Below are 121,518 nucleotides of genomic sequence, written 5' to 3'. Positions count from 1 at the left end.
ACACACTCATACACACTGAAACTCACAAAAACCATACACACATACTCACACACACATTCACACATACACTCACATGCACTCATTCACACATTCATACACACACATGCACAGACATGTACACAGATATTCATGCATACACACACAGACATGCACAGGTATACACACATTCATGTATGTACATGTCTATACACACATTCACATGCACACACAGTCACGTAATCTCAAACACACGCAGACGGACATAAACACACACATACACATGCACTTACACACACACAGCCTGGCTAATGTTTTGAGGACATGGGTTCATTTCATAAAAACCTGGAATAAAAAGCATGGCTAGCCTAATAGAGTCTACGTAAGTGTAGTCAGTTGTAAAACTCTCTGGTTCACTGTAAGACCATAAGTAGGCCATTCAGCCTGTCATGGTCTCTTCTATTCAATGAAATATGATCATACTCAACTCCATTTTCCTGCCTTTTCCCCAAAACCCTTGAATCCCTTACTAATCCACATTCTGTCTGTCTTACTAATATGTTTCGGGAAGGAAATCTGCCGTGCTTTCCTGGTCTGGCCTACTTGTGATTCCAGATGCACAGCAATGTGGTTGACTCTTAGCTTCCCCGGGTAATTAAAGACAACCACTAAGAGCTGGCATAGCAGGGACCCCACATCCTGTTAATGAATAAAAAACATACACACACTGACCCCAACGCATAAACATAGACCCACACATGCACATAAATGTAAATACAAAAGGTGCTGTCACATTCTTATGACAGAGATATATATAATATATATAAACTAACCAGAAACAGATGCCTATTTCGGGAGCTTGTCAAAATTCTTTCTGTAAATTGCTCATGAGCTGGTTCCCAGAGAGGTTGCTGTTTATTTCTCTCTAAGTCTATACCGACAGAGATTTGGTTCTGAGCTCCTACTGCCAGCCTCTGGTTCCTGAGTTTTGTACAGGGCAGTTTTGGGGGTGAGAGTAAAGATTCAGATTGGGGAGGGATAATTTTTGTGATCTCAATGATTTTGATTTCAGCCCTCCCCAGACATTCTGACCCTAGGGAGTGGGCAAACCCAGTCAGTGAGTATTGACTGCCTCGTTAGCCAGGTCAGGGCTAGGGAGGGGGTAGAGAAACTAGAGAGTCACTGCAGCCAATGCCATCGACATCTCACCACAACACACGCACATCCAGCAGAAGTTAGTGAGCAGCGGTTCGAGATGGAATGCTGACTTACAACTGTGAAGGGAATCGGATTTAACAGTGGAGAAGTGTTGCTATGACTGTATTGGGCCTTAGGCGACCCGCGACTGGTGCAGGGTGTCCACTTTTGGTCTTTTAAAAAAGGACACAATTGCCTCAGAAGCAGCTCAGCTGACTCCTGGGATGAAGGGCTGTGGGTGGGTTGAGTAGTTGTCTGTGTCCAGCGCAGATTCAAGGAGAGACGGTAGGAGTGGAGGCAGGTTTGGGCCTAGTACATTATCCAGCAGCATCAGTGATGGCTGCACTGATGAGGTAGGCCCAAAGCGGATTCATGGAAGCAGCGGAGTCACGTTTGGGCTGCATCTGTATTGGCAAGGTCCAACAAGGACTCATAATGGCGAGGGTGTGTCAGTGGAAACAAGATGGCATTGAAGAATGGAGACTTTCGCTCTGGAGGCAGTTTAGTGAAGGGGTCTTGTGGCTGGCCATCAGGCCCATGGCCTATGTCGGAGCACTTAACATGAGGGATTGGAAAGTTAGACACTTTTTCTTTATTTCTTCATCTTTCTGCCTTCATATTCTATTTTTCTGTATTTTAAGGTGATCCTGGAATGTGGCAATAGACAATAGACAATCATCCTTAATCAATATCCTGTTCCTGCCTTATCCCCATAACCTTTGATTCCACTATCCTTGAGAGCTCTATCCAACTTTTTCTTAAATGAATCCAGAGACTGGGCCTCCACTGCCCTCTGGGGCAGAGCATTCCACACAGCCACCACTCTCTGGCTGAAGAAGTTTCTCCTCATCTCTGTCCTAAATGGTCTACCCCGTATTTTTAAGCCGTGTCCTCTGGTTCGGCAATAACCCATCAGCGGAAACATGTTTCATGCCTCCAGTGTGTCCAATCCTCTAATAATCTTAAATGGCTCAATCAGATCCCCTCTCAGTCTTCTAAACTCAAGAGTAGACAAGCCCAGTCACTCCAGTCTATCAGCGTAAGATAATCCTGCCATTCCAGGAATTGACCTCGTGAATCTACGCTGCACTCCCTCAATAGCCAGAATGTCTTTCCTCAAATTTGGAGACCAGAACTGCACACAGTACTCCAGGTGTGGTCTCACCAGGGCCCTGTACAGGGCTTCTATACTCAATCCCTCTTGTTGTGAAGGCCAGCATGCTATTAGACTTCTTCACTACCTGCTGTACCTGCATGCTTACCTTCATTGGCTGGTGTACAAGAACACCCAGATCTCTCTTTACCTAAATTGATTCCATTGAGGTAGTAATCTGCCTTCCTGTTCTTGTCACCAAAATGGATAACCATACATTCATCTACATTAAACTGCATCTGCCATGCATCTGACCGCTCACTTAACTTGTCCAGGTCACCCTGTAATCTCCTAACATCCTCATCACATTTCACCCTGCCACCCAACTTAGTATCATCAGCAAATTTGCTAATGTTATTACTAATACCATTTTCTATATCATTAACATATATTATAAAAAGCTGCGGTCCCAGTATTGATCCTTGCGGTACCCCACTGGTCACTGCCTGCCATTCTGAAATGGAGCCTTTTATCACTACTCTTTGTTTCCTGTCAGCCAACCAACTTTCAATCCAAATCAGTACTTTGCCCCCAATACCATGCGCCCTAATTTTGCTCACTAACCTCCTATGTGGGACTTTATCAAAAGCTTTCTGAAAGTCCAGGTACACTATATCTACTGGATCACCCTTGTCCATCTTCAGAGTTACATCCTCAAAAAATTCCAGAAGATTAGTCAAGCACGATTTCCCCTTCACAAATCCAGGCTGGCTCTGTCCTATCATGTTACTACTATCCACATGTGTCATAATTTCATCCTTTATAATAGACTCCAGTATCTTTCCCACTACTGAGGTCAGACTAACTGGTCTATAATTTCCTGCTTTCTCTCTCCCACCTTTCTTAAAAAGTGGTACAACATTAGCTACCCTCCAATCCGCAGGAACTGATCCCGAATCTTTCGAACTCTGGAAAATAATCACCAACGCATCCATGATTTCTCGAGCCACCTCCTTCAGTACCCTGGGATGTAGACCATCAGGCCCCAGGGACTTATCAACCTTCAGACCTAACAGTCTCTCCAACACCAATTCCTGGCAAATATAAATTCCCTTCAGTTCAGGTCCTTCAGCCACTGTTACCTCAGGGAGATTGCTTGTGTCTTCCCCAGTGAACACAGATCTGAAGTACCAATTCAATTCTTCTGCCATTTCTTTGTTCCCCATAATATATTCCCCTATTTCTGTCTTCAAGGGCTCAATTTTAGTCTTAACCATTTTTTTGCCTTTCACATATTTAAAAAAACGTTTACTATCCTCCTTTATATTATTGGACAGTTTATCTTCGTACCTCATTTTTTTTCTCTGCATATTTCCTTCTTAGTAATCCTCTGTTGTTCTTTAAAAGCTTCCCAGTCCTCCATTTTCCCACTTATCTTTGCTATGTTATACTTTTTCTCTTTTAAATTTATATGTTTCTTAACTTCCCTCATCAGCCATGGCCACCCATGCCTCCTCCTGGGACCTTTCTTCCTTTTTGGAATGAACTGATCCTGCAACTTCTGCATTATACACAGAAATATCTGCCATTGTCCCTCCACTGTCATCCCTGCTAAGGTATTGCACCATTGAACTTTGGCCAGCTGCTCCCTCATAGCTCCATAGTTCCCTTTATTCAACAGAAATATTGTCACTTCCGATTGTACCCTCTCCCTCTCAAATTGCAGCTTGAAGCTTATTGTATTATGGTCACTACTTCCCAATGGCTCCTTCACTTCAAGGTCCCTGATCAATTCTGGTTCATTACACAATACTAGATCCAGAATTGCTTTCTCCCTGGTCGGCTCCAGCACCAGCTGTTCTAAGAATCCATCTCTGAGTCACTCCACAAAGTCTCTTTCTTGAGGCCCAATACCATCCTGATTCTCCCAGTCTACCTGCATGTTGAAATCCCCCATAACAACTGTAGTAACATCTTTTTGACAGGCCAATTTCAGTTCCTAATTTAACTTACATCCGACATCCAGACTACTGTTTGGCGGCCTGTATATAACTCCCAAGAGGGTCTTTTTACCCTTAGTATTTCTCAGCTCTATCCACACTGACTCTACATCCCCTGATTCTAGGTCCCCCCGTGCAAGGGACTGAATATCATCCCTTGCCAACATGGCTACCCCACCCCCTCTGCCCGTCAGTCTGTCCTTACGATAGCACGTGTAGCCTTGAATATTTATTTCCCAGGCCCTGTCCACTTGAAGCCACGTCTCAGTTATCCCCACAATATTGTATCTGCCAATTTTCAAAAGAGCCTCAAGCTCATCAATCTTATCTCCAATGCTTTGTGTATTCATGTATAGTATTTTTAATTTGTTATTGCCCTCACCCTTCCCATCAACTCCTATTTCACTCAACCTTACAGCATGATCCCTTTCTGAGTTTTCTGTTTCATTGATACAGTTGTCTTTCTTGACTTCCCTTGTTCTAACTTTCCCTCCAATTTCTTTCTTAAACATCGAGTTTGTCCCCTCCTCCCTGCTGCTTAGTTTATACGTAGCTGTGTTGCAGGAACAAACTGTCTGCCAGAATGCTGGTCCCTAACCTATTAAGGTGTAAACCGTCTCTCTTGCTTAATTTATGCTTATCACAAAACATACCCCAGTGATCTAAGAATTTAAATCCTTGCTTCCTGCACCAGCTCCCCAGCCACATGTTCAAGTCCATTATCTCCCTGTTCCTGGCCCCTCCAGCCCAAGGAACTGGAAGCAAACCGGAGATAACCACCTTGGACGTCCTGCTTTTCAGCCTTCTTCCTAGTTCTCTGAAGTCCCGCTGTAGTATGTTCCTCCTCTTCTTCCCGACATCATTTGTGCCAACATGTACCACCACCTCTGGCTCTTCACCTTCATCCTTGAAGATTTCCTGCACTCTGTCTGTGATGTCTTTAACCCTGACACCAGGAAGGCAACACACCATCCTTAAGTCCCGTCTGCTGCCACAAAAACCCCGGTCAGTTCCTCTCACTATGGAGTCCCCTATTACCACGGCTCTGTGCGATGTCCGACTCTTCCGCTCTGTCTCCATGCTAACCTTTGATTGACAGACCCGGCCGCCTCGCGGACTGGCGGTGTCATCTGTCTCTATTGTTTCCAAAAGATTAAACTTGTTCCTGACAGGTACTTCTCCCGGGGTCTCTTGCATCTGTCTCTTCTCTGCCTTCCTCATCGTCTGCTCTCTTCTGCTCTCTTCTCGTACGATTGGTGTAGTAACCTCGCTGAAGGTCTTGTCCAGAAAGATCTCGTTCTCTCGGATGAGCCTAAGGTCCTCGAGTTCTTTCATCAGTGCTGCAATATGCTCTGTCAGTAGCTGAATGTGCACAAATTTTCCACACTTATACGAGCCAGACACACCAGAGTCGTTGACCTCCCACATCAAGCACGTAGCACACTGAACCAGCTTGGCAGTCATGTCTTCACCCTCTTCAACTGTGGTGTAATCACTTCACTCAACCTCCTTGTCAAAGACTCCTGAGCTAAAGCCTCACTCTTCAATCCACAGGAACTTCCTTGGACCCTCTTTATGGGGCAAGTCTGTGGACTTTTAATTTAGATTAGAGGAGGAGGGAGGGAGGGAGGCCCTATTTTGTAGGACCTGGGGTCTAGAACACACCCACTCAAATAACAACCATTTACCTTCCTGACCGGCTTTGCACTCTGCCTTCACTTCCGCCCAGCTCCCGCTGCTCTCTGATGCAACATGGTACACCTTTCACAATATTTTTGTGATAAGATGCAAGTGACACTAAATAAATCAAGTTTTATTTCATTCATACATGGGATCTGGGAGCATTTACTGCCCATTCTGAATTGTCCCTTGAACTAAACTGCTCTTGGGGCTTTCAGAGGGCTGTGGGTCTGGAACCACATGTAGGCGAGACCAGGTAAGGATGATAAACTTCCTTCCTGAATGGGCATAAGTGAGCCAGGCAGGTTTAGGACAAATGGCACTGCAATCATAGAACCCCTGCAGTGTGGAAGGAGACCATTTGGCCCATCAAGTCCGTACCAACCCTCGAACAGCATCCCACCCAGACACATTCCTCCACCATATCCTTGTAACCTTGCATTTCCCATAGCCAATCCACCTAAACTGCACATCTTTGGACTGTGGAAGAAACTCTGAGCACCCTGAGGAAACCCAAGCAGACATGGGGAGAATGTACAAACTCAACACAGACAGTGGTCCTAGGATGGAATCAAACTGAGTCCCTGGTGCTGTGAGGCAGCAGTGCTAACCATGAGCTGCCGTGATGTCCCTGGGCTAGCTTTTCATACCACATTTTTACTGACTACAATTCCACCATGTGCTGTGGTGCAATTCAAGCCCATGTCCCCAGAACATTAACCTGGGTCTCCAGATTTCTAGTCTAGCGACAATGCCATCTCCCCCCATTGGATCTTCACTGCTCTACTGCCATTGGAATTTAGAAGAACAAGAATTGATTGAATTAAAGAAAATGAGATCCTGAGAGGAATTGGCAGGGTGGATCCTGAGACAGTATTTTCTCATTTCGGAGAAACTGGTGAATGGTAGGGCCTTAAGGATTGTAGTGGAACAGAGGGACCTTGGAATTCAGGTGCATGGTTCTCTGAAAGTGGACTCACAGGTAAACAGGGCAGTGAAGAAGGCTTTTTGCACACTGGCCTTCATCAGTGAGGGCATTGAGTAGAGAACTTGGGAAGTTATGTTGCAGTTGTACAGGACGTTGGTGAGGCCGCACTTGGAGTAATGTGTTCAGTTTTGGTCACCTTGTTATCGGAAGGATGTTATTAAACTGGAAAGAGTGCAGAACAAATGGTCTGACTTATAGGGCCCGTTTGGACAAGCTAGGATTTTTTTCATCAGAGCTCAGGAGACTGAGGGGGGACCTTATAAAAGTCTATAAGATCATGAGAGGCTTGGAGATGTGAATGCACTCAGTCTTTTTTCCCAGGGTTGGGGAATTGAGGACTAAAGGGCATCAGTTTAAGGTTAGAGAGGAAGAATAAAAGGGAATCTGAGGGGCAACTGTTTTACCCAAAGGGTGGTACGCATATGGAATGAGCTGCCAGCAGAAGTTGTTGAGGTGGGTACATTAACAACATTTAAAAGGCATTTGGACAAACACATGGATAGGAAAGGTTTAGAAGGATATGGGCCAAGTGCAGGGAAATGGGGTTAGTGTGGATTTGACATTTTGGTCATCAGTTTGTGCTGAAGAGCTTGACTCCATGCTGTAGGACTCTATGACTCTAATAGAGTCAGGAGGATGGTCTAACAGTGAGCAGCCTCCCTTTTAAATGGAGATTTTTTTTCTCCCTCAGAACGTTGTTAGTCTGTGGAGCTCTCCTCCACAGGAAACAGTGGCAGCTGCGTGATAAAATAGAGTCAAGGCTCAGTTAGTTTGGATTCTGATTGAAAGTGAGTTGAGGAATATGAACAGTAGAGTCGAAATGAGGTAACCATAGTAGAGACACACGCAACTGGTGGTGGTGGCTGAACCTTGGGGGGAGGGGTCAGATTGAGAAGGGGGAGCCTTCATGGTAACCTCAGCCAGTGCAAGGGTTGAACTCACACTATTGACACCACTCTATGTTGCAAACCAACTGTCCAACCAACTGAGCTAAACCAACCCCCAATTACCTGCAACTGATTGCCATGATCTACTGGATAGTAAAGCAATCTCGAGAGGCCAAACGGCCTGCTCCTAATGTTTGTGTTGTTTTGCATTGTGGTCAGAAAGGCGAAGCTGCCAAGCCCATGGAGAGTGAAGCTGGCGATATTACCCTCTGTTGTTGCTCTGGGGTTAGGCCCGCTTGCGTCCAGAGAAACTGGAGACCTGTTCTGAGGAAGGGTCACCGGACCCCGAAACATTAACTCCGAATTCTCTGTGCAGATGCTGCCAATCTTCCTGAGCTTTCCCGGCAGCGAGTGTTTTTGTTTTTGGTTTTCAAACTGGAGAGCTCTCAGAAGGTTGCTGTTAAATGCCAAACCAAGTGTTTGCTCAATGGCCCAGTGGTCGCCCTGCATTTAGAAGGTTATTATTAAACTGGAGACAGTTCAGAAAAGATTTCCCGGGATGTTGCTGGGATTGGAGGATTTGAGTTATAAGGAGGGGCTGGATAGGCTGGGACTTTTTTCACTGGAGCGTGAGGGGACAAGGGTGATTTTATTGAGGTTCATAGGGGTCATAGATAAGGGGAATTTAGCAAGGCTCTTTTCCTGAGGTTGAGAGAGTTCAAAACTAGGGGAGAGGAGAAAGATTTAATAACAACACGAGGGGCAATGTTTTTACACAGAAGATGTTGCGTGTGTGGGATGAACTGCCGGAGGAAGAGTTGGATGTGGATACAGTTACAATATTTAACAGTCATTTGGATAGGTACATGAATAGGAAAGGTTTGGAAGGATATGGACCAAGAACAAGCAGGTGAAACTAGTTTTGTTTGAGAACATAGTTCAAAGGGTCTGTTTCCATACTGTAGGACTCTATAATTGTTTATCAATATTTATCATCTAATTGCTCATCATCAGCCACAATCCATCCTCTCTACACCAGCTCTCCAAACGAGCAATTCCTTTCATGCCTTTTCACTGCACATTCTTCCTTTCCATCTTCACAGATTGACAGAGGAGCTCAGGCACAGTAAAGCCCTTACACAGGCTCAAGTGGCCAAGTCCAGGCTGCTCCAGGCCCTAATTCATATGTTCCCCTTGAAATGATCCAAAGAGCCATTCAGTTTGAGGGCAATTAGGGACTAATGTTGGAATTGGCAGTGTCACAAAGCTGGTCCTGTTTTTCTAAAAGCTGTTCCTTTTCTCAAGGAGACTGTGTCCTTGATTTTTATCAGAGGGATCATAAAACACTCCAGGCTCTGAAACGGCTGAGTTTGGTACAGGGATGAAAGGCAGTTCAGTCCAGAGTTAGTTAGGGAGCTCAGCTGTGCGCTGTGTGGAAACAGGCTGCTAGACTCTCTCTCCTTCTGCTCTTCTAACTTCAACCTGTAAACCTTTGCTTCATTTTTAGTGTGTTTAAGGGGGTTTGTTTATTGGGACTGTTGTGTATATTCGGAACAGCATAATTAAGTCTAGTTTGGATAGTCTGAGTTCTGTAGGGGTTCTTTATTCTGCTCTTTGTGTTTCATTTTGTAATTTTGTGAATAATTTTTGTTTGTTTTCAAACCTGGTAGTCAACCTGGCTAAATTACTCTGGGTAATTCTCACTATACACTTAATGAAACAAATTGTAAAGTTATGGCCTGGGCTACCTGCTTAAGAATGTATTGAGTGGTCTGGCCTAGTCCATAACAGATTGGGGGTTCCTCCGGGATTTTAAACAGTGAGTGGTAGGAGCTAGTATCTTTATTTCTGGTGCTGGTTTGGTTGGGTAGATAAAGCTTGGGATAGTAATGGCTTTTTTAATCGCCAAATGTTTTCTGGAAGTAGATGCGGTGACTTTGGAAGTTTTGCAAAAGGTGAATAAGACCAAGCCTCAGGAATTAGCAGACCAGCTGGGATTGGAGCTGCCTGCTTCTGTGAGGAAAGGAGAGATAATTACAGCAGTAGCTCAGCATTTAAACTTGTTGGATACACCTTCAGAATCTGTAGAGATGGCAAGAATTCAATTGCAAATGAAGCAGCTTGAGTTAGAGGCAAGAGATAAGGAAAGGGCAGCAGAAATGAAACAGTTTGCGTTACGATTAAAAGCAGAAGAGAGGGAAAAAGAACAAAGGGTTTTAGCAGAAGAGAAAGAAAGAGAGTTTGAACTTCAGAAAATGACACTTAAAAAGGAAAGTCAGCTTAAAAGGCTGGAGATAAAGGCTGAAGATAAGTGTAGGGAGAAAGTAGGGTGAACTCATGTGGAAGAATAGAGAGTTAAAACAGCAAGGTTAGCAGCTGAAGTGGCTGATGATGATGAGCTGGTCCATAAAACACGGTTTGGCTTCCAGATTCACTTTCAGTCCATGAGGGATAGACATTGGAGCAAAGGGAAATCCTCACGTGGAAAGGGAAAGGTATATCTCAGTGAAGATCATAAGGAGAACTTACCACGGGGTAAAAAAGAAACTCTTGAGAGGGACAAAGAAGTTAAAAAGCTCCAGTGTTTTCATTGTAATAAAGTGGACCACACAAAATCACGGTGTTGGTGGGCTAGGAGAAAGCCAGATGTAGGAGAACTGGGCAAGTTTGGGAGTTTTGTTGGACTAGCAACAAAAAGCACAAGGGAAGTTAGACAACTGTCTCAGAGTGTACAAGATGAACAGAAGTTGGTTAAAGAGGAAGTGCCAGATCTGCTTAAAAGAACATACATGCAAAGGTAAAGGTTATTCACATAGGCCAGGAGTAGCAGGTAAAGAGGTTACAATATTAAGGGACACAGGATCCTCTCAGTCTGTAGTGCTGAAGGATGATGAGATATGTGCTCCTGAGGGACTACTGCCAGAAAAGGTACTGGTGACAGGAATTCATGGTGACACAAAAAGTGCTCAATTATGTGAAGTGACGCTAGAGAGTCCACAGACGTGTGGAGAATTTGTGGTAGGAATACTGGACAAACTCTCAGCTCCAGGAATACAATTTGTCCTTGCAAATGATATCGGTTGGCCTGCTGCCTACTCTAGTTGAAAAGCCAGTGGAGATGCAGGCAACTGCAGACATGAAGAATATTTATCTAGGAATTTTCCCCGATTATGTGGTCACAAGATCATGGAGGCACAAGCTGAAGCAGGAAAGATCAAAAGGCACAGTTAAGGAAGCTCACATAGCTTCATCAGGGGATTTTTTGATCAGATAAGTGAGACAGAGCAGGAGCAATTAGGTAAACATGTAAGCATCTTTAGCTCTGTTAAGCTTATTGAGTTAGAGCAGAAAGATGAGAACTTAAAACAGTTTTATCAAAAGGCATATACAGAGGAGAGTGAATGCATCCCTGTGTGTTATTACTTAACAAATGATGTCTTAATGAGGAAATGGAAATCATCACATATCCAAGCAGATGAGAAATGGGCAGAGATTCATCAAATTGTTTTGCCAGTAGGGTATAGAAAGGAGGTGCTGTGAGTGGCGGATGAGTTACCACTTGAAAGTCATTTAGGAGTGAGGAAAACACAGGCTAAGATACACAAGGATGTAGTTGAATTTTGCCAGACGTGTCATACATTTAGCTAATCGGAAACCCACAGGCAATAATAAAACCTGCACTTTTAACACCTATTCCAGCTTTTGAGGAACTTTTCACAAGAGTCTTGATTGATTGCATTGGTCCTCTACCTCAAACAAAAAGTGGGAATAAGTATTTATTAATAACAATAGATGTGTTGATTAGATTTCCAGAGGCAATCCCATTAGGCAATATCACAGCAAAAAGGGTTGTAGAAGAATTATTCAAATCTTTTACTAGATATGGACTACCAATAGAGATCCAGTCAGATCAAGGATCAAACTTCACATCCAAACTATTCAAGGAGGTTGTGGATAACTCAGGAATAAGGTAGTGCAAATCTACTGCGTACCTCCCAGAATCACAAGGAGCGCTAGAAAGGTGGCATCAAACATTAGAGACCATGTTGAGGGCTTATGGTCAGGATTATCCAGGTGATTGGGATAAGGGAGTTCTGTTTGTACTTTTTGTGATCAGAGATGCACCAAATGAATCGACCAAATTCAGTCTATTTGAATTAAATTTTGGGCATGAAGTAAGAGAACTGTTAAACTTGATTAAGGAGAAATTAATAAGTCCGAATTCAGAGACCACTGATTTGGACTATGTGTCAAATTTTAGAGAATGATTAAATAGAGCTGGGGAGTTGGCCAGACAGAATTTAAACATATCACAGTACACACTAAAACAAGAGGTGGATAAGAAATCACAACTCTGCAATTTTGTAACTGGTGATAAGGTATTGGTGTTATGTCCAATAACGGGTGAGCCTTTAAAAGGAAGGTTCAGTGGACCTTAGCAAATCAAGAGGAAATTGAGTGAGGTGAGCTACTTGATAAGGACTCCAGACAGGAAGAAATCTCACAAAGTGTGTCATGTGCAGAGCGGTGGATCTGATCTATATGGACTTCAGTAAGGCGTTCGACAAGGTTCCCCATGGGAGACTGGTTAGCAAGGTTAGATCTCATGGAATGTAAGGAGAACCATTTGGATACAGAACTGGCTCAAAGGTAGAAGACAGAGGGTGGCAGTGGAGGGTTGTTTTTCAGACTGGAGGCCTGTGACCAGTGGAATGCCATAATGATCAGTGCTGGGTCCTCTACTTTCTGTCATTTATATCAATGATTTGGATGCGAGCATAAGAGGTATAGTTAATAAGTTTGCAGATGACACCAAAATTGGAAGTGTAGTGGACAGTGAAGAAGGTTACCTCAGATTACAACAGGATCTTGATCAAATGGACCAATGGGCCAAAAGGTGGCAGATGGAGTTTTATTCAGATAAATGCGAGGTGCTACATTTTTGGCAAGCAAATCTTAGCAGGACTTATACGCTTAATGGTAAGATCCTAGAAAGTGTTGCTGAACAAAGAGACCTCGGAGTGCAGGTTCATAGCTCCTTGAAGGTGGAGTCACAGGTAGGTAGAATAATGAAGAAGGCATTTGGTATGCTTTTCTTTATTGGTCAGAGTATTGTTTACATGAGTTGGGAAGTCATGTTGCAGCTCTACAGGACATTGGTTAGGCCATTGTTGGAATATTGCATGCAAGTCTGGTCTCCTTCCTATTGGAAAGATGTGAAATTTGAAAGGGTTCAGAAAAGATTTACAAGGATGTTGCCAGGATTGGAGGATGTGAGCTATAGGGAGAGGCTGAACAGGCTGGGGCTGTTTTCCCTGGAGCATTGGAGACTGAGGGGTGACCTTATAGAGGTTTACAAAATTATGAAGGGCATGGATAGGATAAATAGACAAGGTTTTTTTCCTGGGTTGGGGGAGTCCAGAACTAGAGGGTATAGGTTTTGGGTGAGAGGGGAAAGATATAAAAGAGACCTAAGGGGCAACTTTTTCACTCAGAGGGTGGTACGTGTATGGAATGAGCTGCCAGAGGAAGTGGTGGAGGCTGATACAATTGCAACATTTAAAAGGCATCTGGATGGGTATATGAATAGGAAGGGTTTGGAGGGATATGGGCCGGGTGCTGGCAGGTGGGACTAGATTGGGTTGGGATAGCTGGTCGGCATGGACGGGTTGGACCGAAGGGTCTGTTTCCATGCTGTACGTCTCTATGACTCTATGTGAATATGCTCAAAAGGTATTTTGATCGGGAAGAAAAGCAAAAGGAGAAGGTGTTAATGATTACAGCACAGGAGGAAGAACCAAGTTCAGAGGATCCTGAATTGGATATTCTTCAAATCAAATTGAACATGAGGAAGTTGTCAAAAATTGGAATAAATAATTGAGTTACCTTCCACAAGAAAATGGAAATGACCTGAAAGAGTTATTACTATCACATGGGGAGATATGCAAAAATAAACTGGGATGTATGCACCTAGTTGTGCATTATGTAGAGATAGGAGATGCTGTTCCGATTAAGCAACATCCTCATCGGCATAACTTTCTAAAGTTGGCACATGTTCAGAAGGAGATAGAACACATGCTCCAAGATGGCATAATCAAAGTGAGTTACTGTAACTGGAGCTCACCCAGAGTCATGGTGCCAAAGTCAGATGATACCCAATGGTTATGTGTTGGACTATCGCAAAGTTAATGCCGTTGCAATGACTGATGCATATCCACTTCCACAGCTGGAGGACAGTATCAAAAAGGTGGGATAAGCAACTTACATTCTAAGTTGGACATGCTCAGAGGTTATTGGCAAGTACATTTGTCAGAGAGATCACAGGCAATTTCGGCTTTCAAAACACCAAATGGATTACATCAGTTCAAAGTCATGCCATTTGGTATTAAAAGCACTCCAGCCACATTTCATTGACTGACTAATAAGGTCATTGCTGGATTACCCAACTGTGTGATGTATATTGATGACCTGGTGATTTTTAGTCACTCAGAGATTTATAGAATCATGAAGGGCTTGGGTTAGGTGAATAGCCAAGGTCTTGTCCTCAGGGTAAGGGAGTCCAAAACTAAAGGGCATAGGTTTAATGTGAAATGGGAAAGATTCAAAAAGGACCTAATGGGCAACTTTTTTATGCAGAGGATGGTGCGTGTATGGAATGAGCTGCCAGAGGAAGTAGTGCAGGCTAGTACAATGACAACATTTCAAAGGCATCTGGATGAGTATATGAATAGGAAAGAATTAGAGGAATGTGGGCCAAATGCTGGCAAATGGGACTAGATTAGTTTAGGATATCTGATCGGCATGGACGAGTTGGACCGAAGGGTCTGTTTCTGTGCCTATGACTATGACTCTATGGAAGGAACATTTACAGCATTTATCGGACTTGTTCGATCGACTTCGGAAGACAGGCTTGGTGGTAAACCTGGCTAAAAGTGGATTTGCCAAAGGCTAAGCCACCTTCCCGGGCCTTGTTACTGGACACAGACAAATAGCCCCACGGGATGCTAAAACAAAATTAATTGGGGAATTTCGCACACCATCGACAAAAAGAACAGTACTATGGTTCCTGTGATTGAACGGAATTTACCGGAAGTTTGTGCTGAACTTTAGCAGTGTGGCTGCTCCACTCACCAAATTGTTAAAGAAGGGCAAGAACTTTCAGTGGACAACGGACTGTCAAAAGGCATCTGACAGCCTTAAAAAATTGTGCTGACCACTGCCCCAGTATTAGCCACACCAGGTTTACACGAAGCCTTTCAAGGTGGCTATCGATGCCAGGGATGGGGGGGGCTCGATGCGGTGCTCCTGCAGGAGGATGATGAGGGAATAGACAGACCCATTGGGTATTTTTCCAGGAAGTTGAACATTCATCAACAGAAATATTCAATGGTTGTGAAAGAGACTTGGAGCTTGGTGCTCGCATGACAATATTACCAGCAATGCATCTGAGGCAATCGTATACACTGACATTTGTGAAAAAAATTAAGGACAAAAATGCCAGACTGTTTAGATGGAGCTTGTTGCTGCAGCCACTCAGTTTGACAATTGTGCATGTGGCAGGTCGCAGAAAGGTGATTGCCAATGTGTTAGTGAGACTCGAATGAGATACGGAGGCGTTCGGTGACGGGTGTACCACGGCTTGAATTCACATGTGGTTGTGCATGTTTGCATGTGTATAGTCAGTAAAGTATATGTCTGCGTTTAGACTAGTAAGCACTTCGTTTTGAAGGGTTTTAAAAATGAAGCCATCTTTTGATATTGATGGTTCTTTTTTTTAAGGGGGTCAGGTGTCACAAAGCTGGTCCGGTTTTTCTAAAAGCTGTCCCTTTTTTCAAGGAGACTGTGTCCTTGGTTTTTCTCGGTGAGGGGGGGGGTCATAAAACACTCCAGGCTCCGGAACGGCTGGGTTTGGTACAGAGATGAAAGGCCTTTTTGTTTATGCGTAAACAGATGAGTCTTTAGGTCAAAGCTTTTATCTTTTTAGAAGTGACCTATATAAGTCAAGGGGGCGTGGCCAGCTCTCGGGCTGTGCAGTTCAGTCCAGAACTAGTTAGGGAGCTCAGCTATGGGCCGTGTGGAAACAAGCTGCTAGACTCTCTCTCCTTCTGCTCTTCTAACCTCAACCTGTAAACCTTTGCTTCATTTTTACTGTGTTTTAGGGGATTTGTTTATTGGGACTGTTGTATATATTTGGAACAGCATAATTAAGTCTAGTTTGGATAGACTGAGTTCTGTATGGGTACTTTATTCTGCCCTTTCTGTTTCATTGTGTAATTTTGTGAATAATTTTTGTTTGTTTTAAAACCTGGTAGTCAACCTGGCTAAGTTACTCTGGGTAATTCTCACTGTACACTTAATGAACAAATTGCAAAGTTATGGCCTGGGCTGCCTGCTTAAGAATGTATTGAGGGTCTGACCTAGTCCATAACAGCAGTAATACACAATTCACATGAAAAAGCTGACATATTTGTTTGTGTGATCTTTCTGAATACTGTCCAGTGGTTTTCCACCTCCATTGAAAAGCACATCCAAAAGCCTTGGGTCCAAGGCTCTCGGACAATCTGACATCCCAGCCCAGACTTCCTCCCCCTGCCTCACATGTCCCAAGCCTCTACTCCCAACCATTTAAACGTAAAGAAACAGGAGAAATCTGGGGAATGTTCACCCACCCTTTTAATAAACACATCCAGAACATTAACTGGGTGGCATTAACAGAGGTTTACATTACACTGTTTGCATACGGTAGGCCAAAGATGAATGATAAATGTGAACCCACATATGATACATTGTCCAATTCTGCCCACCACATTTTTGGAAGGTGTGTTGGGGGCAGGGGGGGTGGGGGAAGAGGGTGAATGGATGGAATGAGGAGGAGTTGTTAAGTAGGCCATGTGAGGGTGGGTCATTTCCAAGAATGGCGAAAGTGAGGACTTCTGATGCTGGAGATCAGAGTCGAGAGTGTGGTGTTGGAAAAGCACAGCAGGTCGGGCAGCATCCGAGGAGCAGGAGAGTCGACGTTTTGAGCATAAGCCCTTTATCAGGAAGGGCTTTTGCCCGAAACATTGATTCTCTTACTCTTCTGCCTCACCTCTGTGTTTTTCCAGCACCACATTCTCATTTGCAAGAATGGGGGCATAGAAAAAGAACTGGTCTTCTTCCTATCGGAAGGCTGTTGTAAAACTTGGAAGGGTTCAGAAAAGATTTACAAGGATGTTGCTAGGGTTGGAAGAGTTGAGCTGTAGGGAGAGACTGAATAGGCTGGGGCTGTTTTCCCTGGAGCATCGGAGGCTGAGGGGTCTCCTCATAGAGGTTTATAAAATCCAAGTTGGAATACAATTGTGGCTGTGATAGCTGCTCCTTTTATTGAAGTATTTTAGATGTTAGAGGTGATTTCCTCAAATTCCAGGAGCAGCAATTATTGTTTTATATGATTAGATTAGATTACTTACAGTGTGGAAACAGGCCATTCGGCCCAACAAGTCCACATCGACCCGCCGAAGCGCAACCCATCCATACCCCTACATTTACCCCTTTACCTAACACTACGGGCAATTTAGCATGGCCAATCCACCTGACCCACACATCTTTGGACTGTGGGAGGAAACTGGAGCACCCGGAGGAAACCCACGCAGACACGGGGAGAATGTGCAAACTCCACACAATGTAGTCGCCTGAGTCGGGAATTGAACCTGGGTCTCTGGCGCTGTGAGGCAGCAGTGCTAACCACTGTGCCACCGTTGCATTGTTTTGGAACTTTGGGGGGACAAAAAAATCAAAATAACGGCACTTTAAAATGGAGGATCACAGACAAAGGCTGTGACTACATGGTCAGAAAAAGAAACCTATACTGCTGTCTGAACAATTACAACATTCAAAAGGCATCTGGATGGGTACATGAATAGGAATGGTTTAGAGGGATATGGGCTAAGTGCTGGACTAGATTAGATTAGGATATCTGGTTGGCATGGAAGAGTTGGACCATAGGGTCCATTTCAATGCTATACATCTCTATGAGTCAATGACTGTAATTACAATTGAATCCAAAGACTGGAGAATCCAGGGTTATCCTGTTAGAACAAAGAAAGCTAAGATCAGAATCAAAACAGAGAACACTGCAGAACCTGAAGAAGTCTCTACTGAACTCAAAACACTAACTCTGATTGTTTTCCCACAGATGTTGACAGACCTGCGGAATTTCTCCTGCACTCTCTGTTTTTATTTCAGATCTCCCGCATCTGCGGCATTTTGCTTTTACTTGAAGACAAAGGTGAGATTTGACAGAGATGTTCAAAATAGGAAAGGATGTAGACAGAGACTGTTTCCTATGGTGGATAAGCTGAGGATTGGGGGGGGGGGTGGTGTTTAAATATTCAAGTGACAAGAGAAAGAACCAGTGACAATACAAGGGCAAACCTCTCTGTGCAACGTGTTTTTTCTTCTCTCAGAGTGAACTGAACCTCTGTCACTTCTGTTGATTTTTTTTAGTGAAAGACAGAAGATGTATGAATCTTTATTCAATTTCCATCACCAGGAGGAAAGGAAACACCCAAGTGGCCAGTGACAAGCAGCATATTTCACAACAAAGGGCAATGCTGCATGATCAAACAGTGGAGGGCAAGGATTAAATCAAAATAGAATTGGATGGGGAAAATAATACACTCCACTCCGTGCGGCGCCCACCTCTCCCTGAACAGCTCAAGGGGCAACAAGTGTTTAGGATCTGGGAAGCAGACTCTGGGAAAGGAATCGAATCAATATCTGGAAGTAAATTTGCTGGGACATAGAGACATAGAAAAGACGAGCAGATGTAGGCCATTCAGCCCTTTGAGTCTACACAATCATTCACAGTTGATTATCCAACTCAGTCCCCTGTTCCCACTTTCTCCCCAAACTGTTTGATCTCTTCAGCCCTAAGAACAATATCTGTCTCCTTCTTGGAATCATTCAATGTTTTGGCCTCAACTGCCTTTCTGTGGCAAAGAATTCTACAGGTTCGGCACTATCTGGGTGAAGGAATTTCTCCTCATCTTGGTCCTACTCAGTATACCTAGGGAGACAAGGGAACTGCAGAGAGTGGAATCAATAGTTTGCTCCTCACGATTCAGAATGAAGATGCCTGTCAGGAGGATGTTCTAATCTATGACTCTTTAATGCGCTTGTCAACCTGCATTGACAAGAGACTTGTATCCACCTGGAACCACTCAGGATTCCTAAAAGGACCATTTGTAGGTCTGTTCATCAAACTGACGCCTATGCACCCCTCTGCCTACCACCCTCCAAAGCTCCTCTGTCACAGGTTTGCTAGTCAGATATTGTCCAATCACATGACCTTCCCATTTCAGACAATCACAGCTCAGTCCAGCATCTCACCAACACCATGACATTTTTATAAAGAGTAAAGAAGCAGGAGGAGGCCATTCGGCCCCTTGAGCCTGCTCCACTATTTAATACGATCATGGCTGATCTCAGCTCGGCCTCAATTCCACACTCCTGTCTGCTCCCCATGACCCTTCAACCCATTCCAGAATAAAATTCATGCCTTCCTTCTCCTTAAATTTAATAAATGTCCCAGCATCAACTGGAATAGTAAATCCCTTACATTCATGATGCTTTAACAGATGTAATTTCCAGGGAGAAAGTGAGGACGGCAGATGCTGGAGATCAGAGTCAAAGAGGGTGGTGCTGGAAAAGCACAGCAGGTCAAACAGCACCCGAGGAGCAGGAGAATCGACGTTTTGAGCTCTTCATCAGGAATGAGGGGTTGCCCTCAGGGGGCAGAGAGATAAATAGGAGAAGGGTTGGGGCTTAGGGGATGGGGGGGAAGGGATCTGGGAATGCAAAAGGTGGATTAAGTTGTGGGATGTGATAGGTCAGAGAGGAGGGTGGAGTTGATAGGTGGGAAGGAAGATGGGCAGATAGGACAGGTCAAGAGGGCGGTGCTGAGTTGGAAGGTTGGACCTAGGATAAGGAGGGGGGAGGGGTGATGAGGAAACTGATAAAATCAACATTGATCCTGTGTGGTTGGAGGGTTCCAAGAAGGAAGATGGGGCTTTCTTCCTCCAGGTGTCAGGTGGTATGGGTTTGGCGGTGGAGGAGGCCCAGTTCCTGCATGTCCTTGACAGAGAGGGAAGGGGAGTTAAAGTGTTCAGTCATGAGGTGATGGGGTTGTTTCATGTGTATGTCCCAGAGATATTCTCTGAAGCCTTCCGCAAGTAGGCATCCTGTAGGAGACCAATCAGGAACAACAAATGTGACATTTGTGGAAATACAGGTAAATCACTGACAGATGTGAAAGGCTCCTTTGGAGCCTTGGACGGAAGTAACGGGGGTGTGTTGGCACAGGTTTTGCACTACTTGCGGTGGCAGGAGAAGGAGCTGGGGTGGGGGCTGGGCTGGTGGGGAGCAGCATAGATCCATCAAGGAAGTCACTGAGGGAATGGTCTTTACGTAATGCCGATGGGGCAGGGAGGGAAATATATCTTTGTTGGTGGCATCTGTTTGTAGGTGGTGGAAATGGTGGAGGATGATAAGATGTATATGGATGTTGGTGGGCTGGAAGGTGAGGACTAGGGGGGTTCTGGCCTTGTTGCGGTTAGAGGGGTTTGGTTCGAGGTGCAGGAAGTGGATGAGATGGGGGCATCATCGACCATATGGGAAGAGAAATTGTGGTCTTTGAAGAAGGAGGCCATTTGGTGTGTTCTGTGGTGGAATTGGTTCTCCTGGGAGCAGATGCGACGGAGGCGGAGGAATTGGGAATAAGGGATAGCGTTTTTACAGGAGTCAGAGTGGGAGGTGGTGTAGTCCAGATAGCTGTGCCCTAGTTTATGTGTTAAATGTGCCGTCCCATCAATGCCACCAAAGAAAATGGGAGAAAAGGATAAAACAAGATACAATTTATTTTTTAATGGCACTGGAACTGTTTTAAATTCCTGAAACTTAGAGGCTTGGCAACCTACCACTGAGTCAGGAATCTGTTGACAACTGTTCCACTGGATTTTTTTTTCTGGTTGAAGTAATTAACCCAAAATGTGAGACTGTTTTTCCCAGAGTTACAACTGCCACATGCGCAGGAAGGGAGGAGGTGGTTGAAGTCATCATTCTGGTGAAGTAAGAACTGCCCCTGCCGGCAAGCTTAGCCTTTCTGGTTGTATTTTGGTCTATGTTTGATCTTCCTGTAAATCCAATTGATGTACTTGGTAACCCTTGTGTAGACTCCCGGCTTGTTCATCTTAGCGCAGCCTTCCCCCCAGCTGACGATCCCGTACAGATATGCTGTGTTCCCTTTGTTGCAAACTAGTGGGCCTCCGGAATCTCCCTGTGTAGACAATGCAACAGACAAAGGATTAGCAGACATTTGTAAAGGCTTAAGAGTATGTAACAATGATGGTCTGATTCAATGCCAGAGCACACCGGATGGGCAGAATGGCCTACTAACATTTCTATCGGAAGCATTTGAACTTTTTGCCATCTTTTGCAGGTATCAACAAAAAACTTACTTACAACCAATTTGTGCACAGCAAGCTCGCACAAACAAAAGGATCAATGGCCTCTTGGCAGAGCCTGCCTACTCAGAATCACAGCATCTTTACCTTGTAAATGGAGGCCATTTGGTTCATCATGCCCACAAGTTCTATCTCCACCTGCCAGTCTCCTGCCTTTTCCCTGTATCCCTGTCCACCATTTCTGTTCAAATAACCATCCAATGCTCCTTTGGAATGCTTCATAGAGTCATACAGCACTGAAACAGATTCTTCAATCCAACCAGTTTATTCCAACCATAGTTCAACTTGTGTCCACCACATTTCCACAGTGCATTCTGCACCTGAACTATTCACTGGGTCAAACATCTTTCTTGCTGTTTAGTTTCTCTTACTCGTCTTTGAACTATCTTTGATCTTTCTGCTTTTAGTGACACAATGGTTAGCGTCCTTACCTCTAGGATCAGAAAGTCTGGGTTGAAGTGCCACCTGCTCTTTCCTGAACAGTTGATTAAAGCTATGGGTGCAGACAGAAGTGGTCACCTTCTCTGCCATAATAATTCGATGGGATAATAACCTTGTTTCCTATATTAATGGTGGTGCCTCTTGCAGTGTTGCTAGTTTCTTTTCACACACTCCCCAGTCTCACACATACACACACACACAGGATTGCTAAAACACATGCAGGTTTGACTTATTTGAAGATTTTAACTATTACTTATACACAATCCAAAATAGTTCAACAGAGAAATCTACTCTGGGGTCTGATCTAACTGCAGCAGTTCAAGAAGGGAGCTCACCACTACCTTCTCCAAAACCCTGAGGGATGGGTAATAAATGGAGATGATTCAAAAGACATCTCCCAGGGTGTTGCTGGAAGAGAGTTTGAGTTATATGGAGAGGTTGGATTATAAGGGGTACAGATAAGGTGAATGGCAGATGACCTTTCCCTAGGGTGGGGGATTTCAAGACTGAGGGCATGTAATTAAGGTGAGAGGAGAAAGATTTAAATAAGACATGGGGGCAATTATTTTACAGAGTGGTTTGTGTGTGAAATAAATTTCTAGAGGAGGTGGTGGATGCAGGTACAGTTACAATGTTTAAAAGATATTTAGATAAGTACATGAATAAGAAATGTAGGAGGGATATGGGCCAAGAGCAGACAGGAGGGACTAGTTTAGTTTGGGATATCTGGTCGGCATGGACTGGTTAGACCGAAGGGTCTGTTTCCATGCTGCCCGACTCTATAATTGTTGGCCCAGTTAGAGACACCCTCATCCCAATTACGGCTGCACTAACTGGCTGCCAGTCACATGGTGCCCCTATGACACTCATTCCCCTAAGTGATATCACTCTATGACAATGCAGTCCTCCCTCAATGCTGCATTAAGTGTCAATTCAAATCTCCACAGTGGGGCCTGACGTCATTAGGTGCTGACTTAGAGATGAGAGTGATAGCCATGAGCTAAGGTTGATGTGGGAGATAGGTAAAGCAGTGTTACTTCTGCAACTATAATTGCTTATGTAAGGTGATGAACTAACCTACACAATTGTATAATTGTTTCAGCCAAGAGCTGAGTTAGCTAGAAGGTGCCTGTAAACAATGGAATATATTACAGACAAATAGATAAGTAGGGAAGAGAACATTAAGTTATGCCACCCAGCATATTGCCCCTCTGTAGGCACCAGAAAGAGCCATGTTAGCTGCAAATAAAGGACAAGGTAATAAGAGTAAGGGTCGCCCGGCTTAGAGTAGTAGGGGAAGTAAACAAGGACGGAGTGCAGCTAGGCAGGTGCAGAACACAATAAGGAATAGTGATAGGTTTGACACATAATATGCTAGGCCAATGAGGTAAACGGGGAAGTACTGAGAGAGACTCAAATTAAACTGTATAAATTGTGGAGTAGTTTTGGATCGGTGTGCCTACTTGGTAAACACCCATCTTGCAAGAACATTTCAATAAAATTCGCTGCTTCAGAATTTTACTCGGACTGAAATTTATTGTATTGTGAGCTTTGTTTCTCACAGTTGATGTCCTGTTTCTTTTTAAATTCTTTTCTGAGATGCAGGAACTTCTGACCAGGCCAATATTTCTTGCCCATCCCTAAGTGCCCTTGAATCCTGTGGCTTGCTCTGCCATTTCAGATAGCAGTTACGAAAAACAACCATGTTGCTGTGGTTCTGAATTCACATGTAGGTCAGACCGGGACAAAAGATAGTAGATTTCCATTCCCAAAGGACGCTAGTGAACTAGTTGGGATGTTACAACAATAGTTTCATGGTTGCCACTACTGAGACACGTCTTTATACAAATTCCAGATTTATTCATTGAATTTAATCCCATCGACTGCCATGGTGGTATTCGAATCAATCGCTCCAGACCATTAGTCTGGTCTTTTCCAATGAGATTATCACTACGTTACTGTCTTCATGCTTAACCCATGATCTACTTTTTAACAATCTTATAAAATCATAAAGAGCATGGATGGGGTGAATAGATAAGGTCTTTTTCCCCCAGGGTAGAGGAGTCCAAAACTAAAGGGTCTAGGTTTAAGGTGAGAGGAGAAAGATTTAAATGGACCTAAGGGGCAACTTTTTCATGCAGAAAGTGGTGCGGGTATGGAATGAGCTGCCAGAGGAAATGATGGAGGCTGGTATAATTACAACATTTAAAAGGCACCTGGATAGGTATATCAATAGGAAAGGTTTAGACGGATATGGGCCAAATGCTGTCAAATAGGACTAGATTAATGTAGGATATCTTGTCGGCATGGACGAGTTGGACCGAGGGTCTCTTTCCATGCTGTACAAATCTATGCTCTACGTCTGTATGACTCTATGACTCTATGTCTCTATGACTCCATTTATCACTATGGCTCTGTGACTCTGTGATGCTATGTCTCTGTGACTCTATGACTCTATAACACACTGTCTCTATGACTCTATGTCACTGTGACTCTGTGACTCTATGACACAATGTCTCTATGACTCTATGTCTCTGTGACTCTATGACTTTGTGAATCTATGACTCAATCACTATGTCTCTATGTCTCTACATCTCTGTCTCTATGACTCTATGACTCCCTGTCTCTATGACTCCATGCCTCTATGACTCTATGTCTCTAGGTCTTTGTTTCTATGTCTTTTTGACTCTATGACTCCATGTCTCCATGAATCTATGACTCTATGTCTCTAGGTCTCTGTCTCTATGTCTCTTTGACTCTATGACTCAATTTCTCTATTTTTCTGTGTCTCTTGTCTCTATATCTCTATGATTCTATGGCTCTGTGACTCTGACTCTATGATACAGCGACTGTATGATTCTATGTCCCTATGGCTCTATGACTCCGTGTTTCCATGTCTCTTTGACTCTATGTCTCTATGACTCTATGACTCTGACTGTATGACTCTATGTCTCCATGACTCTGTCTGCCTTTCCTAATGAACATTTGTGTTGAGCAGTGCTGCTGTCAATGAAGTGATTTTTGGAATTGTGGTTGCTGTGGTAACGGTTGAAATCCAACTAGGATTTTAGTGCCCTGCACAATATCTTGGAGATAAGGCAGAGCAGGTACCTGGCAGGCATCGACAGATTTCATCATTTCTCCTGCACAGATCATATTTGGTGTCACTTCAGTGCCGTAGAGAAAATTGCTGCTGCACAATCCTTGGGGAATGAGGCGGACTGTGGCTTCCTGCAAAGTGCAAGGATATGTTGTTGCATCTGGAAAAGAAAGGGCGCACAAGAAAGTAGAATTACAGAATAATGGACACCACACCTCTAATGGAGGCCATTTGTGCCTGTGCTAGCCCTTTTGATTGCAGCTGCGAACAGTCCCATGACCTTCTGTTTTGTCCAAAACTCAGTTACCATTTCAATAACCTTTTCAAAATGATTTATGAATCAAGCTCCCAACAACACTTTCAGGTGCAGCTTTCCAGATTCCTAACACCTCCCTCCGTGAGAAAACCTTTCTCGTTGCCCATATTCCCCCACTCGGTCTTTTACCAATGAGTGGAGTATTGGACCAGCTTTGGTCTGGGAAAAGACACAGTGGCGTTGAAAGCAGTCCAACAATGGTTCATTAGACTGACACCAGGGATGGAGGGACTATCTTATGAGGAGACGTTGAGTAGATTGAATCTGTATTCACTGGAACATGGAAGTAAGAGACGCAATTTTATTGAAACATACAAGGTTCTGAGGGAATTTGATAAGGGAGGTTGTGGGAGAGTCTAGGACCAGGGCACATAATCTCAGAACAGGAGGTGGTACGTTTAAGACAGAGATGAGGAGGAATTTCTTCTCTGAGGATAGTGAAGTTGAGGATTATCAGGATCAGCCATGATCTCATTGAATGGTGGAACAGACTTGATGGGCTGAATGGCCAACTGCTGTTCCTCCATCTTATGATCTTGTAAATCTATATTTATATTTAAATTTGTCAATGTTGAAGTGTTGTGTTCAGTTCTAGTCTCCCTGCTATTTTCCCTAAGAAGGGGGATTTCAAGACTAAGGGGCACATTTTTCAGGTGAGAGGACAGAGGGATTTTAAAAAGACATGAGGGGCAAATGTTTTCCACAGAGGTGGGTTCGCATGGGGAATGAAGGAAGTGGTAGATGTAGGTACAATTACAATGTTTCTTTGGATAAATACAGGGATAGGAAAGCTTGGAGGGATATGGGCTAAGAGCAGTTTAGTTTGGGATTATGTTTGGCATGGACTGGTTGTACTGAAGGGTCTGTTTCCGTGTTATATGACTCCATGAATGGGGCTATTTTCCTGGAGTATTGGAGGCTAAGGGGTGACATTATTAAAAGGTTTATAAAATCATGAGGGTCATGGATAGCGTAAACAGTTACGGTCATTTCTCCAGGGTAGAGGAGTCCAAAACTAGAGGGCATAGGTTTAAGGTGAGGGCAAAAGATATAAACGTGACCTAATTTTTTCACACCAGAGGAGATGGTGGAGGCTGATACAATTAGAATATTTAAAATATCTGGTTGACATGGACAAGTTGGAGCAAAGGTTCTGTTTCTGTGCTGTACAACTTTATGACTCTATGCTTATAAACCTTGTGTTTGTTTTCTTCCGACTAATCTATGAACACCACTACAAACCTCCATTCTGTAGAGTCCTATCTATTTCAACCTCTCTCTAAGACTGAAATCTTGGAATCATCACAGTAAACCTGCCGTATGACCTTTACCATGAGAAATGGTTCAGCATCCGAAACCACATCAACTGTTCTTTCTACACACTGTTCATAGCTCCCCAGACTCTCTGAGCCCACCAACAAATGGTAAGCAAACATTCCTGATCTGAAGAAGTTCATCTTATGAGGAAAGGCTGAGCAGGTTGGGACCATGCCGTCTGTGATTGAGAAAAATGAGAGGCAAGCTTTTTGAAGCACAGTAGACTGTGAGGGTCGATCAGTACGATTGCAGATGAAACAAAAATTGGTGAGGTGATATTTAATGAGGAGGACAGCCTTAGAATAGAGGAGGATATGGATAGGCTGGTCAGATAGGCTGATAAGCAGCAAATAGAATTCAATCTGGATAAGTGTGAGGTGATGTACTTGGAAAGGTCAACCAAGGCAAGGGAATACGTGATGAATGCTGGGACTGGGGAAGCAACAACAATCAGAGGGACCTTGATGTGCATGTACACTGGTTCCTTTAGTTAACTAGGCAGGTGGATAAAGTAGTTAAGAGGATATACGGTATCTAAGCCTTTATTAGCCGAGGGGTAGAGTTTGAGAGCAGGGAGCTAATGCTAGAGCTGTGTAAAATGTTGGTTAGGCCACAGCGGGAGTATTGTATGCACTTCTGGGTGAGTTCTGCATTCTCGGAGGGATGTGATTGCACCAGGCAGGGTGCGAAGAAATTTTATAAAGATGTTGCCTGGCCTGGAGAGTTTCAATTATGAAGAGGGATTGGACAGATTTAGAGCAGAGGTGACTGAGGGGGGGACACGATTGAGATGTATGAAATAATGAGGGCACAGGCAGGTAGACAGGAAGAAACATTACCTGCAGGTGGACGGATTAATAACCAATGGGGGGGACATGGATTTAGAGTTCGAGGGAGGAGGTTCAGAGAGGATGTGAGGAGAAAGTTTTTCACCCAAAGAGGCGATTGAGGCAGAAACCATTGTAATACTTAAGTAGCATTTAGATTAACATTTAAGAAGTACTTGGCCAAGGGCCAAATGTTGGAAAATGGGATTAGAATAGTTAGGTGGTCTCTTTGACTGGCACAGATTCAATGGGCCAAAGGGCCTTTTCTGTTCAGTAGTATCAAATAATCCATACAGTGTGGAAGCAGGCCATTTGGCCCATTGAATCCACACTGGCCTTCTGAAGACCATCTCACCCAGAACCACCCCCACCCCCCCTCCCCTCGCCCTACCCTATGCTTGTAACCCTGCATTTCTCATGGCTAATCCACTTAGCCTACACATCTCTGGAAATTACGGGCAATCCAATCTAGCCAATCCACCTAACCGCACATTTTTAGACGGAGAGGAAACCGGAGCACCCGGAGGAAACCCACACAGACACAGGGAGAATGTGCAAACTCCACACAGACAGTCACCTAAGGCTGGAATCAAACCTGAGTCCCTAGTGTGTGAGGCAGCAGTGCTAACCACTGAGATCTCTGTGGAGGAGCAGTACGACCTATACGTTCATTTCCAAATATTTTTTGTCTTTGAATGACTTTTGGAACCCCTGGGTATCACTGGTTTGGCCAGTATTTCTCACCCGTTCAGTATTGCACTTGAACAAGGCCAAGTTAAGGCCACAATCAGGTCAGTCATGATCTTAATAATTGACAGAGCTGGTTCGGTATGCCAACTGCTTCTCCTATTTCATACGCTCCTTTTGCAAAATACCTTAAGGTGCTTTACAAGGCTGTTCCCTGACAAAGCTTGACACTGAGCCACAATGGGGAAGGTTGGTCACAGTGGTAGGTTTGAAGGACAGGGTAGGAAGATGGAGAGGTTTAGGGAGGCAATTCCACAGTCAGGGCCAGGCTGCTGAAGATACAGACGTTAGTTGTTGTACAGAGGGGGTCAGAAATGGGCAAGAAGCAATGAGGCATATGCATATCGCAGTGAGGGATTCCAGCTGTGCAATCTTTGATAGCTATTATTCAACATCCCATAGGAAGGGGTGGTCATTACACAACCAAACAGGAAGAGTACCAAGCTGAAAATCCTTCCAACGCACGCCAACGGCAGGCTGTAAAAGCAGGAGAGATTTCTGTTCAACCATGTGACAGAACATCAGAGACTCAACCATCACTATCCCATCACAGTTCCATCATAGTTATACCATGCAGGTTTAAAATACATGTATCCTCGGCCACTCAGACTCCCTGAAAGACCTGCAATACACTACCATCATAAATTACTTAATTAGTTGCTTGGTAATACATAGTGAGCACCGCTGAAAAAAAAAGACATACTTTTCATCTGGAATTGATCTGGACAGAATTGCAAGAATGCCAAATTTCAAAGGAAGATGATATCCTTCTTTCCCTGTCCTGATGAGTGCAAAATTAAAAGCTTTGACATCATGGCCCTTTTTACAGCAAATTTCACAGCCCTGTGCACATCTTCTGAGTTGGTAAGGAATATGGATATTAGAATAACTAAGCTCCTTACTTTCATGAGTGTGTCCCCATCCAGCGATTTGGCACTCTGTACAATCTGGGAAGGAATCAGTCACAGACGGTAGACAGAGTGTTTGAACAAATCTGGTCTTGGTCGCACAGCGCTTATTTTTCTTCTTCATCTTTAGAAGGGCTAGGAGTTAAAATGAAATCCAGTTTATGGCATTTAAACAAATACATATACACTCACGCACACAGACACACACACTCACACACATAGACACACACACTCATACACATAGACACACAGACACACACACTCACACACATAGTCACACACAGAAAGACAGACACACACACATGTATATGTATACACACTTACATCCAGAAGCGCACACACACATATACACACAACTATACACACATACATATACATAAACACACACATACATATCATGACGTAGAAGGTTGAACCATTCTGTTAATTAAACACCAAGAAAAGCTTGCCTCACCTCTTAATCTGTTAAAATGTGAGTGTCAGAGAACTCCAAGCCCCCCTTCCTCTTAATTGCTTACGATCTGACTCCAACTCGATAACAATATGCTGTTCCAATAACTTATGAAAATTACATTAACTTAATCTCAAAACCACATATTCCCAGTCTTCTCTGCTGTCTTCACTCTTCCTGCTACTGATCTCCCTGGGTCGTCTTCTTTCATTTTACTGCGAGTATGTTTCTCATGAAAAGGTACCTTTGATAGAGTGTTTTCTAATTTTTTTTGAAAGCAGTGTGTTACATTGGCAGTTAGCTTTCCAGCAGTTTCTCTCTCTATGGCAGTTTCTCTCTTTACAGCATTTTCTCTCTCTCTCTCTAATTTTCAAAATACCTGATTTATGTAACCTCCATGACACACTTAATTTTTATGATTTGATTGGTTTCCAGGTTTCAAAACAATAAATTCAAACTCAATTGGATTTTCATATCCTGGGCATAATTTAACTGATTGGTAAAATTCGAATTACTGTCAAAACAGCAACCAAAACTCAGGTATCGATTTCACAGCCAAATATTAAATTTGGAACATCCAAACCTTTAGCTGGCAGCTGTGACTGTACTTTAAATTCAGAAAAGCACTTTCCATCTTAAAGTGACCATATATGCTTTTGACTTCGTAACACACATACACACACACACACACACACACATATACACACACATACAAACACGTACATGCACATAGATATACACAGGCAGACAAGTACAATTTCAAGCAAAACTTCACAATTTCCCAGAGATAAACGAAAAGATATTTGTGGTTTTACCTATGTCATGTATGGTTTCATCAAACACATTGTATTTGCTGTGTAGAATGTATTTCTCAATTTCGAATACTTGAGTGTTTTTGCTCGTTTTATTAAAATGATGCTGTCCCAACACAACTCGGATTGATGATGTAAGGGGACTTAAAAAGAGAGAGGATGTCAGATGGACATACACGGGTGAAAAACAAATTATTCTTTAACAAATCTATTTCTGGTAGAAGTATCAGCAAATAATAGTTGCAAAGAAAACTCCAAAGCAACTACGTTTGTGTGTCATATCTTATGCACCTAGATATATATGCTAAGGGTTTCATACGTTTGTGATTCCAGTTGATCATGATAATGAACAAGTTAGATCCCAGAGTAAAACCTGGCCTGATAGGCCATAAGCTTTATTTTTCTTCTTTGGTTACCATGGCAGTCAGTCACTGTGTATAAGAGGCTGTCATAAAACCATAGAAAGAGGCCATTTAGCCCATTGAGTCTGCATCCACGATCTGAACAAGCATCCCACCCAGACCCCTCTCCCCTGCTAGCTTATCCCTCTAAACCTAAATCTACTTTGCCTCTACATTCCTGAACACTATGGGCAATTTGGCATGGCCAATCCACCTAACCTGCACATCTTTGAACTGTGGGAGGAAAACAGAGCACCCAGAGGAAACCCATGCAGACACAGGGAGAATGTGTAAACTCTCTGTGCAACACGCAATGTTCAAACTAACTATGTACTTCTAACAAAAAGAAACAAAAAATTATTACACAGTAGAAATGAGTTACATTGCACTGTACAAGTATTAGATGAAATGGCCATATTACAAAAATCAGAACTAAGAACAGTTATGAATTAAAACAAACCCCCTCAAAATATATAAAGGAGATAGCCGAACCCCTAACTTACTTATAGGCAAGTGAAAGAAACAGCACAGAACAAATCTCTCTTAAAGGCACAATATCATCACAAAACTCAATACTTTTACCCTCAACAATAACGTCATAGATACTTCAATCTCAGTGAAGGGTCACCCTGTCTCCACTTTTAAATTTCTTGTTCATTTGGTACGTCTATAATTGGTTTCTTTCGACAAATTTCTGCATCCATTCAATGCTATCTTTCTTTAGTGAATATCTCTTCCTGAGATCCTTAAACAAATTACTAAATCAACTCGGAGTAGAGACAGACCTTTTCAGTCTGAAGAAGTGTCTTTCAGGCTCAAAACATTAACTCTGCTTTCTCTCTCCACAGATGCTGCCAGACCTGCTGAGTTTCCCCAGCAATTTCTGTCATTGTTTCGCTCAAAGTAGCCCTGAATGAGGGTTCTTAAAATTCTTTTTCTGTCACCTTCTGTGACTGGAGCATTTGTCTTTCCAACTTTTAAACTTTTGCAGTTTATTTTGAAGATTGCGAAGCTAACAGCATCTGATTAAAACTTTGCACACTACCCAATGCTTCTGAATGTTTCTGCCTTGCTGTGTTACTGAATTCTTCTTGCTAGACAACCGCAATTGTTTTCTATATTTTCTCTAATGCATTGAGCTGTTCACCTCGAAGGTTTCAATACCTCCTTAAACTGTGTGTAAAGAAACTCCAGCCAACCCTGCACCATTCAAAACAATTCAATGTGAAAGTATAAATTTGTCCCACCCTCTTGTAAAACACACATTCTATAAAAGTACAAATCAAACTTAAATTTAAACATTGTTCTGCCATTTTTGACCCTGGGTTCCCAAATAATAACAGAATAATATAATGACTCTTGATCACTACATGTGATGATGAATGAATTAGATTTCACTCAGACAGTGCTGAGAATTATGAATATACTACTGGAAGTGGTGCAATTATGGTGCAAAGCGGTAATTACAGCACAATTATGTAATTATAATATAACATTTATCATATAGCATAATTATAACTCCCCTCCTGACTCCCCAAAGTTTGTTCACCATCTACAAGGCACAAATCAGGAGTGTGATGGAATACTCTCCATTTGTCTGGATGGGTGCAGCTCCAACAACAGACAAGAAGCTTGACACCATCCAGGACAATGTAGCCCCCTTGATTGGCACCACATCCACAAACATCCACTCCCTCCACCACCAGTGCTCAGTAGCAGCAGTGTGTACCATCTACAAGATGCACTACAGAAATTCACAAACGATCCTCAGACAGCACCTTCCAAGCCCACAACCATTTCCATCCAGAAGGACCAAGGCCAAAGGTTCGAGGGAACACTGCCACCTGCAAGTTCCCCTCCGAGATGCTCACCATTCTGATTTGGAAATATATTATCTTTCCTTCACTGTCATTGCGTCAAAATCCTGGAAATCCCCCCCCCCCCCCCATTGTGGGTCAACCCTCAGCAGGTAGACCGCAGCTGTTCAAGAAGGCAGCTTGCCACCAAGGGCAACTAGGGATGGGTAATAAATACTGGCCCAGCCTGCGATGCCCAAATTCCACAAGTGAATAAAAATAAGATAAGATGGGAAACAAAATTTTGTAAAATTCGAGTCTCAAATACCAGAAGCACATGTTGCAACGATATTTTTTAAATCTATACATTTCACTCAGGAGAGAATCATGGAAGCAATTCCTTCCACTTCCAGGAAATGTTAAGGAAATGGGAGTTGGGAGCAATCTGTATTTTGTTTCAGATGGGTGGGGTTCCTATTGGAAGCAATTTGATGGGAGTGCTGCTGGTGGTGGTACACAGGAACAGGAGCTGGTCACTCAACCTTTTCAGCTCTCCTGCCCCACTGGTTGATTGGCCACTTGTTTCCCTAAGCCAACACAAATGTGTTGGTGGATTCACAATTTGGTCTCGATGAGTTCAGACATCGGTTACCCAGTTACCTGTCAATGAAGCAATGGGCAGCGGAAACAACCCAACAAGAGAATATAAGGGATCCAGTGCAAAAGTTTTTTCCGATGTATATGGCGGCAAGCCAGGGGTGGGAGCCAGGCAAGGCTGAGGAGCCTCCAACAATCCTTGGTTTTGGGCCCTTCTGAGCCTGTTTCCCACATGAGGGTGATTGTTGAGGAAATATTGACCCTGTAAACCTTGCAATAGGACGAATTCTCTTTGACCAGAAACCTGAAAGGCAATGGGACAACATAGAATGAGATAAAAACAAATATGTCACTATTTGTATACATGGACATATGAGAATGTATGGCTTAGGAGCTGGGGTTGGCCACTCAGTCCCTCAAGCCTGCTCCACCATTCATTAAAATCATGGCTGCCTTATTACATCACATACTTGCCTATCCCTGATAACCTTTCACGCCCTTCTATCCTTTTATTCCATTTATTCATGGGGTATGGACATCACTGGCTGGGCCAGCATTTATTGTCTCACCCTTATTGCCCCAGAAGGCAGTCAAGAATCAACCACATTGCTGTGGGTCTGGAGTTACTTGTAGGTCTGACCAGGTAAAGATGGCAGATTTTCTTCCCGAAAGGACATTAATGCAGCAGATGGGTTTTTGTGACTACCAATGTTCAAGACAAATAGCCAAGGTCTTTTCCCTGGGGTGGGGGAATCCAAAACTAGAGGACATAGGTTTAAGGTGAGAAGGGAAAGATTTAAAAGGGACCTAAGGGGCAACCTTTTCATGCAGAGGGTGGTACGTGTATGCAACGAGTTCCCGGAGGAAGTAATGGAGGCAGCTTTAACTACAACAATTGAAAGCCATCTGGATGGGTTTATGAATAGGAAGGGTTTAGAGGTATACGGGCCAAATGCTGGCAAATGGGACTAAGATCAGATTGGGATGTCTGGTCAGTGTGGACAAGTTGGACAGAGGGTCTGTCTCCATGCGAAGTAACTCTATGGCCCTTTAACAGCTGTGAGCAGATCTAGTCACCACAGCTTAGCAAAGTTATACTGACTTTAGAGGAAGTTATATGGAAACTTTATATATATTAGACCTGTTTCCTCCAGAATTTAGAATGTGATCTGTTCAAAGTCTTAAAGATATTAACAGGAAAAGACAGAACAAGGCTGTCTCAGAGAGGGTACAGAATGTTCTCACGGGGGAGAGGGACCAGCAAGAGGTCATTGTCCACATTGGAACCAACGACTTAGGAAAGGAAAAGATTGAGATTCTGAAGGGAGATTATAGAGAATTAGGCAGAAATTTAAAAAGGAGGTCCTCAAGGGTAGGATTACTCCTAGTGCTACGAGCTAGTGAGGGCAGGAATAGGAGGACAGAGCAGATGAATGCATGGCTGAGGAGCTGATGTATGAGAGAAGGATTCACATTTTTGGATCATTGGAATCTCTTTTGGGGTAGAAGTGATCTGTACAAGAAGGATGGATTGCACCTAAATTGGAAGGGGCCTAATATACTGGCAGGGAAATATGCTAAAGCTGCTTGGGAGGATTTAAACTAGTAAGGTGGAGGGGTGGGACCCAGGGAGATAGTGAGGAAAGAGATCGATCTGAGACTGGTACAGTTGAGGACAGAAGTGAGTCAAACAGTCAGGGCAGGCAGAGACAAGGTCGGACTAATAAATTAAACTGCATTTATTTCAATCGAAGGAGCCTGACAGGGAAGGCAGATGAACTCAGGGCATGGTTAGGAACATGGGACTGGGATATCATAGCAATTACAGAAACATGGCTCAGGGATGGGCAGGACTGGCAGCTTAATGTTCCAGGATACAAATGGTACAGGAAGGATAGAAAGGGAAGCAAGAGAGGAGGGGGAGTGGCATTTTTCACAAGGGATAGCATTATAGCTGTGCTGATGGAGGATATTCCCGAGAATACATCTAGGTAAGTTACGGGTGGAACTGAGAAATAAGAAAAGGATGATCACCTTATTGGGATTGTATTACAGACCCCCTAAAATAGTCAGAGGGAAATTGAGAAGATCTCAACTATCTGTAAGAATAATAGGGTGGTTATGGTAGGGGATTTTAACTTTCCAAACATAGACTGGGACTGCCTTAGTGTTAAGGGTTTAGATGGAGAGGAATTTGTTAAGTGTGTACAAGACAATTTTCTGATTCAGTATGTGGATGCACCTACTAGAGAAGGTGCAAAACATGACCTACTCATGGGGAATAAGGCAGGGCAGGTGGCTGAGGTGTCAGTGGGGGAGCACTTTGGGGTCAGCGACCATAATTCTATTAGATTTAAAATGATGATGGAAAAGGATAGACCAGATCTAAAATTTGAAGTTCTAAATTGGAGAAAGGCCAATTTTGATGGTATTGGGCAAGAACTTTCAAAAGCTGATTGGGAGCAGATGTTCATAGGTAAAGGGATGGCTGGAAAATGGGAAGCCTTCAGAAATGAGATAACGAGAATCCAGAAAAAGTATATTCCTGTCAGGGTGAAAGGAAAGGCTGGTAGGTATAGGGAATGCTGAATGACTAAAGAAATTGAGAGTCTAGATTAGAGTGGTGCTGGAAAAGCACAGCAGGTCAGGCAGCATCCAAGGAGCAGGAAAGTCGACATTTCGGGCAAAAGCCCTTTATCAGGAATAGATGCAGGGTGCCTGCAGAATGAAGAGGTAAATGAGAGGGGGGTGGGGGTGGGGATAAAGTAGCATAGAGCACAATAGGTGAATGGGGGTGGGGATGGCAGTGATAGGTCAAAGAGGAGGGTGAGGGAAGGTAGCAAAGAGTACAATGGGTGAATAGGGGTGGGGATGGAGGTGATAGGTCAGAGAGGGTGGAGTGGATAGGTGGAAAGGAAGATAGGCAGGTAGGACAGGTCATGGTGACAGTGCTGAGCTGGAAGGTTGGAGCTGGGATGAGGTGGGGAAGGGGAAATGAGGAAATTGGTGAAGTCCACATTGATGCCCTGGAGTTGAAGTGTTCCGAGGCGGAAGATGAGGTGTTCTTCATCCAGGCATCGGTTGGTGAGGGAGCGGCGGTGGAGGAGGCCCGGGACCTGCATGTCCTCAGCAGAGTGGGAGGGGGAGTTGAAATGTTGGGCCACAGGGCGGTGGGGTTGACTGGTGCGGGTGTCCCGGAGATGTTCTCTAAAGTGCTCTACCAGGAGGTGTGCAAGGCCCTACCAGGGTCCGTTTGGAGGTGGCACCACCAGGGATATATTTCCCTCCCCACCCATTTCCGCTTTCCGCAAAGACCATTCCCTCCGTGACTACCTGGTCAGGTCCACGCCCCCCAACAACCCACCCTCCCCTCCTGGCAGCTTCCCCTGCCACCACAGGAATTGCAAAACCTGCGCCCACACCTGCCTCCCTCACCTCCATCTAAGGCCCCAAAGGAGCTTTCCACATCCATTAAAGCTTTACCTGCACATCCACCAATATCATTTATTGTATCCGTTGCTCCCGATACGGTCTCCTCTACAATGGGGAGACTGGACACCTCCTAGCGGAGCGCTTTAGGGAACATCTCCAGGACACCCGCACCAATCAACCCCACCGCCCTGTGGCCCAATATTTAAACTCCCCCTCCCACTCTACTGAGGACATGCAGGTCCTGGGCCTCCCCCACCGCCGCTCTCTCAGTACCCAATGCCTGGATGAAGAACACCTCATCTTCCGCCTCGGAACACTTCAACTCCAGGGCATCAATGTGGACTTCACCAATTTCCTCATTTCCCCTTCCCCACCTCACCCCAGCTCCAACCTTCCAGCTCAGCACTGTACCCATGACCTGTCCTACCTGCCTATCTTCCTTTCCACCTATCCACTCCACCCTCCTCTCTGACCTATCACTTCCATCCCTGTCCCCATTCACCTATCGTACTTTATGCTACTTTATCCCCACCCCCACCACCCTCTCATTTATCTCTCCACTCTGCAGGCACCCTGCCTCTATTCCTGATGAAGGGCTTTTGCCCGAAACATCAATTTTCCTGCTCCTCGGATGCTGCCTGACCTACTGTGCTTTTCCAGCACCACTCTAATTTAAAATCTGGTTTCCAGCATCTGCAGTCCTTGTTTTTACCTAAAGAAATTGAGAGTTTGGTTAAGAAAAAGAAGGAAGCATATGTAAGATATAGACAGGATAGATTGAGTGAATCCTTAGAAGTGTATAAAGGAAGTAGGCATATATGTAAGAGGGAAATCAGGAGGGCAAAAAGGGGACATGAGATAACTTTGGCAAATAGAATTAAGGAGAATCCAAAGAGATTTACAAACACATTAAGGACAAGAGGGTAACTAGGGAGAGAATAGGGCCCCTCAAAGATCAGCAAGGCGGCCTTTGTGTGGAGCCGCAGAAAATGGGGGAGATACTAAATGAATATTTTGCATCAGTATTTACTGTGGAAAAGGATATGGAAGATATAGACTGTAGGGAAATAGATGGTGACATTTTGCAAAATGTCCAGATTTCTGAGGAGGAAGAGCTGGATGTCTTGAAATGGGTAAAGGTGGATAAATCCCCAGGACCTGATCAGGTGTACCCGAGAACTCTGTGGGAACCTAGAGAAGTGATTGCTGGGCCTCTTGCTGAGATATTTGTATCATTGATAGTCACAGGTGAGGTGCCGAAAGACTGGAGGTTAGCTAACGTGGTGCCACTGCTTAGGAAGGGTGGTAAGGACAAGTCAGGGAACTATAGACCAGAGGGCCAGCGTCGGTGGTGGGCAAGTTGTTGGAGGGAATCGTGAGGGACAGGATGTACATGCATTTGGAAAGGCAAGAACTGATTCGGGATAGTCAACATGGCTTTGAGCGTGGGAAATCATGCCTCACAAACTTGATTGAGTTTTTTGAGGAAGTAACAAAGAGGATTGATGAGAGCAGAGCAGTAGATGTGATCTATATGGACTTCAATAAGGCATTCGGCAATGTTCCCCTTGGGAGACTGATTAGCAAGGTTAGATCTCACGGAATACTGTGTCAAAGGTAGAAGACAGAGGGTGGTGGTGGAGGGTTGTTTTTCAGACTGGAGGCCTGTGACCAGTGGAGTGCCACAAGGATTGGTGCTGGTAATAAGAGGTGCAGTTAGTAAGTTTGCAGATGACACCAAAATTGGAGGTGTAGTGGACAGTGAAGAGGGTTACCTCAGATTACAACAGGATCTTGACAAGAAGGGGGAATGGGCTGAGAAGTGGCAGATGGAGTTTAATGCGAGGTGCTGCATTTTGGGAATGCAAATCTTAACAGGACTTATACACTTAATGGCAAGGTCCTAGGGAGTGTGGCTGAACAAAGAGACCTTGGAGTGCAGGTTAATAGCTCCTTGAAAGTGGAGTTGCAGGGAGATGGGATCGTGAAGAAGGCATTTGGTATGCTTTCCTTTATCGGTCAGAGTATTGAGTACAGGAGTTGGGAGGTCATGTTGTGGCTGTACAGGACATTAGTTAGGCCACTGTTGGAATATTGCATACAATTCTGGTCTCCTTTCTATCGGAAAGATGTTGTGAAACTTGAAAGGGTTCAGAAAAGATTTACAAGAATGTTGGCAGGGTTGGAGGATTTGAGCTATAGGGAGAGGCTGAACAGGCTGGGGCTGTTTTCTCTGGAGCGTCGGAGGCTGAGGGGTGACCTTATAGAGATTTACAAAATAATGAGGGGCATGGATAGGATAAATAGGCAAAGTCTTTTCCCTGGGGTCGGGGAGTTCAAAGGTAGAGGGCATAGTTTAGGGTGAGAAGGGACAGACATAAAAGAGACCTACGGGGCAACTTTTTCACACAGAGGGTGGTACGTGTATGGAATGAGCTGCCAGAGGAAGTGGTGGAGGCTGGTACAATTGCAACATTTAAGAGGCATTTGGATGGGTTTATGAATAGGAAGGATTTGGAGGGATATAGGCCGGGTGCTGGCAGGTGGGACTAGATTGGGTTGGAATATCTGGTTGGCATGGACGGGTTGGACCGAAGGGTCTGTTTCCATGCTGTATATCTCTATGACTTTATGACTCTAATAGACAAAGATATTTTTAAAAAACAATAAACTATGCATGCTGGAAATCAGAAACAAAATCAGAAATGTCTGGAAAAACTTAACAGGTCTGGCAGCATCTGTGGAGAGAAAGTAGAGTTAACGTTTCAGGTCAAATCACCCTTATTCAGTTCTGGATACAGTTCCCTTGCAATCTCTCAGGTCACTTGAGAGGTCAGAGATAAAGAGTTTATTACCTCACAAACAAAAGGCTGTGTTTTGCAATGGAATGTTGCCTTATAACAGGACTGGGAATGTCAGAGTAGATCAGATGTTAATGTCTCCTGAGTAGACTTTACGCTGTATTTGGAGAAAGTGAGGCCTGCAGATGCTGGAGATCAGAGCTGAAAATGTGTTGCTGGAAAAGCGCAGCAGGTCAGGCAGCATCTAAGGAACAGGAAATTCGACATTTCGGGCGTGAATGGCTTATGCCCGAAACGTCGAATATCCTGTTCCTTGGATGCTGCCTGACCTGCTGCGCTTTTCCAGCAACACATTTTCAGCTTTATGCTGTATGTGCTTAACAAGAGTTGTGGGAACAGTATGGGTGAAAGGTGGAATTGGACTATAGACAAATTGGTGAAGTGGGCAGGCAAATGGCCACTTTCAAAATTTAATTGGAGAGGAACACAAAGTAATTCATAGTGGAAGGAAGAATGCAGGGAGATTGGAATAACCCCTATAAGGCCCATGGGGAATCACTGATTGGTCTCCCTGTGGAGCTCGTTGAGTATGGGTTCCCTTGGTAACAGGCAATGACCTGCCTATTGGAACACATCACCTGAGCCCTTTAGAAACAGCACTGCTGCTTTATATCCAGGCGAGATATTTTGTTCCCACTTAAGGAAGAGTTCATTATTGTCTAAGACCATACTAGACTAAAAATACCTGATCTCAAAGCTAAGCAGACTCAGGTCTGGTTAGTGTTTGGATGGGAGATCATCTGGGAGTACCAGATGCAAAGAAATATGAGGGCCCTCCTGTGGAACAGTCCTAGTGTCCCCACCGCTGGATTAGGAGGTCCAGGTTGAAATCCCACCTGCTCCAGAGGTGTGGGACAACATCTCTGAACAGGTTGATTAGGGAAAAACAAGTTAAATGAAAAATAAATAAAGCAGACCATTCCACAGGGAATACAGTGCTTTATTTCCCCCCTCCAACTCCATCTGGATTTAGTCCCTTCCCCCTCTCCCTCCTTCCCCCTCACGATTGTAGGTTTGCTTTGCCATTAATGGGCTTTGCTTGTAAATATTTGATTGGCTACATGGATGATTGCTGGTTGTGGTTAGTTGTTTACAAAGGGAAAACAGTCACAGTAATTTTGGTGATGGGAAGGTCACTCAGCTGTGAGTGGTAACACTGCTGTGTAGAAACAAAAAGGAACTGGCTAATCTGACTGTTTATTTCATAGAATCCCTCCAGAGTGGAAACAGGCCATTTGGCCCAACAAGTCCACACAGACCCGCCAAAGAGAATCCTACCCAAACCCATTCCCCTACCGTATTACTTTACATCTCCCCAAATGATGCAGCTAACCTACACCTCCCTGAACACCATGGCCAATTCACCTAACCCGCACATCTTTGAACTGTGGGGGGAAACTGGAGTGCCTGGAGAAACCCATGAAGACATGGGGAGAATGTGTAAACACCACACAGACAGTCACCCAAGGCTGAAATCGAAGTGAATGGCTGCTCTCTTGTTCAATTAGCACCCTAGAATCCCTACAGTTTGGATACTGGCCCTTCAGCCCAAAAGGTCCATTCCAACCCTCCGAAGAGCAACCCACCCAGAACCATTTCCCTGCTACTCTACATTCGCCCAGACTAATGCACCCCTAACCTCCACATCTCTGAACACGAAAGGCAATTTAGCATGGCCAATTCGCCTAACCTGCACATCTTTGGATTATGGGAAGAAACCAGAGGAAACCCTCACAGACAGAGGGAGAATGTGTCAACTCCACACAGACATTCACCCGAGGCTGGAATTGAACCTGGGTCCCTGGTGCTGTGAGGCAACGGTGGTAACCACTGAGCCATCCGAATTGAGATGTGACTGCTTCGGGGATTAACTGAATCCTGAAAGAGTCTGAAGAACTCTGAGGAAGGGTCACTGGACCAGAGAAGTTTACTCTGCTTTCTCTCCACAGATGCTGCCAGACCTGCTGAAATTTTCCAGTCATTTCTGTTTTTGTTTCTGATTTCCAGTATTCGAAGTTCTTTCATTTGTTTTATTCAACTGAGTCTGACCAGGTCCTTATGCCAATTTGTCCCATGTCTGCAAAATGACAGATAGCTCGTGGGGAATTGTCCTGTCCTTTGTGATACTGATTGAGGGACTAAAACTGCCTGTGATCTCGTGGAGAATGGACCCAAAGTCTTCAAGTAGATTTTGTGGAATCTGTTGATCATCCAACTGAGGTGGCCAGGCTGATATTGGCTTTGTTGAAATGGGGGAAGGATTGAGAAAAAGGCAATGTTGTGAATAGGTAAAAGGTAAATACAGATCCCTCACTCATTGATATGAGATACTCACTCATTGTACCACACTTTGCGATATTGCAGTGCTCCCAGGACACGTGGTTGTCTAACATTATGTAGCACCAGGGTTTTTCATCACCATCCGGATTTCTGCAACAGACAATGGGATTGTGAATCCCCCTGTTCTGTACTCTGTGTTTCACTGACCCCACAACAAGCCAAAATACAAGTGAAATACACAAGGTGTGCCCAACAGAAGAGAGTGCTGGGCCACACCCTGACCAACTCAAAGTACTTGACAGAGTACCTTTGAAGAGCAGTCACTGTTGTAAAGTAACAATCAAGGCAGCCAATTTGTGTACACAGCAAGATCCCATAAACACCAATGTGATAAAGACCGAGTGAACTGTTTTCAATGATATTGGCTGAGAGTTAAAAATAGGTCAAGGTACCTGTACTGCTCTCTTCCAACTATGACCTGAGAACTCATGTGCTCACTTGAATTGGTACATAGCACCCTCTGTTTAATCAGCCCTTCCAATCCAAAAGCCTATGGATTAAATATCCACGGATACTATGCTGCTCAAAACATTTGCTTTGTCCTGTGTTTTACTGGAGTTGTTCATCTGTTGAAAGCAGAACTCTGACAAGTCTCTGCTGATCAGCACCACGTGGAATTCCGTCCAGCCAAATGTGAGATGATCCACTTGGCAGGACAAACTAGGCAAGGGAATACATGACGAACAGTGGGATCCTGTGAACACTAAGGATCAGAGGGCCTTGATGTTTATGTATAATGATCTCCTCAGGGAGCAAAACAGGTCGACAAAGTGGTTAAGAAGGCATATGGGCTACTTGCTTTTATTAGCCAAGGCATAGAGTTTAAGAGCAAGAAGTGTGTAAAACGTTTCTTAGGCTGCAGTTCAAGTATTGTGTGATTTTCTGGAATCCACATTATAGGAGGGATGTGATTACATTGGAGAGGGTGCAGAGGAGATTTACCACAAAATAGAACAAAGAATAAAGGACAGTACAGCACAGGAACAGGCCCTTCGGCCTGTGTTGACACATCTTGCCCTTCCATACTATAAGCATCTTCACTTATAGGATCTAAATCCCTCTATTCCCTTCCTATTCCTGTATTCATCCAGATGCTTCTTGAATGCTGCTGTTGTGTCTGCTTCCACCACCTCCTCTGGCGGCACGTTCCACCCTTTGTGTGAAACATTTACCACACACATCTCTTTCAAACTTGACACCCCCCACACCTTGAACCTGTGTCCCCGAATAACCCTGGCAAAACGCCTCATACTTTCCACTCTATCCATGCCATTCACAACCTTATAAACTTCTATCAAGTCACCCCTCAATCTCTTGTGCCCCAGTGAAAACAAATCCAGTCCTTCCAACCTTTCTTCATAGCTAAAATCCCTGGTAAACATTTTCTGTACCCTCTCCAAACTGTCCTTCTGGTAATGTGGTGACCAGAACTGTAAGCAATATTCCAAGTGTCCTACCTCTTCCCTCCACTCTTTACCCATAGCCTAGAAATTGGTGTTCTTTCCAGTATTTATCCAATTCCTTTTTGAAAGTTGCCACTGAATCTGCGTTGGTGTTTCGCTTCCTACCTGCAGTAGGAGTGGTCGCCTAGACCCAACTGGAGAGCTCCTTCCAGGCTACTAATGTTTAAGTGATCATGCAGGAAGCCCTCATTCCAGGGTAAGCATTCAATACCCAAGGCACTCTCATCTTCAGGACCTTTATAAGACATCCCATTGCCCTCATAGCAGGTAGCATTCTTGTCTAAGAAAAATTAAAGAACTGTTAGACAATAAGACTAATGTCAAGATTGGGCAAGTCTTTGGGGCTGGAACAGAGGTGAAAGGTTGTGTAAGAACTTTGAGTTGACTCTTGGGTTGACTCTTGAGTCTCTGCCCATGGTCAGGTTGGTGAAGGGATTTGGGAGGGTGAAATTTAATCAGGCAGGAGAATGGGGAATGACGATCTCAGCAACTCTCTATCTTGACCCTGTTTACATTGAGTGGCAAGGCTCCAGGATGACCCCACTGTGAACTGAAGCCCTTATGTGGACAATTAATGCCCTCACCAAGCTGGTGGAACTTAAGTTCAATGACTAAAACCCATTAAAGAAAGCTAGTCTCAATAACACTGCCTGTGAAATGATCATCGATTGTCTCATACCCGGTCACCAGACTTCACAGAATCAGAAAGGTGTTACAGTACAGAAAGAGGCCATTTGGCCCATAGTTCCTGCATTGGTTCTATCCCCTAGTACCAATCTCCTGTCTTTTCCCCATCTCCTTGTGCACCATTTCTATCCAAACAACTGTCCAATGCCCCTCTTGAATGGTTCAACTGAACCTGATCCCACCACATTGCCAGGCAGTGCATTCGACACCCTGTGTACTTGCTGAGGGAGAAACCAATTCTCATGTCACTGTTGTTTCATTTGCACATCAATATAAATCAGTGCCCTCTCATTCTTGCTCCTTTTACAAGTGGGAACAGCTTCTCTGTAACTACTTTATGCAGTCTCCTCATGATTTTGGAAACCTTGATCAAATCTCCTCTTACCTTCTCCTTTCCAAGGAGAAATGTCACAATCTATCCTCATCACTGAAGTCTCTCATACCTGGAAACACTCCTGTAAATCACTTCCGCACCCCCTCCAATGTAATCCACATCTTTTCTATAATGTGGTGCCCTGAACTAGTTGCAATAGCCCAGCTGAGGTCGAACTAGTGTCTCATACAAGGTCAACATCTCCTCCTTGCTCTTGTACTCTATGCCCCTATTAACAAAGTCAAGAACACCGTATGAGCTGCTCTCTCCACCTGTCCTGCCACCTTCAATGAGCTGTGCATCTATACACCCAGTTCCCTCTGCTCCTGCAGCCCCTTTAGTACCTATTTTTCTACATTCCTCCCAAAGTGTGTCACCTCACACTTCTCCACATTGAGCCTCACCTGCCACCCATCTGCCCACTTCTCCAACTTGTCAATGTTCTTTTGGGGTTCCACACTGTTCTCCTCACAGTTTACAATTCTTCCAAATCTTGTGACATCTGCAAACTTTGAATTGTCCCCTGCACATCAAGGTACAGATGATTAATATATTTCAGGAAAGTTACAGATCACAAATTACATATCTAACTTTTACCAGTTTGGATGGAAGGGCACAGATCCGAATGATTAACTCTTGTTTCTCTCTCCACAGACACTGCCATAATGAAACAGGCAGCCCGTTTGATTGGCACCCTCTCCAACACCTTAGATGTCCCCTCCCTCCACCATTGACACTCAGTAGCAGCAGTCTATACCATACACAAGATGCACTGCAGAAATTCACCAAGGCTCCTTAGACAGCACCTTTCAAATCCACAACCACTTCCACCTAGAAGGCCAAGAGCACATGGGAACATTAAGTACCCCTCCAAGCCTCTCACCATCCAGGATAAAATCCTGGAATTCTCTCCCTAACAGCATTGTGGTCTACCTGCAGTATATGGTCTGCAGTGGTTCAAGAAGGCAGCTCACCACCACCTTCTCAAGGGCAACTAGGAACGGGCAATAAATTCTGGGCCCAACCAGTGAAGTGAGGCAGGGAGGGGCTTAGTGAGTGGAATGGTGAGGGAGGCAGGAAGAGGGGAATTGTGAGGGAAGCAGTGAGTGAGGCGGCGAAGGGTAATTAGGGAAGTGGTGAGGAAGGCAGAAACTAGGATAAAGAGGAGAAGTGAGAGGTGTATTGAAGGGAACGGCGAGACAGTAGTTAAATGACCAAACGAGGAAGGGAGGAGGCAAGGGGGTAATGCAAGGAACAGTTGGTAGGAAAAGGTTGAAATGAGCAGTCAGGAGGGCAATGAATAGCGAGTGTTGAACAAATGATAGGCACACAACAATTGAAGTAGACAGACTGGTTCCTGGGTTCCAGTTCCACCCGTTTGATGCAGTGGCACTGACTTCCTAGTGCAATGTAGAGGGCAGCAGGAGGTAACATACTCAAGTAAAGCACTTGTCCATTGGAAGAGCTTACCAATATCACAGTATTTCCCCGCAAAGCCAGCCCGGCACTGGCAGATAATCTCCTCTGCATCCTGGACTGCTCGGCACTGACCATCATGGAGGCACTGGTTAACCCTGCACTCTGAACAAGAATCGGTGAGAAAACACATGGCTGTCAGCACATTCCCCAAGACACTGACAGTAACCGATTCAGCCGGCAAAGGCGAGGTTTTACCAGGCTCAGACTTTCCATTTGTCGTGGGGAGATTGTGAGGAGGGGGATAGTGTGGTGGTGGGGTGGGGGCCTGGGTAAGGCTTAAGGGATCCTTCTGACATTGCAAAGCAATTAAGAAAGAGACTAGTTTAGGCATACACATGCCATACAGAACATCTAACTCACCAAATCTGAACAGTCGAAGCTGCCGCTTAGTTTATTGGTCCACTACATTTATATAGCACCTTTCGCAACCTCATAAGACATGGAAACTGCAGTAGACTGTTTGGCCTCTCAAGCCTACTTTTAATCATGTAATCCCTACAGTGTGGAAGCAGGCCATTTGGCCCATCTAATCCACACCAACCCTCGGATGAGCATCCCACCTAAACCAACCACCCTTACCCTATGACCTTGCATTTCCACTTAGTCTGCACATCCCTGGACTCAATGAGCAATTTAGCATGGCCAATCCACCTAACCTGCCCATCTTTGGACTGTGAGAGGAAACCAGAGCACCCAGAGGAAACGCACACAGAATTGCCCGAAACTGGGATCAAACACTGGTCCCAGGCGCTGTGAGGTAGCAGTGCTATCCGCTAAGTTACCGTACTGCCCTTGTTTTGTCATTCAATAGGACCAAGCCAACCTCACAGCTCTCTGTGGCATTGATTCTCAGCCCTCTGAGAGAAGAAATTCCTCTTCATCTCAGTCTTCAATTGGTGCACCTTCATTCTGAGACTAAACCCCCTGCTCCTAGGCTCTCCCAGAGGGGAAACATCCTCTCACAACAATGTCAGACTGTCCCAAAGTGCTTTACAGTCAATAAAACACCTTTAAAATATGAACAATAATGTTTGTACATAACCATTGTTTAAAAAAAGACGAATGTATTTTAGTTTGTTCTAAAGTCTCATTCATAAAGTCAGGAAGTATGGGATATAGGGAGATTTGGCCATCTGAATTCAGAATTGGTTGGCTGACAGAACGCAGAGCGTATTTTGCCTGGAGGTCAGTGTTGAATGGGGTCCCGTAGGGCACTGTTCTTTGGCCTCTGCTCTTTGTAGTTTTTATAAATGACTTGGATGAAGAGGTTGAGGGGTGGATTAGTAAATTTGCAGATGACACAAAGGTTGGAGGTGTCATCGATAGTATAGAGGGCTACAGCAGGCTGCAGCGCAACATAGACAGGATGCAGAGTTGGGCTGAGAAATGGCAGATGGAGGTCAACCTGAACGTTGAATGCTGAATATAGGATTAAAGACAGGATTCTTGGCAGTGTGGAGGAACAGAGGGATCTTGGGATCCATGTATATAGATCCCTCAAAGTTGCCACCCAAGTGGATAGGGTTGTTAAGAAAGCATATGGTGTTTTGGCTTTCATTAACAGAGGGGGTCGAGTTTTTAGATCAGATTATTTACAGTGTGGAAACAGGTCCTTTGGCCCAACAAGTCCACACCGACCCGCCGAAGCGCAAGCCACCCAGACCCATTCCTCTACATTTACCCCCTTCACCTAACACTACGGGCAATTTAGCATGGCCAATTCATCTACCCTGCACATTTTTGGACTGTGGGAGGAAACCCACGCAGACACGGGGAGAACGTGCAAACATTATACACAGTCAGTCGCCTGAGTCGGGAATTGAATCTGGCTCTCTGGTGCTGTGAGGCAGCAGTGCTAACCACTGTGCTACCGTGCCGCTCACAAGAGCCATGAGGTTTTGCTGCAACTCTACAAGTCCCTGGTAACTCCACACTTGGAATATTGTGTCCAGTTCTGGTTGCCCTACAATAGGAAAGATACAGAGACTTTGGAGAGGGTGCACAGAAGGTTTACCAGGATGCTGCCTGGATTGGAGGGCTTGCCTTATGAAGAAATGTTGAATAAGCTCAGACTTTTGTCTCTAGAGAGGAGGAAGAGAGGAAACCTGATCGAGGTATTCAAGATAATGACAGGAATAGCTCGAGACTTTTCCCCAGGGCAGGACTGACTGGTACGAGGTACGTGAAGATATTAGGAGGAAGGTATAAAGGAGATGTCAGAGGTAGGTTCTTTATGCAGAGAGTTGCGAATGCATGGAGTGTGTTGCCAGTTGTGGTGGTGGAAGCAGAGTCATGGGGATATTTAAACGACTGCTGGACATGCACATGGATAGCAGTGAGTTGAGGAGTGTGTAAGTTAAGTTACTATATTTGACATTAGGATTAAATCTGGGCACAACATCGTGGGCCAAAGGGCCTGTTCTGTACTGTACTTTTCTATATGTTCTAAAGTATATTTGGAGTGTAGTCATTGTTATACTGTAGAAAAAACAACAGCAGACAAGCTCCCATCAATCACAATGTTTAATGAACAGATAATCTGTGATGCTGTATGTGTGATAAATATTGGCCATGATACAGAAGGCAGACTTTTCTTTTGTTTTTCAAACAGTGCCCATGGAACGCTCATCTGAGGGTGTAAAGTGGACATGGATTAATCTGCTCTTCCAAACTACGGTACCTCTGTCAGTGCAGCACTCCCTCTGTATGACGCTTTGAGTATCAGGACTGAGTAGGTGGACAGGTGGCTGGAGCATTAAAGAAAGGGCTAGCCTCATCTATGCAGCACCATGCAATATCCCAATAAATAGTTTTACATAGAGTCATAGAGATGTACAGCATGGAAACAGACCCTTTGGTCCAACCCGTCCATGCTAACCAGGTGGCACGGTGGTTAGCACTGCTGCCTCACAGCGCCAGGGACCTGGGTTCAATTCCTGCCTCAGGCGACTGACTGTGTGGAGTTTGCACATTCTCCCCGTGTCTGCGTGGGTTTCCCCCGGGTGCTCCGGTTTCCTCCCACAGTCCAAAGATGTGTGGGTCAGGTGAATTGGCCATGCTAAATTGCCCGTAGTGTTAGGTAAGGGGTATATGTAGGGGTATGGGTGGGTTGCACTTCGGCGGGTCGGTGTGGACTTGTTGGGCCGAAGGGCCTGTTTCCACACTGTAAGTAATCTAATCTAATCAGATATCCCAACCCAATCTAGTCCCACCTGCCAGCACCCAGACCATATCTTTCCAAACCCTTCCTATTCATATACCCATCCAAATACCTCTTAAATTTTGCAATTGTACCAACCTCCACCACTTTCTCTGTCAGCTTATTCCGTACATGTACCACCCTCTGTGTGAAAAAATTACCCCTTAGGTCTCTTTTATAACTTTCCCCACTCACCCTAAACCTATAGTTCTGGATTCCCCGACCCCAGGGAAAAGACTTTGCCTATTTACCTTATCCATGCCCCTCATGATTTTGTAAACCTCTATAAGGTCACCCCTCAGCCTCTGACGCTCCAGGGGAAACAGCCCCAGCCTGTTCAGCCTCTCCCTGTAGCTCAGATCCTCCAACCCTGGAAACATCCTTGTAAATCTTTTCTGAACCCTTTCAAGTTTCACAACATCTTTCTGATAGGAATGAGACCAGAATTACACGCAATATTCCAACAGTGGCCTAACCAATGTCCTGTACAGCCGCAACATGACCTCCCAACTCCTGTACTCAATACACTGACCACTAAAAGAAAGCATACCAAATGCCTTCTTCATCTGCAAACTTACTAACTGTACCTCTTAAGCTCGCATCCAAATCATTTATGTAAATGACAAAAAGTATAGGGCCCAGAATCGATCCTTGTGGCACTCCATTGGTCACAGGCCTCCAGTCTGAAAAACAACCCTCCGCCACCACCCTCTGTCTTCTACCTTTGGGTCAGTTCTGAATCCAAATGGCTAGTTCTCCCTGTATTCCATGAGATTCAACCTTGCTAATCAGTCTCCCATGGGGAACCTTGTCGAACGCCTTACTAACGCCTTAACATTATTCTTACTATATCAGAGCAACCAGAACTGGACACAGTACCCCAGAGGAGGCCTCACCAATGTAATGTACAACCTTAACATGACGTTTCAACTCATCTACTCAAAGATCTGAGCAATGAGGGCAAACATGCTCAACACCTTCTTAACCACCTTGTCTATATTGGGTATGTTGTCCTTGATATTTGCGCTCAAGTTCTCTAAAGTGGGACTTAAACAGACAATGCTCTGACTAAGAGGCATGATTGCTGCCTTTTGACCCAAGAAGTGAAAGATGTTTGAGTAGGATGCACCATCCATGGCTAACTAAGGAAGTTTAGGATGCCTTCAAATTGGAAGAAAAGTGTACAATAATTATTTCAGAATTTCAAAAGGATGGAAAAATTTTACAAACTAGCAAAGAATGATTTCACAAAATAATGAGGGAAGAATCAGAGTATGAGAAAACAGGACAGAAATGGGAAATGAAATTATCAAGAACTATGCTTGTGATGAAAGTTCACAAATAAATCTCTTTCTGAGGACCCCAGCATCACAGCTGCCAGCCTGCAACCAATTAATGCTACAACTGAATAATTTGAAAATCATTCTTGCAGCAGGAAGACACAGTATTAAAGTGGCACTTTGTCAAGAGGAAATACAAAGGAAAACAAATGCATGATCACAATGGACTAAAGTAGAATATGATTATGTGTTTAATGCAAAAATGTTATTACTGTCAATGTAAAATAGAAACAGCAAAAAGAGGGAATTTTGATAGAAGGTGAAAATGCTTTCTTAAAGATACAATATCATTTTCTGGAGAGAAAAGTCTGATCAAAAAGAAAATGGGTAATTATTTTCGAACTTGAATTCCAAAGACGTAAATGGATTTTTGGTTTTCAATGTTAAGATGCTTTTTTGTTCCATGGTCAGAAGGTCTTTTGGAACAGTGAGCTAAAGACAGCCATTCCAAGAAATCATATGACTTAAGCTGAATGACTTAAGCTGTTCTGAGGAAGGCTTACTCGACCTAAAACGTTAACTCTGATTTCCCTCCACACGTGCTGCCAGACCCACTGAGCATTTTCAGCAATTTCTGTTTTTGTTTCTGATTTCCAGCATCTGCAGTTCTTTCAGTTTTCATTTAGGGTTCAACAAGGCACTTGGTGAGATAACCGCTGCTTATTGTTGACTTGAGGTTTTATGGCAAGAGCCAGATGGACATCCAGAGTGACAAGCAGGTTCAGTTCAGAAGTAATGATCCTTACCAGCAAGAACAGCAGTTTAGTTATCAGCAGCCTATGGGCTTTCAGTGTTGGAAAGTGGTCTCAACCTATGTTAACAGTCAAGGTAGACAGGCTGTCTTCACCTCTCTGTTCCAAATTACCTTCTGAACTTTAAAAAAAATATTCACATCACTGAAAACCAATAATCCATTCACCTCTACTTTAGCAGTCTAAGAGGAAAGGTGTGTTGCTGAACAAGTGAACCAATGGGTGCAGGTTCACAGTTCTTGAAGGGAGAGTTGCAGGTAGACTGGGCAGTGAAGAAGTCAGTTGATATGCTTGCCTTTATTGGTCAGTGCATTGAGAATAGGAATTGGGATGTCATGGTACAGCTGCACAGGACATTGGTTAGGAATACTGCGTGCAATTCTGGTCTCCCTGCTATAGGAAAGATGCTGTGAAACCTGTAATGATGCAGAAAAAATTTACAAGGTTGTTGCGGGGTTGGAGAGTTTGAGCTGTAGGGAGAGGCTGAATAGGCTGGTTGAAAATGTGTTGTTGGTTAAAGCACAGCAGGTCAGGCAGCATCCAAGGAATAGGAAATTCGACGTTTCGGGCATAAGCCCTTCATCAGGAATGAGGAGAGGGTGCCAGGCAGGCTAAGATAAAAGGTAGGGAGGAGGGACTTGGGGGAGGGGCGATGGAGATGTGATAGGTGGAAGGAGGTCAAGGTGAGGGTGATAGGCCGGAGTGGGGTGGGGGCGGAGAGGTTAGGAAGAAGATTGCAGGTTGGGAGGGCGGTGCTGAGTTGAGGGAACCGACTGAGACAAGGTGGGGGGAGGGGAAATGAGGAAACTGGAGAAATCCGAGTTCATCCCTTGTGGTTGGAGGGTTCCCAGGCGGAAGATGAGGTGTTCTTCCTCCAACCGTCGTGTTGTTATGTTCTGCCGGTAGAGGAGTCCAAGGACCTGCATGTCCTCGGTGGAGTGGGAGGGAGAGTTAAAGTGCTGAGCCACGGGGTGGTTGGGTTGGTTGGTCCGGGCGTCCCTGACGTGTTCTCTGAAGCGTTCCGCAAGTAAGCGGCCTGTCTCCCCAATGTAGAGGAGACCACACCGGGTGCAGCGGATGCAATAGATGATGTGTGTGGAGGTACAGGTGAACATTGAGTCCTTCGTGATCCCCCATCACGAAGGACTCAAAGCCCTCCGCTTCTTCCTTTCCCGCCGCACCAACCAGTACCCTTCCACTGACACCCTCCTTCCACTGACTGAACTGGTCCTCACCCTGAATAACTTCTCTTTTCAATCCTCCCACTTCCTCCAAACTAAAGGAGTTGCCATGGGCACCCGCATGGGCCCCAGCTATGCCTGCCTCTTCGTAGGATATGTGGAACAGTCCATCTTCCGCAGCTACACTGGCACCACCCCCCACCTTTTCCTCCGCTACATCGATGACTGTATCGGCGCTGCCTCGTGCTCCCACGAGGAGGTTGAACAGTTCATCAACTTTACTAACACCTTCCATCCCGACCTCAAATTCACCTGGACTGTCTCAGACTCCTCCCTCCCCTTCCTAGACCTTTCCATTTCTATCTCAGGCGACCGACTCAACACAGACATCTACTATAAACCGACTGACTCCCACAGCTACCTGGACTACACCTCCTCCCACCCTGCCCCCTGTAAAAACTCCATCCCATATTCCCAATTCCTTCGTCTCCACCGCATCTGCTCCCAGGAAGACCAGTTCCAACACCGCACAGCCCAGATGGCCTCCTTCTTCAAGGACCGCAGATTCCCCCCAAACGTGATCGACGATGCCCTCCACCGCATCTCCTCCACTTCCCGCTCCTCCGCCCTTGAGCCCCGCCCCACCAACTGCCACCAAGACAGAACCCCACTGGTTCTCACCTACCACCCCACCAACCTCCGTATACAGCGTATCATCCGCCGTCATTTCCGCCACCTCTAAACGGACCCCACCACCAGGGATATATTTCCCTCCCCTCCCCTATCAGCGTTCCGCAAAGACCACTCCCTTCGTGACTCCCTCGTCAGGTCCACACCCCCCACCAACCCAACCTCCACTACCGGCACCTTCCCCTGCAACCGCAGGAAATGTAAAACTTGCGCCCACACCTCCTCCCTCACTTCCCTCCAAGGCCCCAAGGGATCCTTCCATATCCACCACAAGTTCACCTGTACCTCCACACACATCATCTATTGCATCCGCTGCACCCGATGTGGCCTCCTCTACATTGGGGAGACGGGCCGCTTACTTGCGGAACGCTTCAGAGAACACCTCAGGGACGCCCGGACCAACCAACCCAACCACCCCGTGGCTCAGCACTTTAACTCTCCCTCCCACTCCACCGAGGACATGCAAGTCCTTGGACTCCTCCACCGGCAGAACATAACAACACGACGATTGGAGGAAGAACGCCTCATCTTCCGCCTGGGAACCCTCCAACCACAAGGGATGAACTCGGATTTCTCCAGTTTCCTCATTTCCCCTCCCCCCACCTTGTCTCAGTCGGTTCCCTCAACTCAGCACCGCCCTCCCAACCTGCAATCTTCTTCCTAACCTCTTCGCCCCCACCCCACTCCGGCCTATCACCCTCACCTTGACCTCCTTCCACCTATCACATCTCCATCGCCCCTCCCCCAAGTCCCTCCTCCCTACCTTTTATCTTAGCCTGCCTGGCACCCTCTCCTCATTCCTGATGAAGGGCTTATGCCCGAAACGTCGAATTTCCTATTCCTTGGATGCTGCCTGACCTGCTGTGCTTTAACCAGCAACACATTTTCAACTGTGATCTCCAGCATCTACAGACCTCATTTTTTACCAGCTGAATAGGCTGGGGCTATTTTCCCTGGAGTATTGGAGGCTGAGGTTTACAAAATCATGAGGAGCATGGATAGGATGAATAGTCAAAGTCTTTTTCCCAGAGTAGAGGAGTCTAAAACTAGAGGGCATAGGTTTAAGGTGAAAGGGGAAAAATTTAAAAGGAACCTAAGAGGTAACATTTTCATTTAGAGGTTGGTGTGTGTATGGAACGAGCTGCCAGAGGAAGTGGTAGAGGCTGGTAGAATACAACATTTAAAATCTGGATGAGTACATGAATAGGAAGGGTTTAAAGGGATATGGGCCAAATGCTGGCAAATGGGATTAGATTAATTTATGGTATCTGCTGGGAATGGACGAGATGAAATGAAGGGTCTGACTCCGTACTATACACCTCTGACTCTATAGCTGGAAAGAGTGCTTAGCTTTTCTTAGAGAAAGTGAGAGAAAAGTCAGTAAGTAAGTGTTTGCATGTTGTGGGGAGAGACAAAGAGAAACACGTCTAGCAAATGCACAGAAGACTGAAAAGAAATGCTTGCAACTCCATCAGATATGTACGAAATGTTAATGTGAATAAAGGAGTGATGCTTCCTATGATAGAGTTGTGGAAAAGGATATTGCTGGGAAAAAGAGTTGAAGCTTTCTTTTGGAAAAGAAGGTTTCTTCTACCTCATTTTGTGACTATGTTCTATGGCTCACCACCACAGTAACCAAATAACAAAAGTAAAGGTTATGCTCTATCAAACCATGTTTCACTCCGGAATCTTATTTCTCTATCATCACCATCATCTGGGATCATAACTTGTTATAATTATGTGGTTCATAAGAATATGACTACTTCTTTCAGTTTTTATGATTATTATATTTTTGGATAAGTGAGACGTCATGCGGCCATTGTGTTGGAGACTGAAAGCTTGTGTGTTACATTCTTTTATTATTATTGTGATAGTTATTACAGATCAAAGGGAATCAGATTGGTTTATTGAGATAGAAATGCAAGGTACTTACACTTGGAACACTTGCTAATGGAATGTTGGCCCTTATTTCAAGAGAGTTTGAGTATACGAGTAGGAAAGTCTTACTGCAGCGAGGTGCTGGTGAGACTACATCTGGAGTACAATGAGTAATTTTGGCCTGTTATTTAGGAAAAATATCATTTCATTGGAGGCAGTTCAGAGAAGGTTCACTGAAGTGCTCCCCAATATGGAGGGATTGCCTTATGAGCAAAGGATAAACAATTTGGAACGCTACTCCTTGGAGTTTAGAAGAATGGGAGATGATCTCATTGAGGACATATAGGATTCTTCAGGGGGTTGACAGGGTAAATGCTGAGAGGATGTTTCCCCTCATGGGAGAGTTTAGGACCAGAAGACAGAAGGATAGATGGCCCAGTGGCATTATCGCTGGAGAAAGAGTCATTATAATTAAATTCAGAATAAAGGTGTGCCAATTTAAGACTGAAATGAGGGGGAATTTCTTATTTCAGAGGATTGGGGGTCTCTTTGCCACATGAGGGTAAAGTTATTATTTTGTGGTTATGGGGAAAAAACAGGAATGTGAACGTGAAGGGCTTATGGTGTTATGGAGACATAGACAGCAGTTTCTAAGTCTGCATGAGTTGATCCTGAGTCCTCTAAATTCCTATAAAAATACTGTAGGCATCGAGATATTACAGTTTGTACTGTAAATTATCCATTCCTTTCAAAGGTGAAAGGGAATTGAGATAAAAGATAACTGATTACTAGTTTTACTTGGACATTAAAAGAATATATTTCCCATTGTAATGTGAGAGAGGATAGAGGAAGGCATGGATAGTTAGTCAATCATGTTTAATGTTCAGAAATTCTGGCCTTGCCAGGAATACTCACATCACATAAATAAATTTAAACAGAAGGTCCAAGTTAATAATAAAATCTCACAGCTCTGAAAATAGACCATTTGGCCCATCGTGCTTGTGCTGGTTCTTAAAAAAAGAGTTATCTGAATAGTTCCATTCTTCCTCATTGTCCTACAATTTTCTCCCCTTCACATCATGATCCCATTTCCTTTTGAGAGTTGGCACTACCCTTTAGACAATCCAATCCAATCTAAATCATCTCTGGGAAGATACATTTCCTCATCTCCTGGTTCTTTTGCCAATTACCATACATTTGTGTCCTCTGGTTACCAACTTTTCTAGCTTAGTCACTCTTCATTAGTGTTGTGATTTTGAACACCTCGACTCCTCAGCCTCTAGAGATGTCTCCAAACGATATTCTGAACTGAGCTTCAAATGTCAAGAAGAACAGGCAGGAAGTGAGTATTAACAAAGCTGTCTGCGTGGGTGGAGAGAGGGGTCCACCAATCTGTAATTCCACCCGACTATACTTTTCCAGTTCCCGTGGATACCTTCATATTGAACGCTGTCACACTCAGGCCCACTGCCAGTACACACACAGTTTTCCACCTCGTCTCCAACAATGCGGACCCAGCGCTCCCCAATAAGGAAGTACCTGTAGTGGCTACTGTCGAAGCATTTCACTGAAAGAGAAAATCACTAAATGAAGACAATGTACAAATTAGGCGTGCAATCATTAGTCAATCTGAATCCAATCTGAACTGGGGTGGCGATAGCCTGGTGGCATTATTGCTGGACCGTTAGTCTAGAAACCCAGATAATGCTTTGGGTTCCTGGGTTCAAATCCTGCCACAGCAGATGGTGGAATTTGCATTTGAAAAGTAGCTGGAATTAAGAGTCTAATAATGACTATGAAACCATTGTTGGAAAATCTCATTTGGGGATTAGTTTAGCACAAGGGATTAGCTTAACTTGGTGCCATAGAACAGTACCAGTCCTTTAGCCCTTGATGTTGTACCAGCCTTTTATCATGTTCTAAGATCAGACTAGGAGAAAGTGAGGACTGCAGATGTTGGAGATCAGAGCTGAAAATGTGTTGCTGGAAAAGCGCAGCAGGTCGGGCAGCATCCAAGGAACAGGAGATTCGACGTTTCCGGCATAAGCCTGAAGAAAGGCTCATGCCCGAAACGTCGAGTCTCCTGCTCCTTGGATGCTGCCTGACCTGCTGCGCTTTTCCAGCAACACATTTTCAGTTAAGATCAGATTAACCTATATACCCTTCATTGTACTATCTTCCATTTGCCTATCCAAGAGTCGCTTAAATGTACCTGACTCTACTACCACTGCTGGCAGTGCATTCCACGCACTCACCACTCTCTGTATAAAGAACATCCCTCTGACATCTCTCCTAAATCTGACTCCAATTAGCTTAAAATTATGCCCCCTCATGATAGACATTTCCGCCATGGAAAAAAGTCTCTGGCTATCCACTCTATCTGTGCCTCTCACCATCCTGGATACCTCCATCAAGTCACCTCTCATCCTTCTTCACTCCAAAGAGAAAAGCCCTAGCTCCTTCAACATTTCTTCATAAGACATGCCCCCCAATCTAGGCAGCATCCTGGTAAATCTCCTCTGAACCCTTTCTAAAGTTTCCACATGCTTCCTATAATGAGGCAATCAGAACTGAACACAATATTCCAAGTGCAGTCTAACCAGGATTCTATAGAACTACAGCATAACCTCGCAGCTCTTAAACTCAATGCCCCTGCTAATGAAAGCCAACACACCACATGCCTTCTTAACAACCCTATCAACTTAGGTAGCAATTTTGAAGGATCTATGGACATTAACCCCAAGATCCCTCTGTTCCTCCACACTGACAAGAATCCTGCCTTTGACACTGTATTTGCATTTAAATTTGATCTTCCAAAGTGAATCACTTCAGAATTCTCCAGGTTGAAATCTATCTGCCACTTATCAGCCCAGTTCTGCATCCTGTCAATGTCCTGTTGCAACCTGCAACAACCCTCCACATTATCCACAACTGTACCGACCTCCATTTCATCAGCAAACTTCCTAACCCACCCTTCCACTTCTTCATCTATGTAATTTATAAAAATCACAAAGAGCAGAGGTCCCAGAACCGATCCCTGCAGAACACCACTGATCACCGAGCTCTAGGCTGAATACTTTCCATCTACCACCACTCTCTGTCTTCCACGGGCTAGCCAATTTTGTATCCAGGCAGCCAAATTTCCCTGTATCCCATGCCTCCTTACTTTCTGAATGAACCGACCATGGAGAACCTTATCAAATGCCTTGCTAAAATCCATGTACACCACATCCACTGCTCTACCTTCATCAATGTGTTTTGTCATATCCTGAAGGAATTCAATAAGGTTTGTGAGGTATGACATGCATCTGTCATGGGCCGAAGAGCCCATTCCTGTGCTGTTCAGTTCTGTGTTCTATGTTCACTCGTGTCCCCCCTTTAGGGAAGGAAACTGCCATCTATACCTAATCTGGCCTACATGTGACTCCAGGCCCAACGCAACGTGGTTGACTCAAAACTTCCCTCAGGGCAATAAATGCTGGCCTAGCCTGTGACACCCTCATCCCTTGAATGAATGAAAGAAAGAACTGAAGATTCAAGAAAGGTAGACGTGATTGTTGTTGAAAAAAGTGACTAGTTGCCGACACTTTTCATTTTGCACTCATCAGAACAAATGCAAGAATGCTAAATTTCAAACAATCACAACTATTTATGCTACAGGATTCTGCTTGATTGGCAAGCCAAGTCTGATTGGCTGAAGTGTTGTCATGGTGAAACCATGAGGAAGGCTCTACAACCTTCTCAGTAATTCGAAAATAGCTCGAGGCATCTAAACACCCTGTTTGCAGAAAGTAGCTTCTTGTTTATGAATGTACATTGCTTCTAGAGTCCTCTTGTGGGCCTGACTGATTTGTCTTGATTGTCATTATGGCAATTAGCACAATCACAGTTGCTTAGCAAGTGCTGCCCAATTGTAGTATACGCAATAAAGGCAGGAGGTTTGGTCACATTGCCATTCAGCGAGCGCACCAGTTAAGTTATATTGTACACTGTTCTCTCAAATACACGCAAACAGGAGTTAATCACGTACCTTCCTGGCAATTCACTCCTGTGAATTCATCATGGCAGCGGCAGTGATAAGAGTTGAGCAGAGGGTCTCTGATGCATGTCCCTCCATTTTTACAGGGATGTGAAGAACAGGGATCTGCCCAGTTCAAAACAAAGAGGTTTTAGTGCCAATGCTACATGCTCAGTTCTCTTCCTGTGAACAAAGTGGCCCCAAATTTTAGTTCTCCTAGCCTGTATTCCCAAGGAATAAAACTTCCAGCACCAACCCAGCCCATTATTAGCAACTTACCTTGTCATAAACTGGAGTTTAATTTCAATAATAATAGCCCTGCAATTATTTTCCCTTTAATTAAAATTATGCAATGTTAAAATATAGTAGCAATCTATTTTAGCAACTTTCCACATTTTGATCGACATTACTTGTCAAGATGTTGCTTCAAATTCTAAAACCCAGTTTTCCAACATTTTATGATTTACTGTAATATACTGTACAACATAATTGCTTGCACAGTTCCTGCTCATAACAACTTGACAGGTTCCACAGGGTGGGGTGTATATAATACTGCAGTGAACATGACAGCAGTCAGGATGTGTTAATCAAATAGTAAGATGCTCAGCAGGATCCCCACAGAGCTTAACCCCACTGCAAAGAATGTTAGCCTCCCCCAGGTAAGGAAATCCCCCACTGCCGAATAAATTTATTCTCTCCGCAAAATTTCATTGCCCTGAGAAAATTCAGCCTACCTCTGAGGAAATTCACTCTTCAAAAGAAATTCATCTGCCTCTAAGGACATTCTTGGCCCTGAGGAATTTCACACTCCCGAGAAAATGTACTCCCCTAAAAATTTTCAACTGAGGAAATGTATTCCTGTGCACCATCATCCCCCATCCCCCAATCCACCTTGCCTCACTAAGAAATGTCACCTTCTTTCAAGGATGATCTTCTCATACACCCCCAACCTCTGTGGAAATTCATCCTCCTCCCAAGGAATGAGGAGGTGCCGGTGTAGGACTGGGGTGGACAAAGTTACAAACCACACACCACCAGGTTATTGTCCAACAAGTTTATTTATAGAACATAAAACATAGAACAATACAGCACAGAACAGGCCCTTCGGCCCACGATGTTGTGCCGAACATTTGTCCTAGCTTAAGCACCTATCCATGTACCTATCCAATTGCCACTTCAAGGTCACCAATAATTCTGACTCTGCCACTCCCACAGGCAGCGCATTCCATGCCCCCACCACTCTCTGGGTAAAGAACCCACCCCTGACATCTCCCCTATACCTTCTACCCTTCACCTTAAATTTATGTCCCCTTGTAACACTCTGTTGTACCCAGGGAAAAAGTCTCTGACTGTCTACTCTATCTATTCCCCTGATCATCTTATAAACCTCTATCAAATCACCCCTCATCTTTCACTGTTCCAGTGAGAAAAGGCCTAGCACTCTCAACCTATCCTCGTACGACCTATTCTCCATTCCAGGCAACATCCTGGTAAATCTCCACTGCACCCTCTCCAAAGCTTCCATATCTTTCCTAAAGTGAGGCGACCAGAACTGCACACAGTACTCCAAATGTGGCCTTACCAAGGTCCTGTACAGCTGCAACATCACCTCACGACTCTTGAATTCAATCCCTCTGCTAATCATATATCATTTTAATTGTGATCTTTTGTTATAAGTTCTGTGTCTTAGGATCCTGCCCCACTAGGTACCTGATGAAAGAGCAGTGCTCAGAAACCTAGTGCTTCCAAATAAACCTGTTGGACTTTAACCTGGTGTTGTGGGACTTTAACTCTCAAGCAATGTCAGTCCCATCCTATCTTCCCTGTGAAGATGCCCATTGCATGGGAGTAACTTCTTTAATATGGAGATTATTTCTGACCAAGCAGCAGCTGACTTACCCACCTTCTATTGGACACTGTGGAATATCGCAAAAATCCCAGGAGATATGATCATCAGTCAGTGTGTAACACCAAGGTTCTTGCTCATTGTCTGTGTTTCTGAAATAGATACGTGGATAACTTATGAAAGGCTGAACCTCCTGCCCAGTCTAAAGCCCACCACTTACCCTTAAAACTACTGATTTGAATATGAAATATAAACTGGCATTCATACAGTACTGTAATCACAGAATCATGACATTGATCTAGCACGGAGTGAGTGTTATGAATTAGACCAAACCAAGTCCTCTTAAAATATTTAGAAGACAGTCTAGACTCTAATTTTTTCTTATTTTAAAGGTAAATGTAAAGTGTTGTGTTCCAGGTTCAATTTGATTGGTGAAATTACTATATTTAAAGCAAAACACAGTTTATTTATCCACTATAGTTAAAATGCAACAAAAGAAGGGAGGAATTGGGATAACATAACTCAATTGGAAAACTTTACAGACAAATAGATACAGTAACTTTTACTAATTAACTGTTCCAATGTAATAACATGCCATAAACACATCTCTTCGCAAAAGGCAAAGTCAGACATAGATTGTCTCACATGCACCTCCTGTAGCAGGCAGTCAATCCCCAGTTTTCAACTGTAACCAAGAGAGAGGAAAAAAATAGCTTCCACTTCTTCAAGACCTCAACAGCTACTACTGAACACTAAACTAAAATCTCTGGTTTGTAGGAGTCCGGCATTTATAGTGCTGGAGGAAACATCACAGAAGCGTTTCACAGGAGGCTCCCAATCACTGAGGATGTCACCTTGACAGGGGACGAAATGTCTGCAACACAAATTCCCAGCTCAGCGGACAAAACCACAACAATTTTAAAAAAAGCCCAAAGCTTCATAAGTTGTTTATCTTCTCATAGTCACCCAAGCTCTCTCTGAAAGGAACAAAAAAGTATCATCTTCGGAGGTCATTTGGCCCATCATATTTCCGTCAGCTCATCAAATGAGTATCATTACCAAGTGCCGATTTATGCGCCATACTCTTTCATAGTATTTCTATCCAAGTGACCATCCAATGCCCTCAGATACTCTGTGATATCAGTTATGATCTGGAATGTCTTAAGTAGATTTACCACCATTAACCCTTCTTCCTGGTTTTAGTCAAGACTACTGACACCATGCGGGGAAGGGATGTCCACATAATGTCCTAGGCAGAAGATCGGTTCAACTTTTTTGTGCTGTAAATAGATTTATTATATATTATTTAATAGCTAGCAGCTTTACATCTAAGAAACAAGGCTGTCCCTTGTAAGGCATCAAGATCAACTTAAGACCAATTCACATCGTTACTTTAACTATGTGCTTTATTCTGAAGAATAATGGCTTGGTAACTGGTTAGAACACTGCTTCACTCCCTCAGGATCAGTCCTTTACATCAGGAAGTGTAGAGCTCCTCTCGTGATGTCAGTTAACTCTTTCAGGTACTGACTGTCTTATAACAATGAACACCTTGGGCTGGCTCTTATGAGGAGAGCTGGGTAGATTGGTGAGACAATAATATGGGGTGCTGTGCCATGGGTGTCATTCTCAGTATCCACCTTCCTGCTTCTACCAATGGGGCAGGCATTAGGATGCCAGTCGGCTGCTGGGTCAATTGAAAGCCTAAAAGCTGTTTCAGGTCCCTCTCCTCCCTGTTGGGATTTAACCCACCACTGAGAGGCCCACACAGATTTCAGCAATGGGTTCCAGTCCGAGGAGCACTGCCAGCTCATAATGATAACTCTTGGAGACAGGGATTCCTCACTTTGATTGGCTGCAGGAAGAGTCAACCTTTACCCCTGAGAGTGTGCCCCGCCACACCTCCTTGGTGGCCAGATATGGCTTAAAATCTACAGTTTGTTCCTCCTTCATCTAAAAGTCATTGGGTCAAATCCATGAGATAAAGAAGCAGAACTAGGCCATTCAGCCCATCAAGTCAGCTCCATGGTTTAGTTGTGACAGACATAGACCTCATGCCCCACTCGAATTGAACACATATTCTTGGCTAGCATTTCAATGTGTCAGCACCACAGGTTCACAATTAGAAACCTGGTTGATGGGATATTTGTGGGCAGAGCAATCCTCTTTCTTTGATTGGGTGTCAGGATGTGCTTCTCATTGAGTATTTTTAAGACAGAGGCGAACGGATTCTCGCTTGATAAGGGAATCAAACAATTTCCGGGATAGTTGGGATCACGGAAATTCCAACACAAACAGATCAGTCATGATCGTATTGAATGAAGGAGCAAGCACGGGGGTTTGAATGGTCTAATTCCACTCCTAACTTGTATTTTCGAACATTCCGATCAGAATTACAGTGAGAAAGGAACTTTATTAGTGACTCTTAACAAGAAGAGGTTCTTGTGTGAACATGATGCAGTTTGTTACATAATATCTAGTAGCATAATACCTGAGCTAGTCAGACATTGATACTAAGACATGGATGACACATCCATCCCCCACAAGATCCAGAGTTTTTCTCCTAATTTCCCCAATCAAGGCTTTATTACATTATCAGGCTGGTTGAAACACAATGCTGACTCCAACATTAACTCCTGTCACTCTGACCAGGCTAACATTTTTTTATGGTATTGATTGAGGGTCTGATATTGGTTAGGACATCAGGCTAACTTACTGTTGAATAATACCACGGGATCTTTCTCTTCCACCCGGGATAGGCAGGTGAGACCTCAACGCAGCACCTCATCTGAAAGTTTTCTCTTCCAGTGTGCTCTCTCAGTAGCAGACAGGAGTGTTTGGGAGTGGGGCCGAACATTTGATTAAACTAGGCTGGTGCGCCAGTGAACAGATGGGGGCGAGGGGCATTCACTTATTGACTCTTTCCACATGGTCACCTCTATTGTCACCCTCAAGATTATTCCTGGGACCATCCCCAGTGGAATGGGGAGGTGAGGGGTGAGGGAATTGGTGGGGCAGGAACATTCCTGACCCACAGCTCCCAAATAACTTCATGTAGTTAACCATTTCAGTGCTACTCTGGGAACTCGATGTACGTTGATTGTCAATGCTTTGCAGAAGCCATTTGCTAGAATAGTTCCAGGAATGAGAAACTCTCACCAACTTTTACACATGCACCACTTTATCTGGGTACATCACAGTTTGCTACAACAACTGGTCTGCTCAGGACCGTAAGAAACTACAGAGAGTTTCAAACACAGCTCAGTTCATCTTGTAAACCAACTTTGCATTCATTGAGGAGAAAGTGAGGACTGCAGATGCTGGAGATCAGAGCTGAAAATGTGTTGCTGGAAAAGCAAGGGCTGAAGAAGGGCTCATGCCCGAAATGTCAATTCTCCTGCTCCTTGGATGCTGCCTGACCTGCTGCGCTTTTCCAGCAACACATTTTCAGCTTTGCATTCATTGACCCCATCTACACTTCTCACTGCCCCGGGAAGCAAATAGAATGAAGGAGAACCCTAAAGCTTTCTATAGGTATGTGAGGAATAAAAGGATGATTAGGGTAGGAATTGGGCCAGTCAAAGACAGAAGTGGGAAGTTGAGTGTGGACCCTGTAGAGATCGGAGAGATGCTAAATGAACATTTCTCATCAGTGTTCACTCAGAAAAAGGAGAATATTGGAGAGGAGAAGAATGAGGTACGAGATTGCAGACAAGAAAGGATCGAGGTTAGTTACGCACAGGTGTTATCAATTCTAGAAGGAGTGAAAGTAGACAAGTCCCCTGGGCCAGATGGGATTTATCCGAGGATTCTCTGGGAAGCTAGAGAGGAAATAGCAGAGCCTTTGGCTTTGATATTTGAGTTGTCATTGTCTACAGGTTTGTAGGAGTGCAAATGTGCTCTTGTTCAAGAACGGCAGCAGAGATGACCCACGTAACTATAGACTTAGTGAGCCTTACTTCCGTTGTAGGAAAGGTTTTGGTAAGAATTAAAAAAGATAAGATTTATAATCATCTAGCAAGCAACAATTTGATTTCAGATAGTCAACATGGTTTCGTCAAGAGCAAGTCGTGTCTCACAAACCTCATTGAGTTTTTTGAGAAGGTGACCAAGCATGTAGATGAGGGTAGGGCAGTTGATGTGGTATACATGGACTTCAGTAAAGCCTTTGATAAGGTTCCACATGGTAGGCTGATGGAGAAAATGCAGAGGCATGGGATTGAGGGTGATTTAGCAGTTTGGATTAGAAACTGGCTTTCTGAAAGAAGGCAGCGAGTGGTGGTTGATGGAAAATATTCAGCCTGGAGTCCGGTTACTAGTGGTGTGCCACAAGGATCTGTTTTGGGACCACTGCTGTTTGTCATTTTTATAAATGACTTGGACATAGGCATAAGTGGATGGGTTAGTAAATTTGCAGATGACACTAAAGTCGGTGGAGTAGTGAACAGTTTGAAAGAAGGTTACAGGTTGCACGGGGACTTGGATAAGTTGCAGAATTTTGGCTGAGAGATGGCAAATTGAGCTTAATGCAGCTAAATGTGAGGTGATGCACTTTGGGAAGAATAACAGGAAGGCAGAGTACTGGGTCAATGGAAAGATTCTTGGTAGTGTGGACGTGCAGAAGGATCTTGGAGTCCATGTGCATAGATCTCTGAAAGTTGCCACCCAGGTGGATAGTGCTTTTAAGAAGGCATATGGTGTGTTAGGTTTCAGTGGTAGAGGGAATGCGTTTCGGAACCGCAATATCATACTGCAACTATACAAAACGCTAGTGCAGCTGAATTTGGAATATTGTGTACAGTTCTGGTCCCCATATTTTGGGAAGGATGTGCAAACATGGGAAAAGGTGCAGAGGAGATTTACCAGGATGTTGCCTGGTCTGGAGGGAAGGTCTTATGAGGAAAGGCTGAGAGACTTGGGTCTATTCTCATTGGAAAGAAGAAGGCTAAGAGGGGATTTGATAGAAACATACAAGATAATCAGAGGATTAGATAGGGTAGACAATGAAAATCTTTTTCCTAGGATGATGACGTCAGCGTGTACGAGGGGGCATAACTACAAATTGAGGAATGATAGATTTAAGACAGATGTCAGAGCAGGTTCTTTACTCAGAGAGTGGTAAGGGCATGGATTGCCCTACCTGCTAAGTACTCAACATTAGGGAGATTTAAACGATCCTTAGATAAGCACATGGATGATTTTGGGATAGTGTAGGGGGACGAGCTGAGAATAGTTCACAGGTTAGCGCAACATCGAGGGCCGAAGGGCCTGTTCTGCGCTGTATTGTTCTATGTTCTAAAGGCAGCGAACATCATCAAAGACCCCTCCTACCCCGGTCATAATCTCTCCTAACCTTCTCTGTCAGGCAGAAGGTAAAAAAAGCTTAAATACACCAATAAGTTCAAGAACAGCTTCTTCCCTGCTGTTATTAGACTGATGAATGGACCTCTCCCAAGGACAAATCTAATGTTGATCTTGCTCTTTGTGCACCTGCTTTCCAGCCGTAACTTTGTATCCCTCGCTCTGTTCAATCGCCGCATGATCTTTGCATTATATGATCTGCCTGTACTGCACACAAAACAAAACTTATCACTGCATTTAGGTACACGTGACAATAATAAATCAAATCAAATCAAACTTCAGCTTTCGAGCATAAACTGAAGAAGGTGCTCTCCAGACGGCTGAAAAGAGATTTGATAGACATTTTCAAAATCATGAATGGTCTGGACAGTGTCGATAGGGAGTCAAGGAAGTCTCAACCTGAACAGATAGAGCGGAACAGCAGATGTGTTGTGTTTGGTCTTCCAGAAGGCGTTTGACAAGGAGCCTCACAAAAAAATTACATAGTGTTGAAATGGATAGAAAATTAGCTAATAGGCAGGAAACAGCAAGTGGGATAAGGGGTTATTTTTGGTGACTGGTAACCAATGGGGTTCCACAGGGATCAGTGCTGGGGTCGTAACTATTTACAAATATATTAATGACTGGGAGGAAGGAAGTGAAGGTATTGTAGCCAAATTCACAGACAATTCACTAAAATAGGCGGAAAGGCAAATCATTGGAGGGAGACAAATAGTTTAGAGAGGTATTGATATATCAAGTAATAAGTGGGCAGAAAATTAGCAAATGGGGTATAATGCGGGAAAATGTGAAGTTGATCACTTTGGAAGGGAGAACAAAAGAATAGAGTATTTTTTAATTGGAGAAACCTGCAGAAAGCTGCAAAACCAAGGGGTTTTGAGAGACTTGTGCATGAAATACTGAAAGCTGTGTTTGGGTAGAAATGGTGAGCAGAATATGGCACAAAAGCAGGAGGTTGGCACAAAGGGGGAGCAGGGAATCAGGAAAGCTAATGGAATGTTGGCCCTTATTTCAAGGGGGTTGGAGTTTAAGTGTAGGGAAGCTTTACTGTACAATGTGCTGGGGAGACCACATCTGGGAGCACTGGGAGCGGTTTTGGTTCTCTTTTTAAGGAAAGATATAATTTCATTAGCAGCAGTTCAGAGAAGGTTCACTAGGATAATCCCTGGTGTGGAGGGATTGTCTTATGAGCAAAAGTTAAATGTTTGGGATTCTACTCACTGCAGTTTAGAAGGATGAGAGTTTATCTCTTTGAAACAATTAGGACGCTTAAGTGGCTTGACAGGACAAACGCTGAGAGGATGTTTCCCCTCATAGGAGGGTCCAGGACCAGAGGGCATAGTTTCATAATAAAGGATCACCAATTTAAGACTGAGATGAAGAGGAATTTCTTCCCTGAGAGCTGTGGGGCAGGGTCCTTGTGTATATTTAAGGTTGAGACGAATCAGTCAGGGAATCGAGGTTATGGGAAAAGGCGGGAAAGTGGACGCGAGGAATATCGGATCAGCCATGATCCTTTTGAATGTCAGAACAGGCTCGAGGGGCCAAATGGCCTACTCCATTTTCTATTTCTTGTAGTCTTATAGACTAAGCCGTTTCTCATTCTTAAAAGGAAAAAGGAACAAGAGGACATTAGTGATGTGCAACTAAAGCAAGCACGATATGAGAAAAAGCTTTTTCACAGAGTGAGTAGTCAGGGTCTGAAACACACTGCCTTGGAATATGGTGGAGGCAGGTTCAATTGAGGTATTCAAGAGGGGCATCAGATGGTTATTTTGGATAGAAATGGTGTGCAGAATATGGCAAAAAAGCAGGAGATTGGCACAAAATTATGATGCTCATGTGACGAGCCAGTGCATGGATGATGGGCTGAATGGCCTTCCTGTACACCATAACAACTCTGTAATTGGCAGCTCAATTCCAATGAATGTACACATTCTGCAGCACCTTGGGATGTCCTGAGGGTGTGAATGAAGCAGTGTACAAGCCAGGTTCTCTGCTTTTACTATTAAAGACACTTCACATGTCACTGCTTTGGCTTTCGGTGAATCATTGTTTGAACAGACAAAATATCACAGCAATATCCCACAAGCTGCAATGACCTGGTGCACAGTTCATCTGCTTTACTGTTGGTAGCTGAGGATACATTTGGAGATTAGGAGAGTTTCCTGCTGAGCTTCAAATAGTGTCGTAGGATCAGCTTTTACCTGCAGTCCCTGGAAACATATTTTCCATTTACGTTTTTATGCTTTGATATGTGAGTGTTGTTAGCTCTGGTGAATGGGATGTTCTCCAGATGAGACTGCTTAGCCACTGTTTAGTCTGGAACAGACTGCCAGAGGCAGTGATAGAGGTGAGTACAACTGTGTCATTTAAGAAACATTTATTCAGGTACATGGATGGGATAGGTATTGAAGGATTTGGACCAATCGCAAGCAAATGGGACTAGCTTAATTGTGAAAACTGGACAGCATGGGCAGGTTGGGCTGAAGGGCCTGTTTCCAGTGCTAAAGACCTCTCTGACTCTATGAGACTTAAGTCCATCCACCAATCAGATCAAGTTTGATCTGCTTTTCCCACCCATTAACATGTCTCTCCTCCACATTCCCTGCAACTCTTATCTAACAGATATCTAATTGGATAGGTCTTGAAAGACTTGATTCTCCAAGATCTCTCTGACAGACAGGGAATCCCAAATTCCTACAAGCTACTGTCAGTTGCAGCTGAAGAACAGCACATGTTGGAACAGACTCAAGCTTCCTCTACTCAAACCCAATTATTTGCCACAGCCTTACCACCTACTAAGGTAATCATCTTGTTCACCCACATGTAGCAATGCTTCCATTCTCATAACACCATAATACGGTGCCTCTGATTTCTCCTCCAAATTAATGCCACCTTAAGGAGCTCTCAGCCTGAAAGTGGATTTATAAAGGACTGTGAAGGCTTTCAGGTTGAGAATATTTTTATCCCAATGGTTTGTGAACCAAATACAAGATGCACTGCAGAAATTCACCAATGATCCTTAGACATCACCTTCCAAAACTGCGACCACTTCCATCTAGAAGGACAAGGACAGCAGATACATGGGAAAACCACCACCTGCAAGTTCACCTCTAAGCCACTCACCATCCTAACTTAGCAATATATCCCTACCCATTCACTGTCACAGAGTCACAGAGATGTACAGCATGGAAACAGACCCTTTGGTCCAACCCGTCCATGCCGACCAGATATCCCAACCCAATCTAGTCCCACCTGCTAGCACCCTGCCCATATCCCTCCAAACCTATTCATAAACCCATCCAAATGCCTCTTAAATGTTGCAGTTGTACCAGCCTCCACCACTTCCTCTGGCAGCTCATTCCACACATGTACCACCCGCTGCGTGAAAATGTTGCCCCTTAGGTCTCTCTTATATCTTTCCCCTCTCACCCTAAACCTATGCCCTCTAGTTCTGGACTCCCCAACCCCAGGGAAAACGCTTTGCCTATTTATCCTATCCATGCCCCTCATAATTTTATAAACCTCTATAAGATCACCCCTCAGCCTCCGATGCTCCAGGGAAAACAGCCCCAGCCTGTTCAGCCTCTCCCTGTAGCTCAGATCCTCCAACCCTGGCAACATCCTTGTAAATCTTTTCTGGACCCTTTCAAGTTTCACAACATCTTTCTGATATGAAGGAGACCAGAATTGCACATAATATTCCAACAGTGGCCTAACCAATGTCCTGTACAGCCGCAACATGACCTCCCAACTCCTGTACTCAATACTCTGACCAATAAAGGAAAGCATACCAAACACCTTCTTCACTATCCTATCTACCTACACTTTCAAGGAGCTATGAACCTGCACTCTAAGGTCTCTTTGTTCAGCAACACTCCCTAGGACCTTACCATTAAGTGTATAAGTCCTACTAAGATTTGCTTTCCCAAAATGCAGCACCTTGCATTTATCTGAATTAAACTCCATCTGTCACTTCTCAGCCCATTGGCCCATCTGGTCCAGATCCTGTTGTAATCTGAGATAACCCTCTTCGCTGTCCACTACACTTCCAATTTTGGTGTCATCTGCAAACTTACTAACTGTACCCTTTTATGCTCGAATCCAAATCATTTATGTAAATGACAAAAAGTAGAGGGCCCAGCACCGATCCTTGTGGCACTTTACTGGTCACAGGCCTCCAGTCTGAAAAGTAACCCTCCACCACCCTCTGTCTTCTATCTTTGAGCCAGTTCTGTATCCAAATGGCTAGTTCTCCCTGTATTCCATGAGATCTAACCTTGCTAATCAGTCTCCCATGGGGAACCTTGTCGAATGCCTTACTGAAGTCCATATAGATCACATCTACTGCTCTGCCCTCATCAATCTTCTTTTTTACTTCTTCAAAAAACTCAATCAAGTTTGTGAGACATGATTTCCCACGCACAAAGCCATGTTGACTATCCCGAATCAGTCCTTGCCTTTCCAAATACATGCACATCCTGTCCCTCAGGATTCCCTCCAACAACTTGCCCACCACCGAGGTCTGGTTCCCCGGTCTATAGTTCCCTGGCTTGTCTTTACCGCCCTTCTTAAACAGTGGCACCACTTTTGCTAACCTCCAGTCTTCCGGCACCTCACCTGTGACTATCGATGACACAAATATCTCAGCAAGAGCCCCAGCAATCACTTCTCTAGCTTCCCACAGAGTTCTCAGGTATACCTGATCAGGTCCTGGTGATTTATCCACTTTTAAACATTTCAAGGCATCCAGCACTTCCTCCTCTGTAATCTGGACATTTTGCAAGATGTCACCATCTATTTCCCTCCAGTCCAAATCTTCCATATCCTTTCCCACAGTAAATACTGATCAAAATCTTGAAATTCCCTCCCTCAGGGCATTGTGGGTCTACCTACGGCACAGGGGCTGCAGTGGTTCAAGAAGGCAGCTCACCACCACCTTCTCAAGGGACAACTAGGGACGATCATCCCGTAAGTAAATAAGAATAAAATATGAACATTGGTTGGACTCAACCCTCATATCTTTTTAGTCCCTTTCTGTTTCCATTATGTCACTCTCAGCATCATCGTTCTCTCTCCATGTTTCAGCTCATCTGCTCACTCATGCTTTCGTTATCCTCAGATGTGACTACAGCTGGTCGGCCTCCCATTTTTCACCCAAGCTTATCTGAATGTCTGCTGCTTGTCTTTTAACCCACACTCTTGTCCCATCATGTCACCCTTATGCTGACTAAGCTACACTGGCACCCAGTCAAGCCAGACAAAGATTTACAAACTCTCAATCCTGTTCTCAAAATCCACCATGACCGGATTCCCCAATCTCTCTTTCATGGAAAGAAAGAAAGGAAGGAAGGAAGGACGGAAGGAAGATGGGTGAATGGATGGAAGGATGGATGATCAAGGGCTACAAAGGGAAAAGGCAGGAAAGATCAGCCATGATCCGAATGAATGCTATTGCAAGCTCAATGGGCTGAATGGCCTATTCCTATTCCTATTTCTTTGGCTAATATGGTCTTACAGTAAACGCTTCCAGCCCACACTCTGAAATCTCTGAGCATCTTTGTGTACTCCTGATTTCAACGTTCTAACCTCTAAATTTTACAATTCTCTTCCTTAAACCACTCAACACGATCCTTAAAACCCACTTTTTCCACTAAACTTTTCTCTAACTGTTCAAATATTTATTTAAATGGAACCCCATCAAATCTCTCTTGCTACTGTTCTTGTGAAATGCCTAGGGACATCTGACTATGTTAAAGGCGTTTTTAGATTAGATTCCCTACAGTGTGGAAACAGGCCCTTCAGCCCAGCAAATCCACACCGACCCTCCGAAGAGTAGCCCACCCAGACCCATTTCCCTCTGATTAATGCACCTAACACTACGGGCAATTTAGCATGGGCAATTTACCTGACCTGCACATCTTTGGACTGTGGGAGGAAACCCACGCAGACACAGGGAGAATGTGCAAACTCCACACAGACAGTCACCCGAGGCTGGAATCAAACCTGGGACCCTGGTGCTGTGAGGCAGCAGTGCTAACCACTGAGCCACTGTGTGTTTGATGAATACATAACATTGTTAATTATTTTGACACTTATTTCTATTTAATTCCTTTCAATTGATCAAATGATGATCCACCCGTCTGCTACAAAGTATTATCCAGAACTGTCTACCCATTAACCCTCTTCATCTCACTATCCATTTCTTCTCTCCCCTTTGTTCCAATATCCTTTCCTGATTCAACCAAAAAAGGTGCTTGTTTATCTCTTCTTGGAAAATAGCATACTCCAAATGTTGATTTGAATTTTGTTGACTGATTGCCCCATTCTGCATTTTTATCATGGCCTTCTTTGTACTTTATAAAAACAATTAACTTGCTTTCACATAAGGCCATTGATGTAGAAAAAGATTCCAACACGCTGTGTATAATTTGACACCAAGCCACAGAAAGACATGTAGATGGGTGACAGAGGTCATCTTTAAAATACCGCTGCTACGAGTCATCATCTTTTTCAGCGTGAAATTCATTTAAAAATTTTTTTGCACAGTTGGGCTCCCATGGTATTAATCTCAGAATAAAACCTTTGCAATACCTTTAAGACTATTTCATTGTTGTAAATACATGTAGCTTAGTGAGACCATTGAGTGACCGTAAGTTTGCCAAACATTTTAAATCGCATCCGACAGAAGGATCTAGGGAGGCGGTGAGGTTTATGGAGGGAATTTCACAGTTTACGGTCTGTGGTGTACCAAAAATCACATTGTGTGTTTTGTCTACCTGAGGCTACCATGTACACATGCAGCAGCAGAAGGTGTTCACTTGGAAGAAACAGTAAAGGATTAGTGTTGAACAAATAGTGGCTCACAGCACCAGGGTCCCAGGTTCGATTCCAACCTTGAGCAACTGTCTGTGTAGTTTGCACATTCTCCCCGTGTCTGTATGGGTTTCCTCCGGGTGCTCTGGTTTCCTCCCACAGTCCAAAGATGTCCAGGTCAGGTGGATTGGCCATGCTAACTTGTCCATAGTGTTAGGTGCATTAGTCAGAGGGAAATGTGCCTGGGTGGGTTACTCTTCGTAGGGTCGGTGTGGTCTGGTTGAGCCAAAGGACCTGTTTCCACATTGTAGGGAATCGAATCTAAAATCTAATATGTACGGTTCTAATTCTGAATTTATAGCAGTTTCAAGAACTTCATGGAGGTCAGGGATGTAAGGCATAACCACCAGACATCAAATACAGTAAATCAGGGATCCAACGGTCCAAAGTTAAAGGAATGTGGAGCTTGAAGAGGGTTGTAGGGATGGACAAGTTTGAGATGAAGCCAGGTCTTTGCTGGTTGGCAAATGGGAGGCTGGCCAGGAATGTATTGGACCACAGATCCAACACTCCCTAACTGGAGACAGTGAGGACTACAGATGCTAGAGGTCAGAGTCGAGAGTGTATTGCTGGAGAAGCACAGCAGGTCAGTCAGCACCTGAGGAGCAGGAAAATTGACATTTCAGGCCAGAGCCCTTCATCAGGAGTCCGGCCCCTCAGATACAGCCTGATCTGCTGTGCTTTTCCAGCAACACATTCTCAACTCCCTAACTGGACACAAACATCCAGAATGATAATGGAACTACCAAAGACCACAGGCTGGCAATATTTGCCTATTGTATTCAGGGAAGAAAGGAAGAAACCTGGGAAGAGCTGAACCTGTATTGTTCTCCCTGCCCTGCGCCACAGACATGACACTGTTAGATAAAGCACATCGCTCCCACCTGCAGTAAGGGTGGTCACCCAAACCCAAGCGGAGGGGCGCTTCCACATCCTTGATGTTAAACTCCGGGCTTATAAAGTTGGATGTCCAGGCTAGGCAGTCAGTCCCTGAAGCTGTCCGTGCCACTGCCCCTCTGTAAGAGCTCCCGTTATTTTCATAACAGTTGGCAGCAGTATCTGTATAAAATAGACATTTGTAAATGTTAAGCAGCAATGTGTTAATGACCCTGGAAAGTTACTTACATAAACGCGGTTGCTGTTGCTGCTAAAAGCTTTGTATATTTTGTTCACTTGACATAAATGCCACACTTTCTTCCTGCTATAGATTTATTGGCACATTTTCCCAACTGTACATCATATGTATTATTCAAAATCTGTGTCATTTTAGTGATCTGACTACATTATTTCATTCAGCCCGGTATTGATATTGGACACAAATCTCCTCAATAATAAAAATGATTGCCTCTCAATGTTGGACATAGTTCAGAGTGAACAGTTATACAGGAGCCTATGCCCTGGCTAACGATGTGTGATTCCATGGAAGGTCTGTTCCTGGTTTAATGGAAGTGTTGAAAGCATCAGGTACCCTCAATTTGTCACATTTCTAAAAGTATGGAAGATGATGGTGTAGTTGGTCTTGGCATGATGTAGCGTCACACGTTCAAATCCCACCACAGTAGTTGGTGGCATTTAAATGCAATTAAATCTGGATTGACAGCTCCCCTCAGTAATGGCTATCCTGAAATAACCAAAAATTGTTATAAAAACCTACCTGCTTCAGTAACGGAAATCCTTACTCACTGTGATCTACATGTTGTTGAGACATAGAGTCATACAGTGTTGGAGAGGCTCTTCAGCCCATCGAGTCTCTACCACACTTTCTGCACTTCTCCCACTTTCCAGCACTCAGCCTTCAACATTAAATGCTGTGATATTTCAGATGTTTGCCCACTTTCATGAATCCACAGACCCACATCAATTATTAATTTGCTTCTTGAAAGGCCGAGCAAGTCATTCAGTTCCAGAGTAATTAGGAAAGGGTAACAAATATCAGCCTTGACTTCAACACCCACTTCTCACGAAAGAATGTATCACTTAAAGAGGAGTCAAAGAGATGTACAGCATGGAAACAGACCCTTCGGTCCAAATAATCCATGCTGACCAGACATTCTATATTAACCTCATCCCATTTGCCAGCATTTGGCACATATCCCTCTAAACCTTTCTATTCGTATAACCATCCAGATGCATTTTAAATGTTGTAATTGTACCAGCCTCCACCACTTCCTCTGGCAGCTCATTCCATACACGCACTATCCTCTGCATGAAAACATTGCCCCTTAAGTCCCTTGTATATCTTTCCCCCTCACCCTAAACCTATGCCTTCTAGTTCTAGACTCTCCCACCCCAGGGAAAAGATCGCATCTATTTACCCCATGTATGCCCTTTACGATACTATAAACCTCTACAAGGTCACCCCTCAGCCTCCAACGCTCCAGGGAAAACAGCCCCAGCCTGTTCAGCCTCTCCCTATAGCTCAAATCCTCCAACCCTGGCAACATCTTTGTAAATCTTTTCACAACATCCTTCCCGATAGCAGGGAGACCAGAGTTATCAGAACATTCAAATTTGGAAATCAGTGGGGAAAGTTTGAGGTAGCAGATGATAGGCAAAGAGGAAGCTTGCTCTTTGAAATGTCCGTCATAGCCAGGATGGGCCAAATGGCCTCGATCCTGTGGTGTTTGATTGTGTGAATCTTTCCTTTCTTAGACTGTGATGTGGAAAATTGGAGTGACCCGCTTCGGCAGCAGGTAAATCCATACTGGTCCCAGTCTAGGAGCTGGTCCTCCTCCCTGCTATAGGAATGCCAGTTTAGTGACTATCTGGTGTCTCTGCCTCTGGATCAACATGTGTTTATATTTGGCAACATGAAACTATAAAGCAGACCGACTTGTAGTGCAGTACCGAGGGAGTGCCACCCTGCCAGAGGCACAAACTGAGGATATCTATGCCCATGGAGCAAAAGATCTCATGGTGCTACCCACCTGAGAGTAGAGCAGGAAGAGTTCTACCTGTCAGTGATCTCTGGGATCTTGTTTCTTTCAGGCATTTTACCTGAACAACAGGCCATTTCTGTCATGTGAGCTAGAGTTACCGCAGTGGAGTGGAAACAGTTCTAAAGAAGCTTTCTTTCTGTTACCATCCTGCGTTTTACGGGGCAGGACTACATCAACATCCAATGGAGAGACTGATGACCAACCATCTTTGAGAACTAACTGGAACACAAGTGCAGAGGACTGAATTGTCTGGGGGAAGTGGGAGGGTGAGCACCATCAATGGTTGCTGCCAAGACACTATTCCCGTTGCACGCTCTTACCTATTTCACAGAACTCCCCAACGTAATTCTCACTGCACTCACATACACTCTCACCGCTGTCTTCCACCTCATGGCAGGTCCCTCCATGAAGACATGGGTTGGTCCCACAAGCTGTCAATTGGAAGAAAGGACAAACTTTACTCCACCTTCAGTTTGTCATTGTTCAACCAAAGTGGCTTCCGAAAATTGTCCCTGATCTGTAAAGCTGGATGAAAACACCAGCCTCACGTCTCCACAAGGCCATCAACGCTTGTCTCCAACCCAAAACCAAAAGGCTGTGTTCCCTGTTGGATCATCTTCTGTCTAGGAGAAAGTGAGGACTGCAGATGCTGGAGAGCAAAGTCCAGAGTGTGTTGCTGGAAAAGCACAGCAGGTCAGGCAGTATCCGAGGAGCAAGAGAATCAATGTTTCGGGCTGGAGCCCTTCATCAGAATCCTGATGAAGGGCTCCGACCTGAAATGTCGATTCTCCTGCTCCTGAGATGCTGGCTGACCTGCTGTGCTTTTCCAACAACACACTCTTGACTCACCTTCTGTCTAGTCTGGTGAGAAGCAGACCCAGTGGAAGAGGGGCACACAGTTATAGGTTAAGATTAGCTTAGTGGTACAGAACTTGGGAATTGCTGAGGGAAGGGACAACTGTCAGAGTTTTTCATCTTGTACTAATCAGGACAAAATTGCAAGAATATAAAATCTCAAAGGGAACAACAATTTACACTGCATGAGAAGAGGGCACTGGTTGGTTAGAAAGTGAACTTTTATTGGTCAAGATATCATCATGGGTAATGCACCTGGGAATGGCTGTCCCACAAGCTATGTTGAGTTGAATTTGGCTTTTTCCAACTAAATGAAAACTTAGAGGACACTCATTGGTTGGTGTATTCTCCATAGCAATGCCTTGACCAATCAGACTCTACTTGCCTGGTTCAAATTAACTAAAATTGGCAGTTAACTCTTTCACTGGTGCATTCTCCATGGCAATATATCTACCAATCAGAGTCCACTTGTCAACCCATCAGCAGCCTTGATTCAACACTATAAATTGTTGTTTCTTTCATCATGTGGTATTCTTCAGATTCTGTCCTAATAAGTGCATGGTGAAGAGCTTCAAGATAATGCCTTCTTTTTTGCATCAATAATCAAGTTTCATGTGAAGTAAATAGTCTTACCTTTGGATCTTACAATTTCAGAATGAATCCCATTCTCGGTACAAATGCATTTCTCAATGTCACCATGAAGACTTCGCATCCATGTCTTTCCAAAGTCATAATATTTCAGGTGCTGTCTTTCAAAGCACTTTTCTAAGTACAAAGATCACAAATAAAAACAGCGACTAACAGAATTGTTGAGTGCAGTGGAATAACTGTGCACACATTCAAACATTCAAAAAACAATCTTTCAACTCTCCAACCCTTTCTGCTTATCCCTGCAATTTCTTTTGCCTGAGTCTTTATTCAGTTCTGTTTTGAAAGCTACTATTGAATCTATTTCCATCACCTTATTAAGCAGTATATCCCAAAACTGCCCCCTTATCCTAACTCTCTATCTTTTATTAATTAGCAAGTCATCTATCCATGTTAATATGCTATCTCCAATACCATGTGTTCTTATTTATGTGTGGTATCTTATCAAATGTATTCATCTGTGTCTAAAAATCCAAATATATCACATTCACTGTGTTTTTGTTTTTGCTGCTGTTTACCTATTATTTACTTATCCATGCTACTTAACTCTGTGATCTGCCTGTATTGCCCAGAAGACAAAGCTTTTAACTGTGCCTCGGTACACGTGACAATAAATTCAATTCAATTCAATGGTTCTCCTTTATCTTCTTGACTTTCTCAAAGAATTCTAATAAATTCATCAGGCATGATTTCCCCTCCATGAATGGTAACCAAATGTCAGCCAAAGGGTTGTATAATCTGGGAAACTACATTGTCCCTTCAAACTGCACAGCTTAGATTGTGAAATCCATTCTTCAGGCTTAGAGACTTGAAGTTGACAGTGGAGTATCCAGTGTCATTGTCAGAGCAGCAATTATCCCAATGATTGGTGGATCAATCTTGATGGGCTGAATGGCCTTCCTCTGCTCCTATGTCTTATGGACAGGATAGTAAAGCAAGAAAGTGTAATGGCTTCCAATGGGAATGTTCCAATGGAAGTACAGAATTCAGCCCTTTGAGATTGCTCTGCCAGTCCATTAGATCAAGGCAATTGTAGCTTCTAAATGGAAATACAATTTGTTCCCTACAAATGGCATTCAGAGTTTTCAAAGGTTCACTGAGGGTACACTGTGGATGAGTGGGCTGGATGAACTGAAGTGTTCTGCATAAGAACATAAGATCTACTAGTAAGGGTAGGTCATTCAGCAATTAAAGCACACTGTACTATTCGATACGAACATGGCTCAACTCATCTCAGCCTCAACTCTACTTTCCTGCCCATTCTCCAGAATACTTTAACCTATTAGTAATTAAAGATCAGCCTGTCTCCTCCTCAATTTACTCAACGTCCCCACATCTACGGCACTCTGAGACAGTGAATTCCACAGATTCATGACACTTTGAGAGAAGTAATTTCTCCTCAACTCTGTTTTAAATCTGCCTCACCTTATCCTAAAGCTCTGACCTCTTGTTCTACATTGTCCCCCATGAGGAAATATCCTCTGTACGTCTACTTCATCAATCCCCTTCAGCATCTTGTACACCTCAATTCCAGAGAGTATGGACCACAATTGCTCAATCTCTCTTCATAAGATAAACCCCACACCTCTAGCATCAATCTAGTGTACTGCCTCAACCGGGAACTGAATCATAACATCCCTATAGTGTGGGAACAGGTCCCTCAACCCAACAAGTCCACACCGACCCTCTGAAGAGTAACCTAACCAGACCCATTCCCATATCCTACTATCCTCCATTAATCCCTACACATCCCCGAACACTCCAGGCAATTTAGCATGGCCAATTCACCTAATCTGCACACATATTTGGATTGTGAGAGGAAACCCATGCAGACACGGGGAGAATGTGCAAACTCCACACAGACAGTCACCCGAGGCTGGAATCGAACCTGGGTCCCTGGCGCTGTGAGACAACAGTGCTAACCACTGAGCCACCGTATCTGTTCTACTCACTCTAGGATCTTATTTAATGTTTCACTGTAAAAATGAGGTTGTCCCTAACACCCACCTTTCTCACAGTGCCTTCCTGTGAATGGGTCTTTACAGATGCACTGATAAGAGTTGTATCGAGGCATATTGACACAGGCAGCACCATGCCAGCAGGGGTCACTTTCACAATAATCTGTTAAATAAGTTAGAGTAGAATGAAATAATACTTCAAACAGGATTAAAAATAGACATCATTCCGATATTTCGACAATAAAGAGCACATTCAGCTAAAACGTCGACTCAGTGGTGTCAAATCTAATGATTCTGCATTGTGAAAATACATTGCATCATTTTATCCAATCTTCTCTTTTTCCCTCTCTCCCAAGCATCTGACCATTCTTCATGAACTTTATCATAGATGTGTTACAATGCTGAAGGGGGACATTTCACCCCTCGTGATTGCACTACAATCTGCTAGGAATCCTGCGGTAACTCCCCTCCTGACTCCCCAAAGCCTGTCCACCATCTACAAGGCATAAGTCAGGAGTGTGATAGAATACTCCCCAGTCACCTGGATGGGTGCAGCTCCAACAGCACTCAAGATGCTTGACATCATCCAGGACAAAGCAGCCTATGTGGTTGGCACCACATCCATAAATACCCATTCCCTCCAGAGAGATGATTCCAGCCTTCTTAAGGATTAATTCTCTCTTTGGGACATTGAATTAATTGTTGAATAACCTCAATGTTTTGCATTATCTCAATCACTTCATTTCTTTTCAAATGGAATATGATTCTAAATCTGGGAGGTCATGTTGCAGCTGTACAGGACATTGGTTAGGCCACCTTTGGAATATTGCGTGCAATCTCCTTCCAATCAGAAGGATGTTGTGAAACTTGAAAGGGTTCAGAAAAACTTACAGGATGTTGCCAGGGCTGGAGGACTTGAGCTGTAGGGAGAGGCTGAACAGGCTGGGGCTGATTTCCCTGGAGCTTCAGAAGCTGAGGGTTGGCATATTAAAGCTGAGGGGCATGGATAGGATAAATAGACAAGGTCCTTTCGCTGGGATAGGGGAGTCCAGAACAAGAGCGCATAAGGTGAGAGGAGAAAGATATAAAAGGGACCTACAAGACAACTCTTTCACACAGAGGGTGGTGCATGTATGGAATGAACTGCCAGAGAAAGTGGTGGAGGCTGATACAATTACAGTATTTAAAAGGCATCTGGATGGGTATATGAATAAGAGGAGTTTAGAGGGATATGGGCCAAATTCTGGCAATGGGACTAGATTAGAATAAGGTATCTGGTCTGCATGGACAAGTTGGATCAAAGTGTCTGTTTCCGTGCTGTACATCTCTAAGATCCTATCTCTAATTCCTAAATCCAGGTCTATCTGCAGCACATGAACTGCAACATATGAAGAAGGCAGCTCACTACCACCCCCTCAAGGACAACTAGGGCCGGGGCATGTATTCTGGCCCAGCCAGGGACACCCACATCCCATGAGCACATTCCTGTTATTTCTATGCACTGCTTCTTGCATTCATTCACTCATGTACTTTGAAATAGTTTTATTCTATTTATTGCTGGGATATGGACGACACTAGCAAGGCTGGCATTTCTTTAATTCGCCCTTCGTACCTCGGTAAGATGCTAGTTTTCCCTGGTTTTGAGGCACTGTAGTGTTGCAATATGATACAACTCAGTGACTCACTAGACCGCCATGTGCCAGGTTGCAGTTAAGAGTCAACCCCACACTGTGGTGAGACTGGAGTCACATGAAGTCCAAACCAGGGAAGGATAGTAGGTATCGTTCCTCTCTCGGATGTGAGAGGTTCCAGCTGGCATGTGTTGAGCAGCCTTCCTGAACCTCCTGAACTCCAGTCCTGTGAGGGTTCTGACACAGTAACAATGAACTCTCCAATCAGGATGGAACGTGCCGTGGAGTGACGTTTGTACCAGTGACGTTTTCACAATGCTGCAGTCAATTCTTATCTAAGTCAAAGTCAGGGTGTCCTGGCGAGACCTCGTAGAATCCCTACTGTGTGGAAGCAGACCATTTGGCCATCAGGTCCACACCAACCCTCTGAAGAGCATCCTGCCCAACCCCTGTATTGTTGTTCCATCTAGCCTGCACATCCCTGGATACTATGGACTATTTAGCATGGCCAATCCAGCTAACCTGCACATCTCCGGACTGTGGGAGGAAACCCACACAGGTACAGGGAGAACGTAAAATTTCCCACAGTCAGTCACCCAAGGCTGGAATCAATCCTGGGTCCCTAACACTGTGAGGAGGCAGTGCTAACCACTGAGCCACCGTGCCACCCTGATTTAAATGCATTTCCTCTGGATCATTAGCCGAGCAATATAACTACTAGACTATCATGCCTCTTCATATAAATAAAAACCCTTTAGTCTGAACTAACTCCGGCTAATTGATTCCTTCAGGTGAATATGCGACCATTCCCTTTAAAGATTGCAATACGCACTTCTTTCCTTACAGTTCAAATCCTTAAAATTTAGAGTCAATCCCATGGCCCCTCCCTCTATCTTTCTAATATTGTTCTGAAGTAGAATTGAAAATAAGTTGCGCTGGTGTTTTAGGAGAGGGGAGTACAGTTGTGAAATTGAGGTTTGATTTATTTTGTGATGGGATACAGGTGTCCCACGTAGATGTGAATTTGATGGAAATGAATTATCAAGTCCTTTAACACCTGCCATTTTCTGCGTAATCTGTACTTTTTTTTCCCAAAACCAATAAGACAGTTGTACCATGTGTTAGTGGCTGGATCCATTCACAGTAACCCCATTGTTCATCCTTGTCAAAATTGGGGGTGGTGGCACACCTGAAACAAAAATAAAATAATGTTGGGAACCAAAAAACTCATAAAGGGATGCAATTGTTGAAACTTACTTTAAACATTTGTTCATCCACAGTACATGGGGGTCACTGGCTTGACTAGTATTTATCAGCCATCCCTGACTCACCTGGAGAATGTGAACACTCTAATCACATGGACACATATGGGGGATGGGTGCAACAATGCTAAGGGGCAGCAGGTAATCCCTTAGTTTAAATTATCCTGGGGGGCACTGGCATCATCATAGGCACATTCTCAGAATCCACAACTGACTAGCAACAGCAATGGCTAGAACTCCCTCCCCAGCTCAGAATCTTTTGTCGAAGGAGATCTTTAACTATTGCAACCTTTAAATGCAAGACTCAGGTAGGAACTGGGTAGGACTTCATTCCTTGCAATTATACAGCACCTTTAACAGAGCAAATCATCCAAGGATACTTCATAGAGTGTGCGTTTTCATTCACAGAATGAGAGCATCACTGGCTAGACCAGCATTTAATTGCCCAGAGGGTAATCAAGAGTCACAGTCTGGTGTTAGATTTGGGCCAGATTTCCCTCCCTGAAGGGCATTACTGAATCAGACAGGCTTTTCCCAACAATTGACAACCATGGTACCATTCCAGACATTTCCATTAAATTCAAATTCTGCTATCTGCCATGGCAGGATTTTAACCTGGGTCCCCAGCAGATTACCTTTGTTGTTGTGGTTCTGTTCGCCGAGCTGGGAATTTGTGTTGCAGACGTTTCGTCCCCTGTCTAGGTGACATCCTCAGTGCTTGGGAGCCTCCTGTGAAGCGCTTCTGTGATGTTTCCTCCGGCATTTATAGTGGTCTGCAGTTTTGTCATAAGCTTCCCTTTTCATCCATAATTCAATCCCGTTTATCCATCAAGTCCTGAATGGGATTTGTTGGTCCCATTTTTTATCACAGAAGCGCTTCACAGGAGGCTCCCAGACACTGAGGATGTCACCTAGACAGGGGACGAAACGTCTGCAACACAAATTCCCAGCTCGGCGAACAGAACCACAACAATGAACACCTGGGCTACAAATCTTCTCACAAACTTTGAAGATTACCTTTGTCTCTGGATCAATAGTCCAGTGATAATAGCACTAAGCCATTGCCTTCCTTATCATGCACATTCTGAAACTGAGCTACCATTAGCTCAGATCTTTCAGTATAGGAGTTGGAATGTCATATTGAGATTCCAAAGGACATTGCTGAGGCCGCTTCTGGAGTACTGTGTCCAGTTCTGGTTGCCCTGTTATAGGAAAGAAATTATTTAACTGGAAAGGGCTCAGAAAAGATTTATCAGGATGTTACCAGTAATGGAGGGCTTGAATTATAAGGAGAGGGTGGGACTTTTTTCACTGGAACATAGGAGGTTCAGGGGTGACCTTATAAACGTTTATAAAATCATGTTTTAGATTACTTACAGTGTGGAAATAGGCCCTTCGGCCCAACAAGTCCACACTGTGCCACTGAAGCGCAGCCCAATTCCCCTACACCTAACACTACGGGCAATTTAGCATGGCCAATTCACCTAACCTGCACATCTTTGGATTGTGGGAGGAAATCGGAGCAAATCCACGCAGACACGGGGAAGAATGCGCAAACTCCACACAGTCAGTCACCTGAGGTGGGAACTGAACCCGGGTCTCTGGCGCTGGGAGGCAGCAGTGCTAACCACTGTGCCACTGTGCTGCCCACCATAGAGACATATAAAAGGTGAATAGTAGGTGTCTTTTCCATAGGGTTGGGGATTTCAAGACCAGGGGCCATTTTTAAGGTGAGAGGAGAAGGATTTTAAAAAGACATGCGGGGCAATTGTTTTTTACATAGAGAGTGGTTCATGTGTGGGATGAATTTCCAGAGCAAATGGTGAATGCGGGTACAGTTACAATATTTAAGAGACATTTGGATAAGTACATCAATAAGGAATGTTAGGAGGGATATTGCCCAAGTGGAGGCAGCTGGGACTAGTTTAGTTCAGGATTATGTTCGGCGTGGACTGGTTGGACCGAAGTGTCTGTTTCCATGCTGTATGACTCTATGGCAATATTAAGTCAGGTGGAAGAGGGTAGATCTCATAGATTGGCTTAAAGAAAAAGAGAAAGATTCGAGAAGGAAAAAGTCTTAGATTAGGTATTCCAGAGTTTAAGGCTTTCCTGCTAAAGCATAGTCAGCAACAGTGCTGCACATATAATCACAGACATACAGGAGGGAAAATCTGGGGAATGCAGATATCTCAGAAGACAGTGGGCCTAGAGGAGCTTACAGTGATAGAAAGGGGTGGGGTGGGCAGAGAGGTCATGGAGGGATTTGAAAACAAAATGAAGAGTTTTAAGCACTGCTAATAGAGATTGTTACGATGGAGGCTGGAAGAGTGCACTTTTCTCTAGTCCTTTAACTCCATGGAACCCAACACAAAATGAAAAATAGTTTTCCCCATAATTGAGCCACCCACTTAACTAACTCAACAACCAGATTCCATTAACAAGTACAATTATCAAAACAAAATGCATTCAAGGGGGATGTGATTACTAGTTGGGAATACACTTCTTAGAAGACCACCTTGTAAAACTAGAGGAATTTGAACTAATTGGATAATTTATGTGTTGATAAAGGTATTACAATATGATTTACCGGAAACTAAACTCCAAAAATTTAATGTATGCAGCAAGTTACTCGCTTTCACAGGAAATCATGCAACGCTGAGGAAACAGCCAAGCAAAGCTCTCAAGGAGTTAAGAAATGGGGTTTATTTCTTCAATTATTGGAAAAATAGCAGTTACATTAGTGGAGAGGTCAATAATGAGGGACAAGAGTTTTAAGGGAAGGAGCAGGATGTTTAGAGGGGATTTGAGGAAACAGTTTCTCTCTCAGAGACAGCTGCATATCTAGAACTCACTGCTTAAAATGGTGGTTGATCGAGAACCCTCAAGAAATTTAAGAATCATTTACATGAACACCTGAATTGCCATTGCATACAAGGCCAAATACTGGAAATTGGGATTAGAACAGATGGATGTCTCATGACGAGTAGAGACAAAAGGGGCTGAAGGACCTCTCTCTGTGCTTTAAAAACATTGTGTCTCTAAATATATGGCTTGGAAAAGACTTGAGAGGATTTATCCTTTCTGTACTCTAAAGAGACTGTACTCTCAATTGTCAAAGACTTGAATCAGAACACAAAGTTTATCATTAATCTACAGCTATCAACAATTCAGCATCATCAACAGGAAATCCAGTGGGTATGAGGAGCCATCAGATTCTATCCTTTATTTCCAGATCCTGGGCCAACAAGGTCTTATTTTCCCATTTGCCTTTCATCTTCTTTAAACCATCAGCTCTGTGTTTTTGCATTGTGTGAGTGTGTCTATGTGTGAGATTAAGGGAATAATTTTCATTCTGGAACATGGCTTAGCTGGTAAGAATATGTTTCATTTATAATAAACAAATTATTCTGATTTCATTCAAGAAGCCTAGTAAACATTTCTTTTATTCTGGAAAGTAGTACAAAAAGAGAAGTAATGAGTCATTTTGTTAATTGAATCACATGTTTATCTGGAGAGGTGATAGCTTAGTGGTATTATCACTGCGCTGTTAATTCAGAGACCAGGTAACTTTGTGGGAACCATGTTTGAATCCTGTCATGGCAATTTTAAAAAATCTGTAATTAAAAGTCTAATGATGACCATGAATCCATTGCTGGGAAAAACCCATCTGGTTCACTAATGTCCTTTAGAGAAGGAAACTGCCATCCTTACCTGGCCTGGCTTACATGTGACTGCAGGCCCACAGCAATCATGCTTCACTACCCTCTGGGAAATAAATGCTGCCTAGCCACATCCCGTGAATGGATAAAGAAGAAACAAATACTTCTGAGGTGATTTGAGCAAAACGTCTTTTCACCCAGAGGGTGATGGGAATCCGCCTGGGAGGCAGGAACCTTTAAGAAGTACTTGGATGAGCACTTGAAATGTCATAAGGTGATGAGCTGAGTGCTGGAAAGTAGGATTAGTGTAGATAGGTCGAAGCAGATCCGATGAGCTGAAGGGTCTCCCTGTGCTGTATGATTCTATGACTAATGGCATGATTAGTTGATTATTGTGATTTGATTATCAATTCAGTCCTTCCCATAACAGTCACAGCAATATACTAGGTAAAAACAATGACTGCAGATGCTGGAAACCAGATTCTGGATCAGTGGTGCTGGAAGAGCACAGCAGTTCAGGCAGCATCCAACGAGCAGCGAAATCGACGTTTCGGGCAAAAGCCCTTCAAACGTCGATTTCGCTGCTCGTTGGATGCTGCCTGAACTGCTGTGCTCTTCCAGCACCACTGATCCAGAGACAGCAATATACTGTCAGGAATATAAATGTTTATCCTCTAAATAACCCAAAACACATACAGTGTACACACACATCTGTCTGCAGTTCTGAAGTAACTTAAAAACACTTTTTGGCAGCTGGGGTTACTCTTGAAGGAAAAGCAGATAAAATGTAGAATATTCAGAAGTCTGTTGTTCCGTCCTTGCTCAGGAAATGCAACATTGAGAAATTTATTCATTCACTTTCACAGAAGAACAATCAAATTTCACCATGAACTACAAGAGAAATAGGAGAGATGAGCTGGGCAGGCCTTCCTCACAGCTTTCACATCCCTCCACCTGATACCAGACACCAAAGCACTCTCCATCCAATCACTGTTCGAAACAGCCCTGTCTGTTGCCACGCTGGTTAAGTATGCATAGCAATACCTCAACCTCCTCAGCAGGCTAAGGAAATTTGGCATAAAGACCCTTACAAATTTTTATAGATACACCATAAATAAGCATCCTACTTGGATGCATCACAGCGTGATTTGGCAACCGCTCCTCCCAGGACCAAAAGACACTACAGAGAGTTGAGAACACAGCCCAGTCCATCACACAAACCAGCCTTCCATCCACTAACTCCATCTGTACTTCCTGCTGCCTCGGGAAGGCAACCAACCTCATCAAAGGCCTCTCCAACCCAGATTATACCCTCGGCAGAAGATATAAAAGTTTATATATGCGTATGAACAGATTCAAGAACAGCTTCTTCCCCGCCGTTATCAGACTTTTGAATGGACCTCTTTAATGTTAATGTTGATCTCTCTCTGCACCTTCTCAGCAGCTGAAACATTGTACTTCACTCTCTGTTCTGTTACCCTGATGCATTTGTATAGTCTCATCTGCCAGTAAAGCATGTTAGACAACACTTTTCACTGTACCTCGGTACACATGACAGTAATGAATCAAATCAAATCAAATTATCAGGGGTCTCTCACAGAACAAGAGTTAGCATTCATCTTATGATTCTTAGGAAGCCTTCTTTAAAAAATCTCAAATGTCGACCTATCAATGATTTCTTTCAAATAAACCACATCCAGGTTCTCTACAAAACTTGACATAAATACATTTTTCCACAATTCTTCAAACTTAAGTCTACAGAAGGATTAAATATGAAGCATCTTCATAACAGGATCATTAAGGATGGGGCGATGGGTGACTAGGATTTGCTGTAAATAAGGTCACAGGGAGTGAACCAACAGCATGGTGAGGAGCCATGGAAATATCCACTTCCTTCTGGTCATTGTTTCTAAGCTGTAAATGGTCAAATGCAAGAGCAATGAAGCTCCATTCCTTTTCACAGTAAAAGTCAAAACCTTCTACATTTGTATTCTTGTCTAATCCATTTGTTGTCCACCTTATTCACGGTGGGTCTCAGAATCCTGATGGTTTTCGTGCCTCTGAAGATGAGACCCAAATGCAACCCTTCCGCTCTAGAAACAATCGCTGGCTCTCTGAAGGGATTCCAATCACTCTTTGCTCCAAGTCAGACAGGAAAGCTGATCTGGGAGAAAGTAGGAAATATAGCCATGAGTCACCTCAGCTGATTGGTGTCTGAGCGGGCTCTGTGAGGTGTAGGAGTCACTCGATGAATTCACCTGATGAGTGCCTGACCCTCTGGCCAAGAGGATCAATCCAAGGTGTTGAATTTACCAGGATTCAGCTTCACAACATGCTTAGGAAGGTGGCTTCAACCTACGGCATCTGTCATCCTACCCCCCCCCCCCCCCCCCCCCCGCCCCCTTGCTGGGAATGTGATTGGAAATCGGAAAAGGGAAGGATTGGAGCTGAAGTGTGAGGCACTCCAGGGTTCAATAGCTCACCAACACCCACTGCCTGGACCCATGCTCTAAAAGGATGGTCGGCTCTTGGTTACCTTAGTTATCTAAATTCAAATTGCGGGAGCTGAATGGACAAAGGCAGTCGGTTATGGAGGGAACTCTCACTCACCATTTCCTATTGGTCACTCTGTGCGGTATACAGGTACGATGCAGCTTGCTCGCAAACCGGAAGGGAAACACACAAGGCCAGCCATTATCTGTGAACACTGAGCAGGTTAGATTGGCATTAGTCTGGTTATCACTATCTAATCCCTTCAGAGTCCAGTGCTGAGGGTCTTCATGAAACACTGCCAGCTAAAGACACAAGAACGAAGGAAATAGAGATGGGAGGAGGCCATTCAGCCCCTTGAACCTGTACCCACTGATCCACCAGCTGATCTTTATCCTCAATGACATTGATCTTTATATTTGTTGACACTGTTAATAGCTATCTTATTTTATGAAGAGTCTCATTATCCCCTTAGGGAACAAATAAAATAGCCTTATCCCTGCTTTAAAGAATGGCCCATGGCTCTAAATTCTCCCACAAGAGGAAACAGCCACTCCATATTCACCCTCTAAGGACTACTCAGGACCTTAAATGATGCAAACAAGTCATCTTTAAATTCTTCCAATCTCCAACCTCTTCGCCTGTGCCATGTCTTTGAAATAATTATCCAATTAGTCCCATCCCCATACTTTGTCCCTGCCATCGCTTTTCCCTTTCAAATATGTCTCTGATTCTCTGCTTCCACCAGCCTATCAGGGCGTGAGTGCCAAATCAAATAACATGCTGCATAAGACTATTCTTCTCATCTCCCTCCAGTTGTTTTGCTGATTACCTGCTATCTCTGGTTACTGACTCTCCGGTCACAGGAAGCGATTTCTCCTTATTTACTCAGAAGCGCTGTCAGCATGAACAAGGTGGACTGAAGGGCCTGTCTCCATGGTTCCTAGCAGTCAGGGCTATGGAACAGAACTGAGTTGTCTGGAAGTCAGTGGGAATGGAAGTTCAAAGGTAGAGGCTGCAGCAAGGGTCAGGAACAAGTACACGATTGTGACATGGTGGTAATATTAATGATCTAGTAATCCAGAGATACCCAGGCCCCTCTCCAAGCCACTCACCATCCTGACTTATCACCTTTCCTTCACCGTCACTGGCTCAGAATCCTGGAATTCTCTCCCTAATAATGCGGGTCACTTACAACTCAATGATATCAAGGGACACATCGCATTGGATGAAACGATAAAGGGGAGGCTTATGGCAGGTATTGAGGACTCAAGGCAGCAGAAAATCTAGAAGAGTACAGAATGTACAGGGGAAACTTATAAAGGAAATCCTTTGAGGAAAAAGTGGGGGGAACTGATGTATTGACAGGAAAAAGTAAAAAAAAATCCTAAGACATTAAGGATAAAGGGATACCAAGGGAAAGACTCAGCTCTTTAAGAAGCACCAGTTATTTGTGCATGGAGAGAGAGGATGTAATTAGGGTTCTAATGAATACTTTGTGTTGGTGTTCAGTGGTGAGAGGAACAATCTGGGAATAGAAATCAAAGAGAAGGTCTGCGATACAGTTAAAGACATTGGTATACCCAGAGTGGAGGCTCTGAGTGGCCTGGTAAGGTTAAAAGTAAAAAAATCTCCAAGGTCACACGAAGTGTCATCCCATATTGTTGAGTGAGCCAAGGGAAGAAATGTCTGGTCACAGGAAAGATGCCAGAGGACTGGAGCACAGTCAATGTGGCACCGATATACAAGAACAGAGCAAGGTATAAACCGGGAAACTACAGACCAGTCAAACCTCAGTGATAGGGAAACTATTGGAAGCAATTTTGAGGGGTAGAATTAATCTGCATTTGGACAGGTAGGGTCTAATGAAGAACAGTCAGCATGGTTTTGTTAAGTGGAGGTGATTTCTGACCAACGTGATAACATTTTTTGAAGAAGTCACCAGAGCAATGCATCTGATATAGTCTACTTGGACTTCAGCAAGACATTTGATAAGGTCCTGCGTAGTAGACAAAAAGTGAAGGTTAGAGCCCATGGGAAATTTAGCAAAACAGATCCAGAATTGGCTGAGTAACAGGAAGAGATGGTCAAAGGATGTTTTTTGTGACCAGAAGCCTGTGTCCAGTGGGATCCCATGGGAATCAGCATTAAGGACCTTTGCTGTTTGTGGTACTTATTAATGATTAGATTTGAATGTAGAAGGTTGAGCAGTAAGTTTGCTGATGATACAAAAGATTGGTGGGGTGTAAATAGTGAGGAGAATACCCTTCGAGTATGGGAGGATATAGATGTTCTGGTCAGATGGGCTGATCAACGGCAAATGGAATTCAATCTGGATTAATATAAAGTGATGCACTTGGGCTGGACAAACAAGGCAAAGGAATTCATGATGAAAAGTAGCACCCTGGGAAACACCGAGAATCAAAGAAACCTTGGTCTGCATGTACCTCCGTCCCTTAAGGTAGCAGGACAGTGAGATAAAATGGTTCAAGACTCATGTAGAATGCTTGCCTTTACTAGCTGAGGCTAAGAGGTTTAAGAGCAGGGAGGTGATGCTGAATCTGTATTAAAATATTGGTTGGACCACAGCCAGAGGATTGTGTGCAGTTCTGGAAAGCACATTAATGGCGGGATGTGATTGCACTGGAGAGATTGCAGAGGCGATTTACCAGGATGAAAATGTGTTGCTGGAAAAGCGCAGCAGGTCAGGCAGCATCCAAGGAACAGGAGATTCAACGTTTCGGGCATAAGCCCTTCTTCAGGAATGGCTTATGCCCGAAACGTCGAATCTCCTGTTCCTTGGATGCTGCCTGACCTGCTGCGCTTTTCCAGCAACACATTTTCAGTTCTGATCTCCAGCATCTGCAGACCTCACTTTCTCCTTGAAGATTTACCAGGATGTCAAACCAAAAGAGAAAATGCTGGAAAATCTCAGCAGGTCTGGCAGCATCTGTAAGGAGAGAAAAGAGCTGATGTTTTGAGTCTAACTGATCCTTTGTCAACCAGACAATATTACACACATTTGCCTGAGCAATTATCTGTCTGGGTGTTAGTGACTCACTTCCTCCTGAACATATTGTATCTTGCTTTGACAAAGGGTCAGTTAGACTTGAAACATCAGCTCTTTTCTCTCTTTACAGATGCTGTCAGACCTGCTGAGATTTTCCAGCATTTTGTCTTTTGGTTTCAGATTCCAGCATCCGCAGTAATTTGCCTTTACCAGGATGTCACCTGGACTGAAGAGTTTATGCAAAGAGATTGGACAGACTGAGGCTGTGTGCCTTAGAACGGAGGAGATTGAGAGAGGACGTCATTGAGATGTATAAAGTTATGAGGGGCATAGATACGGTGGATAGGAAGAAGCTGTTCTCCGTGGTGGAGGGATCAATGACTGGGAGATGTAGGTTTAAGGTAAGGGGCAGAAGATTTAGAGGGGTTGTGGCAAAATTGTTTTTCACCCAGAGGGTGGTGGGATGCTGCCTGTGAGGCCTAGTAGAGGCAGAAACTCTCGGAATATTGAAGAAGTAATTAGGTATGCACTTGTGATGCCGAGGCACACAAAGAAATGGGCTGAGTGCTGGAAAATGGGAATAGAATACTTTGAAAGTTGTTTTTGATTGGCACAGATTTGATGGGCCAAAGAGCCTTTTTGTGTCTTGTAAACTTCTATCACTCTATGGCTGCAATGGTTCGAGGAGAAAGCTCACCACCAACTTCTCCAGGGTAATGAGGGATGGGTAATAAATGCTGGCCAGCCACATTGCATCGGCAAATCAAAAAGAGACTGAGGGATGGGCTAGAGTGGTCATTGACGATGGGGCTGATCTTGTGGTGCAGTACCTGCAGTGGCAGAGTGGTCAGAATGGGGGAGATTCCTGCTCAGTCATGTGGTCAAAGAACCTCTGTCACCACTATCCCTAGCTCTAGGCTACATGGTGATGAAAGTGTGGGTTGGCCCAGGATCCTGATCTTCCTGAGAGAACTGTGAACATCCACCACCCACTGAAGTGACTGGTATCACCAGCAGAGGGAGCCCTACGCCTTCTGTCTCTAATCTGTGAGTTGAGAGATTAAGGATCAATGTGGGAATTCTGATTTTCACCTTCCATGGGTGATTCTTTCAAGTTTCTGTCACTTCAATGACACCATCACATTGCCAACTAGACAACATTACACACATTTGTCTGAGCAATTATCTGTCTGGGTGTTGGTGACTCACTTCCTCCTGAACATAATAACTGGTCTCTTCCCCTTTCAATCTCACCGGAAAGCTACCCCAATCTCCCTTCAAACTGGAATCGACTGATCACTTGAGTGGTCAAAAGAAAGATTATCAACCAGCCAGTGGTCTGTGGGATCCAGTGTTTAGAATATGACAGGGTTTTAGATCAGGTCAAATTGCCATAATCTTAACACCATAGGGCTACTCCATCATTACAGAGAGAGAGAGAGGGAGAGAGAGACGGCTGGTGTTGGTTTAACCTGTCACCACACCTCAGGCAAGGGGAGAGGTTGAGATGGAGAGTCCAGCTGGTGATGAGATTGAACCCACGTTGACTATGTCACACTGCCTCACGGACCAGTCATCCTGAGCCATACCAACACCACAGGGTTTTCAGATTCTGTATTGTGGATTCCTGTGATTATAACAGGGTTTTTAGATGAGTGACACTGTATGATAGTGATCTCAGATCTGAAAGCCCCAGCACCCCTTCATTGTTTTCCTGTAGACACAGAGCCAGATTTCCACTACCCCAGCTGTAGAGCTGCCTCTTGATGCCATCTCAGAACGGCTTGGTTGCATTTAAAGGTTGTACTCCCTTGATCTGGATTTATTTTTATACACTCCCGGGTTCGAGGCTTTCTGAGCTGAGTGGTCGTTTACTCCACACAGTTACTCCCCAGTTTGGGTTCTGTCCAGCTGAAGCACTATTCCCCTCCACCCACAGGCCCCACCATCCTCCTCCCTGCTGGAGGCAGAAGGTGCAATCACATTTACATTTCTGAACGACGAGACCCGAACTTTTACCTTGGCGTGGGTGTTGCAGGGGATGAGGTGACTCTTGCTGCTCACCACCGTGCCTGGGAATCCCTGACTTTAATCTCCAGGCCGAGTCTGAAGGAGACTGTGAATCCAAACGGAAAAAGCATTAACTGCAGTGCTTGAGCTGTCGGTGCCACCTCCCTTAAAAGGTTAAGTCGCTATAGTCCCAGACAGACAGAGAGGGAACTGTTGGTGACTTTAACCTGAGAGTCCCTATGCCTCAGGCGAGGGGAGACATTGAGAAGGAGACTCCTTCATGGTAATTTTAGTCAGTGCTGTGGGAATTGAACCTATGCTTGAGGCATCTCTTTATGTTGCAAACAAGCTATTCAGCCAACTGAGCTAACCCAATGCCAAATCTCTTTGACTTTATTTTTTTTCCCTTTATAGGATGGGGGTGGCATTAGCTGTGACCTATTCCCAATTGCCCTTGAGCTGATTGGTTTTCAGAGAGCAGTTAACAGCCAACCACATTGCTTGTGGGTCAGGAGACACGTGTAGGCCAGACCAGGTAAGGATAGCAGATTTCCTATAAGGCAGTGGGTGTTTATGGCAATTGACATGTGAGAGCCATTAGGTCACTTTTAATTCTGGAATATTACTTTCACCATTTTCCAAGATGGGATTCGAACCAAGGTATCTGGTATATTAGCCTGGGTATCAGAATTACTAAACTAGTGACATTACCATCGCACCATTATCTCTCTTTTTTCTAACCCCTTCATCCAGTGAACTGGTCAGAACAGACTCTAAAGAGGAAAGAATGTTTTTATAGGAGATGAATCATGGACATAGCTTTCAGCCCATATCCACTATCAAGTCATGAATATGATGGAATACTCCCCATTTTCCTGGATGGATGCAGCTCCAGCAACACTTATGAAGCTTGACACTATCCACAACAAAGCAGCTTAACGTGGTTTAAGAAGGTGGCTTACCACCATATTCTCAAGAACATTTAGGAACAGGCGATTTACTCTCTTTGAGTGAGAGTAAATGAGAGAGTGCGTGTGCAAGGAAGTGTGAGTATTTGAGAGAGAGTGAGTGTGTGAAAGAGTGTGAGGGAGTAAGTATTTTGACAGAGTGAGAGTATAAGTGAGATCACAGCAGGTCAGACAGCATCCACGGAGAGAGAGCTGTAAATTGCTCTTATAATTGAGAGTGCGTGGGTGGGAAACAGGCTGTGAGTGTGACTGAGTGTTATTTGACACCAATACTTGCTCACAATCTAAACCTGCAGCTCTACCAGCTCCTCCAAACAGATCACAAGGCGGGAAACATCTGGGAAGTACTGAGTAAGTGGAATGAGTGGAGCAGAACTGTGTGATTTGATACATTTCAGTTTGAAGAATAAGGAGACAATATAAAATGATGGATAATGATGGTATGGTCGCTTAGTGGTTATTGCTGCTTCCTCACAGCACCAGGGACCCAGGTTTGATTCCTCCCCAGGGAGGAATGTGCAAACTTCACGCTGCTTGTGTGAAGTTTGCACATTCTCCCTGTGACTGTGTGGGTTTCCTCCGGGTACTCTGGTTTCCTTCCACAGTGCAAAGATGTGCAGATTAGGTGGATTGGCCATGCTCCATTGCCCCATGGTGTCCGGGAATGTGTGCATGGTTTAGCCATGAGAAATGCTGGATTATAAGTTAGGGGGTGGGGGTGAGTGAGATGGCTGGTTGGATGATAGGTGTGGACTTGATGGGCTGAATGGCCTGTTTCCATGCTGTAGGGATGCTATTAAAATTCTAAAGGACCAGAAAAACCTAAGAATGTATTTCTATAAATGGTGGGGCAGGTTTTGAAAATGGTTATCAAGTGGGTCATCTTATGAAGAAAGGTGGGACAGGTTGTGCCTGTTTTCACTGGAACAGTGATGGGTGACGTGATCAAAGTGTTTAAGATCCTGAATGGTTTTGGTGAGGTGGATGTAGAAAGGGTGGCTGCTCTTGCAGGTTATCCTGGAACTGTGGGTCACCTTTCACGACCGAGCCGAGGAGAACTCTTTTCTGTCGGAGGGTTTTGTGACTCTGCCTCAGAAGTCGGAGGAGGCAGGCTCATTAAATATTTTTCAGGCGGAGAAAGATAGAATTTTGTTGGGGTAGGGAGATCAAGGATTATCGAGATTACATGGGAATGTGGAGTTTGAAAAATAAATAGATCAATCACAATCTTGATGGGTGGTACAGCAGGTTTGAGAGACCAAACGATTATTCTCTTATTTTGTATTTTCTTTTGCTCATAAAAGCACAACAGATCCTAGACTTTATATACTGCATGGACTGACATGGTTTTGCAAAGGTAAAGGCACCATAGACTAACTAGATTATAGGCTGCTCTCTCAGGTTTCACCTGAGGGTCACCTCGTCTCAGATAAAAGGAGACGTTAAGAAGAGGATCCTCCATCATAACCTCAGCTGCTGCAGGATTGGAGCCCACCCTATTGGCAACACTCTTCGATGTAAACCAGCTGTCCAGCCAACTGAGCTAACTGACCCCAGAATATTGCGAACATTGCACAGTTTCTTTTTCTGGCTCTCAAGAACTTTCCTGCAGATTGGCTGATTTCCACTGAGTTATTTCCCTACAGCAGACAGCCAATGCTTATTCAATTTGATTTGATTTGATTTGATTTATTATTGTCATGTACCAAGATACAGTGAAACGTTTGGTTTTGTGTGCTATCCAGTCAAATCATACCTTACATAAGTACATCAGGATAATAGAACAGAATGCAGAATACTGTATTACAGCTACAGGTAAGGTGCAGAGAGAGATCAACTCTAAGATATGAGAGGTAAGTTTATAAGTCTGATTACAACAGGGAAGAAGCCATTCTTAAATCTTTAATAGCCGTATCTTCTCTTGAACCTCATACAGGATGTTGTAAGGCCTTTTGTGGTGTACTGCGTCCAGTCATGATCTCCTTGTTATAGGAAGGATGTTATTAAGTTGGAGAGGTTTCAGAAAAGATTTACCAAGACGTTGTCAGGAATGGAGAGACTGGATAGACCTGGACTTTTTTCACATAAAATAATGAGGGGTATAGATAAGGTAAGTGATTGATGTCATTTGCCTAAGGTTGGGAATTTCAAAACTAGAGGGCATAATTTTAAAGTGAGAGAAGAAAGATTAAAAAGACATGAGGGAACAGTTTTTTTTTACACAGAGAAAGGTTCATGTGCAGAATAAACTTCCAGAGGATGTGGGTATAGTTACAACATTTAAAAAACATTTGAATAAGTACATGAATAAGAAATATTTGGAAAGATTTGGACCTGGAGCAGGCAGGTGGGACTAGTTTAGTTTGGGATTATTTTCGGCGTGGACTGATTGTACTGAAGAATCTGTTTCCATGCTGGATGTCTCCGTGACGTTTCATCTTAAGATAACTTTGCTCTTCACTCCATCGATCTTTTTGGTACAAGTTCCATTAATGCATGTACCAGAGCCAAAGTTGGCAGGGTTTAATTCTTAAGTAACAATAACTTTGCTAATATTAGATATGATGATACAGTTGCTGTGCTCCTGAATTCAGAATGCAGATGACAGTGAGTTCAAATCCCAGCACAAGCATTTGAATTAAGCTTCAGAAAATTCTGGAACTAGAAAGCTGGCACCAGTACAAGTAACAACAAAGCTGTCAGGTTGCAGTAAACTCCCAGCTGGTTGAATAGGTGTGCTTTAGGGAGATAGACTCGCAGTCCTTACCTGAGCAGGCCTTATTGTGTTTCCAGGAGAAAGTGAGGACTGCAGATGCTGGAATACCAGAGTTGAAACATGTGGTGCTGGAAAAACACAGCAGGTCAGGCAGCATCCGAGGAGCAGGAGAATCGATGTTTCGGGCATAAGCCCTTCTTCAGGAATGAGGCTGGTGTGCCAAGCGGGCTGAGATAAAAGGTAGAGGGAATTTGGGGGAGGGGTGCTGGGAATACGATAGATGGAAGGAAGTGAGGGTGAAGGTGATAGGCCAGAGAGGGGTTGGGGACGGACAGGTCGGGAAGAAGATTACAGGTCAAGAGGGCGGTGCTGAATCCGAGGATTGGGACTGAGATAAGGTGGGGGGAAGGGAAATGAGGAAGCTGGAGAAATCTACATTCATCCCTTGTGGTTGGAGGGTTCCTAGGCGTAAGATGAGGCACTCTTCCTCCAGGTGTCGTGTGGCCAGGGTTAGGCGATGGAGGAAGCCAAGGACCTGCATGTCATTGGCGGAGTGGGAGGGTGAACTAAAGCATTCAGCCATGGGGCGGTTGGGTTGGTTGGTGCGGGTGTCTCAGAGGTGTTCCCTGAAACGTTCCGCACGTAGGCGGCCTGTGTCCCCAACATATTGTGTTTCCAGCCTCACAACATTATGTTTGACTCCCACATGCCTCTGAAATGACTTGGCAGGCTGCTGCTTAGTATCAAAATTACAAGGCAGCAGCAGGACAGAATATAGCAAGGTGATGCCACTCACAACCACCTCCCCCTCACCACACCCCAAAGCCCCTTCTGCCATTCAACTGAATTATGATATTTCTGATTTCCTATCTGACCTTCTGTCTGGACACTATTTCACTACACTATTCCCATAAATCCCAATCGTTGTGTAACAGAGTCAAAGAGATATACAGCACGGAAACAGCCTCTTCGGTCCAACCTGCCCATGCCGTCCCAGATAGCCCAACCGAATCTAGTCCCACCTGCCAGCACCTGGCCTATATCCCTCCAAACCCTTCCTATTCATTTACCCATCCAGATGCCTTTTAAATGTTGTAATTGTACCAGCCTCCACCACTTCCTCTGGCAGCTCATTCAATACACGTACCACCCTCTGCATGAAAGATTGGCCCCTTAGGTCTCTTTTATACCTTTCCCCTCCTACTCTAAACCTATGCCATATGGAAGGCCTTTATTTCGAAGGTAAAGCAGTGTAAAGGTAGGGAGGTTTTACTAAAACTGTCTAAGGCACTTATCAGAACACAGCTGGAATACTGTGTACAGTTTTGAGCCCCTTATCTAAAGAAAGGCTTTCTGCTTAAGTATTGCAATGAGGTTCAACTGTGAGTGAATACTGAATTCTTCCTCTGTATCAAGCTTCCAAACAGGTCCAGCCTGCCAGCCAAAAAGTTGACATCGAATTATGTCCAAAGAAGATTCACTCAGCTGATACTGGGTACGGAGGGACTGTCTTATGAGGAGGGGTTAAGCAGGTTGGGCCTGTACTCATTGGAGTTTAGAAGAATGAGAAGCGACCTTATTGAAACTAATACAATTCTTAGGGAACTTGATAGAGTCGATGCAGAAAGGTTGTTTCCACTTGGGGTAGAGTCTAGAACTGGAGGGTATCATGTCAGAATAAGGGTTCACCCAATTAAGACAGAGATGGGGAGGAATTTCTTGTTTGAGAGGGAAGTGAATCTGTGGAATTTTTAACCGCAGAGGGTTGTGGAGGCTGAGTCAAGATTAGAGTGGTGCTGGAAAAGCACAGCAGATCAGGCAGCATCCGAGGAGCAGGAAAATCGACGTTTTGGGCAAGATGAAGAGCTCCTGACTAAAACGTTGATTTCCCTGCTCCTCGGATGCTGCCTGACCTGCTGTGTTTTTCCAGCACCACTCTAATCTTGACTCTAATCTCCAGCATCTGCAGTCCTCACTTTTGCCCCATTGTGGAGGCTGAGTCATTAAGTATCTTCAAAGTTGAGATGAACAGATTATTAATCTTTGGGGGAATCAAAGGTGATGGGGAAAGCAGAGGTGAGGATTGTCAGAACATCCATATGGAGCAGCCCTGAAGGGTTGAATGGCCCACTTCTGCTCCTTCATCTTCTCATGATCTTAGTCATTAAATATCTAGGAAATGTAGACTTGAAGTTGAAGAAGAAATATAGTCTTCTCAAGGCAATCAAAGGTAAGCAATAAATGCAAAATTCGATAGGTCCAATAAAACAAAATAACTGTAAAATCTGTGTTGAATCATTTGAACTGACAGTACATCAGGCAGCTATCATTGCTCTGTCTATTCTGACTCTTTCCCAGCCTACTGCAGCAATAGTTCTGTGATTCATCCAGCCTCAGCAGCCGTGTGTGAGAACCCTGTCCACACTCCGTCCCCGGAGTGAAAGGAACCTTCCAATCTCTCCCATTATCCGTTATTTCCTGACCTTGCCTCACAAAGAAACTCTCTCGGATATAACGTCAAAGATCAAACAGCACAGACTCGATGGGGTGAATGTCCTCTTCCATACTGTATGATTCGATGATGATTCTATGAAAAAGGGCAGGTTCCAGCTCTCCTAGCTACTATTTATCCTTCACATGTGCACTTCACACCATCACTGAATTGTTACGGTGCTGAAGTAGGCCATTCAGCCCATCGTGTCCTCCCCACCCGATTCTCTTACCTAATGCCAATCTCCTGCCTTTTCCCCCAATCCCTACACACCATTTCTATTCAGATAATCATTCAATGCCCTCTTGGGCCAGCCTCCTCCATGGTTCCAGGCAAATGGAAACACACACACACACACCACCCTGTCATTTCTTACAATTAGAAAAACAGAGAATAGGCGCTAGGGTAGGCCATTCGGCCCTCTGAAGGCTGCTCCACCACTCATTATGATCATGGCTGGTCATCCAGCTCAACAGCCTGTTGCTACTCTCTCCCACCTTTTGTGGGTTTTGCTGTTATTTCCATAGAATCCCAACAGTGTGGAAGCAGGCCATTTGGTCCATTGAGTCCACATTGATCCTTTGGAGGGCGTTCCACCCACTCCCCTACCCTACTCGTGTAATCCTATATTTCCCATGGACAATCCACCTAACCTACACATTTTTGGACAGTGGGAGGAAACCCACATGGACACGTGAACAACGAATGCGGAGACATTTCTTCAGCCAGAGAGTGGTGGGCCTGTGGAATTCATTGTCACAGAGTGCAGTGGAGGCCGGGACGCTAAATGTCTTCAAGGCAGAGATTGATAGATTCTTGATGTCACAAGGAATTAAGGGCTACGGGGAGAATGCTGGTAAGTGGAGTTAAAATGCCCATCAGCCATGATTGAAAGGCGGAGTGGACTCGATGGGCCGAATGGCCTTACTTCCATTCCTATGTCCTATGGTACAAACTCCACACAGACAGTCACCCGAAAGTGGAATCAAACCCAGGTCCTTGGCATTGTGACGCAGCAGTGCCACCCATGACAGTAAAGTCCTGGGTAAAATTCAGAAGCTATGAAGGGTTGTTATATCAATGTACAATTTTTCAAACAAGAGACTAAAGATGAACATACCTTTTGCGTCAGCCCACCTGCAAGACAGCACCAAGAGAGAATCATTGAATATTGTGCTAACATGGTGTCCTAGGCACATTCAAACCTTAACTCCGTCACTCGGATAGTAGCGAGGTAGTGCCAGGTCACTGCCTGACCACAGAGTGGGTCAGGTGACATTTTGAAAACCATTCTGCTCCTTTGACCCTGCAGTGATCACAGCCCTTAGGGAAGGGGGGATCACGTATCCAGGTCTCGCATATTTTCTCATTGATCATTAACCAAACAGTTACCAAACCAATGGATCAGAGTTTCAACAACAATGAGAAAAAAACATCCCATTAAAACAAACACCTGAATCAACAAGGGAAGAAGCTTCTGGAAACCCTGCGATTTGTCTGGTAACACATTAACAGTGACACAGCGTATTTAGACAGCTCTGCAATGTCAGAAAACTTCCCAAAAGGTTTGACGGAGGAGGAAATAAAAGTCAGTAAAATCCATAAAATAGCTGCTCAGAGAATGGGGAGACCACAGTGTAATGGTAATAACATCCGTGGATTGGTAAATCAGAGACCTGGACTAAAACCCCTCAGGATATAAATTCAAACCCCAACGTGAAACTTAAAGACAAACATAGAAATTGCTGGAAAAGCTCAGCATATCTGGCAGCATCGGTGGATGAAAATCAAAGTTACCATTTCAGCTCCAGTGACCCTTCATCAGAACCTGTGGAACTTAAATTCAATGAAGAAACAAAATTGGGAAAATACTTCAGTAATTGTGAGCAGAAAACTGTTATTGATTCCCAATTTAAAAGTATGGGTTCACTGTTGTCCTTCAGGGAAGGAAATCTGCCATCCTTACTTGGTCTGGCCTACACGTGACTCCAGACCTGCAGCAAGTGGTTGACTGAAATGTTCTTGACTGTGAACTGTGCTCTGAACACTGAACTGAACTGTTTGGCCAACCGAGTCATATATCAGTAGCAACTGAGGATGAGCACGTAAACCTAGCCTTGCCACCAAGATCCATAAACAAAGTAAGAATCAGAAGAAAAATGAGAATTATGATGGGTTTCTGATTCATCGATGAAAGAGCTGGATAGTAAAGAGAGCCTTTAAGTGGAAGTGGGAGGTTGCATCTCCATACAGCTTCACAGAATCACTTGGCCCATTTCACTTAAGGATGACAGTGCAAGGCTGAAGCACGAGGAGCACATTGCTGCTAGACTGGGTCTGCTCCTGTAACCCAACACCTTCCTCCTTACTGTCAACCAGCTGGCCAATTTTTGTATCATCTGCAAGCTTAGCTGTGGTTTCCTCCCACAGTACAAAGATGTGCAGGTTAGGTGGATTGGCGATGCTAAATTGCCCATAGTGTCCAGGGATGTGGAGGCTAGGTGAGTTAACCATGAGAAATGCAGGATTACAGGGATGGGGGAGTGAGGTCCAGGTGAGATGCTTTTCAGAGGGTCAGTGTGACTTGATGGGCTGAATGGTCTGCATCCACCCTGTAGGGATTCTATAATTCTACTCACTTGGTGAAAAATTATTTCTCATGCATCCTATTTGTAGGTATGCCCATTGCTGCTCCTTCAGTGAACCGAAGTGGTTCATCAACCGAAGGAGGGCAGTACATGGTAACCAGCAGGAGGTTGCCCAGATTTAACCTGAAGCCATGAGACTTCAGGGGGTCTGGAGTCAATGTTCAGGACTCCCGGGGCAACTCCCACATGACTGTACACCACTGTGGTACCACATCGTGCTGGTGGGATGGGGCCTATACCGGGATTGTAATGGTAGTGTCTGGGACATTGGCTGTGAGGTATGATTCCGTGAGTATGACAGTGTCAGGATGCTGCTTGACGAGGCTGTGAGACAGCTGTCTCAATTTTGGCACTGGGCCCCAGATGTTAGAGAGGAGAACTTTGCAGGGTCAATAGGTTTGTTTCTGCTGTTGTTGTTTCTGGTGCTGAGATCAATGCCAGTTTGTTCATCCAGTTTCATTTCTTTAATGAGACTTTCTCTGATTGTCATTCAGGCCATTTCAGAGGGACGTTAAGAGATAACCACATTGCAGTGAGTCTGGAATCACATAGACCAGGTGAGGACAGGAGTTTCCTTCCCTCAAGGACATTAGTGAACCAGATGGGTTTTTACTGTAATCAACAACAGTTTCATGATCATCAGTAGATTCTGAATTCCAGATTTTTAAATTGGATTTAAATTCTACCATCAAATTCTGCCGTTGCAGAACATTACCAGGGTCTCCTGGATTACTAGGAGAAAGTGAGGACTGCAGATGCTGGAGATCAGAGCTGAAAATGTGTTGCTGGAAAAGCGCAGCAGGTCAGGCAGCATCCAAGGAGCAGGAGAATCGACGTTCCGGGCATGAGCCCTTCTTCAGGATTCCTACTGTAGCAATAACATCACTTGACCATCGCCTCCCACCTTTACAAGCCCTCGTATCTCCCCTGATGATTCTATACCCTGGAATATTAAGTTGCCAGTCCCTTTCCTCCCTTAACCATGTCTCAGTGATAGCAATGATGTCAAATTTGATGTGTTAATCAACACCCTCAACTAGTCTGCTCACTCACTAGACTCCTTCTATTAAAATAAACACCCCTTCAAAACTCTCTTGTATTTTCACTGTATTCACTCTGCCTGCCAGATAGACTGACTATGCTTTACTTTGATATTTATGCATCATGTCCTGTTGTCCTTTACCCCATATCCCTGCCAAATTACTATTAATATACTAACCGTGTGGAGGAATGAAAGTTATTATTTTGAAGCATTGCTGACTGACAGTGTGGATGCTGAAAGGCTGTTTCACCTGCTGGAGTGTCTAAAATTAAAGATTATCATCTTGGGATAAAGGATCACAGAATCCCTTTCGGTCTGTCAAGTCCACACCAAGCCTCCAAAGAGCATCCCACCCACATTTCCCATGGCCAATACACCTCACTTGCACATCTTTGGACTGTGGGAGGATATCACTGCACCCAAAGGGAATCCACACAGATACAGAGAGAATGTGCAAACTCGACATAAGATAGTCATGCAAGGCTGGAATCAAATCTGGTACTGTGAGGCAGCAGTGCTAACCACTAAGCAACCATGCTGCCTCTAGGTAATAGAGTTCCAGGTTTGGAACATGCTGATGGAGGAGCCTCAGTGAGTTACTGTAGGTCATCCTGTAAATGGTGCACACCACTACCACAGTGGTGAAGGGAACGAATGTTGAAGGTGGTGGATGAGGTGCCGGTAAAGCATTTTTTTTTATAATTCATTCACACGATGTGGGCATCACTGGCTGCACCAGCATTTATTGACAAACCACTAGCCGCCCCTGAGAAGGTGATGATGAACTGCTCTCCTCAATTGCTGCAGTCTGTTTGGTGTAGCTACATTCGCAATGTCTTTAGGGAGGGAGCTGCAGGATTTTGACACAGTGAGACTGAGGGAACAGCAATATATTTCCAAGGCAGGATGGTGAGTGGCTTGGAGCTTGCAGTGGGGGTGGTGTTCCCATGTATTTGCTGCCCTTGTCTTCTAAATGTAGATGTTTTGGTTATAGGTTTGCTCGTTGAGCTAGAAGGTTCATTTTCAGAAGTTTTGTCACCAAACTAGGTAACATCATCATCGACCTCCAGATGAAGCACTGGTGGCATAGCCTGATTTCTATTACGTCTTTAGGTTTCCTTGGGCTTGGGATGTCATTTCCTGCAGTGACATCATTTCCTGTTGTTTTTCTCAGGGGGGTGGTAAATGGAGTCCAAGTCAATATGTTTGTTGATAGAGTTCCAGTTGGAATGCCATGTTTCTAGGAATTTTTGTGCATGTCTTTGTTTGGCTTGTCCTAGGATGGAAGTGTTGTCCCAGTCGAAGTGATGTCCTTCCTTATCTGTATGTAAGGATACTAGTGAGAGTGGGTCATGTCTTTTTGTGACTAGTTGATGTTCATTTATCCTGGTGGCTAGCTTTCTGCCTGTTTGTGCAATGTAGTGTTTGTTACAGTTCGTGCAAGGTATTTTGCTTGTCTGTATAGAGTCTTTCAAGTTCATTAGCTGCTGTTTTAGTGTGTTGGTGGGTTTGCATGCTACCATGATGCTAAGAGGTCAGAGTAGTCTGGCAGTCACTTCCAAGATGTCTTTGATGTAGGGGAGAGTGGCTAGGGTTTCTGGGTGTGTTTTGTCTGCTTGTTGGGGTTTGTTGCTGAGAAATCGTTGGACTGTGTTCATTGGGTACCTGTTCTTTTGAATACACTGTATAGGTGATTTTCCTCTGCTTGTGTGGTTTCTCTGTGCTGCATGTGTGGTGGCTTGTTGAAATTAGCTGCTCTCCCCTACATCAAAGACATCCCAAAAATGAATGCCAGACCACTCAGACCTCTTGCCATCATGGTAGCCCACAAACCCAGGAAATAGCATCACAAGTCCAAGGAAACCTAAACATATAAATAGAAAGCAGGCCATGCCACCAGTGCTTCATCCAAAGGTGCACAATGTTGTAACCTAGTGTGGTGATGACATGTCTGAAGGTGAACCTTCCAGCTCAGCGAGCAAACCGACATCCAGAACATCAACCTGAGCTATAAATCTTCTTAAAACTGGTGAGTTACTGCAGTGCATCTTGTAGATAGTCTACTGCTGCTACTGAACTTAAATGGTGGACGGAGTGGGTGTTTGTGGTTTGGGGTAGCAATCAAGTGGGCTTCATTGTCCTGGATGGTGTCAAGGATCTTGAATATTGTTGGAGCTGCACCCATTCAGGACAAAGCAGCAATTTGATGTTTCAGCTGCAAATGCCAGAACTTCCTACAGAAACCTCTTTAACTTTCCAACTCTCAGCCCTCAGGATTCTTCTCAAAATCAAAATCTTTCACCAAGTTCATGACCTTCTCTCCAGCTTTGGGGACTTCACTGTAGTAGACACTGTAGAAATATAAATTGTTGCTTTTGTTTTGGATATCAGGTATCTTCACATGGTAAAATGTTACAAGGCACAGCTCCCAGTGCAGATTGGAACTTTGATATAACAGACCACACTGGTTAACCAGAACCGTGGCTCTGAAATCCTTTTCTCAAGTCATTTCCAGTAAGCAACTGTCCAAATGTTTAACAATTGTTGTTGAGCAATTTACGTGACGTTTTACCCAGAAGCAAAATTCTCAGGACAGGTTAATTAGAAAATATCAAAACAGTTGGAGGGAAAAAAAAATTGGCAAAACAACAGCAGAAAGCGAGCAAACATGAAGGATTGCAATGTGATTAATGGCATCCAGTCATTCATGGTACGTCAACCAGAGGTCAGCTTTCTGAGCTTATGACAAGAAATGAGGTGAACATTTTCCAGTTTGTTCTAACTAGCGGAAATCTGCAGTATGAATTCACACATCGGGAGCCAGGATAATCACACATAGCAGGGCCAGACAGATAGGAAGAAGCATCCCCGTGTGCATGTCCTGCCAACTTCCTTTGAAACAATGTGTGCGAATTCTTGAAAACAAAACGAGTGCTTGAGAATCGAAGGACAATGGACTCCAGTGCACTTAGTTTAGGGAGGGGTTTTCACTTCTGATTTCTGCTCTGCTGGAACTGCACCCTGAAATCACTCAGCTAAGGAGGAGGACACTCGGCCCATTGTGACACTTCTAGGCCCTTTAAAAGAGCTTTCCAGTTAGTTCCACTCCTTTCCCACAGACCTGTAAATGTTTTTCAAATATTCATTAATTTGCTTTTTGAAGATTATTGGTATATGTTCTTCCAGATTACAGCTTATTTTGCCTCATATTTGTGATAGTGTCAATGATCAACTACTCTGTCAAAATCCTTCATAATTGCATTTATTCTGTATACCCACTGTTGCTGACCTTTGTCGGTTTCCAAGTGTTTGGATTTCTAACTCTCACTCTCTGGCCTGTAGAATTAAAATTAAGTGCAGGAGTACAGTGAAAAGTGTACAATGATGCCTCTCATGGTACCAATTTAGGTACAAATCTTTGTTACAAAAAGAGGAATAAATAGAAAAGAAGTTTCACTACCTTACCGTGATTCAAAGCATAGGTTAGAAATAAGATAAACATTAGTCAGATAAACAGATGACAGCGAAACATTACATTGCAGTAGATCAGCACAGGGGCTTCCACACGTGGTCTGACCAGCCTCACAAGCTGCTGACCACCTGCACCAGTCCCCGGTCCAACAACCACCCTCCCTCTGCTCCATGCCTCCAGCCTGCTCCACTCCAGCTCTCAGCCACTCTGCTCCATGCTTCCAGGCCACTCAGCTGTATGCAGTATTGGAAAGTATCCACCTGCTTAATAAGCATATATCTTGTTCATTTTCCTTTAGCTTGAAGAAGAATGTCCTCTGTCTCTGCATGGTTTGACATTTGGCTGCTGGGTAAGGTCATTCACACTTGCCTTGCCGCCTGGGGGAATGAGAATCAACATTTCAGGCATAAGCACTTCATCAGGAATTGTGGGGGCAAAGGGAGCTGAGAGATAAATAGGAGGGTGGTGATTGGGTGAGGAGACTGGGAAGGTGATGGGTAGATGCAGGTGAGAATGATGGTGATAGGTTGGAGGGAAGGGTGGAGCGGATAGGTGGGAAGGAAGATGGGCAGGTAAAGAGGGCAGTGCCGAGTTGGAGGGTTAGATCTAGGATGGAGTGGGGGGGACGGGAGATGAGGAAACTGGTGTAGTTGATGTTGATGGTGTGTGGTTGGAGAGTCCCAAGGTGGAAAATGAGGCATTCTTCCTCCAGGTATCGGGTGGCTTGGATTTCTGATGGCTGAAGAACCCTCAGGAGAAGACCAAGTGGAGACCGGCCAAGTTCTATTGTGGTGGTACACAATCACACAAAGTTAAGTTAAAGCATAAGATAGTTTGCAGTGTTTATCATTAGTTTATAATATATTTTATTGTTCTAATATTAATTGTGTCAAATAAATAAGTATTACCGTGTATCATTATTAAAAGTCAACTCACAGTTCTTTGGCTGAATATAAGAATTTAAACACACTGTGTGGCAGGCGCAGCAATACCTATATTGTTGTGTAACCTTGTATGTTTTGGAATCCAAGACATGAAAAATATTACTGTTCCAAAGGGCTCATAAACAAAGAGAAGCAGGTCATTCAGCTAAGTTAAATTTAATACAAAACAAAACATCATGGAAATGCAATAAGGAGGTGAAACTTCATACAAGTAGAGTCCTGTTGAGCTATTCAGTAAGGAGGAAACACTCCTTAAATCTTGTTTTTTGCTACTGAACAATTCATCTTATAATGGTATCACAGAAAGGAAGCTATTGTGGTTCACAGTCTAATACACCATGTGTCGTGACATGAGTTAAAACTGATGAAGCAGCGCAGGGTTCAGTAGTTCAGTTTTGAAGTAGTTGGCAGGATTTAATCAATACCTAAAATGTCCACATAAAGTGTCAGCAAAAAGTGACCAAATCCATCTTGTGCAGAATAAAACACTTTTGCCTGTCCCATTTCTACCTAGATGATGTAAATTAAGCTAAAGCACAAAATAAGAATGTTTCTCAAAGCCTATGTGCTATGATTCTGCCTCCAGACAGACTCCCAAGATAGAAAGCTCGCAACGGTGGTTTGGAATTTAGTTCCTTCTGTGGCAGGCTCCATAATCTAATACTTGAGTCATGTATCTCCACAGTCTTCCAAGAATACTGTTAATAATTTTGAGCCACTCTTCTCTTATGAGTGGAGTTAACAGACATAAACCTGTCAATGGAAGTAGGGGATGGGTTTGGCTTCTTACTCAGCAAGACTCAAGTCTCTTGGAACTACAGAACTTGAATGTCACAAGATGGAGAGACATGCTTTTCATCTTGCACTCATCAGGGCAAATGCAAAAATGCCATATTTCATCAGGAATGAAGGGCTCTGGCCTGAAACGTCGATTCTCCTGTTCCTTGGATGCTGCCTGACCTGCTGTGCTTTAACCAGCAACACGTTTTCAGCTCTGATCTCCAGCATCTGCAGACCTCACTTTTTACTCGAAAATCAGCCCTAGCTGTCCATCTCCTGGTAAATGTAAATAAGACTGTGCTTGCTAAATAATCATGAGTTCACTAATAGCTACGTTAACAACCATTTTGAGATCATCATAATGTTTGCATTTATGTTTCATACAAGGGACATACAGCCATATACAGGGTCTTGTTCTCTTCAAAACGAAAGGAATCTATTCAAGCTTGCACCTTTTTAGAATTCGTTGGGAACTTGGAATCACTTCAACCAACCCTTTTCTCCCACAGTACAATTGTTGCGATTGTGTGAAATTTGGCATTCTTGCATTTGTCCTGATGAATACAAGATGAAAAGTTTCAGCAAAATGTCTTGTTTTTCAACAATCAGCTGAAATGTTTCATCACATTCTCGCCTTCCTCAGTGGTAAGTGTGCTGCCAAGAAACAGAGTGGTGAGAGTTAAAAAATGATAAAATCTCCCTGACTGGATAAGTGAGGGGTGTCATATCACACCATTATTAGGGCCAGATATTATGCAATAAGTAGAGTGACAGCTCTCAGCTACAAACTAAGCAACTGGCCCTAAACCACAAAGTTTAAGTTTACATTGAAGCCGGATTCAGAATTGTTTGAATCTGAAATCCAGTAGATTATTTCAAGGCATGGGAGCATGCCATTGGGCACATCTAGTTCCACTCTAGGTCATACACCAAGCAATGTAACAGTTGGAATATCCACTGACACTAGTTTTATTTTAGATTTTTAGATTAGATTCCCTACAGATAGTTGTAGAAGGATCAAAACTGCCAACATTGTAACTCATTTATGGATTTTAAACAATTCTGCAGCTGAAGCATCACCCAAATATTGGTCTGGAATTCACCATCCCTCCCCTGAATGAACTTCTTGGGGTTCGTGAAAGTGGGTGTGACCCAGTAGAATGGTAAGGAAAGAAGGGTGAAGGTGGTGTACCCATTATCCAGCATCTTCCCTGACTATGAACACAACCTGCAACAAAGAGGAGGCAGAGATGTAGTGGTAATGTCACTGGGCTACCAATCAAGACCTCCATGGGAATGTTCTGAGGACATGGGTTCAAATCCCTCCATGGCAGATGTTGACACTTGAATTCAATAAAATCTGAAATAATGAGCTGGCCTAATGGCAGCATGTAAACATTTCTGATTATTATATAAAAAAAAATCTGGTTTACTGATGCCTTTTATGGAAGGTATCTACCATCCTTACTTGGTCTGGCCTACATGGGACTCTATACCCTCAGCAACGTGGTTGATTCTTACCTCCTCTTTGGACAATTTGGGATGGGCAATAAATGTTAATGTTGCTAGTGACACCTACAACCCATTAATAAATAAACAAAAGACAGACCCTGTCCTGCCCTGACCCGCCCTTGCTGGAATCAGCCCGATTGACCCAGGAGAATCTAACTCTTCTGGCTGCGAAGGGCAACATCCTACCACTGCATCCTGTCAGCTGGGTGCATTTCCAGGCAATAGCCAGATCTACTGGTAGCGCTGCTGAGAGACTGAAGAATTGCTGCATCTCCCACTGGCTGGCAATTGCTTGGGGTTGGCGGGCCATGAGGCTCAAGGTATCCAGAAGAATATCCCAGCAAATTAGTTTCCACAAAAGCCTAAAATGCAGCTAAGGGGTCTTCCCAAAAAGCCATGAAAGGTTTGTACCAGGTGTTCTGATGATGCCTATGTTGCTGACAATTTACTGTTTACATATTACACATGTATACATAAGTGGTAGTGCTACATTATAGTATTTCAGCAACCCTAAGTCAAACACATTTTTCCAGCAGACTTTCCATGAATTAGTAACATAATTAGCTTGACCATTAAAATCATTACAAACACATGTGGATCTTTTTACACTTGAACAGCTTTTTGTCTCAATCTACAAATATTTTCCAGGATTCAACAAAAATAGAGAGATCAATAATTTACACCATCATTCTGTGTATTGCACTGTAAGAGGCTCCTTGAAGATTTTTAAAAAAGACAACATATAAAGTACAGAGTGGATTTCCCTTCATTTGAATTGAAAATTGAATGTTAATCTTTGGGTTATTTATGAGGCGGAAGCTCATCTCAATGTTTATATTAACTATATTAAATAAAACATAGTAAAAGGGCTATACACCTTGATGAATAGGTCTTTTAATGTCATAGTGTTTTCCACCACCACTATCTTCACAGTATGTTTTTCTTGCATTTTTTAAGATCTGGAACACAGCCTAGCTGCTAGAACTAGCCTATCCCTTTGAAGTGACTGATCAAATACTTTCTATGAGAACCTGGGCATAACTGTATGTGTCTTGAAATTTCAGAAGCTCATTTGCAACTACTGAGAGATCAGAAAGAACTCAAATGAAATAAATGCCTGACATTCTTTCTGCTTTAAGCTTTTTTTTATATCTGTGGCGCCTGACAAAAAACTTGGGAAAGAAAAAGTGAAACAGAATTTATATCTAACCCATATATTCTCAAGGTATCCAGAAGAATATGCCAGCAAATTAAATACTTTGAAGAACAGTCCCTGTCATTTTATAGCAAATGTAGGCACCATTTGCTTGCAACAAGGTTAAAAAAAACAGTGATGTAATTATTCACATCATTAATCTATCTTCAAATAGCAGATGAGTTTTAAAGGCTCATGATAACAAAATTCCTTGAGGAAATTCCCTCCCTCAGTCGGACATAAGGCTCCTGTCAATCCTTCATCAAAGTTACACTGGCCGGTCAGACCTCCACAAAAATTGAAGGCATTTAGCTTATCACCAGCGAACTGACAAAAAAAGGCTATTTACAGAGAATCTGCTGAAGTACACAAAAATAACAACTGATATAACAACATACAGCAAAAGCAGCCACTGTCCCCCTTTGAGGGAACTATCTATTAGTTCCATCCCGCTGCTCTTTCTTGATAGTCCTGAAAAACATCTCCCCTTACAGGATTTCCTTAATTTCTTTTTGAAAGTTACTGTTGGGTGTGCTTACACCACCCTTTCAATAACGCATTCCAAATCAAGACAACTCGCTGCTGAAAGAATTTATTTTATCATTTATCCTCTGATTCTGTCATCACCAGAGTGAAAAAATGTGGTGCTGGAAAAGCACAGCAGGTCAGGCAGCATCCGAGGAGCAGAAGAGTCGACGATTAGGGCATAAGCCCTTCATGCTGTGCTTTTCCAGCGCCACACTTTTTGACTCTGACTCTTCAGCACCTACAGTCCTCATTTTCTCCTCCTTTCACCACCACCATGAAAATCTTGAGTCATACTTTAAAATAAAGACAGAATCATAAAACTATAAATCATAAATTAATTAGAAATAACTTCAGCATAAGAGCAGAGATGCAGATGTTCAAAGTATTCTAAGCTGTTGGAAGTTATCACAAAAGGTGGGTATAAATGGCTTTTTCTCAACATATTAAGGAACTGGATACAGGAAACCTGTTAAAAAAAACTACCCAACCATCCAGGGCAAGATGGTGATGTAGAGGAGATAGTAGTTATCCAGAGGTTGAAGTTATTTCTCTCGGAACATAAGTTCAAATTCCACTATGACAGCTAGTAGAGTTTAGCTTGAATGAATAAACCCAGAATTGAAAATTAATGTCACTAATCATGACCATGAAACTATCTTCGATTGTCATAGACATCCATCTGGGTCACTAATGCCCCTTGAGTCTGTGCCTTCTGGAATACCAGCAATGTGATTTGCAAATAGGGACGGGCAATAAGGTTGATTTAATTTGATATGATTTGATTTCGTGTTGTCACATGCCTAAATACAGTGAAAAATTCTGTTTTTCATGCAGTACAGGCAGACTTTAGCATAAAGATCATAGTGCTCATATCCCATGAAAAAGTGAAGAAAGAAAGTCACAAATGAAAAGCACTGCCCATGGGCCAGTGTATGTGCTGCTATTATCACTGGAATGAAACATTTCCCATTGAGGAACTTGATAGGAATGAACTTACAGGCAGCAATTAATGTTCCCTCAGGAGGAACACATCACACCACAGCTGATATTCAAACAGCAGAAGGCGGGAAACATGCTATGTAGGCAAATGGTCAATCCCCCACTGGCATTCCTGAGGTCTGGCCAGGACTTGTCCCTTATGCCAGCAGCAAGGAAGATGTTCCCTTACCCTTTACATCAACTCCTCATGTCCTCTGCTCTTAACTCCGTCGCTGAGACCTCCTCTGATTGGTCCTGTCAACCTACCTCTTCTTTACAGTTCTGGGGTGACCCTCCTCATCCACAGGACTACTTCAGTACTGACAGTGATTGATCAGCACTTGCTGACCTCAGAACAGCCAGTCCATGCCAGTAGCATCAAATAGACGCTGATGTAGTTAGAAATCTTAACAGCAACTACCAGACTTCCTTGGCTGCATTTTTTCACAAAAGCTTATAAAGTTCTTAGGATTAAGACAGGGTAAACACAGGAAGGATGTTCCTTATGACCAGGGAGTCCAGAACTATGACTCAAGGTTGTAGGGATAAATCATTCAGGCCTAAGATGAGGAGAAATTTATTCACCTAATGAGTGGTGAGCCACAGAAAATGTTTCAACGTTGAGAGTTATGTGAATTGGCCATGCTAAATTGCCCCAATATAGTCTAATGATGTGCAAGTTAGGTGGACCACCAAGATAAAAGTGGGATGCTCTTCGGAGGTTGGGTGCATGACCTCTTTCTGCACTGGAGGGATTCTACGATTCTAAAATAGTGAATGTTTCCAGGATGAGTTAGATGCAGTTCTTTTGATCTAAAGGGATCAAAGGGGACAGGGAGAGAGTGGGAACAGGGCACTGAAATGGATGGTTGGCTTTGGCCAAACTAAATGACAGAGCAGGCTCAAAAGTGTCAAATGGCTGACATGTACTCCTTTTTTTTATGCTTCTATACTTAATTAAAAATACAGAGATCTCGCCCCTGGAGGGAAAGCTTGCAGCAACCCTGAGTCACTTCTTTGGAAAGGTCTGCCAAATTAATTGCTGCATAGGCATGTAACCAGACAACAATGGGCCTTTCCAAGAACAATGATGCTGGTGATGGAAGACTCATCCACCAAGAGCTGCCAGTAGGACACCACCTGCGGCCCATTATTGTGGCTGGACTCCATATTATAGGAGGAATTGAGAGGGATTGGGGGTCAACAGCAATGGACTCTCAGTGTACCTCACTCCCACCCTCCCTTTCCCAATGCTGGGTCCTTTGATTGGACACTGAGTGTTTTTGTATGATGTTGGATACACAAGTCCAATAGTGGCACTGGCCTAAGTTTGCTGGTTGTGCTACCCATGTACCCAGCAGGCGCCTCACCTCACTAACCACTAGTTTAACCAGCAGTGTCAGGAGGGGACCCTTAAGTGGAAACTAGTCACCTACTGATCAGGATCGAATCCTAGTGGGACTTATAGAAATGGCTATGTGGTGTACACCATCACTCTAGCTGGTGGACAGCCTGTTGCTGTAAACTCTCTGCCATTTTTTTAATGACCATAATGAATCATCATAGAATTCCTGCAGTGTGGAAACAGGCCATTTGGCCCAACAAGTCCACACTGACCCTCCAAAGAGTATCCCACTCAGATGCCCTCCTCTACCCTATTATTCAATATTTCCCCTGACTAATGCACCTAGCCTACACATCCCTGAACACTATGGGTAATTTAGCATTGCTAATTCACTTTCCCTGCACATCTCTGGACTGTGGGAGGAAACCAGAACACCCACACAGACACAGAGAGAACTCCACACATACAATTGCCTGAGGCTGGAATCAAACCCGGGTCCCTGGTACTGTGATGCAACAGTGCTAACCACTGAGCCACCGTGCCCATAAACATTACAGCAATACATGTTTTGTGATATTACCCTCATGTCATCACCTTCTCTTCTTTTTTTTTAGATTACTTACAGTATGGAAACAGGCCCTTCGGCCCATTGGAAGGAAAGGTTGACAGAAACATAGGAGGTGAAAATGAGTGGATGCAGTTGATCCATGTGGAATGTGAAACAACAGCACAGAATGTGCAAATCCATGACAATCAACTTCGGGGAAGAGGATAACAACACAAGGAAATGAATTAACTCTTGCCTGTCCATCTGCTTAGCTATCATGTATATATCTATAGCCGCATTCATCTTTCCAGTTATGTAACTTAGGCTGTTATCTTTAGTGAGGATATGTCACCAGAACATATTCAAAAGAAGTAGCATTAGCCAGATTACTTCAGTGATCTTGAAGTAATTTTGTTATCCCATCGAAAAACCTGCCTGCTTAGTGTAAACAGGTTGCTACTGAAAAAAATGCTAACGCTTCACTTCTCTTAACAACTAGAATAAAATTCTAGAATCAATGCCATTAATTTAACATCATTGCCCCTTACCTCTCCAAATTGTGGATTTTAAAGTTCGTGAATCTTTGTTCAATGTTGCTCGACTAATGCAGAAGACACAGGATTGAGGATAACTAAATTGTGCACATTATTTCATTTTTAGCAATAAATTACTGCCTTGAATCACAATTTTCCAAATATTACTTCAAACCAACATTTTGTGGCCCTTCTTAAGGAAAATGCATGATCAACATTCAGACAAACGTAGCCTTATGTTGTGTCTCTGACGTCTTACTCTTGTCACTCTTCGCTGTTATCAGTGATGGCAACTCCGACATCCGATAAACTCCAGTGCGCATTCTCCCTTGACAACCTTTCAGTTCAGAAATGTAGCCTTCAAAACTCAGGTTCCCATCTGACTCTTCAGTTGCCGTCCTAGTATTTTCTGATTTCACTCCATCGATGTCAATAATCTTGTTTACAGGAAGTGTTACATGGGAGTGGTTGGCACCAGCAGCCAGAGCAGTCCTGTTTACACTTGTTGGGGTGTTCGGATTCTGTCCAAAGCAAGCAGGCTTCTTCCAAGCAACTTTTCCCCTTTCATTCATGGAATCTTTAAAGGAGCAAGAAAAACAGGCACATTAAGATAATTAAAAACACAGGGCTTAAATACCAGTGCACTGAATTTTATTTATCAAACGTGTGCTTTCTATGAAGACATGAAATGAATAGCTCTTGTTCATTATTAACAAGTTGCAACATATCAGAAATATCACTAAACTGTGTTGAGAATTTCGTATCAGAATTTTTAGCAACTGGTGCTTACAGTGGATACTCACTGGAATGTTGAAGGCTGATGGGTAACCTTATAGAAATTTATAAAATCATGAGGGACATGGATTGGATGAATATTCAAGGTCTTTTTCCCAGGGTAGGGAAGTCCAAAACTAGAAGGACTAGGTTTAAGGTGAGAGGGGAAAGATTTAAAAAGGATCAGAAGGATTACTTTTTCATGCAGAGAGTGGTGTGAGTATGGAATGAACTGCCGAGGAAGTGGTGAAGGGTGGTACAATTGCAATATTCAAAGGCATTGGATGAATAGAAAGAGTTTGGAGGGAGATGGGCAAAATGCTAGCAAATGGGACTTGGTCAGATTGGGATGCCTGGTCAGCGCGAATGAGTTGGACCGAAGGGTCTGTTTCCGTGCCGTATGAATCTATGATTCATACAACCAGTAGCTTATGCAGGCCATTCAGCCCCATTAGTGTGTTCCACCATTCAGCAAGATTACAGCTGAGCTGGTTGTGGCCTCAACTCCACATTCTCATCTACAACTCCCATGTTATTCTGGAAAGAGGCACCTTCAACTGTGCAGCAAATGGAAGTATCAGTCTAGATTTCTGATTGGTTGATTTATTGTTGTCACGTACCAAGATACAGTGAAAAGTGTTATTTTGCGTGTTGTACAGGCAGACCTTATTGTACAAAATGCATCAGGGAGCAGAACAGAGTGCAGAATACAATATTATAGCCAGAGAAGGTGCAGAGAGAGATCAACATTAACATTCAGACGTCCGTTCAAAAGACTAATAACAATGGGAAAGAAACTGTCTTCTGGCTGACTGAAGAAGGTGGAAGAGACTATAACCAGGGTGGGAGGGGTCTTTGATTATGTTGGTTGCTTTCTCGAGGCAGCAGGAAGTATAGATGGAGTTAGTGGATAGGAGCCTGGTGTGTGTGTGTGTGTGTGTGTGTGTGTGTTCATAATTCTCTGTGGTTGCTTGCAGTCTTGGGAAAAGCAAGATGCCATACCAAGCTGTGAAGCATCCAGATAGGATGCTTTCAATGGTGCATCTACAAAAATTGGTAAGAGTGATGCAGTGGGAGAAAGTGAGGACTGCAGATGCTGGATGTCAGAGTCGAGACTGTGTTGCTGGGAAAGCACAGCAGGTCAGGCAGCATCCGAGGAACAGGAGAACCAACGTTTTGGGCATAAGCCCTTCATCAGGAGTCCTGATGATTCCTAATGAAGGGTTTATGCCTGAAACGCCAATTGTCCTGCTCCTCAGATGCTGCCTGTAGAGTCCTGCAGTGGCACATGAACTCACACCCTTCCATCTCAAAGGTGAGAATGCTATCAACTGAACCACAGCTGATATGAGATGCTGATGTGAATGATATGAAATTGGATCCTTTTCTAAGTAGCATATAGAAATGTTGATGTGATACCTGAAGTATGAAGTATGTGTCTGAGCATGTTTTTACAGACTAAAAGTAAATAATCCTTGTGTTCTATAGTCACATCCCTGCTATATCCCAAAGTACTTCAATTAATTATTATTGATGTCTTGTCATTCATGTTATGTAAATAAAATCGGCATCTAGTAGCTGTGCGTCAAGATCCTGCAAATGGCAATTAACAAAAAAAAACACTTAATTATTGAGACATGTCATTCACTGCCTCAGGTTTTGTAGCTGCTGTCTCATGTCACATTTTGACCAAAAGCAGAAACATTGATTTCTTTCGACTGCATTCTGGATCTTGTTTCATTTTATTTAGTTTTTCATCAGATGTGGGCATTGTTGCTGGGCCAGTCTTTATTGCCCATCCCTAATTGCTCTTTGAAAGGGATGGTGAGCTGCAGTCCATGTGCTGTCGATAGACCTACAATGCCATTCGGGAGAGAAATCCATGATATTGATCCAGTGACACTGAAGGAACAATGATATATTTTCAAGTCAAGATGGTGAGTGAATTGATTGAAGGGGAACTTAAGGTTGCAGTTATTCATGTGTGCTTGTTGGCACATAAAAGCTCCTGGGATGGGGGCAGCACATTGGCATGGATAGAGGATTTGATGAATAAGAGACAGTAGAAATTGATCTTTATAAGGGTGGTGTGGTATAATAGTGCACCACAGAAATCTGAGGTGCTGAGATCTCAACTGTTTACAAATTATATTAATGACATAGATGGAGGGACAGAGGTATAGTTGTGAGTTAGGAAAGCAAGTTGTGAAGAGACATGACCAGCATTTTGTTGACCAACTTTAAATGGCCTAAGAAAGGTGAGAGATAAAATCATGAGAGGCATGGATAGGATAAATAGACAGTCTTTTTCCTGAGGTGGGGGAGTCCAGAACTAGAGGGCATAGGTTTAGGGTGAGAGGGGAAAGATATAAAAGAGACCTAAGGGGCAACCTTTCCATGCAGCGGGTGGTGCATGTATGGAATGAGCTACCAGAGGAAGTAGTGGAGGGTGGTACAACTGCAACATTTAAAAGATATCTGAATAGGTATATGAATAGGAAGGGTTTAGAGAGATCTGGGCCAAGTGCTGACAAATGGGACTAGATTAGGTTGGGATATCTGGTCGGTATGGATGAGTTGGACAAATGGTACTGATTCCGCGCTGTATATCTCTATGACTGTAATGACATAAAGAGGTTCCAGAAAGCTCCAGTGAGCGGACAAAAATGTGGTAAATGGAATGTAATGTAGGAAAATGTAAAATTATCCATTTTGGCAGGAAGAATAAAAGAACCATATTATCTGAAAGGTGAGAATTGCAGAGCTCTGAGATAGAGAGGGATCTCAGTTTCCCACTGCATGAATCACAAAAGGTTACTATGCAGTTACAGCAAGTAATTTGGAAGACTAACAGAATGTTATCAGTTTTTGTGAAGGGGATTGAAGGTAGGTTATATTTTAGTAATAGATGGCACTGTTGAGTCCAGCATATATTTCTTCCCTAGTTGCCTTCTAGTCCATTGGTGTTGGGCCACCTACATTTTTGTAGGGAGGGAATTCCAGGATTTTGACCCAGTGACAGTGAAGGAGACAATATATATCCAGAAGACAGGATGGTGAGAGCCTTAGTCACAGAGTCATACAGGATAGAAACAGGCCCGTCGGCCCACCATGTCTATACCATGATGTAGAGGTACTGGTGTTGGACTGAGATGGACGAAGTTAAAAAAATGGGAGAAAGTGAGGAATGCAAATGCTGGAGTACCAGAGTTGAAAAATGTCATGCTGGAAAAACACAGCAGGCCAGGCAGCATCTGAGGAGCAGAAGAATTGATGAAGGGCTTATGCCCAAAACGTTGATTCTCCTGCTCCTCAGATGCTGCCTGGCCTGCTGTGTTTTTCGAGCACAACATTTTTCAAAGTTAAAAAAATCACACACCACCTGGTTATATTCAGAATCCAAATAAACAGGTTTATTTGGAAGTACAAGCTTTTGGAGTGCTGCTATTTTGTCAGGCATCTAGTGGGGCAGGATCACAGGACACAGAATTTATAGTAAAAGATCAAAGTGTCATACAACTGATGTGATGTATTGAACAGACCTAGATTGGTACTAAGTCTTAATCACTTAGAATGGGTTGATTCATTAATATGCAAATCCCAGAACTTCTTTCAAGTCACATTCCCAAGATAACTTCAAGTTTTACAAAAAAGGTGACATTTCAGCTCAGACAATACATTAAAGGTGTGATGTTAGAGTCTGTTTGTATTCCAATCTTGAGTCAGACTGGTTCTATTTCCAAAGTAGGAATTTATAAAATGCAACATGGACTGACTGCCTACAGATTACGTGCTTTTGGAACAAATATAAATCTGCAAATGCAAATTCACCCCAAAGACTCATATGTGTGTATGTGAGGGAGTGGGAGTGTGTGTGTGTGCAAGTGTGACAGAGTATATGCCTGTGAGAGGGTATGCGCATGACTGTGCGTGTATGTGTGTTTCAGAGAAAACGTGTAGAAGAGAGGGTCTGCGTGAGTGAGTGAGTGTGATCATGTATAAGAGTGTATGTGTATGTGCATAAGTGTGTGTGTATGAGAGTGTGTTGTGCAGTTGGGTCACCTATAGTATGATATGAGCCCAAGATCCTGGGTGGCACAGTGGCCCAGTTTAATTCCAGCCTTGGTCAACTGTATGGAGTTTGCACATTCTTCCCATGTCTGCATGGATTTCCTCTGGGAGCACTAGTTTCCTCCCACAATCCAAAGATGTGCAGGTCAGGTGAATTGGCCATGCTAAATTGCCCATAGTGTTTAGGGATGTGTGGGTAAGGTGCATTTGTCAGGGGTAAATGCAGAGTGGTAGGGTAATGGGTCTGGGTAAGTTACTCTTTGGAGGGTCGGTGTGGACCTGTTGGGCTAAATGGCCTGTTTCCACACAGCTGGGATTCTATTATATGAAAATCCCAGTTGAGGCCATCCTCATGGGTACTGAACTTGGCTATCAGCCTCTGAGGAGAAAGTGAGGACTGCAGAGGCTATCAGCCTCTGAACTTGGCGACTATGCATTGTTGCGTATCCCAAAGTCTGCCTAGGAGGATAGTCACCTGAAGATCTGAGGCCTAATGTCCATGACCGCATAAGTGTTCCCTGAGAGGGAACATCCCTGCCTGGCGATTGTTGCGTGATGTATCTGCTGTCTTTGTCCTTCTAGATGGAGTGGTCATAGGTTTGGAAGACCTATATCAGCACTGAGAAGGTTGTCTTGTGGGGTAGGATTGGATAAACTAGCTTTATATCCACTGGAATTTGGAGAGTAAGAAATGACTTGAATGAAACATACAAAATCCTGAGGGGTCTTGACACATTGGTATGGTGATGACATTTCCTGAGATCCTGAGGGGTTTTGGCAAAGTAGGTATGGTGAAGATGAGATTCTGAGGGGCCTTGGCATGGTGGGTATGGTGACAATGTTGCCTCTTATGGGAGACTTTAAAAATAGCAGTCACTGATTAAAAATCAGGAATTGTACATTTCATTTCCCAGAGCATCTTGAGTCTTTGGAATTTAGTAAATGGTGGTGGAAGCAGATCTTTGAATATTTTTAAGGCAGAACTGGATTAATTTTTGTTAAGCAAGTCTTTTAAATGTTGTAATTTTACCTCCAACTACCACTTCCTCTGGCAGTTTATTTTCAACACAAATCACCCTCTGTGTGAAAAAGTTGCCTCTCAGGTCCCTTTTAAACCTTTCTCCTCTCACCTTAAAAATATGCCTCCTAATTTTGAACTCCTCCACCCTAGGGAAAAGACCTATGCTATTCACCTTATCTATGCCCCTCATGATTTTGTAACCTCCATAAGGTAACCCGTCAACCTCCTATGCTCCAGCTGCAGTCTCTCCTTATAACTCAAACCCTACAGTCCTGATAATATTCTGGTAAATCTTTTCTGACCCCTCTCCAAATTAATATGATCCTTCCTATAGCACGGTGATCAAAACTCTACAAGCCATCTAAACCATGTTTGCCTGAACAAGTATTACAAGTAATAAGATTAACTTAACAGTCTTCTTACTTTCTAGCTGAGAGGATGTCAGTGTATGCAATTTGACTGTCATATTTGGCTATGTACCACTTGAAATGTACAGTATTTAGAATGAAGTCTAAAAGCACCGTTGTGCTACTGAGACTTTATAAAGCTCTGGTTAGGCCCCATTTGGAGTACTGTGTCCAGTTTTGGTCCCCACACCTCAGGAAGGACATACTGGCACTGGAACGTGTCCAGCGGAGATTCACACGGATGATCCCTGGAATGGTTGGTCTAACAT

At 43.8% G+C, this 121,518-nt stretch overlaps 1 protein-coding gene across 1 annotated transcript; it reads right to left on the bottom strand.

The window, feature by feature from the left end:
* Positions 1 to 20,953: 20,953 nt before the first annotated feature.
* LOC132829899 (hepatocyte growth factor activator-like) lies at positions 20,954 to 115,548 on the bottom strand. Its single transcript, XM_060847310.1, has 16 exons — positions 115,236 to 115,548; positions 100,573 to 100,589; positions 88,378 to 88,562; positions 81,962 to 82,035; positions 79,265 to 79,378; positions 77,243 to 77,374; positions 76,075 to 76,185; positions 56,147 to 56,278; positions 45,663 to 45,773; positions 43,238 to 43,412; positions 41,665 to 41,759; positions 33,100 to 33,340; positions 30,246 to 30,385; positions 28,974 to 29,114; positions 24,876 to 25,024; positions 20,954 to 21,136 (listed from the first exon to the last, which is right to left on the bottom strand). The coding sequence occupies exons 1-16, from the start codon at positions 115,546 to 115,548 to the stop codon at positions 20,954 to 20,956; spliced, it is 2,313 nt and encodes a 770-aa protein (XP_060703293.1).
* Between the last annotated feature and the right edge of the window lie 5,970 nt (positions 115,549 to 121,518).

Source organism: Hemiscyllium ocellatum, chromosome 2, assembly GCF_020745735.1.
Source record: "Hemiscyllium ocellatum isolate sHemOce1 chromosome 2, sHemOce1.pat.X.cur, whole genome shotgun sequence".
Taxonomy (NCBI): domain Eukaryota; kingdom Metazoa; phylum Chordata; class Chondrichthyes; order Orectolobiformes; family Hemiscylliidae; genus Hemiscyllium; species Hemiscyllium ocellatum.
The sequence above is the reverse complement of the archived record's forward strand: the minus strand, read 5'-3'. Positions and strand labels throughout refer to the sequence as shown.

What these genes read in the sequence shown, in the direction of transcription:
- LOC132829899 (XM_060847310.1), bottom strand. Translation starts at nt 115,548, where the DNA reads ATGAATGAAAGGGGAAAAGTTGCTTGGAAGAAGCCTGCTTGCTTTGGA. An exon ending in CGCAAAGTGTGGTACAATGA is followed by an intron (nt 33,341 to 41,664) that starts GTGAGTATCTCA and finishes ATTGCCTTTCAG; the next exon opens with GTTTCTGGTCAAAGAGAATT. An exon ending in GCCCATTGCTTCATTGACAG is followed by an intron (nt 30,386 to 33,099) that starts GTAACTGGGTAA and finishes TCTCTTTTTAAG; the next exon opens with TCCCCTTACATCATCAATCC.